This window comes from Epinephelus lanceolatus, chromosome 22 (assembly GCF_041903045.1).
Source record: "Epinephelus lanceolatus isolate andai-2023 chromosome 22, ASM4190304v1, whole genome shotgun sequence".
NCBI lineage: Eukaryota > Metazoa > Chordata > Actinopteri > Perciformes > Serranidae > Epinephelus > Epinephelus lanceolatus.
This window is the reverse complement of record NC_135755.1, coordinates 10,376,390-10,479,591: the sequence shown is the minus strand read 5'-3', so window position 1 is coordinate 10,479,591 and position 103,202 is coordinate 10,376,390. Positions and strand designations below refer to the sequence as shown.

General features: G+C 41.1%; 4 protein-coding genes across 5 annotated transcripts; 1 reads left to right on the top strand and 3 right to left on the bottom strand.

Moving 5' to 3' along the window:
- Nucleotides 1-4,184: 4,184 nt before the first annotated feature.
- On the bottom strand, nt 4,185-22,966 carry agfg2 (ArfGAP with FG repeats 2). 2 transcript variants are annotated; one of them, XM_033610082.2, is made up of 14 exons: nt 22,658-22,966; nt 21,769-21,862; nt 19,102-19,217; nt 16,246-16,390; nt 15,744-15,864; nt 15,533-15,637; nt 13,423-13,455; nt 10,786-11,025; nt 8,408-8,480; nt 8,238-8,281; nt 7,931-8,023; nt 6,318-6,437; nt 4,513-4,583; nt 4,186-4,359 (listed from the first exon to the last, which is right to left on the bottom strand). In XM_033610082.2, the coding sequence occupies exons 1-14, from the start codon at nt 22,822-22,824 to the stop codon at nt 4,312-4,314; spliced, it is 1,470 nt and encodes a 489-aa protein (XP_033465973.2). In that variant the 5' UTR covers nt 22,825-22,966; the 3' UTR covers nt 4,186-4,311. The 2 variants fall into 2 exon arrangements, with proteins under 2 accessions (XP_033465974.2, XP_033465973.2); XM_033610083.2 differs by lacking the exon at nt 13,423-13,455 and having other exon boundaries at nt 4,185-4,359.
- An 8,374-nt stretch (nt 22,967-31,340) lies between these two features.
- Nucleotides 31,341-66,876, top strand: acap1 (ArfGAP with coiled-coil, ankyrin repeat and PH domains 1). Its single transcript, XM_033609748.2, has 23 exons — nt 31,341-31,930; nt 37,279-37,336; nt 43,067-43,186; nt 43,317-43,370; nt 43,546-43,604; nt 44,083-44,266; nt 46,459-46,503; nt 46,602-46,697; nt 51,465-51,539; nt 51,671-51,783; nt 52,009-52,060; nt 53,374-53,474; nt 53,651-53,762; nt 53,915-54,138; nt 54,226-54,295; nt 54,478-54,572; nt 57,328-57,521; nt 57,785-57,829; nt 57,962-58,134; nt 58,638-58,747; nt 61,422-61,532; nt 62,844-62,905; nt 66,216-66,876. Exons 1-23 carry the CDS (start codon nt 31,878-31,880, stop codon nt 66,311-66,313), a joined length of 2,304 nt encoding a protein of 767 aa, XP_033465639.2. The 5' UTR covers nt 31,341-31,877; the 3' UTR covers nt 66,314-66,876.
- A 153-nt stretch (nt 66,877-67,029) lies between these two features.
- Nucleotides 67,030-80,683, bottom strand: slc16a13 (solute carrier family 16 member 13). The gene is made up of 6 exons (XM_033651692.2): nt 80,455-80,683; nt 76,335-76,580; nt 75,680-75,823; nt 75,229-75,485; nt 73,276-73,807; nt 67,030-70,828 (listed from the first exon to the last, which is right to left on the bottom strand). The coding sequence occupies exons 2-6, from the start codon at nt 76,561-76,563 to the stop codon at nt 70,599-70,601; spliced, it is 1,392 nt and encodes a 463-aa protein (XP_033507583.1). The 5' UTR covers nt 76,564-76,580; nt 80,455-80,683; the 3' UTR covers nt 67,030-70,598.
- A 5,526-nt stretch (nt 80,684-86,209) lies between these two features.
- Nucleotides 86,210-94,805, bottom strand: bcl6b (BCL6B transcription repressor). The gene is made up of 12 exons (XM_033651810.2): nt 94,665-94,805; nt 94,343-94,420; nt 94,023-94,243; nt 93,396-93,644; nt 93,178-93,294; nt 92,812-92,998; nt 91,178-91,380; nt 90,193-90,299; nt 89,952-90,086; nt 89,736-89,866; nt 89,238-89,375; nt 86,210-87,067 (listed from the first exon to the last, which is right to left on the bottom strand). Exons 3-12 carry the CDS (start codon nt 94,232-94,234, stop codon nt 86,927-86,929), a joined length of 1,620 nt encoding a protein of 539 aa, XP_033507701.1. The 5' UTR covers nt 94,235-94,243; nt 94,343-94,420; nt 94,665-94,805; the 3' UTR covers nt 86,210-86,926.
- Nucleotides 94,806-103,202: the final 8,397 nt, after the last annotated feature.

Below are 103,202 nucleotides of genomic sequence, written 5' to 3'. Positions count from 1 at the left end.
TATGTATGTTGTTATGCAATATGCATCCAAAAGTAACCTTGCGCACGAGGTCAGGGAAAAGTGGATATCAGGCGCCTCCTGTTGTTTGAAGGATTTATTACAGCCTTTAAAAATAAGCTTTTCTTTACACTGTGGAGGTGTCACAGTCTTAAATTTAAGGGTTTTAAAAAGTTTTCAAGGTATGTTTTCGCTGAATTTAAGACTGTGTTTTGGACAAATCATCTGTGTCTTATTCATCATTGCAGGTAAAAATAAATGTGCATTATATATATGATGGATTCTGTATTTTTGTTTCATGCACACAAACACAAGACCATTACAGTATCGTTGCCTCAATCCAAAATATTTGTTGTCATACTGCTTTGTTCCAAGTAAAATATTCCACCTGCTATCTCAGACCCAGCAGATAAAGTCTGTCAGAATAAAATGTACCCCTTCTGAGACATAACTTGAAATTTTAATGGTTATACAACCAAAAGAAATCAACATAAATGGAGGTAATTTTATTTCTGTATCTATATATTTATTTTAAAAATGTAATGTAATTTTATTTTATTCTGTTTTCATTTGTATTTATTTTCTAAAAAAAGAAGATTTAATTTAATTTAATTTAATTTTATATTATTTTATTTTATCTATTTTACCAAAAACTGCATCCCTTAAGTCCTCGTAGGCAGGAGAGTAAAACAAAAAATGGACCTCAATTTTAATTTCACCTCTCTCACACTACAAATTCACATTTACATTTAGCCCACAGGCACTTACCTGTGGGCTAAATGTCTAAAAAGTATAAAGTAAAAGACAATATTAGGTTCAGTGGTTGGTTAAAGATTATTAACACCAGAAATGTGGACTATCAGACAGAAGAATTACATCAGATACAATGTTTGTGGCAGCTGAGACCTCACAAATTCAAATTTAAGACAATTTAATGACCTTATATTTATACATTTTGAATTTAAGACTTTCTAACCCTGTGAGAATAGATTCTCTTTGTTAAAGCAAGCTTTTGTTTATGTAAAATAAGCATATCATTTTGTTAAAGATGCTTAAGAAAAAACATAAATATGCACGACGGACATGGATTTGCCTTTTTCAAGGGCATACATAGAAAAATTGCACTGACTTAATGAGAGTTCTTTGAACACAGGCGTATTTTCACGTTAGCCATCACTTAAAAGGGCCCATTCTCCACCCAGCACACTGTTGGACGGCCAGCTCTCTCTATCACTGTCTATATTTACGCCGTAAATAAGTGACTGTACATGGTATGATAACCGTCAACTTTCATGTGACTGCTGCAACTCTACACAAGACTGGATCATTGTATCCCCATTCAAGTTAGCAGAGTGCTAAACCATGAGTAGCTGGCGTGGCTGGCAGAAGTCCATTCGGAAGCAGTGCTGATAATCAAAGTACTTTTATACTTGGCCGAAGTCGTTGAAAACTGGCGCTTGGGCAGTGACTTGCGGAGTCAGAAACCAACAAAAAAAGCCATCCTTTAACGTCGGCATGATAGTTTAATGGAGCTCTGCGGCATCAGGGGGATATGCGACAGGTCAAGAACGAAAGTTAAGGCAACGAAAGTCGTATCTGGACCCAAAAGTCCATGACCAAAGTCGATATGTGACAAGGTCGGAGTGAGAATGTGTTGACGTAGCAGTTAAACTTCTTTGGCACAATTTACGACTGAGCAACTTTCATAGGGAATGAATGGGGTCCTGCTTTCAAAGTTGTATCCACGTCTCCTTATACATCCAAGTTACAGCTGGGGAGTGATTTTAACTAACATCTGTGATACTTTCTACTGTGAAAAATCACTTACAAAGTTTTCTAACATGTTCCTGCAGGAATATGATCCAAGATCAGAGAGAAATTAACAACACCAGCAACCAAGATTACGTTTCCCTGACGTTAGCATGTAGCTTCATGTATGCGTAAGGCAGCTACTTGTATAAGCCAGTAGGAGATGCTGTTGCGCTGTCTATTTCTCAGCAAACGTGACAGTTCACACTGTTTGTCCCTGGCAGGACACCGTAGCTTTCAGATTCGTTCTGTTCAGGGCGCCATGTTTTTCAAAGTTTATGCTCCCTTGTCTTGCTAGGTTAGCGTTGTTACAGCGTCCTGTACTATATTACAATAATAACGCTAAAACCACACATTTTGTTAATTTGTCCAGTGTTGCAGTTAATTAACATATCAGGCGACAGTCCACCACGAAGTCTGAGTATAAATTAACCGTGTTTTTTTACTGTTTGACGACGTTGTTGAGGTGAGGCTACAAGTGTAGCTAGCTGCCGTAGCCTGACGTGCACCTCACCAGACATGTAACTACACGTCACAGTGACGCAGACCTCCTGTCTATTTCTGTAAGCTGAAACCATTTCCCTCAGTGGAAACTAAGCTTTGATTTACTTTACTTTCACAGATAAGAAACAATAAATTTTGAAGACAATAAAGCCTCCACAAAAATAGCATTTTAAGTCTTGTGTGTGATTTATCCTGGCTTCATATGAGCAGAAGAAATCTCTGCTCATCACTAGGCTAATTTATACAATGTAAAATGCCATAGGCTTGTGCTAATAACGTTAGCATGTTGTATTTGTTTGGAAAACATGTTTAGTATAAGACAGTTGTTTTGTCAGTGAACCTTGTGAGTTGTAATGAAGCCAAATTATGTAACATTACCTTTGTTAAATGTTGCTGTTGTCCCTGGTTTCATTTGAGTAGAGGAAAAGTCCGCTAGCCACTAGGCTAATTTATACAATATAAAATGTCATAGGCTTGTGCTAATAACATTAGCATGTTGTATTTGTTTGGAAAACATGTTTAGTATAAGACAGTTGTTTTGTCAGTGAACCTTGTGAGCTGTAGTCGGAGCCGAATTATGTAACATTACCTTTGTTAAATGTTGCTGTTGTCCCTGGCTTCATATGAGTAGAGGAAAAGTCCGCTAGCCACTAGGCTAATTTACATAATGTAAAATGCCATAGACTTGTGCTAAAAATATTAGCATGTTGTATTTGTGGGGACAATGTGTCCAGATAAAGACAAGTGTTTGTCTGTGAATGCTGCGAGTTATAGTGAAGCTGATTTGTGTACTTGTGTTTGAAATTGTCTCTATTAAGCCATGTTTAATGTGTGTTTAATGTGTATTTAACGTGTGTTTAACGTGTGTTTTGAATCAACTTAACTTTACAGCACTACAGTTCTGACATAGAAACATAAGACACAAAATATGGGAAAGCATAAAAGGTCCCCTTTAAGACTTTTTAAGGACCTGCTTAACACATAAATGAACCATATAAAGAACCACACAGAGCCAAACTGTCGTAAGAAGCAACAAACTGATTTTATGAACATGAATACTTGTCATTACAAAGACGTTGTTTCATGAATCTCTGTTTTTTTGTTTGGCAAAATAATGTAAATCGCCTCCATGTCAACCAAAAAAAGAAAAAGAAAAGAAAAAGCCAGAAACATTTTGGTCCGGAACATGAAGCGATGACGTTTTTTATACACATTTAAGTTATTCTGAAATTGCTTTACATTCAGTAGCATCTCCTTTTAGCCCTCTAAGCGCATGCAGCCTATAGGAAATGGAAAAATGATCCTTCAAAGGATGAATTTAAAAAAAAAAAACGGTGACAAATGCAAACATGTTCCACACACCCACCACAGAGAAAAGCCCGTCTTATCTCTCCACGCTAACTGACATGCATCAGGAGACTATTAAGGCTGTTATAACCATCTGTAGAAACTCGTGATGCAGAGTCTCAACTGGCTCTTCCTTTGGACAACTTTTGTTACACCAGGAGACGATGCTGATGCATTCACTGACGGGCTGGTTTTTTTGCACTTGTAAGCAGGAGATGAAAGCAAAGTAGCAGCAGCAGCATGTTTATGTGTGTGTCATATACTCTGCAAAAAATCATAGAGGCGTCGTTTACTCGTGACTCCCACAGAGCCCTGAGGTGGCGTCTACTGGCACACAAACACCTTTTTGACACACATGTCACACACATGGTACAAACACAGCAGGCGACTGATCTCACACACACACATGAATTTCATAATTACATTCACACTTTTTTTTGTTTTTCCTCCACAAACACGTAAACACAGACAGAGAGAGAGAGGGAGGGAGGGAGAGGACGTCGGACCCTCCCTCAGAGGGCGAGAATACTCCAGAGGCATTGAAATGGCAGCAACTCCTCGGGTTCACTTCTCCCTCGGTTCCCAGAGATGGATGGGTGGGTGAAGTAATGGGAGGAGGTGGTGGTGGTGGTGGTGGGTGGGGGGGTGGGGGGGTCAGATGAAAGGGTTCCGCGAAGTCCCTCGACTGGGGTAAACATTTCCCTGAGAGACAAGAGAGGCAGGGTGAGAACGAGCACAGGGGTCTTTACTACACTTCCTGTTTGCAGAATAAGAGAGCTGACGACAAATACCAATTAGCCCCCCCCCCTTATCCCCCTGAAGTCAGGCCACTTGTTGGCGAGGCAGTGAACTCACCGTAAACGGGTTCACCGACATCGGCCGAGGGACTTTGGGCTGAGAGTCGGGTGCAGGGAAGGAGGCAAAACCTGGAGCACATGTCAGAAGGAGCATGATCAGTGGTGTTTCTCCAAATTAATTGCCTTTTGGGGGACTTAACATACTCGAAAAGTCATGAAACTTTGTGCATATATCAGAACTGCTGAAAAATTTGATATTTTAAAGGTCTCCTGCTCAGGTGTCAAAAAAAGTGGTTGCAGCTGCTTTAACATACGTGTATGAAACTTGGTGGGCCCATGTACCATCCTAGGACGCACAAAAAAGCTTCTTGGAGCCATGCTCTAAACCCAAAAGGAAGTTGGCCATTTTGAATTTACTGTGCAATTTGGTGCATTTTGGGCCATTTCCAGGGGTCATATTTTAACAAACTAGTTATTATTATCATGCTTTTGAAATTAATTTATGAAGTTATAATGATAATAAGGAATGTTTTTCTTAATTATTATTATTATTATTTTGTTTTTAAAATTAGTTTTTTTTAATTAAATTCTATTATTTTTTATTATTTTTAATAAAAATATTTTTATTATTATTTTCTTAGTTTATTTTTTTATCATGATGGTTTTCAAAATTAATTGATTAACTTCTTATAATAATTGCTGGTTTCCCTTACTTATTTTAAGATTAGAATTATTATTATTATTGTTTTTTAAATTTGTTTAATTTTTTATTAAATTTGATTATTTATTTTTTTATTATTTTATTTCTTATTATTATGATGCTTTTCAAATTGTTCAACTTCTTATAATAATTAGTGTTTTCCCTTACTTATTTTACTAATTTTACTAATTAGAATTATGCTATTATTACATTATTATTATTATTATTATTATTAACATTATTATTATCTTTTTGAATTTGTTTGATTTTTTATTAAATTTGATGATTTTTCATTTTTTAAAATTATTATTATTATTTTGGTTTTAAAATTAGTTTAGTTTTTTTAAATTAAATTTTATTATTTTTAATTTAAAAATATTATTTTATTTTTTATTATTATGATGCTTTTCAAAATTAACTTATTAATTTCTTGTAATAATTATTATTTTCCCTTACTTATTTTAAAATTAGAATTATGCTATTATTATATTCTTATCATTATTATTATTAGCATTATTGTTATAATTATTACTGCTTATAATGCTAATAATTATTATTGAGCTTTTAAAATTAATTTATTAACTCATTTTCATAATTAAATCTTTCCCTTATTTCTTTATTATTTATCATTGTTATTATGCTTTAAAAATATTACTTATTACAAGTATTTTCCCGATTGTTATTAATATTAACATTAATATTAATAGTAATATTAATTAATTAATTTTATTAACTTTTTATAGTAATTCGTTTCCCTCTATTTTATATTATTATCATATTATCATACTTTTATTCTTTTTACCTAGAATTATAATTATTATTTCCCTTTTTTATTTATTATTATTATTATCATTAATATTATGCCTTATCATTGTTTTCCCCTACTTATTATTTATGTATTTATCTTTAAGCATGTTCTTCCTGTGTGTTTTTATAGTACTGGTTTGGTTATATGAAAAAGAAGCATAGCAACCTTGTTAACTTTTGAAATTTTGCTTAACAATAAAAACATCTGAAACTACATTCTATTTCTATTTTTATTTCTGGCTGTAGGGACTGCAATAACGCTCTGACTGAGATATCTCAACAACTATTAGATGGACTGCCATGAAATTCTGTGCATACCTTCCTGTAGTAATAATAATAATAAGTAAAACAGTTACCATTGGCTTCCTGGTTGCTGGCTGACTCATGATGAAATGCATTCTGGGTGCTGGGTGCTGGGAAGGGGGCGGACGGAGGAAAGACGGAGGTGGGCGAGGTGACGAACGCACTGGAGTCACCTGGAGAGAAGATGCACCCACATACAGAGAGATCAGACGCAGCTCCATGTGGAAATGAGACACATTAGCTGCTTCAAAGTGACATGAGTCACAGAGAGATGTTTTCCTCTTAACTTCTGTATCTTATATGGAACCACAGAGGCAACACACACAGCTACGTGACTGGTCAAATCTAAACTGAACACATAAATAAATGATACGTTGAATAAATTAAAATGGAGCTGCAAGAAGATTCATGCGATCAATTTTCTGTCAGATTCATTTATTCATTCATTCATTCAAGTGTTTGTTGTTGTAGTACTCATTTTAGCCACTAGAGTGCATCCTTTTTTGCACCTGCTCTTTGGTCATAAGAGTCATAACTGTTAGAAAATGGATCACCAGAATTTTCTTTTCCTACATTATTTGGTACTAATCATAGGAAAAACAGAGGCAGTGTTCAATTGGTGCATTTCAAGTAAATGGCAAAAACCAGAGGGTTTTTTACAACAAAAATGAGGAATAAAGTTTTCAATAGTGATAAATAATGAAAATTTTCTTGGATTTAAATGGGGCAGGTATTTGAGAAGGAATCAACAACTGCTTATAAACTCAGCACAACTAATGAAACTGAAATATAACTGACTTTAAACTTTTTTCCTCCAGAAATTTTCCCCTTAATCTTTAAGCAAATTAAATAATTGTTTCCAGGAAATGTTCTCAGAGATCATTACGACATGAGCTACTTTAATTGTCACTTTTCTATTTCCCTTCTGTAGTCAGAAGCATTATCCATAGTATTCATTATATTTTATTTATTGCTCAATATTAGTAATGAAGTCTGTTTTACTCCCGTCCATAGCATTAAAGACATCTTTTTTTTTAACCAAAACATATCACATAACTGGTCACGAATAAATAATCATAGTTTCAATTGAGTGAAAAGAGAACACGGCAAGGCAACCAATAGGCTTAAATCTCAGTTTATTATTTAATCTATGAAATGTTGAAAAATATTTAAAAATGCCGATAAAAGTTCTGAGACGACGTCCCCATTGTATTTTTTTTCCAAACAAGATATTCAATTGAAAAAAACAAAACAAAACATAAAAGAACACAAAAAACAGTAAATATTTGACATATTTTCTTGAATAAGCAACTTAAAAAAATAATCTACTATGAAAATTCTTGCCATTTAATTTTCTGATGATCAGCTTATCAGTTAAAGCAACTACTTCCTTTAACTTGACTTTTCCTTGAACCTCCAAACGGTTGATTAAAGGCCATTTCTAGACGTCTTTCCTGGTTAGATTGAAGAATAATAAGACTTTCTACATACAGAATGTGGATTATGACGTTCTGCAACATAATCCCAGGAACACAAAACCCTTTCTGTAAAACTTGTGATTACAAAATCACATGATTCATTATTATTATTTGAAATAATTGAACGTATAATGTGGCCAGAAGTCCAGCAGACAAGATGTCTGTCAGACCCTGAACATGAGTCTCACCTCCTGATGCGTTGCTGAAGGGGTTACTGGGGGAGAGGGCGACGGGCTGCTGGGAAGCGGAGCTGGAGCTGGAGCTGAATGGGTTTTGGAAATCTGAGACACAGACAGGGACAGAGAGGGGGAGAGAGGAGATAATTCACAGTGAGTGGGGTTAGCAGGGTACATTCCTGTCTATTCAAACCAACACTGCTCCGAGTCCCACACATGCATCCTAATCAGGGATGGCTTTAAAGATGGAGGAGCTGAATGTAAATACAGTGCAGGTTAGCAGGATGGGATCGATGCGGCGTTCGTGCTGGGTACCTACTGGCAAAGGTTTGGGAGCTGGAGACTGTATCGACACCGGGGGAGCTGGGGAGAAGCAGAAAAAGGGGAGGATCGATGAGAATGTGACCTTTAAAGGGCTCCACACATGGAAAATATAAAAAATTGTCACGTTAAAGAAAAGCTGGTTTGACAAAGCTGATTTTTCTCTACCTGGCAGGAGTGGAGCTGGACGAGAGCCTGCTGCCGAAGATGGCGTTGTACTGCGGGGGGCCACCAGGTGGAGCTGTGAACAAGCGTTTCACACAGACCGTCACCCTTTGGCTCTAATGAGTGCTAATTCAAGAGATCAAATGTTGCTATTGTCATGAAATGTGAGTAAAAAGAGCTCAAACAGTTGATCTTAAGCATGTAAGTCATCAGATGAACAAAAGCATTACAAATCCTCTGAATAAAATATGGTGCCTGTGCTCAGTCTGATATGAATCAAAGAGAGCCGGGGCAGGAAATCAATAACCTCCTTACTCTGCCAGGCAGGGAGGCGGTGATGAGAACAACAAAGCGTCTTGTAGAGAGCTCGAGGGCTCCTCGCATGAGTGCTGTGCATTAAAAAACCGCCGCCTTGGTTATTAGACAAACGCAGCGGATTGTAAAACGTATCAACAAGGTGCTTTAAATCAGAGCGTGAGCAGGATGTGGAGCGAACACAATGAGCATAATTCAGCTGCTAAAAGCCTTGGCATTTGGAATAAGGATGTTATGCAACCCAGTTGAGCTGGCCGTGACAATCTGCATCACACGCACTCTCTAACTCCCCCTCTGCCTCTCTATCTATCTATTACATAGTGGTGAAAGACGGACTCAGGTCCTTTGCTGCAGTACAACAATGTACAAACACTCCAGCACAAGTACAAACATAACAACAAAAGTACGAAAGTACTGACGACAAAATATACTTCAAAGTACTTTTCACAAAACAAGTACTGTTTAAAACAATTAGTGACTACTAATAATAATGACTGATTAATTATGCAGAACACACAGACAGGAAGTATACTGGTTCAGCTGAATAAAGTTGGAGATGAAACATTTTTGTTATATATTTTGATAATACATCTTTTATATATAACTATTTTTTCATATTTTTCTAAATGTAATTTTAAATGTATTTTTATTATATATTTTTTGTCATATTTTCTATTCATTATTGTTTTTTAAATTTACTTTTTAATGTATTATTGGTTTTATCTCTGTACATATTTTTATTCATTTCTTGTATATTTTTTTCATTTTTTAAATGTAATTTTGACTGTATTTTTGATAATAGATTTTTTCATATTTTTATTTGTTTTTTAAATTTAATTTTTAATGAATTATTGATTATCTTTGTTCATATTTCTATTGATTGATTATTTTTTAATTATTCAATTTAATTTTTAATGAATTATTGATTATCTTTGTTCATTTTTTTATTTGTTTCTTGTTATTTTTGAGTATTTTTTCATATTTGTAGTTATTTAGTTATGTTTATTTTTCATATTTTTTTTAATTTGTGATGTATATTTTGACTATATCTTTTTCATATTTTTTATATATATTTTAAATTTATTTTTTTTAAATGTTTTTGATTATATTTTTTAGTATTTTTATATATATATATATATATATATATATATATTTATATTTTTCCAATATATCTTTAATGCATTTTTATTTTATTTATATCGTTTTGTGTATGTTTGTATATTGATATAGCTCCATATCATATCGTTTCTGGAAATAATTTTTAAAAAAAGTCATACAGAAAAATGGATCCTGAAAAACAAACAAAACAAAATTTTAAAAAAAGCTTCTGCTACATTTTTTCTTATCTCAGACTTTTCTACAGTCTTTGCTTGTTGTGGAACATTTTTGAGACTGACAATTATTAAAATCTCAGATACTTCCAGGTTGTCAAATGTGAGGATTTGACGCTTTCCTTGGTCTGACATGATAGTAAATTTTATATTTTTGGGTATGGAAATGTTGGTTGGACAAAAACAAAACATTTGATGAAGTCACTTCAGGCTTTAATAATGTAACAGGCTTTACTCACTGCTTCCTAATCTACAGATTAATCAGTAAGGAACATGCTCGTTAGTTGCAGCCCTGCTCTGTTCTGCCTTTCAGTATACTGATAAAATACACCGAAGTACTTGTTGAATTTAAAAAAATTAAGGAAATTATTTCTAACATTCTTTTACTGAAAAAACTCAACATTGAACTGAACACAAAAGGCACAAAAAAGACTGTAGGTAACATTTTAAAGTATAGTTTTGTACTAACCCTCTGTTTAAACGAACTCAAAAATCCCTGAGAAATATCGCAGTCTTGTTATGTGTTTAATCTGGAATAATGCCTAATATTCGATAATCTTATCATGTGTTTGCATATCTGAAATCTTAGTATTAAAAGTAAATAGCTACTACACCTCTCAATTTAATGAGCTGCACTGTACTGGAGTAGAAGTACAAAGTGGCTTCTGCCTCTGTCAGTTAATTTTCATACAAATCAACATCCAGGCAATTCTCACAGACTCCAATATTACCTACCTGTGGGTGTTGACGTGTCAGAGAAGACGCTGTCCAAATGTGACACTGCAGCGTATCTGTCCTGGGCGTTGGAGCTGCTGACCGGTGGCGTCGTCTGGCCGACACTTCCAGGCTGCTGCTGGGACAGAGACTGGGGCAGAGGAGGCTGCTGAGGGTGGTTCAGACCTCCAAAGTCGACGCTGAGAGACTTGGGGAAGGCCCTGAAAGGCCCTGTGGTCCCCGAGGCTGATACTGTACGACCTGAGGACGAGAAGACCAGACTGAGCTTCAGCCCAAAGACGGATTTTGACAGCACAGTTTGAAACCTTTAAAACTGAAGGGCCGACACTAACTCAACAAACAAACGAAGTTACCTTTTATATTGCCCAGAAAAATTAAACGAAAAATTTGAGTCCATGAAAACTAGGAATACTGTCTGAGTGTTTTTTGTGCTAAATCCTGATCAGTTCATGGACATTAATCTGATATGATAGCACACTGTTGTGATACGGAGGCCAAGGGTGGCTGTGCTTGCAATTTATTTTCAAAAGCCGCTCTCTCGTGATCTTAAAATAACAAAAGTTGTTCTTGTGATAAATTATCTCGTCAAATCTCGAGACAAAGTTGTTCTTGTGATAATTTATCTCGTCAAATCTTGAGACAAAGTTGTTCTTGTGATAATTTATCTCGTCAAATCTCGAGACAAAGGTGTTCTTGTGATAAATGATCTCATTAAATCTCAAGACAAAGTTGTTCTTGTGATAATTTATCTCATTAAATCTCGAGACAAAGTTGTTCTTGTGATAATTTATCTCGTCAAATCTCGAGACAAAGTTGTTCTTGTGATAAATGATCTCATTAAATCTCAAGACAAAGTTGTTCTTGTGATAATTTATCTCATTAAATCTCGAGACAAAGTTGTTCTTGTGATAAATTATCTTGTTTAATCTGGAGACAAAGTTGTTCTTGTGATAAATGATCTCGTTAAATCTCAAGACAAAGTTGTTCTTGTGATAAATTATCTCGTTAAATCTCGAGACAAAGTTGTTCTTGTGATAATTTATCTCGGCAAATCTCGAGACAAAGTTGTTCTTGTGACAATTTATCTCGCTAAATCTCGAAACAAAGATGTTCTTGTGATAAATTATCTCGTTAAATCTCAAGACAAAGTTGTTCTTGTGATAAATTATCTCGTTAAATCTCAAAACAAAGTTGTTCTTGTGATAAATTATTAATTATTATTATTAAGCATTTTTCAAGGTCTTTTCCTTGTTCGTTTGGGTTTTTTTTTCACAAATTTTCTTGTCATTCATTTTCTCTTTTTTTACTAATGTCTTTTCGTTTTTGACTAATTTTTCAGGTGTTTTCTTGTTTTGTTTTTGACAGAAATCAAACCAATTTCCTCAGATTTTAAAGGGTTAACCGATTATCAAGAAAAAAAAGATAATTAACTCCTGATCTTGAGAAAACGACGGCTGTTTTTCGTGATAAATTATCTCATTATCATGAGAAATCAGCCTTTTGTCAATTACCACGGGATCGTAGAGATTACAGCATAAAAAAAATGCTAACACGGCCGTGTAGAAATTATGTTATTGGACAAATATGATGAAAAAAAAAGTCAGAAACAAAGCAATTTCCTTCATGCTATTTAATCATTTCCATGCTATGAGGCTTGCCAAACGCAGCATTAGCTTGACACATGGAGCAGCATGAACAGTCATCATGGTTAAGCATTAACAAAAAAAATCAAAAGGCACAGCAGCGAGCCAAACAACTTCTTGGATAGCTTTCAAAGCACCAACATCAAAAATACAATTGTTAGATGGTAACAAAGGCAGGAAATTAACATCTTTGCAGGTAGCAAGCTTTCCACAAACATCAGCCACAAAGCATGCTGGTGTCAGCCAACACTGTTAGCAAGGGAATACGAATGTTTTGTTTTTAAATCCAGTTTGTCTTCCTCCGTCAGCTGAGGAGTCAGTGACAGAAACCAGATACACATTATCGGAAGATATACAGCATGCAAAAGTCGAGCTGCGTGTTTCTGGGATGTGATCATACCCTACTGTACGGCTGGAGATACGGCCTATCTCTGCAAACATACCTTAACTTCCTGGAATACTTGTTTGGGATATTAATGTGTACCGTGGGATTACAGCTGTGTCCTACATAGTGTTTAAGTGCTCCGACACCAACGTGGTGCGAAATATCAGCGGCCCTCTGCTGACGGAGGCAGCAGCAGCAGCTCCAGCCTAAAAATAGCATTACTTTAAACTTGCTCTTTTTCCTCTGAGGGAACAGTGTGTCTGTGTGTGTGTGTGTGTGTGTGTGTGTCTCCTTGACCCTCCCAACCTTCAGATCTGGCTTTGAAGTGGGGAAACACAACTGATGAAGAAAAATATCGACCCCAATTGCAGCATGTGACACTGGCCAGCCATGACTCGGGTGGTTTAATGAATATAGAGTGCTGCGTCTCCTCTCAAACTGCTACCTAAAATGAAGCTGAATTCACATGCATGTGAGGCACGGTCAGCAGCAGCAGCGGCACGGCTCGCAGATTGGCCCATTTATTATGAATGATACAGCAAGGAAGAGCTTATTGATCTCAGCCATTCAGCACACATTCAAAATGCATCGGCTGGTGCCACGTCTTACCTAAAGTGAAGTGGTTTTTGAAAGAGCTACTGGCTACGAGAGGAGAGTGAGGTGAGACAGACAGGAGACAGAGAAAAAAAAGGGGAGAGGGATATGTTAAGGGAGGAGTGGAGAGAGGAGAGTTTGTCACTGAAGCTGTTGTCCCTGCTGTCATCTGGGGCCAGCTGAGCAGCCGGCTGAATCTTCCTATTCATGAAAAGCAACCAAGTGTGCTAAGAGGATGACATGGAGCCGTTTTATTAAACCCACATGATACGGTAAAAAAACAGTCAAGAGGAAAATGACGGCTGCAAGCTAAGTCTCTCTTTGTCGTTCCCAAAGTGACACTAAGAGCACAGAGTGGTGACAGGGTGACACTATGCACCTACCTACCTTCATTATCTCACATTTAATGGACCTATTTTTCTCATTTTTAGGTTCATACTTGGATTAAGGTCTCTACTAGAACATGTTTACATGTTTTAATGTTATAAAAACACTTTATTCTCCTCATACTGTCTGTGCTGAAACACCTGTATTCACCCTCTGTCTGCAACGCTCCATTTTAGTGCCTGTCTATTTACGCCACCTTCCTAAAAAAGCCCAGTCTGCTCTGACTGGTCAGCGTTTCTAGGTGCTCTGTATCTCTGCACACGTCACTGCAGCTGAGGAATGACTGTAACAGAGTATAGCCTCATTTTCTACTGTTCAAATTAACCGATAAAAGTTTTAATAAAGTAAAGTCTTCACAATGTTTCAGCAGAAATATGACCCGAGAAATTAACCAGTAATCAAAATTAGGAACACATTCTCACTCCGACCTTGTCACGTATCGACGTTTGGTCATGGACTTTCCACGTCCACCAACAATGTGCAAGGTACCCTGGGTGTGTTGGTTGCTGACGTTCTGGGACATGCATTGTCTTCTTTCAAGATACACCTCCATTATTACAGGAAGTTTGCCGTTTACATACAGTCTCTTTCAAAATAAAGGCACAAATAAAGGCAATAAAGGCCATATAACGTTAATAACGTTAGCATGTTGTATATGTTTGGAAAATGTTGTTTTGTCAGTGAACTTTGTGAGTTGTAATGGAGCCAAATTTTGTAACGATACCTTTGTTAAATGTTGCTGTTGTCCATCCTATGAGTAGAGGAAAATTCCACTAGCCACTAGGCTAATTTATACAATGTAAAATGCCATAGGCTTGTGCTAATAACGTTAGCATGTTGTAATTGTTTGGAAAATCTGTTTAGTATAGGACAGTTGTTTTGTCAGTGAACCGTGTGAGCTGTAATGGAGCCGAATTTTGTAACGTTACCTTTGTTAAATGTTGCTGTTGTCCCTGGTTTCATATGAGTAGAGGAAAAGTCCGCTAGCTGCTAGGCTAATTTATACACTGTAAAATGCCATAGGCTTGTGCTAATAACGTTAGTATGTTGTATTTGTGGAGAAAATGTGTCCAGATAAAGACAAGTGTTTGTCTGTGAATGCTGTGAGTTATAGTGAAGCTGATTTGTGTACTTGTGTTTGAAATTGTCTCACACCATCTGTGTTTTGAATCCACTAAACTTTACAGCACTTCACAGAAACCTCCACCACCAACTAGTGTTTTGGAGGTGTAACTGCAGAGTGACACAGACACACCACCACACAAGTATAAATGCTCACAACGGTGTAGGTGACATGTGTGGGCTATATCGTAGGGTGTGCATAGAGCAGACGCACAAGTATAAATCCTGCTTTAGGCTACATCGTAGGCTCTACGTGAAGCCTATGTGCAACTATAAATCAGCCTTTAGTCTGTCTCTCAATACTTTCTACTTTCCAAAACCAGTCTACGGCCCTCAGGCCTCAAGCAGCTGGGAACTGTAGATTTGAGCAAATGTTGCATAAACAGGAAGTATAAGAAAAGTGCGATTTTTAGGGACTATTTTCAGTGGCGGATGAATACACATTTGATGCACTACAACAAGAATACTTGATCTCTCCATTAGTTCTTTTGTTTTTTGTCCTTTCCTTTGTACTTTCATACATGATATGCATTGACTTGTATGGAATTTAAGTTTGTAAGTGTGATGATTGAGACCAAGAGGGAATGGAGAACAAGGGGGCTAGTAGAGGACACACCTGAGGGTCGTGGGAGGGCGGGGAAGGAGGGGGCGTGGCTCTGAGCTCCCAGCGCCGACGACAGGGAGCCTGGCCGCTGTCTTTCTATCCCACACAGGGTGGGATCTGTATCAGAGAGACAGAACAGACAAAGACAAGAACAAATAGGTGAAGGTATCGATCACATTCAGTCCAAAAATACCAACTCCTCTGATAAAGATCGACCCCCAACCTTTCAGAGGGGGGTCTCTGAAGCTTTGGGAGCGCGATGGCCGAGCGGTGAACACGTCCGTCCTCATGTCAGCAGGTGAGATCGCGGGAGCTCGATCCCATGACGGCAGCTGGGACTGAGACTGGAGGGCGGCAGATAGGAAGACAGGAGCAGATGGGAGGCAGAAGGAAAGACACAAAGGCAGAAGAAGTGAGTCTCTTTCATGCTTTCTCAATAATTCATAAGCAGCGGCTTTGATGTGGAGGCTACCTGGCCCTCTCGCTGTCCGACCCATCAGTCTCTGTCTCTCTGCCGCAGTGTGCGAAAGAATTCAGGTCATTTCCTCACCTTCTAGTCTCTTCCTCTTTTTTCGAACACTCTTTGAACTACTTGCTTCCTTTCACTTCCTCTTCTTCCACCACACCCACCTGCTTTCTCTCTTGAATCCTCATCCTCTCCCCTTCGTCTTCATTGCTCTCTAAATCCATTACATGCACATTTAGGATGCATTAAGCTCACTCACCAGCGGCCTTGTGGACCTGGCGTTAGGGGGCAGGTTATGGGAGGGGGCTTGGCTTGCTAAGGGACCATGGGAAGGAGGCACGGCCTGGACCCCTGGGCTCCAAGGACCCTCGACATCCCTCCGGTTCTTACTTTTGGAAAAATGCCTGAAATAGACAGATTATTTAGTGCCGTTAAAATGAATCTGCGTCACTACCCGGCCTCAAAAACCTGGCCTGACATGCTGTCAGTCATCCATCTATCAAACATTGTGACATAGAATATTTCCACAGCTTGAGACTAAACCCAAAACAATGACCGTTGTTTAATACCCAGCATGAAAGCAGCTCTTATCCTTGAGCTAATTTTCCTGAGTGGGCGTCTCCATTTCAAACAGCGAAGGTCTAAATTTGGAACAAACGTCATTAGTTGTTGTTTGGGTCTAATGTAGAGCTAAAACAACTGAAAGTCCATCAACAGAAAATTCATCTGTAACCATTTGTTGACAACTGATTCATCTTTCAAACTTTTCTTCCAGGCAAAAATGCCAGAACAAGTCTAAGGGCCCCGACACATGCCGCGTTTTTGGGGTCTTCTGATTCATTGTTTTCGATGTTGTCGTATAGCAGGCGCATTAAAAAGCGAGAGTAATGTCTTCATGGTGTGCAAGCCTTTCCAAACGTCGACTTTTCAGGGCACATAGCACATAGATATCTTTCCTTTCCTACGTACATATCAGTCTATGGTAACTATGGAGGAGAAGTTACTACCTTGAGCTTTACATCAATCCCAATTACAACATTTTAGGCCAACAACACACTTAGAAATGACACTTGGAAGAGGATCGGCTCCGAACTTTGGATTTCAGGTAAGTAGGGTGTGATACAGTGCTGGTTATGGTCGCTTAGCAACATTAGGTGTGACCTGTCTCTGTGCCCTTGGAGACAGACGAACAGAGTAGGTTCAACAGTAGCACCAAGACCCACAGGAAACACACTAGGCCTTTAAGCCAACGTTCGTAGTGGCCAAAAAATTGGAATTACAACTTTCGAGTCCTTCACGTTTTCAAGTTAGCAGCGCGATATACAGGAAGTAGCCGATGCTGTAGCCACTTCTCAAATACATCCAAAGTAGCACCCTACACCCCATCTCATTTTTTCAGAGTGGTAAAAGATGAAGCATATGTGTTAGCCCTAAGAGCCATGCTAACGGCTCTGTAAAGCCATACTTACGCACAGCAATGCTATGAGTGAAATGCTAATGTCAGAATGCTAACATTCTCAGTTAATTTAACTTGTTGACATATTTTGAGATGACAAGAAATAGCGTTAGCAAGATTAAGGCTAACATTACTTTGTTTGTATTATGTCTGTAAGGCTATGTGCCACCCAAAGTAACTTTTGATTTTATTTATTAAGATATACATGACGTCTAGCATCCCATCACGAATCCTTCAATGGCACATTTTAGTCCTTGCTGTCAACTTCTTGAAGCTATAGCTATTGTCTGATGCCCAGACCTATCTCATATCCCTTTTCCACCAAAATTAGCGCATTCTCACATTCTCTCTTTACATTCTCACTCCGACCTCGTCACATATAAACGTTTGGTCATGGACCTTCCACGTCCAAATACGACGTGTAAGGTATCTGGGGTGTGTTGGTTGTTGACGTTCTGGGAAGCCGTGTCAACTTCTGCCTGTTACATGTATTGTCTTCTTTCAAAATACACTTCTGTTTTCACAGTAAATTTAACATTTACATACAGTCTCTTTCAAAATAAAAGCACTACGTCGGTACAACAATGCAAATTGACTTTTTTTCCTCCAACAACTGATGCGCAGTTGGGTATAGGATGACAAAAGCATGTGGTTAGGTTTAGGAAAAATGAACAGGGTGACCGGCTGCGTATCATACGGACGTTAAGGAACTACTTTTTCCGTCAATGTCTGTCGGATTTCGACGACTTCGTAGTGAGACCAGGTTGGGAAAAAAACACGTAAGTAACTGGTAGAAAGCAGCATGTTGGCCAGAGAAAATTGGTGGTTACTTGGTTTTTTTTTTTTAATTTGTCACTCATTTAGTCTCCCTAAAACTCGGACGGATGGTATTTTGTGGCGGCCTGTCATCGCATCTTCTCAAGAAACGGGTTAAAACTAGCGCATCCACCCTGGTGTTGTATTTCCATCACTGCCGATCAAAGCTAATTAGAGCTGAAGCCGATAAATACCTGTGACCACTGCGGAGTCACTTGACCTGGGAATGATCGCCAACTACAACCTTTCCCATTAAATAAAAACTCCAGATGTAAGCAAGTGTTTGTGGGCTTTTTGCGCAGTGGGAAAGGGGCTCAATAGGATCTCTTTTTGTCAAGCCTGTTCGACCTAGCAGCAGTAAGCAAGGGCAACAGGACATGGGATTGGTCAATAAGCACTGAAGACTCAGCTGAGGCTAATGGTAATGTCATTAGTCTTGGAGTAAACAATGTTTTCAAAAGTCATCCTGACTGTATATGACTGTCCGTACCAATTTGCACAGCAGTCCAGTCCAAGAGTTGTTGAGATATTTTACAAAAAAAACAATGTGTGCGCTGTGGGAAGAGTCAGGGGATACCCAAAGTCATAAGGACATATTCTCTGTGGGCCATGAATGTCTTCAATTCATCCAAAAGTGGGACACTGTTAGAAAAAATATGCAGTTTTGAAGATATCCCTTATCTGTGAACTTGTGATAGGACTTTTTGTTATTTTCTGATATTTTACACACCATATTATAATCGATTTATTGTAAATTAATCAAAATAACAGTCACGTCAAAGCTTCTTCTACGGCCTGATCACATTAGCATGTGACGCTGCACACAAAACCAAAAACCCTCACCATTTTTTCTTCTCATATTTATCCTGCAGGAACTCTTTGAACTTCTGAGAGTCCTTCATGTCGGAGCAGCCGTCCGTCTTTGGGTCAAACACGCACAGCCAAGTCCTCCTCCCGACCTGAACACACACACACACACACACACACGGTTTGCCAAACAATTAGGATTTGTGACACTCTCGCAGGTCACGCAGCACAGCAGAAAGGGTCGGTGTCTGTTTCACATTTGGTCACAGAGAATCTCTCGCAGACACATTTTCTCATCAGTGAATCATGTTCGGTTCAAGAGTTAAGAGTGCGGCAAATTTTACTGTGTATGAATCAGGACTGGCCTCTTCAGAGGGTGATGTGGAGAAAAAGCTGGATGGTACACACCACTGCCTCACACACACACACACACACACACACACATCCCGGCCAAAAGCGAGCTCATAAAAATGGTCCGCACTCATCTTGATAGCCTGAAACACTTCACTGTTTATCTGTGTGATATAAGCTCAGTAGTGAGTGCTGCCCACACCAGTGGTTCCCAAAATGCTGCCTGTGTGGAGCCTTTTTGTTTCGGTTTCACTGCCCATTTTTAATAAAGTTCTACCACATAAAAAAGGCAGGTGACATTTACATCAACTACATTTCGATATTGATGTTTCCAAACACACAAAGTGGAGGATATAAATAAACATCAACAGTGTCACAATAACAACCCTGTTAAATATGCCGCAGCAGAGATTGATGACATGACAGCTCAGTTGTCATGGTAACGCAAGTGATAGCTCATTTGACACTGGATTTTTGAGGCTGATATTGATATCTGAGAACTTCAAATGTGCAATAATGATGTACGTGCTGCAGAGCTAAAGCTATGAATTGATTAGTTAGTGAGTTGTTACAGTTATTTTTTCTTGTAAAAACACAAACATTCATTGTTTTCAACTGTAATTATGAAGGTTTTGGTGTTTTTCCTGTGTTTCATGTGACAGTAAACGGAATAGTTTGGGGTTTAAAACAGTTTATCAGACAAAAAAAAAACGTTTCTTGCAGCCCTAATCTTCAGAAGTGTAATGCACTCACTTGAGAAAAATTCTGCTCCGTTGTCTTTTTAATCAACAAGATAACAGTCTGGTTAATTCAGAAAAACAAGAATTTATAAGATTATCTCTCTTGTGTATTAAGAAAACTTCTCATAATTATGAGAAAATCTCATTGATTTAAAAACACAAGAATTTACAAGAATATTATCTATTTAATTTAGAAAAACAAGAGCTTTTTTAATGAAAAAACCTTTGTCATAATTCTGTGATAATAATCTAGCTAATTTAGAAATTTGGAACAAATATTTTACATGAAAACTTTTCTCAGAATTCTGAGATAATCTTAATAATTTACAAGAACAAGGATCTACAAAATATTATCTATTTAATTTAGAAAAATAAGAACAGATATTTTCATAAAAACTTTTTCTGATGTAATAATTTTGCTAATTCAGAAAAACAAAGATTTACAAAATTCTAATCTGTTTCACTCAGATTTTTTTAAAATGAAAACTTCTTCCCAGAATTTTGAGATATAGCAGATTTTTTTATGAAATCTTTTCTCATAATTCAGAGAAAATCTCATTGATTTCAAAAAACAAGAATTTTTATCTATTTAATTTAGACTTTTTTTTTTTTTTAGAAAAAAAAACCTTTTGTCATACTTCTGTGATAATAATGCAGTTAATTAAAAAAAATAGCTTTTTTTTTTTACATAAACACTTTTCTCACAATTCTGAGATAATATTTTTGTTAATTTGGAAAAACTAAAATTTACAAAATTTAAATTTATTTCATTTAGAAAAACAAGAGCAGATTTTTAAAATTCTTCTTCTATTAATAATAATAGTAAATAGTAATTCTGTAAATTCTAAAAAAATAGCAGACTTTTTTTACACAAAAACCTTTCTCAGAGTTCAGAGATAATAATCTTGGTAATCAAAAAAATAGCAGAATTGATTTCTTTCACTTTTTCTACTTCTCTCAGAATTCTCAGAAAATAATCTTGTTAACAAAGAAAAACAAGAATTTACGAGATATTATCCATTTCACTTCACATTTTACATGCCAACTTTTAACATAATTCTGTAATATTGATCTTGTTAATTCAGAAAAGCAGCATATTTTTTCCCATGAAAACCTTATTTTTCATAATTCTAAGATGATAATCTTGTGAAATCAGAAAAAGACCAGAGCGTCACATTTTGTAAAAGAATTGTGACAAGTTGTAATTAATGGTGACATTTTACAGTTGACATGTCTCTATGAAGGAGTGCCCTGCTTTGAGAAAAGTTTGGGAACTATTTACACACACACACACAGGAAACAGACCGTGGTTTGGGTGGGACCAGAGAGTGCTGGTCCTTTTGTTTCTTGGCAGCAGCATTCTTCCCCCAAAAAAGAGCCTGACCACAAAGACTGGTCCAACTGGTCGCCATGAGGGACGTTTCATATTCCAGAGCAGGAAAGTGACTTTAAAACCTGAACTTGAACCAAAAACTCAGCTGCAGCTCTTGTTGTCTGACCTCACATGACTTTAACAACAACAACAACACATTTACACGCACTCTCATCAGCAGATGCATCAGGCCCTGCCTCCAGGCCCACCTGGAGCTGCAGACATGTGACTGTCACTCACCTCGTTGCCATGGTTTTGGAGGAATTCCACTTCCTGTTGGGAGAAGGTTGTCATGGAGATAGACTTGACTCTGTGGGGAGGGTTGAGTCCTCTCCTGGGAAGAGATGGAGAGAGGAATCTGGAGTAAACTCTGAAATGAAAGCTGAGGCAGGACAGGTGGGGGCCGTGTGAATGTGACTGTGAATTTAAGGGCAGAATCGGTGTGACATAGGTGCCTTGTGACAGAGAGACATGTGTCCATCAGTAACCTCTTATTATGATCTCCATGCTAGGTGGGGGGGGGGGGGGCACAAAGTGGGACAACTGCTCCTCTACATGTGCAGGATTGCGCAACAACGCATGAAAGTGCTGAACCCGTCTTCCTGGGGAGTGTTGGGACTAGGCTGAACATGCAGAACAAAATGTGACAGCACACACACACATACACACCCACACTGGAGAGGAGCCTAGAGAGAGAGAGAGAGTCTAGAGAGAGAGAGAGAGAGAGAGAGAGAGAGAGAGAGAGAGAGAGAGGGGGGGGGGGGGGAGGAGGAGGGGGTAGTGTCAAACCTGCACCATGACGAAATGAAACGTAACTCAGAGCTGGAAAATGACCAACTAGCGGTCTGTCGGTTATGAAGCTGTTGGGAGACACGCACGAGAGACAGAGAGACACTGCGTAAATTAATGTGTGCACATCGGCTGGTCTGCACCGCACCAGCCAGCACTCCCTGATACCGCTGCACACATAAAATAACACCCTGTGAATCTGGCTGTGGGTGGTGCATGGTGCAATCTCAGGCCTGGTACTTTTACTCCATATCACTATATGTGTGTGTCCTCACACTGATGTTGTGCGCTAAATGAGCCCAGGAGGCGCGGCGGGGTTTTTCTCCCCGCAGACACTCACAGCATTCCGGAGCACGACGTGCAGACGAAGCTGCCCACCGTGATATCGGTGTAAGTCACCCCGGGCTGGTTGCACTCGAAGCAGTGTTTGTTTACTCCAGACTGGGCCAGCTCGCGGACCTTGCGGGCGCAGATCTCCTGGTTGTCCCGGTGCTTTCGGTTCGACATGGTTATTTCTTTGTATGTATTCCTCCGGTGCCTGGCGGACAGGCTCGGTGTGACGCCGGTGACCCTCCTCCTGTATCCCCTACTCCATGGAGCACCTCACGCCCGCATTGTGGAAACGCTTTTATGCGGCTTCACCCCAACGCAAGGCTGCACACAGAGGAGAGGCGCGTCAAGCCGCGCGGACAGAGCAGCGCGCGCACCGGAAACACTGCGGGTTTCCTTCAAAATAAAAGCAGCGAACAGGTGACGCTGTAGGTGGCGGTGGTTTTTACTTTGAGGCTGCCTGTTTCTTTAAAAAATTGTTCCAATATAGCCACTGGTTATCTCATCAAACTGTTAGTAGGTCATGGTGTTTTCTGGTTTCTCTGTGTGTATTCTGTGATGCTTTCAGATTTTTTGGACATAAAAACAGTGATGGAAAAAAAAGGTGGTTTAAAAAATATTCAGATCCTTTACTTCTGTAAAACTAATACCTAATAAGTTCAAAACCAAGCTAAAATAGAAGTCTTATGAACAGAATGAAAAATAAAAGTACTGACTGTGCAGTAAAATGTTCCTTGTCAGTGTTTTACTGTTATACATGATGTTTCTGGATTAATATCACTGCTGCATTAATGTGTACGTTGCATTTGACCGGTGTTGATATTTAAAGTGGACATGAAGCACTGCACGTCGTGGTTTTGCCAAGTAGGACAATGTTCCTGGACCAACATTGCAGTCACAGTGTGCTGCTTCTGCACTTCTTTCAAAATCCCTTTGTAATTCCTCGGGGCTTAACTAGTTTTCCAAAATGAAGTTAGTAAAACTGAACAAATTACGCTACTGCAGGGTTAATGAATTTGCTTGCTAAGAAGGTTGGCAATGCTAGTGAGTAAGCTTTCCAATGGGTTAGTTAGAATATTAGTGAGTTAGCTTGCTAACTAGGAAGGTCATGCTAACGAGTAAGCTTGCCAATAGGTTAGAATATTAGTGAGTTAGCTTGCTAACTAGGAGGGCTTTGCTAACGAGTAAGCTTGCTAACAGGCTAGAATACTAGCTAGTTAGCATGCTAACTCGGAAGGCTATGCTAATGAGTGAGCTTGCCAGTAGGCTAGAATATTAGCGAGTTAGCTTGCTTACTAGGAGGGCTATGCTAACAAGCAAGCGTTGCAATAGGCTATCGAATTAGCTTGCTAACTAGGAAGACTTTGCTAACGAGTAAGCTTGCCAATAGGCTAGAATACTAGCTAGTTAGCATGCTAACTCGGAAGGCTATGTTAATGAGTAAGCTTGTCAGTAGACTAGAATATTAGCAAGTTAGCTTGCTAACTAGCAAGGTCATGCTAATGAGTAAGCTTTCTAATAGGCTATTAGCTAGTTTGCTTGCTTACTAGGAAGGCCATGCTAACGAGTGAGCTTGCTAATAGGCTAGAATATTAGCGAGTTAGCTTGCTAACTAGGAAGGCTCTGTTAACGAGTAAGCTTGCCAGTAGGCTAGAATATTAGCGAGTTAGCTTGCTTATTAGGAGGGCTATGCTAACAAGAAAGCATTGCAATAAGTTAGAATATTATCAAATTATCTTGCTAACTAGGAAGGTTATCCTAATGAGTAAGCTTGCCAGTAGGCTAGAATATTATCAAATTAGCTTGCTAACTAGGAAAGTCATGCTAATGAGTAAGCTTGTCAATAGGGTAGAATATTAGCTAGTTTGCTTGCTTACTAGCAAGGTCATGCTAATGAGTAAGCTTTCTAATAGGCTAGAATATTAGCTAGTTTGCTTGCTTACTAGGAAGGCCATGCTAACGAGTGAGCTTGCCAATAGGCTAGAATACTAGCTAGTTAGCTTTCTAACTAGGAAGGCTATGCTAACGAGTGAGCTTGCCAATAGGCTAGAATATTAGCGAGTTAGCTTGCTAACTAGGAAGGCTTTGCTAACGAGTAAGCTTGCCAATAGGCTAGAATATTAGCAAGTTATCTTGCTAACTAGGAAGGCTATGCTATGCTACATTCACAAACTAAGAGTAAGGATAATAGCATTTTCAGTTGTAAATACCTGCGATTAACACATTTCCTCTCCTTTTTTTACAGCCTATTGAAAACTTTTTTCTTTTTCAAGATTGCAACGCTTAATGTTAATGAAAAATATTTTAGCCTACTGGCAAGCTCACTCATTAGTGTAGCCTATCTAGTTAGCAAGCTAACCTGCTAATATTCTAGTCTATTGGCAAGCTGACTTGGTAGTTTAGCCAAGCCAATCTACTTTGCTAGCTAACTCACTAAGGGGTTTGTTACTGAGAATTTTGTTCAGTTTTCCTAACTTCATTTTGGAAAACTAGCTTAGCTCTGAAGAGGCACAAAGAAATTTTGAGCATGGCAGCAGCACACTGATGATGTCAGCGGGCTGTGATTGGTTGATTGCAATGTTGGTCCTGGAACGCCATGTGGGATGTTGATCCAAAAGCATGTCCTACTTGGTAAAATCCTGAGCACAGTCCTGGACCAACATTGCAATCAACCAATCACAGTCCTCTGACATCATCAGTGTGCTGCTGCTGCGCTTCTTTCAAAATTCCTTTGTGCTTCTTCAGAGCTAAGCTAGTGTCTCTTTACCTTTCACTTGATCTGGTCTGTTCGTTATTGCCTCGTTAAGCAGAAGTCTTTTCCTGAAATATCACAAGGTGTCACAACTAAGGGTACCTAAAGCTGTCAGACAAATATACTGGAGGAAAAAGTACAATAGTCTGCCCAAAATTTCCATTGTTTCTCGTCCATGTTGGCGAGAAGATTATGTTATGCGATCAAATGCTTCACAGTAGGTGCTAATTGAATGTGAACCGTCCATTTATTATTAATTTAACAGGCGTGTTTATCACCAGAACAGGCTGCTTTATGTGACACCAAGGCTGGCTTACAAACAAGCCCCAAGGCCTCAGGCTGTTTGTGTGGCAAATTCTTTTTGGTCGTTTATTAGCTAATCTCTTTGGTCATACACACCACTGAAACAAAATCTAAATCTAAATGATGAGCATCTTAAAATGGCTCCTAACACTTATCTACCCATGATGCCTTGTCTTGCACAGTGATCCTGTGTTAAACTCTTGTGTTTTGAGCATGTTTATTTGATACGTGACAGTGAAGAGGTGGCAAGGAAATGAGGGCAGAGAGAGATGGTAAATAACATGTAACAAAGGTCCTTGTCCGGACATGAACTGAGGATGTTGGTCAGCAGTCTGTGGTCAGTGCTTTAACTCCTAAATCGCCACAGTGTTCCCACAATCTAGGTCTAATACTCTTCTTTCCAACCGCATTTTTAAAAAAATTAATTTTAACAACGATAAACAAAGACATACACTCACACACATCCAGTATGTGTAGCTATATTACATCCACAAACACACAAAAGAAAAGGACACCAGGATAAAGTCTCTGTGTAACTGCAGAGTATTTATAACACATGTAATCCACCCCAGTAGTATGAATTTAAAGATAAATATATAAATGATAAGATAATAATAATAATAATAATAATACAGAATAATAAATAAGTAATAAATAAATAAATAATTCTATATATTCTCAATAGTAAGAATAATACGTAAGTAATAATAAATAAATAAATAAATACATAATTCTATATATATTCTCAATAGTAAGAATAATAAGTAAGTAATAAATAAATAAATAAATACATAAATATATATATATTCTTAATAATAAGAATAATAAAAAAGTAATAATAAATAAATAATAAATAAATCATTCTATATATTCTCAATAATAAGAATAATAAATAAGTAATAAATCATTCTATATATTCTTGATAATAAGAATAATAAATAAGTAATAATAAATAAATAATAAATAAATAATTATATATTCTTAATAATAAAAATAATAAATACGAATAATAAATAAATCATTCTATATTTTCTTAATAATAAAAATAATACTGATAAAAAATACATCTTAATAAATAAGATAAAAAATAAACGAATAAATGAGAGAGGAAAATAAATAAATTGATAAAAATAAAAGGAAAAATAAATAAATTACAGGTTTAAGTACATGTATCAATGTACAAATTTTGACAACAATTAACAAGAAAAATATGACTTGAGTGATTGTTTAGTCTGAAACAGTGATTCATTACTCCTTGATTTTTTATTTATTTTTTTTTTTTTCCATGGGCAGAGTTGTTGACAGTTCAGAAGTCAATTTACCCTACTCACCTACTGGGCCCATTTCTAAAATGTGTTGTCTCCTTTTAATGTTGTGATTGACTGGATACAAACCTAATATAAAAAGCTTTGGGTCTAGAGGTATTTGTATGGATAATATATCCTGGATGCTGTCTCTCACGTCTTCTCAGAACTTTTTTATTTGAGTAAGAGTGTGCCTTTTTCCTTTCTGGGTGAGACACATAAATCAGGTATGGTGAGCTTTTCTGGGGTGCTGTGCCTTAACACCATAGTCATGTTAATGGATGATAAGTCAAGTGTAATAAGTCACTTTTTGGCAGGAAATGTGCCATATGTTATACATTTACTCCACATAGCTGCATGCAAACTGCCCATTAGTGTTTTAAAGTCAGCCAGGCTTTTATTTTGAAAAACCTGGGCTACCTGTAACTCTGCGCGGTTTGACTCTTGGACAGCTGCGTAGGGAATCTCCTGTCAGAGACAAACAAGAATCTGTCGAGCAGCCAAGTTTGACATCGTCCGACAACCGTTTCACTCCTCTCTCAGGGCCGACCGTCTGTCCGGAGAGTCTCTGTGCGCCTTTTACGCACACGCCCCCACTGTCTTGGCGCAGCGCTGCGCTCCAGTGCGCTCTGATGAGAGGACAGATTATTGTAAAGGAAGACAGCTGTTGAAAGCAGAGACATTTTAAAGCATATTTGATAAATTTAAAGTTTATTTTCATTGTATATCACATAAAGAGAAGTACAGTTTGTTTCTGGAGCTCATGGTTAGTTTTTCTTTTTAAACTTCCTTGTCTTGACTGTCTCCCCACGACACTTTGGTGACTGGTATCATATTAAATACAGCTTGCTGCAAATGTGTTTGTCTTGTGAGAACATCTCCGGACTATTTATTTTGATGGAGCAACATAGCAACGCAACAGACCCAACTACGCCCTTTCTGTGACGCCTACTGACACACAGACGGAAACAGTCCGATCAGTGCGGTGGTCAGTGAAGGCATCACGACACTGTGATCCTCTGAGAGATAGACTGACTGAGAAAGAAGATAATCTGCAGCACGAACCAGAGAGTAGGAAGGAAAAGCATCACAACTGTCATGTTGTTTTCAGATGAGCTGCAGTGACTGTTGCTGATCAGCAGGGGGGGCCACACACACCATGAGATAGATAGATAGATCGATAGATCAATAGATAGATAGATAGCTAGATAGATGTTTGTACACCACACAAAGATGTAACGAGCACAGACAGACAATCCTGTTGATCTGCTGTAATTACACTCCAGTGCTCAGCAGCTAACCACAGGCCTCACAGTGTCTGACTGCAGCAGTCTGTGGTGATGATGATGACAAAGTGCAGATTGCTTATTTAACGTTGCCCAACGACACCTTGTAACGGGCTGTTTTGGCATTGTGTAAGCCTCTTTGTGCCAGGAAAAATAAGATAGTAATGACTCAGTGAGTCAGATTAAAGTATTGACACCAAGCCAAACTTTAATGCTGACTCGATATGTTCTGTCTTTTATTTAGAAAGTCTTAATTTTGTCACATTTCTCAGTGTTTCTTTTTTAAATATGTTATTTATTTGATTTTTATAACAACAAAAGCAACAATCATACAAAATAAAACCCTTGCATGGATGACTTTCTCAAGGTTTGAGGACCTCAGAGGTGCATCTTTGCCCTTTGCAGATGTTGTGGTTGACACAGTGACCTCCAGGACACACTGGGGCGCTTTACAGCCGAGTGTTAAGGGGTCAGGATGAGAGTTAGTACTGGTTGTATGCCAGAAAATGGTGGATTGCCCCCTGCAGGTTACTGCCCCAAGCGAAGGAGTTCAAGTATCTCGGGTCAATCAGTTGTGATGCAAGTAGCTCGATTTATCGGCCCATCTAGTTTCTGACCCTCAGCTATGATCATGGGCTTTGGGTAGTTTTTGCAAGAACGAAATTGTGGATACAAGCAGCCGAAATGGGTTTCCTCTGTAGGGCGGCAGGGCTCAGCCTTAAGGCCCTGACACACAAAGCAAATGGTTGGCCGTCACTCAATATTGGGCCGTCGGTGAGCGTTGCCCTAATCATGCAGTGTGTTCTATACAGTTGCCCCTCATTGGCCCCTTTCGACTTGTTTTTGGATGATTCGGCATGTTGACTCAGTGATGACAGGGCCCATCAGTGAATTAAATCATCCTGATTGGTAGTTCAGTTCATCGCGTAAGAAGAGAAACAGAAGTGAGGAAAGTAAACAAAGAGATGCTAACCTCTTAAGCCGAAACGTTTCATGATCGTTTGTGTTACTGTTTACTGGCGCACGGTAAATATGCTCTGTCCTTTCACCATTGGATTGTGTTGTTCATGTGCTACATGCTGGTTGGCCGTCGGCTGTAGTCTTTGCAGTGTGATCATGCGCAACTTTTCTGACCAAGGCACGGCAACGTCAGGCGACAGCAGGGGGCCTTCGTCGCTGCTAGTTCTCTGAAGTTGGTTTGGTGTGTCTGATCCTTTAGAGATAGGGTGAGGAGCTCAGAAATCCAGAGGGAGCTCAGAGTACAGCTGCTGGTGGTTTGGGCATCTGTTCAGGATGCCTCCTGGACGCCTCCTGTTAGAGGTTTTCTGGGCACATCCAACTGGTAGGAGGCCCCGGGGCAGACCCAGAACACGCTGGAGGGAGCTTCTGCAAACCACTGATATGTTAAATCTGTATGCTTCATGTTTGTCCAATTCATATGTAGCAAATAAGTTAAAACTTTATGTTTCAGTATTAAATGCAATGTTGTGACAACACTGTGGTTAACCTGTGGTGAGGTTTTGGCACAAAAATCACTTGGTTACGGTTAGGAAAAGATCATGTTTTGGCTTAAAACACTTGGTTTGATTTGTTGTTTGCTGGTCTCAAAACAGTGATCTGCTGCTGTCCGCTGCTTGGCAGTATCCACCATCCCCTCCTCCTCCTGATGAGACTTACAACTCATGTTGTAATCTGAACTATGTAACTTTATAAATGTTGATATACAACATTTGTGTGGTTTGCAGAAATGTACAATACCAACATTTTGTCCTGCTGACTGGGCTGTAGCATTGTCACAGCAAGAGGGTTCCTGGTTTGAACCCAGGTCGGGGAGCCCGTCTGTGCGGAGTTTGCATGTTCTCCCCATGTCAGCGTGGGTTTTCTCCAGGTACTCCAGCTTCCTCCCACAGTCCAAAGACATGCAGGTTAATCTGTGACTCTAAATTGTGCGTAGGTGTGAATGTGAGTGTGAATGGTTGTCTGTCTCTATGTGTCAGCCCTGTGATAGTCTGGTGACCTGTCCAGGGTGTACCCTGCCTCTCACCCAATGTCAGCTGGGATAGGCTCCAGCCCCCCCAAGACCCCCAACAGGATAAGACGTTTCGGAAAATGAATGAGTGAATGACCCAAAACACGTTTTTGGTCTCTATATCTAACGGGTTCCTTTTTTATATAACTCACCCATTCAAATTTGTCCAAATATGGTCACCTCTGGCTCCATAAATCCAAGATGGCGAGGGCCGAAATGCCCGACTCACAATAAATAACAAATGAAACAAGTTATTTTACGGGGGTTGTGACACTGATTTACAGATATGAAGTTTGTTGTAATTCCACTTTTAGCCACTGTGTAGTATTGGCTTCAAAGCCTGGTGCTGTTCCTGGGGGCTTGGCGGCAACATCCACCACTGAGGTGCCAAAAACTGCAATTCCTTTAATGGCCACTTGAGGGTGGCTCCAAGAGTGAGTCAATCCCCATAGACCTCCATGTTAAAATGCCCTTAAATTTCAGGGTTTTTTACTTAGTATCGCATCATTTTGACTTAATAAGTCACAGTTTCCACTTAGTATTTTTTTTTTTTTAAAAATCACATGACTTTGACTCACCATGAATTTCCCTATTCCTATCATGCATTAATTTCCACATATTTCCCTCCCTTTATTTGGCAGCAATGATCTCCCACAGTAAAGGGATCCACTTGCACAGTGTGGCTTCTTCACACCCCAATAAAAACACACAACAGACAAGGTTGCCAGACAAGAACACACACCCAGTCTCTGTGTGCATGTGAAGCTCCCTGAAACTGCAAAGCTGAATACACAAACAGGAAAAGGAGAAACCAGTGTGATATAAAACACCAGAGTAAGATCATACACAATTATTAAACTCCATATTTTCACAGTGGGTTCAGCCTAACATTTATATTAGAGACTGTTTCAGTCTAACCTCTCATTTTGTGCAGTTTCCTATTTCTAAACCACAATTTGCCATGAGTAAGAAACCCGGAAATAGTGAGAGATGTTGGGGGTTGGACCTCGTGTGTGTGTGAGTGTGTGTGTGTGACAGAGAGAGAGACAGAGATACTCCAGTCGGCTCTCTTGGTAAGAAACAATCCACCGGCTGCCATCTGATCTCATTCACTTGGGAATATTAATGCGTATTGATCAGAAAGGATACTTTGATCCCGGGGAAACTTTCTGCAGCATCCGAGGACTCAGGCTACTCGCTTTTTTTATTATCCGGATAAAATGGTGATAATAAGGCAGCTGACACCCCCCTTCCTTCATTCATAAGCGGTGACAAGTCGTGTGGTGTCTCGGATGTGCGACAGAGGAGCGCACATCAGGCACACGGTGTCCCTTCAACACACAGAGGCTCCACGGGACGGCAGCTGCGGGAGGAATACAAATTACACGCGTGAAAGAAAAGCGTCCGACAGCAAGAATGAGTCAAGCTGCCGGTGTGGAGACTTAAAACACCAGAAGAAGAGGAGTTAGTGTGTTCTGTCAGGGGCTCCGGAGAGGATCCAGATAATATCAGTGTGTGTGTGCGTGTGTGTGATCTGTGACTGTAAAGGAGGAAGGATGACGGTCAAACTGGACTTTGAGGAGTGTTTGAAAGACTCTCCGCGCTTCAGGTAAGTTTCACCTGTGCCTCAGTGCTGATAGTGATGATAGGCAGTGATAAAGAGGAGGTTTCACTTAAAAAAGTCTGTTAATTTACCTTCAGGAGGTTAAAATCGGACCAGAAAAGGTGGTAAAACCTCATTAAATGGATGTAAAAGCAATATATACTATATATTATATACCTATTTGAGGGTCTGAATCGTATGGAAGCCCATATCTGCCAAATAAAAGATGGGGAGGAAAAAAAAGATCCCTTACACTAGTCATTATAATGAGAAACTTTCTCCAAGTAATGATGTACTGCATTAAAATAATGAGAAACTTTCTTAGGGTGAGTTTATTATCCTGGAAATACTGAGAAACGTTCTCAAAATAATGAGTTAGTATTAAAATAATGATGTAGTATCTTGAAATATTGAGAAACTTTTTTAAAAATACAGAGAAACTAGCTCAAAATAATGAGTTAGTATCAAAATAACATCATAGTATCTTGAAATATTGAGAAACGTTTTTAGAAATACAGAGAAACTTGCTCAAAATAATGAGTTAGTATCAAAAAATTAGTTAGTATCTCAAAATAACGACGTAGTATCTTGAAATATTGAGAAACTTTTTAAAAAAAAATACAGAGAAACTTGCTCAAAATAATGAGTTAGTGTCAAAATAACGACATAGTATTTTGAAATATTGAGAAACTTTTTTAAAAATACAGAGAAACTTGCTCAAAATAATGAGTTAGTATATCAAAATAATGAGTTAGTGTCAAAATAACGACGTAGTATTTTGAAATATTGAGAAACGTTTTTAAAAATACAGAGAAAGTTGCTCAAAATAATGAGTTAGTATATCAAAATAATGAGTTAGTGTCAAAATAACGACGTAGTATCTTGAAATATTGAGAAACTTTTGTAAAAATACGGAGAAACTTGCTCAAAATAATGAGTTAGTATCTCAAAATAATGAGTTAGTATCAAAATAACGACGTAGTATCTTGAAATATTGAGAAACTTTCCCAGAAAAAACTGAGAAACTTGCCCAAAATAATGAGTTAGTGTCTCAAAACTATACGAAACTTTTGAAATAATGACTTAACAGAAACTTTCTCAGGATGAATTTGTGTCTTGGAAATACCAAGAAACTTCCTCAAAATAATGAGTTAGTATCTCAAAAATAAAAAAGTACCATAAAACCTCAATGAAACGTCCACTTTCTTGTACTAGCCTGGTGTGGCTACATGTTTTGACAAATAAAGGCCCGTCTCAAATAGAGGCCTGGTCTGTTTGGCAAGACGTTTGTCTTTATAGAAGTTGTTTGGATGTATAAAAGCAGATTTCTGACTACGCACTTGAGCTAATGATAGTTAGCTGCTTAGATCGCACATACAAATATAAATGTCAATATGGAGATGCTACATATCATTAGCTAGGTTCAGTTCATTTTACTGAAACCATGAGCACCAGAGACGACTGTAACTCATTCAGATTCACCTGCACGACGAAATCACTTCATCTGAGGCTGTCATAAAGTCAGAATATGTGTCTCCTCCTCGATTACTCGATAAGTTCTTAATATTCCTGTAGTCGTAAGGATCCCCCGATCAAAATAATCAAAAAGGTTTTTCATAAAAATTGATCCAATTTATGAATATTGTTTTAACAGGATACAGTGATGTTGTGTCGGTATGATCATAGCTCCATCTTTGCTGAGCAACAGTTTTGTGTAAAAGGAATTAAAGACCTGTCCCAAATATAGGCCTGTTAAAATCTGATTTAAGCAAATAATAGCCCGGGCCACTAACAGAAGTTTTACGGTAGTATCTGAAAATAATGGGAAACTTTATCAAAATAATGACTTGGTGCCTTGGAATATTGAAAAATGTTCATGCTGATGGTGCAAACAATCGGCAGTGTCTCTGGGTCTGAGGTCAAGCAGCGTCACATCACTATGAGGAATGCATACAGGCCTGATCAGAGGTCTGATGCTGCTCTTCAAGGCTGCATCTGAATGTGTCATTTAAACACAGGAAGCTTGTTTTATCTATTGTCATTTGTGACCTTTTATTAGAAACATATCAATAAAGGTGTCAGGTTATACTGATTAAGGGTGTGGGTTTTGTCGTAGCATTCGGGGGTAGCCTACACGTGTAAGGCCGGGAAATTTGGGGTCATACTCAAGAGGTTTTGAAGGTCAAATACTGCATTTCGTGCATAAATTTTAAGCACCGATTTGTACCTTTTTTTGCGTTAATCTATGGTGGAGATGTCATTGCACTTCCTGCTTCCTCTGCTTTCCGTTTCATGGCAGATTTAAACCATTGCTTCTGGGGTGGCATGCGTCTTCACTAGAGGGGTTGTTGCATCTGTGAGTTCGTCAAAATAACATAAAATAAGTCCTCTGCTACTTTCGCGTTTATATTGGCAGGGATGTATGCACATAATGTCAAATATTAAAAGGGACATGTCACCCAAATCTACGTCTGTGGTACTGCTAGACGGGCATGGTTTTCTGCTGATCACTCAAGTTGATACTGAGCTGCTCACTAGCTCACTTTAAGCCTGTAAAACGTCACCGAAAGCACCTAAAGTTCCCAACCATGCTGTCAGTGTAGTCCTACCACATGTCAGCTACAGCCCACAATCAATCTTCTTTCAACACAGAGTCAGCATCTGGAGTAATCAAAAGGGAAGTGTTGCTAAATTGGTTTTGCAAGCAGCTCAAGAGAGAGTGTGGCAGTGCCTGGGTGTGCCCTGATCGTTGCTGGCGTCCTGCCTGAGTCACAGAGGCTGGTGTCGTCTCTTCCAGCTGATCTGGCACATTTCAATCGAGAGTCTCGGCCTCTCTCTTCCTCCCTCCCTCCCTCGCTGCTGCTGCTGCCCGTATTGAGTTTATGAGGCGTGCACGGTGGTGGAAAGTTTGAGTTGTGCGGCAGCTGTAGTGGTGAGGCTGAACGCAAGGGGGGGGAAGGACCGAGGGGGGAAAAGGGAAGGAAAGTTATCTGACATGTAAACACAGTCAGTCAAACGGATAAACAGAATGTGAAGGGAGACAGAGGACGAAAAGATTTCACTGACGGCTCAAATGTGCTGCCTCCTGTTGCTAGGTGACGGCGCCTTGGGAGGGCAACAGGAAGTGAGGCGAGATGAGCTGAGGTTATCAACAGGAGAGACAGGAAGTGTGTGTTCTGCGGGGAGAGCCACGGCGGAAACTCTGCTTTAGCGTCGTCTTAATTTGCTTTCTTACGCTGCCTCTCAGAGAAAAAAAGAAAGTGACAGTAATTCAGAGCGAAGTGAAAAGGATGTGTCACTTTAACGCAGGAATCTTTTTATCCTCCTCCACAGAGGCCTCCTGCTTTTTCACCCGCTCCTTCCTTTCCCTTCTCTCCTTAGCCGACTTGTCATTCGGTCGTATTTCCAGAGGACATGACCTCAGACTTTGATTCAAACATCCCCCCCGCACTAACAAACACAGAAAACACAAACAGTTACTGTCTGTCCAGGCCCTCCTCTCTTCTCTCTCCACTCAGTCTTGCCTATTTTTTTGTCTTCCTCCGTCTCTCTCTGTCTGTCTCTCTGTATCTCTGTACTGTTGGTGGAAGGCAGCGGAAACCACATGGTTGAGCTGTTGGTGTGAGAAGAGACGAGAGGCAGAAAGAGATACTGACTGTTAACACCAAAAAAACGACAAACTAGCCATGTGCAGGACGTGTGAGGGCCAGCTCTTGTTCTCAAAAACAAAACTTAATTGTGTTACTCCATTACTGAGCAACAGGCACACTGGACTTGCAGGAGTTGTGCAGGCCTACACAATGACCTACTCTATGATCTAAGCTCTGCTCAAACCCACAGAAATTTTATTTTAAAATGCTGCTCAAGGCCTCGGGTTTCTAAAAATACCAGTAATGTCATGTTAAATTACACTGACGTGACTATAAATAAAAAGATGCACTGGAATTTTCCATTTTTCATTTGATGTAACGATGCAACCACAAACGCTGTAGCTTCACTGAAGCATTAAAACAGTTATAATATTCAGTTTCGTATTCAATAATATTCAAAGGTTGAGGGCAAATTGTGGTCAAATGTTATTTTGTCAATTTGAAAAAAGATTCTATATAAAAAGCTAAGGTCTGAAAATTAAAGTTGAGGTGAGGGCGTTATTTTTTGACCCTGAAAAAACTTAATTATGCAACAAAATTATGAAAACAAAAGTGTTAATAGTATTAAAACTGGAGTGAAATTATGATGTTGCATGCTTCTATCATTTTAGTTAACCTGTTTTTTGTCGTTGTTGAAGATGAAAGAGTTGCAACTGATGGGTATTTTCATTATCAATTGATCTATTGATTATATTTTCAGTTTATTGATTGACATTTATTCATTAGTTTGTTTAGCACGTTAATAAACGTGCTAGAGTTAGCCAAAGTTAGATGAGATCAGATTCTTTATTGTCATTGTACCAACATACAACGAAATTCAGGTGCACTCAAGTACTGGGCTCATATATAAAAATAAGTAATAAATAGTAATAAATATTAATAGAAATAAATAAATAATGCCCCCACTCCTCTCACACACTCACATTTTACACATTTATATATACTATTTTTTTTTTTTTGCTATTTTTTATCTGTAGTGCCTGGTCAGTTTTTACATAGTCACATAGTATAAGATAAAAAAATTTAAAGCTATTGAAATATTTTATTAGCCCTTAGCATAATAATAAAAAAAGAGAATATTATTATTTGCAAAGATTCCAATGGTAGCCCTTAAGTCCCAAAATTGATTGTTTTCGTAATAAACAAGAACAATAATTAACGTTTTTGTCAATTACATTTATGTCAATTGACTGAGCTAATCATTTCAGTTCTGCCTTTTCAATTCAATTCAGTAGAACTTCATTTATCCTGATGGAAATTCTTGTGCCAGAGAATGCGCCACAAATACAGTAACACTAAGTACAGTAAGCACAACCAGTACTAACCAGACGGTCAGGGTCACTCACTGGGGCCAGTTTTCAATACAATATTTTAACCTTTCAATTGACTTCAACATTTTTCTGGAAAAAGTAGAGCTTGATATCGTTTAAAGAATTAGGATACCAGTTCCCCTAAAGTGATACCAAAGGAGTACCTCATATAATACCTTTTATTGTACTTCGTTCAATACCCAGTTTCATGAAATGTCACCACCACTCCTCCCCATCCCCCATCAATAACTTTAACGCGAATATGTTTCGAAAGTGTTCAGATTTTTTAACTGTCCAAACAACTCCATAAAGACTGTAAGACTGTAAGAGAATTCCTAATGACCTTTGACCCCAGACTCTCATGTATGACCTTGTGTATTTGTGTCTGTTTCAGAGCTGAAATCGAAGATGTCCAAAGCGACGTGAGCGAACTCGAGACACGATTAGAAAAGGTGAGACACATGTATCTACACCTACACACACTTTTATAATATCATACTGAGTCACTGCTCCACTTTCAAATAATGTTCCCTCCAACACACACACACACACACACACACACACACACACACACACACACACACACACACACACACAGGTATCAGTTGCTGTTGGACACATGCTCCTCATGTGAAGAGGCAATGAAGTGAGAGGTGGGCGGCGGTGGTTGAGGTATTTTCACCTGACAGCGAGCAGGAAGTAGCTGCAGGTGCTGCTTCCCCATCGTATTGTGCTACGACACAGAGAACTACAGTTTGTTCTGCTTCGATACGAAAGCGTATTTCCCATCGCTTGTTTGTGTTCATACATGTCACAGTTTCAGATCTATTCATCAGATATAGAGGTCACATGTTGCGTTTCTGTTCCTTGATTAAAAAAGGGTGGAGATATACTACGCCTAGACAGAAGTTGTCATTAACTTTCCCTGCAGAGCTTCGCACAAGAGAGTGATTTGTGTGTTGCAGCAGAGAGATGCAGTGATTTTGGAAAAACTGGACTAACTGGGTTCGAACCCTTCAGGCAGTTTTTATCTGCTCTGTGCAAGTTGCTGCGCTGTGGCTGAACTCTGACCTTACTGACAAACAAAGAAAGAGAAATTCCCCTGCCCGCGTTAGCGTCAGGCAGTTTTTATTGTGGGTTTAGGTAAATAAGGTTTTTTTTTCTATTCTGCCACCATGTTACTTGATATCATGCTGAAACATGCAGCCTGATCTGAATAAAGTCATCAGAAGTATGAAATATAAAAAGAAAAATACTCACCGTGCACAGTTAAAATTGTGATGTATGTTATTACATTTCATTTGATTGTTATTGATGATGCATTATTGTGACTAACATGTTAAATTTGAGAAATTTGGAGCGTCAAATACTTCTGCATTCTTGTGAAGTTTTCTGCACCAATTAATGTTGGAAATGTGTTTTTATGTAACAAATACATTGACGTTTCTCGATTAGTGTCATTGCTGCTGAGTCAGCACACATGATTTACTTTGCAGTCCTCCTTTGTTTGAAGGATTAGCCTCTTTAAATGTGCATGTGGCACCTACTCACCATTATAGTCATAAAGAATTTAATCAAGTCATAAACCCCGGGACTTTCAGAATCAGAATCAGAAATATTTTATTTATCCCAGAGGGGAAATTGTGATTCGTTCCAGTCGCTCTGATGTAAAGAGTAGAGAATAATTTGAAGTAAGAATAAGGCTAGGAAATAAAATTATGTAAATATTAAGAAATAAAATAAAATAAATGAAATGAAATGAAATGAAATGAAAATGAAATAAGTTAAATTGAATTAAATTAGATTAAATTAAATTAATTAAATTAAATCAAATAAATAAATAAATAAAAAATACTGTTTAACACTTGCACTTATAATGTAAAAATATTAAAAACAAAATATATATCGTCACTGTGCTGAGAATGTAAGTGTGAAATTTAACTACAATATCTACATTAAGAAAATAAACAAGAATAGAATAAAAGTGAATAAATATGTACAGTTATGTGCATGATAAAGTCGTATACTGAAAAATATTGCAGAGTTCTGCACATGCTCAAAATTTCTGGAACATTTAAAACAAGTCAAACATATCTGTGCTCTCTGAGAAGTCAAGAAGAAAGTCAGAATATTAAAAAAAAAGTTGACAGCTGGTAAACATGTAGCCAATGCATTTATTCAATTATTTATATTTTTTTAATAATCTAAATCTGTAAAGGAACTAGTAATAAAAGCGATCAAATAACTGTAAAAAAAAAAAAAAAAAAAAGTACAATATGTGCCTTCAAAATGTTGTGGAGTAGAAGGATAAAGTAGCTTCAAATAGAAATACTCAGGTAAAGTGGTAAAGTGGTTTATCATTAGATAATCAGTATTAGTGTAAATGTTGGATAAGCTAAAAGAGACTGCAGCACACGAAAAGCCCATTCACGTCCACACACTGTGCTGTGAATAACAAGGTCATCAAACTCAATGCAGCGATAAGAGCTATACAGGTGTAGGTTGTTCAACACAGGTGCTGCAAAGCTCACTGAAGAGCAGGGGAGATGTCAAGGAATAGGAGCTTATGTAGCTTGTGCTGATAAGCTAATGAATGCTTCAATATAGCGTTAACAGCAAGCGGTAATTCCACTTATGGCCACTATGTAAATTGGCTTCAAAGCCCGGCGCTGTTCCTGGGGGCTTGCCGGCAACATCTGCCATTGAGGTGCCAAACACTGCAGTTCCTTTAATGGCCACTTGAGGCTGGCACCAAGAGCGAGTCAATCCCCATCGACCCCCATGTTAAAATGCCCAACTTTATAAACATGTAATCCAAAACACTGGCGGCACAGTGGTCTAGTAGTTCGCATTGTCGCCTCACAACAAGAGGGTTCCTGGTTTGAGCCCTGTGGTGGGGGAGTTTGCGTGTTCTTCCCCGTGTCAGCGTGGGTTTTCTCCGTGTACTCCAGCTTCCTCCCACAGTCCAAAGACATGCAGGTTGTTTGGTGACTCTAAATTGTCCGTAGGTGTGAATATAAGCGTGAATGGTTGTCTGTCTCTATATGTCAGCCCTGTGATAGTCTGGCGACCTGTCCAGGGTGTACCCCGCCTCTCGCCCAATGTCAGCTGGGATAGGCTCCAGCCCCCCTGTGACCCCCAACAAGATACAGGGTTATGGAAAATGAATGAATGAATAACCCAAGATTTTCATCTGTCCAGCTCAGTGGTTCCCAACTGGTCCAGCCACGGGGTCCAGATTTCTCCTTAGTCATTCGTTGAATGTCCGCACAGTTGAACACATGTGGCGTCATACTTGCGTTTGGCCATGTCATCGAGCTAGTGTGCTGTCTCTGTCAAGTAGCTGTCCGTTTTTCATTCACTCTACAGCAGGAAACGCCCTTTCAAATTACTCTATTTACTACTCTACTTAAAAATAAAATGTGTTTTTTACAAACTTGACACGTTTGCAAGTCAATTGTCAATTGGTGAGGGCCAAAATACTTAACTCAAGGCATCAAAACAAGAGTTCACAAGCGAATGGTTGACGTTACGGCGGCTACGTCCATTGTTTTTGTACAGTCCATGGTTAAAAGTAGCACAAGACGGGAAGAGACACTTAAGTATAGTACACTATGTACACTACGTACTTCATGCATGGTGCACTAGCTTCTAGTGTCGTCTCAGATCGTGCAGTTTTGCTTTTTTTCAGCCACCTCTTCTTCCTCTTCGATGGAGCATTATCGCCAACATTTGACCTATCGGCTTCTATTCGACACCAGTATTGGTACTGAGTGCAAAGTAGTTATAACACGGCGGTGTTCACTGTGGCCAGCTTAGGCTCCTTGTTGTCCCCAGCCACCATGTCACAAAGTTTCTGACGTCACAAAGATGGCGACCGTCCATCATTCTACACTCAACTTTTGGACTGTTTTGAGTGCGCCAGTAGTACACTGCATGCACTTAGCACACTTGCAATTATATTTTGCAACCAAAATATCAAGTGTTTAGTGCAGAAGTATGTGATTTGGGACAGACTATAACGCTGTGTCTCAAATTGCGTACTTCTGTACTTACACTTAATATTTTGAGTGCATAAGCGCTTTCACATTGAGAAATATGGAAAAATGCAGTGCACTATGAGTACCCGGATGGTGCACTCACAATGGTCAAGAAGTTGAGTGTGGAACTATGGACACTTCTCGCCCTCAATGGTCACCATCTTGGCTACGTAGCAGAAGGAGAGGGACCACTTTTCAAACTGGAAATGGCGGCCGCAGACTGCGCGACCATGAAAGTCGCTGCATTGTACAAATACATGTGTTTTTTGCACTAAGCACCACTATATTGTTGTCAGGTGTAAGCCAGCAGTATGTTTCTCGGGTAAATTTAGCAGTCTGTAATAATTTGGTACCGCGAACGATAACGCGAATGCTAATGCTAGTTTGCTAACTAGCTAATTTGCGGTCGTCATTTCCGGTGAGTGCACAACGGCCGTGTTTGGTTTGAGACAACACTACCCTGACGAAATTTGCGCACTACGCCAATAAGTACATAGTGCACATAGTATACTATATGGAAGTGTACTAATGGAAGTATGTGATTTGAGACACAGCAACAGTCTCACAGCGACATCTATGTGAAGCTTGCTAACATTAGCTAACATTAGCCACCATAAACTTCTGCTGAGGCTGAAGCTGCCAAACCTCTGTATGTTCTGAACCCACTTCCAGTGTTTTTTATTTCTTGTTAATACAACTTTTAATTTTCAAAAGAAAGAATGAGTCATTTCCTTTTTTTAAAATAACATAATCTCACTTTAAGCACAGTCCGTGTCAGTCTAATCAGGTGAGTGACAACACCTGTGTAGGTGGCTGCTAATGACCTAAACATTTCCTAGCCTGCAGTTTAATGTGTTTGTTTTGCTTATGTCAAGTTAAAATATTTTTGGGCGTATCATATTTTTAATATTTGTTATGTCAGCTCATTGTTTTTAGCTTTACAGTCCACAGCGTTTCTATTTTGGTGAACTCTCTTCAGGGTTGTTCACTCTGTGCTACAACTAGCTAGCTAGCTTTGTTAGCAACTAGCTGGTGAAGGTAGCGCAGCACTTAGCTGCTACAGAGCCAGATATTTCCTTCAGGAGCTGGTAAGGACCAAAACAGAGTTAAGAGAAGAGTGAGTGTCGGACTTTTATTTATCAGGTTGCCAGAAACATGACTTTACATAAATGCTAATGTTGCCTCTTGTCGGCTGGATGTATATGAGGCAACTGTTAGCTTACACGTTAGCCACCTTACAAAGTAGGGATATGACCCCTGACACTTGTCGACAGGCGTGACATGCTACAAATAAAAGTTGAGCTTGCCTTAACTTTTTTAAGTGCTCCACTGATGCTGTGAAGTGTCAACTAATGATATATTTTTGTTTCTAGTGGTGGAACTATGTTTTATAGCTAAGTTAGCTAAGGCTATGCTAGCTTTATCTGCATTGCAGTGCACATGGGGATGTAATGGTGTGGTGAAATGTGATGTCAAAATGGGGCTTGGACATTTATGAAGAGCATAGATATTTTACTGGCAAGCCCCTCGTCCATAAGAAGATGCAGCTTCCTTCTGCATGGCGACACATTTGGTGTAGTTTGGTAGAAAGAAAATGTCAATATTGCTAATGCTAATGTTGCTTCGTGTCTGCTGAATGTGTTAAAAGGCAGCTGTTAGCTTACACGTTAGCCATTGCAAGCTTATAAAGGAAGGAAATGTCGATGTAAATCTGTAAAAATATTGTGCCTCAGCACATATAATCTTTTAAACACACAAAAATGTGTTTTTCAAATAAAATATTATAAGATATTGTCATGACTGATCTAATAATGAGCCTAGATTTATAAAACCCAGTATCCAAAATCAAAATCCAGCCTGTACATTCAGTGATGGTCTGTCTCTAATGCAGTTTAATGAACTCCAGATGGCATTACACAGAAGCTGGAGGGGAAATTCATCTTGCACAGTGATTACGCTCTACTGTAATAACCCCAAACCCTGGCTGTTTCATTGCTTTAATATGTGGACTCTTGGAGGAACACATTGTGTTTAATTATTCATACTGATGATTACAACTGGCCGTTAGTCACCTCAAGCGCCTCTTGTTAGAGTACTCGGGATGAATGTAACTCTGTGGTGTTGCATGTTTGTGTCCCCCAGCTTGTGAAACAATGCCAGGCCATGCTGGATGCGGGCAGAGCCTACTGCCAGACCAGCAAGAGCTTCGTCAGCGGCCTCCGGGACCTTGGACAGCAGTACTCCGGGGACAAGATGATGGAGGTGAAAGGATCACAGGGACATACCATTGATGTTATCATGTCATTCTTTCACTCAGTTTGTCAGTTGTTATCCAAAGAAATGTGACATTGCTGTTAAGATTTGATGTGATTCTCATCTGTCTGTCCTGCAGGAGTGTTTGGATAAATTTTCCAAAAAGCTTGCAATCATCTTGGACGCACAGGGGGTGAGTCTGTCTCTCTGTTTGACTTAGCGTCTTTGCACCACCATCTCCCTCCCAGTCTTATCAGCTGCAGTATGCGGTCAGACGAGGCTGCAGCACACCGTTGAACACGTGTGACATTTAACAGTTATCTGAGCTCACTGTGACGGCTTTGTCTCATCTGCTTTTCCCTTTTTAGGACTTGATTGAGACCACGCAGAAGTCAGTCAAGACGAAGCTACAGAACTTTGTCAAAGAGTGAGCGAGCTGCTTTCTTTTTTCTTTTTTTTTCATCTAATCTTTGAGATGCACTCAGCCACCTTCTTCAGGCTGAGTCACTCCCCATGCATGTCTGCCAACTGTTAGCACATTCATTAAAAAAATATTGGAGGCTTATGATCCTTCATTTGCCTTCTTCTTGTACTTTGTCTCGTAGTCTGCTCTTAATACTGGGAATGATACGGTGCATTAGATGAGAGAGGGGATGTCTCATAGCATGTGACAGTAATGATATTTAGTAATCATATTTAGCCAGTGACACATTCTGAAAGGGGGTTTAAACTCTATTAAACTTAACTCCAAATTGTGTGTTGAGTCCCCAAGATGATAGCCAGTTATCTGTTGTTCCTTCAGCTGCTTAATGTTGCAAACATATTAGTCGAATAAAGGTTCAATACTCAAGGAGGCATGACGATAATACCAAATTTCCCTCTTTCCTTCCCTCCCCATCGCATAGGGATTGTCGTCGGTTCAAGGACGTGCGCAAGGAGTTTGAGCGTGGCAGTGAAACCCTGGAGGGGGCGCTGGTGAGGAACGCTCAGGCCCCGCGGGGGAAACAACACGAAGTGGAGGAGGCGAGCAATGCTCTGCTCAACGCACGCAGGGCCTTTCGGGCTGAGGCCCTGGATTACGTTTTGGAGGTGAGAACGAATGCTGGATGAAGTAAAGATATTAGCTTACTTTATCACTTTATGTTTCGGGTACAGTTTGCCGGAGCACTCTGAGCTCCTTGAGTTGAAAATTTCAACTCTGAGCAGAAAAGCACCCCATGTCATCTCTTCTTTCGTCACCTTTTTTCCCCATTGTCCAGTTGGATGATTTGGGAGGCGGGCCTTCTGTGGTGGTCACGACAACAAGTTTACAGTTGGTAAACAATGGAGGAGATACTGGTGGTAGTGGTTGCTGGATACCCAGAGCTATACATTGCGACGATAGACAGCAGGTTGTCAAACTGCCCCTGAGTCATCCTAAAATATGTCTGGAAACATCCATCATGGAGGAGAAGCTCCTGGACCAACTGGTGGTACTCCCCATGACCCACCCTCTTTTTTAGGGTCTCATGTACCCGCATGATCTCTGTTTATCTACTGACAGCCTCTCACCCTCAACCAGAGCTACAGTAACCTGCAAAACGCTTTCTATGGGATTGGGGTCTAAAACTGCCCTCACATCTTCAACACTATACTTGCTGAATCTTCTTATCGGCAATCAAACAGAGGACTGTCTGCACTTCGTCACTTGTACGCCGTTATTTTGCAAGCTGCCATTTTCTAAAATCAGGATGGAGTGGATAAAAAAATGCAGTCTCTATTCGCCTTATGCTGCCCTGCCCACTTTTTATTTTTGTCGTTTTAATGCCATTGTTTTTGTCTTTTGGTTTAGCACTTGCTGCGGTAGTTGGCGTTGTAGACAATGAATAACCGGACTGCTAACGGGACTAACCACTCAATTGCAGGGTGCTAATTTTTCCATGTCATTAACAGAATCCTGATTTCTTCGCCATAGAACGAAGGAAAGAACGCCCCTGTACAGCTAACTGTAACTCACCTGTTAGCCTGTTGCCAAAATGTGACACCCAGGACCTCACTAGCATAAGCTAAGCCCGCTTTCATGTAGGTTATAGTAGCCAGCTACAGACCATAGTCATCATTATTTGTTTTTATTGCTGACAGTGAGAATAACTCCAAAAACGCATGTGCTTATGTAACGTTATGCCGACCGGCTGGTCTCACAAAGCCAGCAGCGCCACAAACGTTAGCACAGATTCCCAAATAGGCATTATTTGGATGAACTGATCACACATTGGAAAACAACAAAAACTTAATAACAGCCTTTTTTTAAAGCTTAAAAACAGCTTTTTGGCAAGGAATGAATGATAAAGCTTTCAACGCTTTAGCAAAGTGATCATACTTAGGCTCTACAGTGAATGTAAGAGCACAAAATCATGCAATGTTGAGGCGCCTTAGTTCGAGCAAAGGATATCGTGAATTGGCGGTAGCTTGACGGCTATGTAGGATGTCCTGTGTCGGGCTAGTAATGATTCTTTATGTCCAGTCGGTGGTCTGCAGTGCTTCAACTCCACCTTCTACTATCAGCTCAGCTCACTTCAGCCTTGATCGAGGTGGTACCAAAAAAGTACCAGGTACTTTCCACAACTTTAGACAATGGAAAACCAAATAAGAGCAAGTCGAGTTGAGTAGAGCTGTGTCGCAGCATTCAGTGGAAATGTAGCCATAGACTCACTGTCACACCTTCGCCTTACCAGGAACTGCACTTTATTTAGCTCTATATGTCTCACATTAGTCTTTCACTGTGATGGACAGGATGGTAGAGGTGTTTCTATTTTTGGTTCTGCTGCTGTTTCAGTGGTATCTACTTTTATATACCTGTTATATTTTATTGCATTTATGTCCTTCTATTGACAAAATCATGTGTATGCCAGTGACCTGTATGTTAATGCCTGCATGCCAACCAGATATGCTGGTATAATAACATTAAAGCTGAAGTTGGAGTACTAATTAGTTTCCTGCACTCACCAGTCCATTTCAACTTAGACCACACATGTGGGAAAACAAACACACCAACGAAACAAGTTCAAAGGAGGAAAACAGTCTCCTAACTGTGCGTTCAGGTACCAAAACAGCCCGGATAAGACACACACCAGCGCGTCTAATTACAGTTGTGCGTCTGCTGTTTTGAATGATAACAGGTTTGCCTCGGGGCTTCTCTCCACACTTGTGGTTGTGGCTCCCAGAACTGGCCGATGAGTTTTTTTCTTTTTGGTTATGGAAACATGAACACTGTGTCAAACCGCTGCTCCCCTTCGTTTCAGATTAATGTCATCGAGGCCAAGAAGAAGACCGACATCCTGATGGCAGTGAGTTCACGTTGACCCATTTTAAGTTCATTTTGTTGCTTTACGTCATTTGTGTGTGTAAGAGTTTTTTGTAAATACTTTCTCATGCTTCCTGTCAGATGCTGAATTTGATGGAGGCCCAGGCCCAGCTCTTCCAACATGGCCACCAGTCTCTCTCAGAACTGGACGAGTATCGACGTAAGCTGAATGAGGAGGTAAATGCTTATTAAAGCCTGACTGATTTAATTTCTCTTATTGTAGTTCTATGTTGTAGCAACCATATGAGTTCAGTTTAGGACTAGATGTTACACCCCTGGATGCACCTACTTTAAACTATGAGTGGGAGTGGTAGCACCATCTGGGTGGGTTGCTGACAGGGAGCCAAAGGGTTAAGAGTAGATGGAACTAAAGGGGGATTTATTCATGTGTGTCAGCTCCATGAAAAGCCTACGCCTTTGTGAGCATTTATACTTGTGCGTTGGTGTGTCTATGCCACTCTGCAGTCACACCTCCAAACCACTAGTCGGTGATGGGGTTTTTGTGAAGTGCTGTAAAGTTTAGTTGATTCAAAACACACATTAAACACACATTAAACATGGCTTAATAGAGACATTTTCAAACACAAGTACACAAATCAGCTTCACTATAACTCGCAGCATTCACAGACAAACACTTGTCTTTATCTGGACACATTTTCCCCACAAATACAACATGCTGACATTATTAGCACAAGCCTATGGCATTTTACATTGTATAAATTAGCATAGCAGGTAGTTGACTTTTCCTCTACTCATATGAAGCCAGGGACAACAGCAACATTTAACAAAGGTAACGTTACAAAATTCAGCTCCATTACAACTCACAAGGTTCACTGACAAAACAACTGTCTTATACTAAACACATTTTCCAAACAAATACAACATGCTAACGTTATTAGCACAAACCTATGGCATTTTTACATTGTATAAATTAGCATAGCGGCTAGCTGAATTTTCCTTTACTCATATGAAGCCAACAGCAACATTTAACAAAGGTAACATTACAAAATTTCAGCTCCATTACAGCTCACAAAGTTCACCGACAAAACAACTGTATACTAAACACGTTTTCCAATGCATTATAACATGCTAACGTTATTAGCACAAGCCTATGGCATTTTACATTGTATAAATTAGCCTCGTGAAGAGTGGATATTTCCTCTGCTCACATGAAGCCAGGATAAATCACACACAAGACTTAAAATGCTATTTTTGTGGAGGCTTTATCTAAAACCCTGGGGTGTTGTTGCTGTACAGTTGTCTACAGCAGCAAATTGCTCTGTGTTCCTATTGGTCAAAGTGATGGGTGTGACGGGAGCAGTCGTGAACGACAAAAAGAAAATCAAACATGCTAGACTTTCTGTTGGAACGTTGTGAGGCGACCCAGATCGGTTGTTGTTGTCATCTACTATGACACAATACACGACATGAAACGATTACGTACGACACTTATTGTCATTCATAATCCAAACTGACATCATACGACATTGTGTCAGGCTGATATCGTTTCGTCTAAACCCAGCATAAAGAACTCACTAAAGTTGTTGCTAGTCACCTTTTAGAGATAAAGTCTGCGAGAACTTTATCGCGAAGTTGCTAAGTTAGCAACACTGGCAGTGACACTGAGAACCAATCAGAGCAGACTGGTGCCTTAAAGAGACAGGCACTATAACGGAGTGTTTCGGACAAAGGGTGAAGTCAGATGTTGCAGCACAGACAGTATGAGATAACTAAAGTGTTTTTGGAACCTTAAAACATGCAAACATGATTCTGTGGAAACCAAAATGACAAGTATGAACCTTGAAATGAGTTTAAAAGGTCCTCTGTAAAGAATTCTTGTCTGTGCTGGCATAAAACTTAAGATTGTCAGTTAAGTTTTGATCTTGTGGGCAAAACAGTCTCACCACAGGTTCCCTTTAGAAGCTGTTCTGGAGCTTTTGACCATGTCAGACAGAGAGCAGTGTCTTGATGAGCAGGTCGTCTGTATTGTTTGTGTCTTCTGCTCAGCATCATACGAGGATGCAGAGGTGAAATAACGCACGATTGTGGGACTGGGAGGACGAGATTCTTGCTTTTGTGTATTTTCTCTCAGCTGTGCACTTTAATTGAGGAATGTTGGACAGTTTGCCTCCTCTGGCCTCTAACAATGAGTCAAATGAAAGAGTGCAGACATTTTAGGAGACATAAAGTAGTTTTAAAATGTTTGATTTGCTTTAAGGGAGATGCATGATATTGGTAAGATGTGTAGATTGTAAATAGAAACATAATTGTGTACAATAACGGTGGTAAGTTTGAGATAAGACCCAAAATTTAAGACTGGGTAAGTTGCATCAGATGAGTTCCTGGCATCTCTCTAAAGGGGGCGGGGCCGAGGAGTCACAAGATGACATCACACTGTCATCGTGACAGGAAAAAGTGAGCAACAACAGGAAATATTTCACGTCTGTTTGAGTGTGAATGTGTGTGTGTGTGTGTGTGTGTGTGTGTGTGTGTGTTCCTGCTCTCTGACTGTCCAAACTGGAAAAACTTTTTGCACCGTCAGCCCTGAACATCAGCAGGATTACTGTCGAGTGTTTTTGCTAAATGAAAAGAATTTCAAACAGGAAATGAGTTTGTCAACATTCACTGGCCGAATCAAAACCGCACAAAAGCTCTTCCTGTTTCAACAGGAAATGATAGGAACAAGAATAAGCAGATGAGAGAGAGACACTGAGGAATAAAACACTGTTATCGTTCAGTTTGAGACAGAATGTAGGACGAGCTTCAACACTTCCTAATCCCTGTTTCCTGAAGAGCAAAGACTGCAGGAGTGAACCCTGAACTTGTTGGTGTCTCTGTGTTTATGTCTTTCTCACAGAGGCAAACATGTTGGAGAGGAAAAGGAAAGCGAAAAGGGGAGAGTTGTCCTTGAGTGCAGTGAAAAGACAGACGAGACAAGAGCTGAATAGGCACGAATAGAAAAGAGAAAAACATATGTTCGTAAATCAGAGTCCTGCGACAGTCCTGTTCAAAAAAATACAAAGCTGGAGAAAGTGGGTCATAATCCAAGAACAAACTCAGTATTTCCAAGATTATAGTCATAAACTGATGAGGAAAAAACTACTAGATTGAGAAATAGCCTTCAGGGATTTCTGCCAGGAGGTCAGGGGATGTAGCATAAAGATTAGTCCATGTAGAGAGGAAGTTGTGGTGGATGAATGTGTCAGACACAGAACTTTCACCCAGGAGACAGACCTCCATGTCCTGTGTGAGTCAGCATTTGCTCATTACGTTCAGTTTTAGGGATGTATGAAGCTGCTTAATGCACACTGTGTAGATTAACTTTAGAAGAATAGCTGAATAGGCCTGTTTGTGGACGATATAGCGTTGCAAAATATACAGCAACATGGTTCCTTGACCAAAAAAATGACCGGAAAATGACAAAAAAAGTCCTCTCTTTATCGCTTTATGACTTTTCTTGTAAATTTATGACTTTGAATTCTTTCCTGACTTTGACGCTTTCCAGGTTTTTTCCCGTAAATTCATGACATTTTTTTCTTGTACATTTACAACTTTAGTCTCAAAGAATATGCAGTTTTTTTCTCACGTTATTTTATGAGTTTAATTTTGGAAATACTGAGTTTTTTCTCGTAAATTTACAACCTTACTCTCAGAGAATATCCATGTTTTTTCCCCCATAGATTTGAAACTTTAATTTCAGAAATTCTGTTTTGTGTTTGTTTGTTTTGTAAATTTCCAACTTTAATCTCAGAGAATATTCACGTGTTTTTCCCATATATTCACAACTTTAATCTCGGAAATTATGAGTTTTTCTTGGTTTGTAAATTCACAACTTTTATCAGAGAATATCCCATTTTTTTCTATTGAATTCAGTTTGTTTGTTTGTTTGTTTTGGTAAATCTTAAAGAGTATTCTAGATTTTTCTTGTAAATTCAGGACTTTAATCTTAGGAATTCTATTTTTTGGGGGCGTAAATTTACAGCTTTAATTTCAGAGAATATCCAAGTTTTTTTCCCACATATTTACGACTTAAATCTTTGAAGTTTTGGGGTCTTTTCTTGTAAATTTACCAGTTTAATCTCTGAAGTTCTTTTTTTTTGGATAAATTTACAGCTTTAATTTCAGAGAATATCCAAGTTTTTTTCCTTCCTCCACATATTTTCAATTTAAATCGTTTAAGTTTGGGGTCTTGTCTTGTAAATTTACCACTTTAATATCAGAGACTATTCTAGATTTTTCTTGTAAATTCACAACTTTAATCTCACAGAAAATCCAAGTTTTTTTCCCCCCACATATTTACGACTTAAATCTTTGAAGTTTTGGGTCTTTTCTCATAAAACTACCACTTTAATCTCAGACTTTAATACCAGAAGTTCTATTTGTTTTTCATTGTAAATTTACAACTTAAATCTCAGAGAATATCCATGTTTTTTTTCTCATAAATTTATGACCTTAATATCAGAAATTCTGGTCATTCAACAGGTTTTCAGAGCACTTGTTTGAGCTAATATTTTCATTTTATTTCTAAGACCCCAATGTGTTTTTACCAATTTCCACATTTCTATGTTTTCTTTAGCTTCACTCAGTGCATTTAAATTAATAGTATTTTGTTGTTGTATTATTTTGGATTATGTAGGATTTGTATTTTGCTCAGGACTGGATGATGTCGAAGTGTAGAATAGCTCAAATAAGTTATAAATGTTTGACGTTGCTTTAAGCCCTTGTTTTGGTAATTAGCCCCCTGATGTGCTGTTAAATAAAGCACTTAATCACTTTCACTTAGCTGAGCAAAAAACTGCAAATCAGTTAATGTATCAGTGAGCTCAGGAGATTATACATCAGAGCTCTTAATGGTGAGTTATTAGGAGTGGAATCATGCACATCATTTAAAAATCGATATCTGTGTCTGGAGAATGACCTCTGTGTCTGTTCGTGTTTTAATAGCACACTCAGTTTGTCCTAAACTCTGCTCGGGAGAAGAGGGACATGGAGCAAAGACACGCTGCAATCAAGAAAAAGGTGATACAAAAACACTTTCATGCTTTTACACATATAAATCTACATTTTAAACAACAATTTAAAATAAAACTACAGGAATAGGCCCTTAACGGTAACTCCAGTGACACTTCTTTTTTCTTGAATATTTCCAGGACGTGTCCTACGATGACTCCATCATGGATTTCAACGCTGATGCAGCTAATGGGATCGCCATGGAGGGATACCTTTACAAGAGAGCCAGCAACGCCTTCAAGACCTGGAGCAGGTACAAGTTCACCCACAGAATGTCTCACTCAGAACAGCTGCTTTGTCTTTGTGCTTTCCTCCCTCCATACACGTCTCACTAAAAGGACTCAAATTTCCGCTGTGTTGGAAAATAGTTTCCTGAACTGTGCTCTGTTTGTCCACTATTTGTCTCTCCTTTATTTTTGGTGCAACAATGAACCTATCCTTGATTTCATGACCTTTTCTTGTTCTCTTTCCGCTCCAGGCGTTGGTTTTCAATTCAAAAGAATCAGCTGGTGTATCAGAAGAAGTTCAAGGTACTTTTAAAGATAACTGTCATTACTGAAAATAAAGTTAAAGCTGGGGAAGGCAAAAAACGGCAGATTTTGAAATTACACCCTCCTCTGTCCTAAGCCCCTCCCACCTTAATCTTATTTTACTGTAGACCTGCATCCAGCTCGTTCACTCAGCCCCTCCTTGCCAAGCTGTCTCTCTGTATCAGACCGCAAATCAGACAAGAATTAGCTAGCTAACGTTAGCCACCCCACCATCCCTTCGCCTCACTCTCCGCCGCTGCTGCCTGCTTCCCCGGGAGGAGAGCAGGCAGCAGCTCGGAAGAAAGCCCTTCAGTTGGCAGTAGTAGCAGCTTGAATTCAACCGGCGCAAACGCCACAGGGCCGAGTGTCACAGCGGGCTGGGTCAAACCTGTGTAACAGCAGCAACAGAAAGTTTGCTGATCCAGTAGGGAGGCAGAGCTGTCTGGTCCCCTTGAAATTTTAGACAGTGAGCCCCTGGGCTGAGATATGCTTAGGGTCCCACCTCCTATCCCACATAGGAGCAAGACACTCAGAATCTGAGGTCATTTTGTATGTGTTAAGTTCACATGTGACAGTCTGCAAGTAAAGGCCAGCGGGCCCCCTGACACTTTGGGCCGCTTGGCTTGTGCGTGGTAGGCCTGTTCAATAAACCATCCATGCTCAGAGCTGGGGTTGGCGCTGGCTGTTGCCGCTAACTGGGATCCGTATATGAAGCTACTGCTTGCTACTCTTCTTGCCAAGGTTGTGTGTTGCGGTGGGGAGTGAGTAGGAGGACACACTGTTTCGAGGCTCTAGCTAAGGTTAGCTGGATAAACATGAACATAAGGCCGCAGCTGTGAGCCTTTAGCTCCTGTTAGCATAAGGCTAAACGATTAGCATCTCGATACTGACACGTTTTATTTTGACTCTTTTCGACTCTGTCTTCCTGTTTTGGGTTGCCTTGCAGTGTAGGAGGTTGTTGCCAATGCTAGTGTAACAACTTTCAGGCTTTCACCGAAGGGACGTGCATCCGCATGTATAGATCAGCCAACAGGAACACCCTCTCTCTGAAGTGTGATGTGATTGGCCAAAGTTTTCCGTCACAGGATAGATTTTCTAAACCCTGAAAACAGAGCCAAGAGGAGGTGCAGGAGGCTAATGTTCTCTCAGACCACTTGAGTTACAGTATACTCAAGGTTTATTAATGGATTTTTGCCCAATGAAGCCAACATTAAACTGCCTACCCCGGTTATAACGCCAAACGCAGAACACAAATGTTCATTATAACATGCATGGCCTGACCTGTGTGTGTTTCCGGCCTGCGTCTCTCTCAGGACCAGCCTACAGTTGTGGTGGAGGACTTGCGTCTGTGCACGGTGAAGCCCAGCACTGAAAATGAGAGGCGGTTCTGCTTTGAAGTGGTGTCCCCGTCAAAGTGAGTGTGTGTGGGCGAACACGTTTGTGCATTTATGCATACGCGTATCTGAATTTTCATCAGGGTTAAGTGTGTGGATTAGTGTGACCTGTATAAGAGTTGGGGGGTGGTGAAAATTTCTCCACGTCAGTTTCTCATGTATGTGTGTGTATGTGTTTGTGCCTGTGCGTGTGTAGGTGTTGTTTGTTGCAGGCGGACTCAGAGAGGCAGCAGCAGGCGTGGATCAGCGCCGTCCAAAACAGCATCGCCTCAGCCTTTCAGGAGCACAGAGAGGACCCACACAGCCCAGTGAGAACACACACACACACATACACACACACACTTCATCTTCTATATCTGCATTTTCAGTGGGAGTTTAATCCGAGGAGATACAGAGGAAGTTGTGTGCCTTTGTTCATCTCCTCATTCCTGTCTCTGTGTCTTTGCGTGTGTGTTATCAGCGGCTGCGCTGCAGCTCGGTGTCTGCGAGCAGTTTGATAGGAGGTGGGGGAGGAGGAGGAGGAGGTGGAGGAGCGGATCAGGAGAACAAGGGCTGCAAGGCGCTGGAGGAGGTCCAGGCGATCCCGGGGAACAAGCAGTGCTGCGACTGCGGGGAGCCTGGTCCCGATTGGGCCTCCATCAACCTGGGCATCACACTTTGCATCGTCTGCTCAGGGATACACAGGTACACACACTTATACACACACACACACACACACACACACACACTTGGCTTGAAACCTTAGCTTTAATGGTTTCCTCCTCTTAACAGGAGCCTGGGAGTTCATTTCTCCAAAGTGCGCTCACTCACTCTCGACTCCTGGGAGCCAGAGCTCATTAAGGTAATTTAACTTTTTAACTGCAGCAGCTACACTAACTCATTAAAGCCTCTTCTGTGTTAACAAACAAGTTCCACTGAGTATAATGATTATGCAATGAATTATGCAATCGTTTTACTTTAAATAAACTCTCAGAATAAAGCAGCAAGCACTGATGGTTTGTCTCATTTCTTTGCTTTCTTTAGTTGATGTGTGAGTTAGGAAACACGGTGATCAACAGGATCTACGAGGCCCGGATTGATGAGATCACCATCAAGAAGCCCCACCCCTCCAGTCCCAGGTACAAACTAACCAACATGCAATCATTTAAAGGGACACTCCAGTGATTTTACACATGCGGCTCAGTTAATGCCGGCCGTACAACAAATGAATTCCAAGGGATCTGACTAACCGCTTCTATGTGTGCGTTATTTGCTGTTCTGGTTAAAAGGTACAAGTGTAATCTGTGCGCTGACGTCACAATGACATCATTTCAGTAGCTGGAGGCAGAACCTACCTCTCCACCACAGGGCTGTAGGCTACATAGGAGTCTTACAATGTCGTCTTGTTGTGTTATTGGGAGCCAGAATAGAAGGAGTCATGGCTCAAAACCAGCTGCCACTGCCTGTCAACAAAAACAAAGTCAGCTATGGTTAAATGTGATAAGACCAAAGGACTGCCCGGAGGCCATCATCAAAAAAAACCACTAGCTAGCTCCCACCCAACCTGTTTGGTGCACAAGGCAGAGCGGCCAAGGCTAACGGTAGCTAACCAGCAGAGACCAGAGGGTGGGCAGTGGGCACTATGTTTCTGCATGCTAACACAGTTAGCCAGAAAAATAAAAGTTGAGACATTTACATCATAAGCATTAAAATTATTATTATTTTTTTTAAATGCATCTCTAAGTCCACAGAGTGTCAAACTAAAGGAAAAGCCTTTTATATTTCCACGTTATTTTGCTTTTTTTTTCTTGAAAATGAACTGCTTACTTACTGGTTAATTTGTGTCAGGCGAATTAAAGCAAAAACTGACATGCCTGGCATCTAACAAATCCCTACCAAATACTATATTTAACATATTTAATTTATTTGTTAACTGATTTGGGCATTTTAACTGTTTGTCTGTTTGCAAATAAGTCATATTTGATCTTCCATAACGAGACAACACAACACACAAACCTGTCTTCGAGGGACCTTATTTCCAAATATTCAAGATTTTCCAGCATCATGTATTTATCAAACTGTTGACATGTGAATAAGCTGCAAAAACACTCATCAGAAACAAACAGAAACCCTCTTCATCTCCTCCTGCTGTCATACTCATGGCATTACGTGATGTTTTGCTTCTTCCTGTGGACGGTATATTTCCACATAGATTAAAGACTTAACTTGCCACCTCTGTGAGTGTGAGAGGTTTGGCTCTGAAAAGGTTGATGTGTGTTGAGATCAGTGGTTCCAACATCTGAGTTCTAAAAAAAATGTACCCTCTGCAAAGGTCTGTGTGGTTTACAGATGATTATATCAGCGACCTGCCACTCTCTTTAGACTTATTTTTTGACTTCCTCTTCTCCTCTCTGTTGTGTCACAGCAGACAGGAAGCGCCACAGGTACATGATACACATGATTAACGTCGTGACTAAAGTGTCCTCCGGAAACTTGCTGTGAGGCTGCATGTCTCTGCAGCATGAGCTTTCAGTCTTATCTTGTCTGGGCGTCTGTTAATTGATTTATTTATTGCTTCCTTTTGGCATTTTTTTGTTGTTGTGTTGTTTTTTCTCAGTCACACATTAACAGCACAAATATTGTTCAGTACAGTACAGTTAACATAGATTTCATTGTTTTTAAGGCAATACCTGGCCCATAAAGTGACCACTTGTATATCAGTTACCCACCCTGTGTTCCACAGTAAATGAAGAATCCAAAAACTGAGGAAATTCTTGAGGAATTGAAATCACAGGCAACCGCACAGAACAGCAGCAAAACTGCATCAAAACTTCCGTTTATAAACTCTCACACAACTCGTCTAGTTTAATCCAAGTCTCAGTTCTTGTATACTCAGTTCTTTAGAAACAGACAGTCCTTTTCCGATGAGGAACTGAACGGAAAGAGAAACTTAAAGGTGCTCTCTTCAAAGCCAACCAGGTTTCACTCCTAACTCATCAGATACTGATGCATACAGGCACCCTTTAGTGGCGGTATGAGATGCACCAGGCAGCAGCATTTTTGATTCTGTGAGCAACTTCCATAGTATAAAAAAGTCCACATAGGGTAGGCAGGAGCGGAGGTGGATGGAACAAACAAACAGCGAACTTTCACCCAAGAGACCATTTGTGTCACACGTGAAACCAAAGTCAACCGAGATATTTTGATAACAACATAGTAAAGCCCTGCATCCTGTGAGGTATGTGACATATGTCATGTGATGTTACATTACATCAGTAATGTACTGAGCACATGACTGAATAAATGAGACTTGGATTATATTAGTTGCCTCACAGCGAGAGGGTTCCTGGTTCGAACCCAGGGTGGGGGAGCCCTTCTGTGTGGAGTTTGCATGTTCTCTCTGTGTCAGCGTGTAGTTTGGCTGTTGTTAAACAGGGACCCCTATGACTTCAGTTCATCAAGACTTTTTTTAATTTTTGGATTCTTTGTTCAATGTGGTAGCATGCAAGAAAAACAAATTGTTCTCCATGAGCTGAGTAATTGAAATATAAATGATCATTTCAGGGTGAAGTATTCCTTTGAGCAGCAGAAAGCTCTGTGTCTTCTGTGATTAAATAGTAAAGAAAAGAGGCACTAAACAGAGCTCTTTTTAACTGAATTTATGACTTAATTAAAAGACACTGAACGCCTCAGGGACATGTGTGAAGCATTCTTGTCTCACAGCTGCACAAACAAGTTGTGGTGTCAAACTGAGTAAAACCAGAGACACACTGACAAACAGCCCTGCATGTCGGCTTCTTTTGTTTTGTTTTGTTTTGTGTGAGAGGAGATCGCTGGAGAAAAAATGAACTCCCTCCATCTTATTCTCTCTAATCTATTGTTTCTGTCCCTCAGAGGAGACAAGGAGTCCTGGATCCGATCAAAGTACGTCGAAAAGAAGTTCATCCAAAAGCTGCCAGAGACTGGCAGGAACGCCCCGCTGAGGCGATCCAGTGCCAGGAGGAACCGAGCGGGCACGCAGGACAAAACTGCGCAACGGCCGCCGCTAAAGCCCAAACCGAACCGAGCCACTCTGCCTCGGGTCACAGGTAAACTCAGAGAGACAGGAGTCAGGAATGATGGATGGACAAACCAGCTGGTTGCTTGTTTGTCATCTAAGTTATCACCATTCACACTCCTGCTGATGTCAACAAAACAGAAACACACCCCCACACACACAATCCCCAAAGTTGGTGATCCAGCAGAAGTTGCTAATCCTGAGGGTGCAACCTGCTGTGTTTTGTGTGTGTGTGTGTGTGTGCTGTTGCAGTCAGCAGGATAAACCATTAATCGTGGCTCTCTCTCTCCTCAGGACTGAGCCCCAGTGACCTTGTCCAACAGAACAATACACACAAAGGTGAGATAAAACACACACCGAGGCATACGTCTGACCTGACAACAGAAACAAGCAGAGTTCACATTTTTAAACTGAGCCCCTTCAGTAACAGACGTGTCAAAGCTTTAGATGTTAACCCTCTGCTCCCCTCAGATGTGGAGGAAGAAGAGGATCTGAGCGGACTTCACCCTGGGGCGCTGCTCTACCGCTCCGCAGCCCTGCAGAACTTCCCCGTCATGGCCGACGCTTTGGCCCATGGAGCCGACGTCAACTGGGTAAACGTGGCTGAAGAGTCCAGCACGCCGCTGATACAGGCCGTCTCAGCGGTGAGGAGAGCGTTAAATGCACCATTAACTTTGATGTTAATATTGATGGTCCCCAGAGGATGAATCATGATGATTCCACCTCTCCTTTAGTTCTACCTTTTGTATGTGTGTGTATTAAAAGGATATTTCGGATCTTATGATGTGGGGCTGTGTTAGCTTTGTATCCATAGTCAGTGTAATTCCCACAGTAGATGTCAGTCGGCATGCCACTTGAGTGTCATATCTCTGTTACTGGCAGTTGGAGCCGATTTGAGTTTCTCAGTGAAGACAAAAGCCAGATGTTAGTGGGTGTTTGTGGGTTTTCTGTGCAGTGGGAAAGGGGCTTCGCTTCCGTGGCGTTACTCCTGTTTGCTTCTCCATACTAAAGGTGTGCCAACTGCCATCCACTGTAGGTAATACACTGTCTATGGAAAGGTTCCTCATGCAGCCCCACTTTAAAACATCCAAACTATCCAGTTAAATAAATATAAGTGGCAACTCGTGTGTTCCTGTTTCCTGACCAGAATGCCCTAGCAGCCTGCGAGTTCCTGCTGCAGAACGGTGCTAATGTCAACCAGGCAGACAGCAACGGGAGAGGACCGCTGCACCACGCCACCATCCTGGGCCACACCGGGTAGGACACACTTTCACTGTCACCAGCATTGTACACGTGTACACTTTGTAAGAGCTAGCTCAAAGTTCAGTTCACAAAGATTAAAAGGTAAAACACTAGTTTACATTCATGTCTTATGTTCTTTAAAAAATAAATAAAATCTCACTTAATAAATCAGTGATCATTGTTCACTGGCAGATATTTCCCAAGACTGATCGCTTCAGCTCGATGCGTCCTTTCAAATTTGTTGCCAATGTAGCTGACGTTCAGACTTCTTTTTTTTTTTTAGACCAACAGGAAAAATTTGCATCAAAATGTGAGATTCCTTCGACTGTAATCTGCTTTGATTTGTTCATAAAACTCCTTCCAGGACTCACATGAACTGGATTCAGCAGTACCAATAGCTGTGTTGTCTGAATTGTCAGTCGCACTCGTCACGCAAGTCTGCTCCCTCGTTGAAAAGTGCTTCCCTTCTGTTAAAATGTGTAGCGCCCCCCTCTGTGGTTTGGGAAAGCAAAGGGAAAACATTTGGTCCAGGGCTTAGGGAGAGACACATATCGATGAGGGAACAGTCTTTGACACAACACTGGCATACCCAGTGCCATAAAAAAACAGTGCGTGAGTGTTATTAGCTGTCGCAGTGTGCACAACGCTATGTTCATTTCAACCAGAAGAGACCGACGAATGAAGTAAAGATAATATTCAATATGTAATATGAGTGTACAGATTAACAGATGATTTGTGCTGATTGAGATTTAACAGAAGTCTGAGTAGCAGCAGGATAGACACTGGAGTCTGGAGTCCAGACACTGGTGGTGGCTGTTGACTCTGAGGCTGCTGAGGCGGATGTGGCTGATGAATCCATAAAGACTAGATGGTGATGGGGAAGTGGAGGGCGCACACGGCTGCAGCAAGACTGAACTACGGGAGAAATAATGAGACAAATAGGTGGCCGTCGTCAGAAAAACTGACAGACTGTGTATTTCCAGAGACAAGACAAGGCCACCAGCCTAACAGCAATGTCTGATCTGGTGTCTAACAATAAAATAACAAACAAACAAATGCAAAACAACAACAGACGCCCACACAGGTCGGTGTCACTGGCAGAAGTGCAAGTGCGGAAAAGTAAACAGATTACTTTATGTACACACTCAGTCAAAGAAAATCAATGTAATCCTTCAGGCACAGCGCCCAGAACCATTAACGAAGCTAAGCAGACTCACCGTTTGCCCAGATGACATTCCTGTGTTGTGTACAGTGGGAACTCTCCGCACAAAGGAAGTGATGAATCACAACAAAACACAAAAGGGACTCCTACAGAGGAGTTGAGACCTTTTACAGCTCGACTGTAGGATGTGTTTTTATCTTTTGTGCGGCTGAGAAGATTAATGGGTATCGATGTTAATTGTTTCATCTCAGAGCACTGCGAAGATGCTCAGTGTAGCTTTACACCAACATTCCTATTAAGTTTTCTGTACAAAAATGTGGTTGTTTACTCGGCAAACCGAGATGGAGAAAGCGCAGATAACACGGAGCCTATTATTTCACTACCTGGACCTGTGCTGCTTATCAGAAAGTCCAGGCAGATTCTGACTCTAATCTTGTCTGACCTGGGACAGACTGCAGACTTATGCTGTGGAGCACAAAAGCAGAATTTGTCTAAACCTAAGAGTCAGTTTATGTTTTTCAGAATGTTTAAGATGAGGGTTATTAGGGGCAAATTAGTTCCATCCATTCATCCATCCATTTTCAATCGCTTAACCAAAGCTGGGTTGCGGGGGCAGCAGGTTTAGCAGAGTATTCCAGACGTCCCTCTCTCCAGTGACACTTTCCAGCTCTTCCTGGGGGACCCCAAGGTGTTCCCAGGCCAGATGAGATATGTAGTCCCTCCAGCATGTTCTGGGTCTGCCCTGGGGCCTCCTACCAGTTGGACGTGTCAAGAACACCTCTAACAGAAGGGCGCCTGGGAAGCATCCCGAACAGAGGCCCGAACCACCTCAACTGACCCCTTCGATGCGAAGAAGCAGCGGCTCTACTCCGAGCTCCCTCTGGATGTCCGAACTCCTCAACCTATCTCTAAGGCTGAGCCCAGACACCCCACGGAGGAAACTCATTTTTGGCCACTTGTATTTGCAACCTCATTCTTTCAGTCACTACCCAGAGCTCATGACCATAGGCGAGGGTTGGGATGTAGACGGACCAACGATGATATTGCGTCATCATCATATAGTTCTTACGATATAATGTTGCACATGTCTGATGTTTCAATGGATGTAATCAACAGAGGCAAAACAAAACAGACGTGAAAAAGTAGATGGGAAAATCATCACAAACTAAGGTGGAGAAACCCTTAAACCTTAGCTCCTACTCTTGAAACCCAGCTGAAATTCCTGGTTTCCTAAAATGGTTCCTGAGCCTCTGCAAAAGTTCCTGGCTTCACCTTTTTGCCAGGCGGTCAGCTTTTTGTTTTCAAGACTTGGGTGTCAGTGCCTAGATTGAGAGTCAGACATCTTTATTATCCCACCAGGGTCAGTTTGTTTGAATTGTCTGTGCTGTATTTCAATGTGCAGGACTCCAGGAAGACTAGAGGCACATTCATGTGGTTCTAATGGGAATCCTTGACTACACAATAACCAACAATCCTCAATAAAAGCACACTCTCTCACACTCTTCATGTGTGTCTTCACTCTCCCAGGTTGGTTTGTCTCTTCTTGAAGCGAGGAGCAGACTACAATGCCAAAGACAAGAACCAGAAAGACCCCATTACCATTGCTGTGGAGGCCGCCAACGCTGACATCGTCACTTTGTGAGTATTTGAGACGAGAATGCTGTTGGGTACTGTTTGTAAGTTTACATCCAATCTTGGCCCATCATTCTAATAGAAATAAAAGAAACAGAAAGTAAAAGCGCAGAAAGAAAGAGTGTCAGACCTGTATCAGGAAGTTAGAGCTAGTTAAAGGCTAAAGTGAACAGGTACGATTTTAGCTTTCCCTCAAAAATATTTAGCGAGCTAGCTTCCCTGATAGGTCTTGTGTTCCATAGCTTTGGGGCGTAACTGACGAAGGCTGCATCTCTGATCTTCTTCCGGCTGTTTGTGGGAACCTCCAATAAACCAGCAGCAGACGATCGCAGTGTTCTTGGAGGCAGATAGTTAACAAGGGAGTTAGCAGTGTACCTCGGTCCCAGCCCATGTAGGGCTTTGTATACAAGGAGGAGGAGCTTAAAATCAATTCTAACTGTAACAGGAAGTTAGTGCAGAGCAGCTCGGACTGGTCCGATGTGCTCTCTCCTTTTGTCGTAAGTGCTAATATTGTAGGCAACTGGACTTGCTTGCGTTTCTTGAAGACGTTTCGCCTCTCATCCAAGAAGCTTCTCCAGTTCTAAATGACTGGTACGAAGTTGCAGGCTATAAACCCTGTGTGGGTGGGAACCCTTGCAGAGTCGTAGGGGTCACGTGAGCTCTTAGTTTCAGAGTCGTTAAGGAAGAAGTTTCTTGGATGAGAGACGAAATGTCTTCAAGAAACGCAAGCAAGTCCAGTTGCCTACGATAATAGCACTTACGATTACCACGACCTGGATGACTGAGAATCTTCACCGACAACTCTCTCCTCTTGGTTCTGGTTGATAGCCGAGCTGCAGAGTTTTGAACGAGCTGAAGTCTCTCAGTGGTGTTTTTGGGTAGTCGAGTCGGCTTGAAATAAAGGCACTGAACGTGTCTCTGCATCTTTTTCATTTTGAACTGGTTGTACCTTGGTGATGTTTCCGAGGTGGATACAATTATGTTTTTGTCACCTTGTTAATGTGGGACTTGAAGCTTAGATCTGAATCTAGGATCACGCCAAGACTTGTCGCCTCAGATTTAATCCAGGGAGAAAAAATCCCCAAATTATTAAGTAGCATTTTGTGTAAGGCAGAATATGGCGCGTCTTGTCTTTACCATCCTAGGAAACATAAATTTGTGTCCTGACTACAGTAAAATGAGAAGAAAATAATGCCGATAAATACACCACAACATACTTCTCGTGGGTCATAAGTGATGGTTGGGAGGGATTATCATTGTGTGAGTCTAAACATCTTTACCAACAACAGCTTTTCTAACTGCTCTTCTCCTTTTCAGGCTGCGGATCGCCAAAATGAACAAGGAGATGCGGGAGATGGACGGAGCATTTGGCCAATCAGGTCAATCGGGGGGGCAGGGATCTGGGGGTTTATTGGGCGGGACGGGAGGTGGGCGAGCCCACACCAGGAAGAGCCTCCAGGCGATCAAGAACCACATAAGTGGCTGGGCTCTGGGGGGGCAGAATGATTAGCGGGGGATTAAAAAACATCAGCTCAGGACAGAGACAGGCAGCGGGGCTGAGACGGGCTTGTTTTCAGTGGAGCTAAATGGAACCAGACATGTTTTTGTCTAAGTTGTTAAGCGTCAGAAATCACTGGTTTTGCAGTGTCATGTGGTGTTTATCTGCAGCATCTGCAGGGAAATGATCCCAGCCTTTCACATCGTTTGAGGAAACATGCGTCATTACTTCTAAGATTTTAAAAAAAACAAGAAAAAAAGGGAGAAAGACAAAGAGAAAGAAGCAGAACACAGGGTACGGCAGTTCATATACTGTGTAGAGAAGACAGGAAATGTCTTGTGAAACAAAGTAGGAGAGGTCCACATTGCACTTTGAATTACAAACGCACATCATCCTGCACTTTGAAACCCACAAATCTCTGAATTCCTTGTCAATAACGAGCTACATGTGGGTGTTTCCTATGTTGTATAACAGGGAATGTATGTATAAGAGACCTATATCTGGTCTGTTTTATATTTGGGATCTTTTTGTATAACTCTGTACAGTGTTGTGGCTTTATCAGATTTTATTGTGCACATGTGTGTTGGACTTTTTCAGTCCAGTTACGTAAGCTACGTTCAATGTCAGGTGTGGTTCTCAAGGACGTTTTTTTATGCCGCTATTCTGTGAATAGTTTGAACTCCTGTTTGTGTTTATCAGGATTTAAGAGCTCCGTGCTTCAGCTCTTGAGCTTAACAGTGGGTTTTGTTTGCATTTTGTCATTTGGCTCCTTCTCAAGCTGCAAAGTCCACTCCTTCATGATTGTCCTTCAGTGGCTATCGAGGCTTTTTGTTAAGGTCTCTTGTGTGTTCTCATGAAGGAATGGAAACGTGATGCTTTTGTCTGCTTGAAAAACCAACTGCTGGTCAGTATTTGACATGCTGTGCTTTATCACTGTGTCTTGTTGTTTTGTGTGCACTCATGTGTCTTTTGCCTTCCACCCTGCTGAGATGCCCGGCTGGTCTCTACTGCTTGTGCAGTGTGCCACCTACTGCAAACTGAGAGGTAAAGTGCATGTGCATGTCTCCTTGTGTGTGTGTTTATTTGTTTAGTTGCATGCTTCTTGCTTTAGGGCTACAACTCTTAATGTGTTCAGGAAATAGCTGGTGGAGGTAGAGCAATTACAGTTCAGATTCTGTCCTCTGCAAAATGATGCAGCTTTTGATTAAAGATGTTATGGTCTCAGACACAGCTGCGTCTCATTAGAACAAAGCCAAGAATTTAAACCCGGGAGAGATGGCATTAATTTGAAAATGGATTCTTAAACTTAAAGGGAAGCTTAGGTATTTTCCAACCTGGACTCTATTTTCCATGTTTTTGTGTCTGAGTGACGAATGGGAATGACAGTTTTTGACATTGTGACACAGGCTGCACTGGTGCATGTTTGTATCATCAGTTTACATCCACTGAAAGTGTTTGTTTTTGCCACTGACAGGCTCAGATTGTTATTTGAAGTGTCTGACAACATTATGGAAATGATCCCTACAGAGATAGAGCTTATAATCCTTTTTGTTTCACCACAAACAGCCTCCAAAATCACCATCACCAAACCCACCAGACTCCATGTAAATATTAGGTAATTTTAGTGTGTATACAGCCAGCATATTTTCACATCTAACTAAGTGAATTAAAAGTTAAATTCAACCAAACCAGAGTTGGTGATTGTTAGAACAGTGCAAACACAAACCAAGACAGGTTTTGTGAGTTTTATTTTGTTTCTTTCGACTTTGAATGACGTGTGTTTTTACGATAATAAAATTACTGTTTATTCAAATGGAGTCTGGTGGGTTTGGCGACAGAGATTTCAGGGCTGTTTCTGGTTAAACAAAAAGGTCTACCTCTGTCGGGATCCTTTCAATAACGTTGCCAGACACTTAATAACAACCCAAGCCTATCAGTGGCAAAAACAAGAAACTTTCATGGACATACATTGAGAAGTAAACACTCCCCAGGTGGTTACATTGCAGCTTGTTTCGCTGTTTCCTGCTGCAGCGCTCTTGCTCAATACTGGTCCAATTTCGAAAACAGTTGTTCAATAATGAAAAACAATCTGAGCCTGTCAGTGGCAAAAACAAACACTTTTAGTGGATGTACAGTGAGTAAAATTACATTGCAAACATCCTGCATGACTCCCAGCTGGCTATAAACATCATTACATATTTGGTTGAATTTAAGTTGTGATGTCAGATAACCCAAATCAATGTCAGGACAAAGTCGAATGCCAATGTCACTTTGATGTAGAACACTGACGACAGACAGTGACGTTGATAACTTGTTGGTTTTAAGTTAAGTAACCAAAATCCATCGTCCTCCAAACATCTCATGCTAACGTCATCTTGACGTAGAATTAAGTATTTAGTCGTAAGGTATCATCATGATGTAAATGTCCACACAACGTAAAATTCTAATGTCCTTAGTCATTTAAACTGTCATCAATTTGATTTTCATGCCAACTAAAATTTAATTTCTGTAAGAGTCAGACATCTGCGGAGATAGATTTGTCTAAATATTATTTGTGTGATCGACAACCCGAGTGTTAATGTGTAATTTGTACATTTTAAACGCATTCTACAAATACAAAAAAGATTCATAAATAAAAAAAATATTTCGCAAATTTAAAATTGATCTGCAAATACACAAATTCTTCTTCTTCTTTTTTTTTTAAAAACATAAAAAAAAACCAAATATCTCTTTGAAAGTTGTAAATGTTGTATTCACGATTCTTTTTTTAATTTATTTGTTAATTTATTCAATTTGTTCACAGATATTTGTTTTATTTGTGTAATTGTTTGTTTGTTTGCAGATTTGTGTGTTTTTTTTGTTTATTTTTTTGTATTTGTGGAAGTAGTTTTGTATTTACAGATTACAGATTAAAACACGGATGATCTCGATGTGTTCACACAAATTCAGACACAAATCTGTCTCCATAAACGTCCCTCTCACGTCACACTGATGTTCAGTGCCAGCGTTGCAGCCAGTTTCACCGCTGCCGGCTGCAGCGCCCTCGCTCAATACAGGACAAATTAAAAAACTGCTGTCTCCATTTGTCACTCAGACACAAAAACATGTTGAAACCCTTTAACAGCTTGTATTACTCTTAAAACATGTTACGCTTTAAAGCTCATCTCTTCTTCTCTGGTCTTCTTTTCCAGGTGATGAAACCTACCACGACATCTTCAGAGACTTTTCACACATGGCCTCAAACAACCCCGAAAAGCTCAAACGCCGCAGCGCAGACCCCAAAACCTAACCAGCCATTGCCTCCTCTTCACCCCTGCTGTACAATGCCACATTTCACACCCAGCCCTGCACACTTTCACACACGTATATAGAAAAACATGCTAGTCCGACTCTCACACACACACACACACACACACATTTTCCCCTGGCTACCTGCCACATGTTCAGTCATAGCTCAGCTGGTGTTGACTTCAGAGAGGACGAACGCTCCAGACAGTGAATTCTTTGTGGGAACACGTCAGAGCACAACAATGGCGTCCAAGTGGGAACACTGGAGCAGCTTTATGAGACCAGCATGAGGTGTCTTTATGTGTAGCAGAGGGCAGCACCATCACTCTGCCAAGATTTCTTAATTAAATCTGGTAAATCTGTTTTTTTTAGTCTCGAAACGGGCAGTGTTTTTATTTCCCTCTGCCATTTCCATTGAGTTAAACCTTTTTGTCTTCCATTGTCATGTAAACATATTTTTACATTTGGGACATTTTTCTTATTATTGTTAAAGTCTGTTTTGTTAAACTGTGTGAGGTACTTGACATTTGCATCCTGATCAAATAAACCGCATTACAAAACCTACTTTTATGTGTCATGTTTTTAACTAAAATGTTCAGCAGTGTGTTTTGCTGTCATGAGCGTACGTGTCCAGCAGAGGGCGCCATGGGTTGCCACTGAAGATTTGCATGACGCATGAAAGACTGAGACACAAAAACCACTAACAGTGACGATGTGTTAAAACAAAATACAGTGACTTTTAATCAGGAGTGTGTACAAAATACGGCACTTTAACATATCATAGTGTCAGGTTGTAGCCTGGATGTGTGAGTGGTCGTTTTAAGACGACAGAGAGTCACAGCTTTTAATCAGACATCTAGGAAAAGATGCTTAAGACAAAAATGTTCCACTAGGAGCAAAAACAATCGTGTATTTTATATTTTTGTCAAGTGTGTGTAGCTATAACTCACACACCTTTTACACTTAAAAGAAGCCAGCAGGTCACAGTGACCCCGCTGTCTCTGTCCTGCAAACCTGGTGTTCCTTCAGCTGTCCTCAGAGCCATATATCTGTTATTTCCAAAGACAGTTTATGGCTCTGAAGCAGTGATTGTGTCACGAGAAAAAGCACTTGAGAAATCACAAATAACAGTCTTGTATTCGATGCTTTGATTGGAGAGTGGAAGTCCTGAGGCTGGAAGGGAGTCGCTGGAAACAGTGCTGGAGTCTGCAGCTCTTTAAGAGATGCTGGTGTGCTTATGTAAATCAGCGCTGACAGAGAGGTGCTGCTAATCATTCAGAAATCTACACACACATATTCCACAGTAAAGACCAACAAGAGTTTACACCAACAGGCACAATGTTTGCAGAAATGTTAAATGGCTTATGACAAGTCCTGGTTCACTACCTGAGACTCTGTCCCGCTGTTTACTGGGTAAACAATCAGTACTATAAAAATATTTGTTGACATGTGTAGCCGTATTATGTACTCAAGTTTTCTGGAGATGGCGGTGCACACACACACACAGTAGGAGGGACGGGGCCAAAAGTGGATTAATCCAGTGGCGCTGACTGTCAGTTTCTCTTGTCATTTGTGCCTAATTAAAAGTATTCACACTGCTCAAACAAATCAAGGGAACACTTAATGGTCACAGTCCAACACCAAGTCAGTTAAACTGCTCCTTTGTGTGAAGAGGAACAGGAGGAGCACTGCCAGAGCCCTACAAAATGACCTCCAGCAGGCTACTGGTGTGCATGTTTCTGACCACACTGTCAGAAACAGACTCCATGAGGGTGGCATGAGGGCCCCACGTCCTCTAGCGGGACCTGTGCTCACAGCCCAGCACCATGCAGCTTTGTTGGCAGTCGCCAGAGAACACCAGAACTGGCATTGGTGACACATTCTCCTCACAGATGAGAGCAGGTTCAGACTGAGCACATGTGACAGGTGTGAAAGAGTCTGGCGACGCCGTGGTGAACGTTACGCTGCCTGTGACATCATCCAGCATGACCGGTTTGGAGGTGGGTCAGTGATGGTCTGGGGAGGCCTGTCCTTGGAGGGTCGCACAGACCTCCATGTCATAGCCAATGGTACCCTGACTGCTGTTTGGTACCAGGATGAAATCCTCAGGGCAATTGTCAGACCTTATGCTGGTGCAGTGGGCCCTGGGTTCCTCCTGGTGCGGCGGGCACTGGGTTCCTCCTGGTGCAGGACAATGCCTGGCCTCATGTGTCCAGAGTGTGTAAGCAGTTCCTGGATGATGACGGCATTGATGCCATTGACTGGCCCTCTGGTTCCACTGACCTCAACTGAGCACCTATGTGACGTTATGTATCGGTGCATCTGACGCTGTCCAGGAGCTCAGTGATGCCTTGATCCAGGTCTGGGAGGAGATCCCCCAGGACACCATCTGCTGACTCATCAGGAGCATGCTCAGACATTGTCAGGAGTGCATACAGACACACAGGGGCCACACACACTACTGAGTCACATTATGAGTTAGATCAACCTGTGATTTTCGGTGTGATTTTGAATCCAGCCCTCAGTGAGTTGATGATTTTGGTTTCCACTGACCGTTATTACGTCATTTTGTTCTCAACAAACTAGACAATGTGCATCAGTAAAGATTTAACAGTTGAATAATTTGTTCATCAATATCTGATATGTGATTTAAGTGTTCCCTTGATTTTTTTGAGCAGTGTAATTTAAATGAGGATAGTGAAGATTAAAGGGTGACACTGGTATTTTCCTTGGACCCTATTTTCCCATGTTTTTGTGTGTCGGTAACTCATGGGAACAACTATTTTTTAAAATTGGTCTCCTATTGAGCGAGAGCGCTGTGGCAAAACATGCTGCATTGTTATACCTTGGGGGCAACTGTCACTTAACGTCCACTGAAAGTGCTTGTTTTTGCCACTAACAGGCTCAGATTGTTATTTGATGTGTCTGACAACATTATGGAAAGGATCCCTACAGAGATAGAGCTTATAATCCTTTTTGTTTCACCACAGACAACCTCCAAAATCACCATCACCAAACCCACCAGACTCCATGTAAATATTAGGTAATTTTAGCGTGTATAGAGCCAGCATGTCTTCACATCTCACTGGGTGAGTTAAGGGTTTATTTCAACCAAACCAGAGTTGGTGAATGTTGGAACAGTGGGAAGACAAACCAAGACCACTTTTGTGAGTTTTATTTTGCCTTTATTGACTTTGACTGAAGTGCGTTTTATGATGATAAAATTACTGTTTATTTAAATGGAGTCTGGTGGGTTTGGCTGTGGTGATTTCAAGGCTGTTTTTGGTCAAATAAAATCAATCTTACTCTTTAATAAAAAGGTCTGTCTCTGTAGGGATCCTTTCCAAAATGTTGTTAGGCACTTATAATAACAATCTGAGCCTGTCAGTGGCACATAGACGTACACATCCTGAGGGGTTCCCAGTTTGCCATCAACATCAATAGATATTTGGCTGAATTTATGTTGTGATCTCAGATAACCCAAATCAATGTCAGGACAAAGTTGAATGCCAACGTTAGGGTTAGGGGGTTAGGACGTTAAAAAGTTCTATCTCTGTTGGGATCCTTTCCAAAATGTTGTTAGGCACGACAAAATAACAATCCGAGCCTATCAGTGGCAAAAACAAACACTTTTAGTGGACGTAAATTGAGAAGTAAACACGCCCAAGGTGGTGACATTGCAGCTTGTTTTGCTGCTTCCTGCTGCAGCGTGCTCTCTGAATACTGGACCAATTTCAACAATAGTTGTTCCCATTTGTCACTTAGACACAAAAATGTGAAAATACCATCCAAGTTGAAAAACAACAAAGTTACTTTAATCATGTACGTGTAAAAATCTCACAATAACAGAATCAGATTCACATCTTACATTCACACGAACAACTTAAAATAAATGTTCTGCTTCTTAGTTTTCCACTCAAGTATAGAACAACTTGGAACCACATGTGTATGTTACAAAGTATTTAAACGCACAGTGTTTCCATTCAGGCAGAAGGTGCTGGTCTAAACGTTAAACTGAGGTTAGGATGTGTAACAGAGTGAGGAACTCACTGGCCCCTTTACGCTGTTGGAGTTTTCACAGTTAGCTTCTTTCTTTGGGTCTGAATCTCTGAGGTATAATGCAAACACGTATCCAACACGCCATTCAACGACAAGTGGAGCAGCATATTAACTGACAGCGCCTTCAGGAAGGCGCCATTGTCACACTGGCTGGACTGGAGGAGTCCCAACAAGGCTCTCGAATCCTTAACTTACACAGTCTTGTGGGTTAGTGTTTACTGCAGGTGTCAGATCATTACCTCCTCTGTGGTTTGTTTGGAAGGCAAACTGTTCATCTGTTCCAGCTCTGAGTGTAAACCCTTGGTACTGTCTTGAAGGGAACGTCTCTGAGGAGGCGGCGGATCTTTGCAGGAGAAGAAGTGAGGCAGAGTGGCCATGGTCAAGGTACCGAGAACGAGGAAGCTGCCCGCGACCACGAAGGAGGCGACGTAGTTGCCTGTGACGTCCTTGAGCAACCCTTGGGACAGGAGAATATATCCAATAAACACAAATATCCTACAAATATAAAGCTTCTTAGGTCTTAAAACTGTGACCTGTTTGATTCAACTAAGTCTTTAAATTGACCTTTAGAGAGATATCTGAGGTTTTTCAACAGATACAGGACCTGAAACTGAACTTCTTCCACAGGTGTAATTAATGACATTAACTGCTGCTGGAGGACAGCCATCGTTAGTGTTATTAGCATCACCTGTGCTCTTCTTACTATGTCAAGTCAACGTGTCCGCTGTGAAAAGGTATGTGAATATGATTTATTTGGGAATTTGAAGAAAGAGGAGTGTTCTCTTCTTTTAACAGGGTTATTATCAAGGTTCAGGTTGGCAATATTTTTAAAGGGTAACTTAAATATTTTCAAACCTGGACCCTATTTTCCCATGTTTTTGTTTCTAAGTGACTAATGGGAACAACATTTTTAGAAATTGGTCCTGTATAGAGCGAGACAACAGGATGCAATGTAACGTTTTTGCTTGACTAATATCAGACAGTATTGTCAACTCTCTACACAGTGGAGTGGGTGGATTCAAGGTCTGGGCCCAGGCCATGTTTTTGTCACTGACAGGCTCAGTGACAAAAACTATAGCTATGTTTCCATCCAAAAGTGATTCGAATCATTGGGAAATGTGCATTAAAAGAAATACGAATCCTGTGTGTTTCCATTAAATGTCCGGACTTTGGTGAAAACCGGAAACAAAACAAGTCTCGCATTCTTCTTCTTCTACGTTTTTCTGGCAGTTGGCAATCAGCTTGTAAATGCATTACCACCATCCCGACCCGGAGTGTGGATATCACCATGGAGAGAGGTGCGCTACGTCAGACTTAATTCCAACATAACTGTTTCCATCCCCCGTTTTGCAAATCAACATTTTTTCGAATCAACCAAAACCCGGCTAAAGCGAGCATATTTTAGTTTGTGCGAATCAGGGGATTTTAATTCGAATTTTGGCGTTTCCATCACAATTTTCCGATTTTTCTAAACAGGCTGATGGAAACGTGGCTTATGTGTCTATGGGTCCGACAACATTGTGGAAAGGATCCCTACAGAGATAGAGCTTCTTGTTTAAGAGTTAGATTCTTTTTATTTAAACAAAAACAGTTCAGAAATCACCATCGTCAGACCCACCAGACTTCATTTAAATAAGCAGTAATTTTACCGAAGTAAAAAACACACCATTCAAAGTCGAAAGAAACAAAATAAAACTCACAAAAACTGTCTTGGTTCGTCTTTCCACTGTTCCAACAATCGTCAGCTCTGGTTTAGTTGAAATAAACTCTTAATTCACCCAGTTAGATGTGAAAATATGCTTGCTCTATACACACTAAAATTACTGTTTATTTAAATGGAGTCTGGTGGGTTTGGTGATGGCAATGTTGGGGTTGTGTCTTACTCTTTAACAGAAAGGTCTATCTCTGTAGGGATCCTTTTCAAAATGTTGTCAGACACTGAAATCACCATCACCAAACGCACCAGTCCACTCCATTTAAATAAGCACAATATTTTGACATGTATAAATCAAGTACATTTTCACATCTAACTGGGTGAATTAAGGGTTAATTTCAACCACACCAGAGTTGATGGTTGTTGGAACAGTGGAAAGATGAACCCAAGACCGCTTCTGGAGGTTTTACTTTGTATGTATTGACTTTGACTGAAGTGTGTTTTGCAATTATAAAATTACTGTTTATTTAAATGGAGTCTGGTGGGTTTGACAACAGATTTCTGGGCTGTTTGTGGTTAAACAAAAAGGATCTTACTCATTAACAAAAGGTCTATCTCTGTCGGGATCCTTTCCATAATGTTGTCAGACACTTAGAACAACAATCCGAGCCTGTCAGTGACAAAAACAAACACTTTAAGTGGATGTAAATTGATGGCATGCAAATGATCATAAAAGTTACATCGCAGCCTGTTTTGCTGCTGCCGGCCACAGCGGTCTCGCTTAATACTGGACGAATTTAAAATAGTTGTTCTTATTGGTCACTTAGAGACAAAAACGTGGGGAAATAGGATCCAGGTTGAAAAATACTTAAAATTCCTATAAGAAATAGGAATGAAATGTTAATAACAACTGACTTTTTGTTCAGTTCCATTAATCTCAATTGTACTAGGGAAACATAAGTCTTATAAATCTATCTGAGTGGCTGCTTATAACCACAGGTAAAGTGAGAAAGCATTGAGTTTTTTGGTAATTTGGGTGCACTGACCCTTGAAGACATTTTGTTCTCACTATGAAGAAGAGGGAGTGAGGGAACTGTCTGATCCTGATTGCTCAATTAATGTTTGACTACTTTTAGCTCCTGTGTGTTAACCTGTATTTATCTTATTTTGTCACTTGAGATAACACGAAACATGGTGACATGACCCACATTATGAACTGTGCAACTGCTCCGTCATTGTGCCGCTCGTACCTGACAGTGGTGTCCCCAGCAGCCCCCCGCCGCTCTCGATGAGCTGCAGCAGCCCGAGGGCCCCCATCATGCGCTCCACGCCCACAATCATGGGCACCACCGCGAACGCCAGAGACGTGAGCGCCCCGGAGCAGAAGCCGTAGAGGAGGCTGATCACCATCAGTGCAGCGTAGGAGCCGGACAAGGAACTCACAGGCAGCAGCATGATGAAGACTCCCGCCAGCGTTGTCCACATGGTCAGTAAATGAATCAGCCGAAAGTGACGCAGGTCTGAGAACCAGCCCGACACCACTCGCCCCAGAATGTCTGTAGCACCGGCGGCTGACATGACAAAAGCAGCTTGGTACTCTGAGAAGCCAGCTTGGCGGCTGTGGGCCACCAGGTGGAAATACGGCACAAAGTAGCCGACGTTAAGAAGCGTAACGGCGAATGTGTAGGTGATGTACGGCCTCTCAAAGAGTAGAGACAGCTCCAGGTAGGAGGAGACTCGGTGCAGCATCGCAGTGCATGATGTCCTGCTCTTTGAGTCCACCTGTGGGGAGGCAAAGTAGGAAAGGTTGGCCTAACTGCAAGTGCAATATAACGTAGCCTACACTGCTACATGTAGCTACATGCTAACGTCAGGGAAACATATAATCTTGGTTGCCGATGTTGTTCATATCTCCCTGATTTTGGATCGTATTCCTGCTGGAACATCTCAAGTTTTAAAAATGATGTTTCATAGTAGAAAGTGCCGCTATACTCCGTTATAATCATTCCCCAGGTGCAACTACACTCATACATGTAGCTCCATGCTAATTTCAGGAAAACACATAATCTTGGTTGCTGATGTTGTTAGTTTCTCCCTGATTTTGTATTATATTACTGCTGGAACATGTCCGGTTGTGTTTTGAAGTTTTTATTGGTGATTTTTCACAGTAGAAAAAGCTGCTATTATCATTCCCCAGATGCAAGTACACTGCTACATGTCACTACATGCTAACATCAAGGTAATCTTGGTTGCCGATGTAGTTAATTTCTCCCTAATTTTGGATTAAATTCCTGCTGGAACATGTCAAGTTGTGAAGATTTGGTTTAGAAGATTTTATCAATGATTTTTCAAGGTAGAAAATGTCCCTATTCTCCTTAACAGTCATTCCAAAGCTGCAAGTACACTGCTAACGTACATGTAGCTACATGCTAACATCAAAGAAACATGTAATCTTAGTTGCTGATTAGTTGTTAATTTATCCCCTAATTTTGGATCATATTCCTGCTAAAATATGTCCAGTTCTGTTTAGAAGCTTTTATTGGTGACTTTTATGGTAGAAAGTTGAGCTATACTCTGTCACAGTCAGTCCGCGGATACAAATATACTGCTACATGTAGCTACACGCTAATGTCAGGAAACATGTAATCTTGGTTGCCCATGTTGTTAATTTCTCCTTAATTTCAGGTCATATTCCTGCTGGAACATGTCTGGTTGTGTTTAGAAACTTTTATTGGTGGTTTGTTTTGCGGTAGAAAGTGCCACGACACTCCATCACAGTCATTCCTTGGACACTACTACCACTTCTACACTACAACGTGTAGCTTAATGCTAATGTCACAGATACAGAATCTTGGTTGCTGATGTTGTAAATTTCTCCCAAAGTTCAGATCGTATTCCTGCTGGAACATATGTGGATGTGTTTTGAAGATTTTATTGGTGAACTGACAGGGTAGAAAGTGCCACTATTATCCTTTACAGTCATTTTGGTGGCTGCACTGACTGTGCAGATATACCAGGATACAGAAGACCTGGTTACGCAGACTAGTCAGAGTAGACTGGGCTTTTTCTGGAAGTGGCCTTAAGTCAAAAAACAAAAACAAAAAATTTGCCCATTTATCTTTCACTGATTGTCACCTGTGCATCAATATCTGGTCCATTTATAAGCTGGTACAAAAGACGAAGACAGTAAAGTCTTGTCTCACCTTTGCCGGGGCTTTAGAGCGTTGCTTTGGGCGTATCAGAGCCCCGCAGGGCACGATGTTGAGGCTAAGGCCCCCCAGAATCAGGAGAGCCCCTCGCCATGCGTACATCTCCACCAGCCACTGGAACAGCGGGTTGAATGCGAAGGAGGAGAGGCCGATGCTGGAGAAGCCCAGTCCTAACGCCAGGGCACGCCAGCGGGTGAAGTTAGCCATGACTGTAGCCACCATGGGAGTGAAGATCAGCCCCCAGCCCAAACCTGGAGGAGCGGGGAGGGGAGAGCCACAGTGAGAGGCCACTTTGATCACCTGCAGTGAACTAGGTTAATAGTTAACTACATAAACACAGATGACCTGCTTTACAACACGTCTAAAAATAACGAGCAGGTCATTTCTAATCCAGTTGTCCCTGAGGAACAGGAATGACAGCATTGATGTTGTGAGACTTAATTACCTGAGATGACACCCATGGTGAGGTAGAGGTGAACAAGACAGGTGGCCTGCGAGGCGAGGATGAGGCCGAGTGCAGCGAGACAGCCCCCCGTCATCACCACCACCCGGGCATCATATGCATTACATAGTGCTGCACCCAGCGGACCTGGGAAACAATCACAGACACCTCCGTTAGTCCAGACTATTTAGCATGAAGCCAAATATCTGCAGTTAACTTAACAACTCTAGATGATCTTTTCTTGATCTCAGCCTGATATATCTGACATCTTTTGAGTCCCTGCTGCAGTTTTCACCAAGTTCTGTGTGTTTGAACGTGTGGCTGGACAGCATGAGTGCGTAATGAGTGACCCGCCGATGCTGGTTAAAGGGTTAATGAGTTGCAACTTCTTTTTCACAAACCACACGTGACAGGGCTCAGGTTTAAAAACCCTTCTAGCAATCATCTGCTTCTTGATCGAGATTTAATGAGAGAAAATTATACAAGATCAAGTCTGTTACCTGCAGCTAGCACTGCAAGGATCAGCCCATTAGTCGATCATTAACATTTTTATCAAGCTGCCTTTCTTCGTTTCATGTCAACAGATTAATTAATAGTTAAAATAGTTGTTAGCCGTCATAACAAACACATTGATACTTGAACACACACAGGGACTCACTGAAGAACTGCTGTGCTGCCAGGCCCGTGGACGAGATCCAAGAGATGGCCTGGGCGCTCTCCTCAAAGTACTGCACGAACTCTACGAAGAAGATCCCCAAGGAACGCATCAGGCCGAACACCAGGCTCGTGCTGACGAACATGGCACCCACCAGCACCCAGCCCCAGCCTCCGTCTGGGCCCTCGGCTCCATCGCTCTGCCTCTCTGCTTTGGGCTTGACGTTGGTCATGTCTGAAAGAGAATTATCTGAGGAGGAGAGGAGAGAGGAAGCACAGAGGACATGAAGATATAAGCCTTGTATAGCTCAGTGCAGGACAAGTCTCTGATCCTCTCTGTGGCTGTCAATAGCCATAATGATTAACTTCCCACTGGCCAATAGATTCCCCTGGTTGTGCCATGTAAGTGTAACGAGGCTGCTTAACAAGTTGGCCTTCATCAACAAAATATAGGTGAGAGGTGAGTGCTCAATTGTTCATGGATCAGCTGTGAAGAAGTTAAAGAAAGCCACTGAATCGGCTCTCACAAGGTTTTATGGTAGTCTGCAGAAGTGACAGAAAATTTAAGTGAGTGATGTGCAATCGTTCATTTGACTTTTTCAGTGACATTTTTAAGTTATTTACATTCTTCACTTCTTCTTTAGCAGTGTTAATATAGCTTACTTCTGCATTTAGGCAGTCTTTAAACAGCCCCTCAAGGATGTGTCTGTTAACGCAAATTCAGCCAACCCCTGTGAATTCTGTGCCATTTCCATTTTTATTTTCATTTTCCTATCTGAAGCCGGGTTGCAGAGACAGCAGGCCAAGGAAAACACCCCAGACGTCCCTCTCCCCAGCAACGCTTTCCAGCTCCTCCTGGGGGACGCCAAGGCGTTCCCAGGACAGATGATTTAGGTAATCCCTCCATCATGTTCTGGGTCTGCCCCGGGGCCTCCTACCAGTGAGACGTGCCCAGAACACCTCCAGCGGGAGGCGCTAAGGAGGATCCTGATCAGATGCCCAAACCACCTCAACTGACCCCTTTCAATGCGAAGGAGCAGCGGCTCTACTCTGAGCTCCCTCCGAATGTCCGAGCTCCTCACCCTATCTGTAAGGCTGAGCCCAGACATCCCACAGAGGAAACTCATTTCGGCTGCTTGTATCCACAATCTCATTCTTTCAGTCACTACCCAGAGCTCATGACCATAAGTGAGGGTTGGGACGTAGATGGACCAGTGAATTGAAAGGTTCGCCTTCCAGCTCAGCTCCCTCTTCACCACTACGGTCCAGCGCAGAGCTCGCACCAAACCACCGATCCATCTCACGCTCCTTTCTACCCTCGCTCGTGAACAAGACCCCAAGATACTTGAACTCCCTTGCTTGAAGCACCAACTCTCCGAACCCAGAGGAAACAATCCACCATTTTCTGGCAGAGAACCATGGCCTAAGACTTCAAGATGCTGACCCTCTCCCCAACCACGTTACACTCGGCCAAGCAAACAGAGCCACATCATCTGCAAAAAGCTCATCTCAATGTCAGCTCAATTTCATTTCATTGTAGAGCTGCACCCAGCATGTTGGTTTGCTCAGCCCCGCCCTGCCCTGCTCTCTGAGACTATAGCTGCAGGAGTGTGAGGTCTGCGCCTGTGACAGAGTCGCACACACAGTGACAGGGCTAACTGTTAGCATCACATTATACTAACATTATACTAATATATTATATTATACTAACATGTCACCTGCAACAAATCCTCCGGTCTAAAATGAGCGCAACAAATGGCCGTGTGTTTTGTTACCGATGCCGCAATATAGTCCCGTGTCTTCAACTCTACAAACCGCACCCAGTCATGAAAGCTAGCTCCGTTTTTTTTTCCTGTCTGGGAAACCATGGACTCGATGTGTTAGCTCGTGCTAACCAGGCAGAGAGTGCAGGAGGGAGTGGCTCACAGAGTTTCCTGAAAACTGAGCCTCCCATTTAATGTGACTGATCAGCTCACTGATGTGGAAAAACCTGACATGTGACCTCAACATGACCAGACTTCCTCTTATTTGTCCTGCAGCTGTTTTCTGTTGACTCCTTAAGATCAGGTTTTAATTTCTGTACACACAGCTACAATGTAAAACCAAACTTATAGTCGGCAGTTCAGATTATATGTGCTGTTGGGTGAGCAGTGTTGTCCCCTCTGTTGCTCAGTTTGGTGAGTTTGTGTCGTGAGTTGAGAAATGAGCCAAAGCAAGAAGTAACACAGTGACCTGAATCCCTCCTCACATAATGTCACTCACTTCTCTGCTGCGGGAATTACAGGAATTTGCACCCAGGACTCTCTCTCACATGCCTGCACTACAAGACTTGAAACTTCAGCTGCAGAGTTTCACACTAGGGTCATGTGATCGTTACCTTTTACACAGGCAAATATTCAGTGTGGTTTCTTTGAGGGATGAGTCAGTGGGAGCATTTTACCACTCCTGGTTCCTTGTCTCAGCAGTTTTTTTTTTAATGTTTTTTTGGATAGATGCCTTTTATAAGAGACACAAGAGAAACGTTTTGTTCTGTGACATAAAATACGTCAGTAAAAACCCCACTTATGAACTTTGAGGCTCCTGTGTGTGCCTTTAAAAAGGCAGTTATTGCTAACAAGTGGCTAAGTAGTTAGCAACCCCTCTCCGCTGAGGCGAAAAGCTTTGACTTTTATCCTGACACTGCTTTATTCACTGTTTGTAGCGGTTACAATCTCCTGGTCCGTTTGTTTTGGACATGAAGAGACCTCTGCAGACGATTCGACTCCCGGGAAAAACCTCCTGAACACCTGGATCTTAAAATATCAGGGAGAAAAGGTGAGCACAGATGAGCAGGTGCTGAGATAGCAGCCTGTGACGTTACAATTTTGTGATTCAAATACAATACAGTTCTACAACTAAGATTTATTGGAGTTATTTTTATTCACACTCCACACTCCATGTTGGGTCTGGACAGGGACTTGGACCCACAACCTTCCTGTTCCCGACCCAGGTTCCCACAGGATGAGCCACTGCCGCCCCCCAAAAAATAACAGAGATAGAAATAATAAAATAAAAAACGATACAGATATAATAATAATCAGAGGTGGGTAGTAACTAATAATAGTAACTAATACTCTTACTTGAGTACAATATTTGGCTACTCTACCCACCTCTGAGTACATAATTACATATATATATGTACAGTATATATAAGAATATATTTGTGTTTCTTGTGCCTTGATTTATGTTATGTTTGTAAAGATTTAATTTATTTTTTAGTTAAAGGGGTATCATTTAAAATACATGAATTTGCAGATCATTATTTTTGATTGATTGATTACATTCATGTTCTTATTTTACAAATAAATCAGACGTTACTCAACAGTTACTCAGTACTTGAGCAGTTTTTTCACCAAATACTCTTTTACTCTTACTCAAGTAATTATTTGGATGACGACTTTTTACTTTTACTTGAGTAATATTGTTCTAAAGTATCAGTACTCTTACTTGAGTACGATATTTGGCTACTCTACCCACCTCTGATAATAATCACCTTTTACACACTGATTTAACACGTATAAATGTATAAAATAAGAGCTCAGCTTCTCTGTTGTGTGCTCCTTGATTATTTACATATTAAATCCACGTGCACATCACCACGACTTCATATAAAGAAGCTTAATTAATTAATTTCCCATTTAATGCCTGATTAAAACGCGCTGCCACGTCACTCAGCTTCACTCAGGATCAATTACACAGCAATTAACAGGTAGACAAGCGGGAACGCGCACTGGAAACAGTGCACATCATTGCTTCACACAGCGCATGCGCAGTGCCTGCCACCACACACCACTGTATTCGACACCAAAAACATAATGTTCGAGACTATATAAACATATTTTGGTGAGACTATGATCATGCTGATGTGTTTCAGAGTATTTTTTAATTTGTTTTCCATCTGTTGTGAGTAAGGTCTCAGCTGTAGCGGTGTGAGTATGTTCACGTCTACAGGCAGATATTAACCGTTTCGTAACAACAGACGAAACCTGCAACACGGCTCAACAACAAAACATGTCACCGTCCGTTCACATAGGATTAAACGGGTTTTAAACGGCTGGCAGGTGAATAAAAGCTTCATGACTCACCCTCGGTGTATCAGCTTCCTCCGGAGCGGCACATTGTCCACAGGCTCCCGGTACACTGTGGTAAACAGCAGGCAGCACACTGTCAGCGGAGGCAGAGGGAAAAGTTCAACGGTCACTGCACAACAAGGAGTTAACGGGGCGCGTGCGCAGCTCTCACGAGGGCGCGTGCATGCGGTATGTTTTTGTAATAAAACCCGGATTATCACGCGCCAGCACCTGTGATAGCTATGATTTTCAGTCTATGACGTATGTCTTGTTCCTGTTTCTTTCTCCAGCATGAGTCCTGATAGGGTGAAAGCCCTCAAAGTCCTTTAACATGTGAAGTATATCCTCAGTTTAATACAAAGTTTAATAATTTTATGTCCGTTTTTTGTCTCCCACATTAAAATAATGTTTCAGGTAAACCACAGTGAGCAGTAATTGTTGGTGACAATGAGTTCTTTGCATAGGTTGTCACATCGGGTGAGCAAAATTTAATGTCAGGATGACATGTTGTGAGGTCAACATGGTCTCACTCATGTTGAAATCTGGTGCTTAGGCAGTAGACCTTTTCAAACAGGAATTGTGCAAATTTGCAGGAAAGCCCGATCAGTCTTCTTTCAGCATTGGCAGTATAAAAACAAAATGCCGCCTACTTACTTTTGTCCATACAGAGTGTGGCTTTTTCAGGGCAATGGGGGGCGTGAGCAAGTAACAAAACGTGTAGCTCAGTGTGACGTAAACAGTGACGTGGGAGGGAAGTCGCGGCTGGTCAGTCCTTCTGCGATTCTCTCACAAGTCGGCCCGTTCTTCACCGTTCCCGTCATCTGACGGTAAATGGCCTCTTCGTTTGTGAGGACAAGGAGGGCGCGCAATTCCTTGTCTCCCCAGTTGCTCATCTTTACAGTGTCCGTCAGGTTTGCGTTTCCCTCTTGCTACTAGCTGCTCGCTAATTCCTACTATCAGCTGTTTCCTGTTTATCCACCGCCAGTGGGTCGCACGTGTGGCGTCATCAACAGCTCCTCCCACAAGTCCTCAACAGCCCCTCCCGTGGCGGAAGGGCGCCTCGTTCTGTTTAAACCAAAAAGGTTCCGCCAATATGACTACCCTACGAGGCCAAAATTGGGCACCTCGGATCAACTCACCAAAACGGCTCTGTGTGTCTAAAGGCTCGCAGCTTGCCGACAAAACAGCCCAACAATCTGGCAGTGTAAAAGGGGCTACTGACTTGTGGCGTCAGACACAGATGATAAAAGATGTCCTTTGACGTTGGCATGATACCCAGGTAGTTGCTGGTATATTTTAATGGCACTCTGTGGCGTCAGGGGGAAACGTGGCAGGACAAAAACAAAAGTTAAGGTCCGAGTGGGGCTGATGGGAGGGGTGGTGGATGGGTCCAACATGGACTTTCACCCAGGAGAGCGGTGTCTGTGTCCCGGAAGATTCTAAAGCCAAACCCTGTTCTGTTTTCTGTTGCTGTACTGACGTAGTGCTTTTATTTTGAAAGAGACTGTATTTAAACGTTAAAGTTCCTGTGACAACAGAAGTGTATTTTGAAAGAATGGGCCCTTATGAGTGATTGCCACCTTAGAGATGTGCATATGTTTACACGATCAGTTGTGAAAACGATATCCCTGTTTCCACGAAAACGCAGAAACTACAGCTTTTTGCTGCAGTTAGCATGACAGGCCAGTAGGTGGTGATACGCCATATGTCAAACACCATAGAAGAACGTTTTGCGCATGCAAAGTGATTTGTTTTCCTCTTGGTGCTAGTGATAAAAACAATGATAGACTACATTTTAACCTTATGTAGCATAGTTAGCTGCTATGCACTTACTAATATCAGGCACAGCAGACGTCTTTGTGCGCTGATGTAGCGGTGATGTTGATGCAGCAGTGCTAAGTTAATTTGTAAGCTCGTAAGTGGTCCCAAAAGTGCTAACAAAACGAAAGCAACCCAGCATATATCCGCCATTGTTGTTGTAGTTCCCGGGCACCTAATGGGCATGCACGAACTGGGTTGCAACATTATCGTTTTCCAAAATCGCCATCAGTCCTGTTTACACGTCTCCATAGAAACGGATATTTTCAAAAATAGCCGTTTTTGAAAACCTCCGTTTTCGTCGAGAAAAACGCCGGTTACGTGTAAATGATAGGTGCAAACGCAAAGATAAATACCCGTTTTGAGAAATATATGTGGAACTGTATAAACAGGCCCTTAGTCTGACTGAGTAACATGTTTAAATGTATTTTAAAAGTCTGGTTTTAGTCGGACTGACACAATAAATTGATTTCCTCTAATGTCAACACTTTATGGCTTAAAATACCCACTTGGGCCCCTTAATCTAAAATACTCTAGACACTCCCCTGTCTGAATGTGACACTTTCTTCAGCAGTCTCTGGTTTAATTGGACTCATGGTATTTCAGTGATCACCACCGTGAGATTCAGTGCTATGAAAGGTTGTAGCGCCCCCTGTTGGGAAGTACTTGTTGTGCTGGTTGCAGTCACCTGTAATCAACCCCACCTGGTGACACTGCCAGGATACACGCTGCAGAAGGGTGTCTGTGTGGCAACATTAAAAAGTCAAACTGGAGCGCTGTCCTAGTTTTTACTTTTCCAGCAGCATGGAGCCATCTGGACAACAGCCTGGTGTTTGGCACCAGCTACTGGCAGGTAATTATGTGTCTACTTCATGAAACTCGGGTAGAAACTCAAGACGAGAGAATAATTTGCCATCCTGTTGGGTTTCTTATTTTCAGAGTCAAATTGTTGGAAAATATGAATTTGATCTGCACTATAGTATATTCTTGGCATTAACTTATACTGGATTAAAGACAGTCGTTAACAGTGCACACATGGTAAACCTTGCACACGCTCATGAGGACTGTGAGCATGACTGTGTCCAATAGAGGGCAGCATAGCATAAACTTGTTGCCACAGGAGTGAAGAAGTCTTATTTGTGTTTCAGTCAGTGAGAGGGTTCATGCTGACTGTGGCATCAGATCATCTGCTAATTATAGAGAGTAAATAAAACAGGTTTGCATCATTAGCCCCTCTACTGGAACACAAGGTTTCAGATCAATATATCTCCATCATTCCTTTAAATGTTCCGAGGGTGCACTCAGAGCTCAGTAAAACTACTTTTAAACGACTGCCCTGAAGGAAACACGGTGCTGTTTGACATGATCCCTGGGACTTAGGTGGAGCATGTTATGCATGTCGCTGGTATGACCTGTATACCTCTCTTCTATAATCATTTCCCATGTGGTGCTTTAATGTTTGTGTTATTATATGCAGGCCAGCTGTTAGGAAATACGTGCAAGGGGACACCCAACACATCCTATATGTTCCTGTTAATCATATTTCCACATGTTTCGGGTCTACTTGTGCTCGTATCTTCTGTTAAGACCTTGTTCTCTTCTCATGAAAAGCAGAGGTAGTCAATGAATGATTAGAGAGAAGTAAAATCAAACACTGATTTAGGAAATTACTGCAAGGTATTACATCATAATAATATGCAATAATTAATAATAATTCTATTTTTTTTCCTTCAACAACAAAAGCACGTGGTGTATCAAGCCGACGTTAAAGGACAAATTTTTTCATTGCTTTCTGATGACGCAAGTCACTGTCCAAGCGACTGATTTCAACGACTTCAGAGTGAGACCGGGCTCGTCAGGCCAACTGTTTGATATCAACATAGTGTCACAGCGCCCACTAGTGTGGCTGTAATAAGCACTGTGACAACCAACCCGTGCGACAACCAACCCCGGTCTCCCCTATCGTTTAATACAATACCTGTGTCTTCACTAGCTTTAACTCTGTGAATGCAATGGTCTTCTTTAATTTCATGTTTTTTACTTCTTTTTTTTTTTAAACATAAATATCTACACAGGGAGTGTTGTCTCGTCCACATGTTGCACCAATATGTTTCTACAGTTGCCCAGAACAAACAAACAAAACACTAGCATCAGATAGGGCCATTTGCATTTTTGCGCTAGCCACTGTAATAGCAGCCCCTCTGCAATGAGCTGAAAAGCTTTGGAAAAACACTGATTTTTATCTTGAAACAGCTATATTCATTGTTTGTAGTAGTTAAAATCCCCACGTCCATTTGTTTTGGACATGAAGATATCTCTGCGGGCAATTCGGCTCCCAGTAAAAACCTCCTGAACGTCTGGATTTTAAGTTATCAGGGAAGAAAGGGGAGCACAGATGAGCAGGTGCCAGGCTAGCAGTGTGGAAGAAACACTGATTTCTATCATGAAACCGCTTTAATTAGTGTTTTAACTGGTTTTAATTACCTGGTCTGTTTGTTTTGAAGACAAGAAACCATTTCCCTCAGTGAACACAAAGCTTTTATTTACTTTAATTTCACAGATAAGAAACAATAAATTGTGAAGACAATAAAGCCTCCACAAAAATAGCATTTTAAGTCTTGTGTGTGATTTATCCTGGCTTCATATGAGCAGAGGAAATCTCCGCTCGTCGCTAGGCTAATTTATACAATGTAAAATGCCATAGGCTTGTGTTAATAACGTTAGCATGTTGTATTTGTTTGAAAAAACGTGTTTAGTATAAGACAGTTGTTTTGTCAGTGAACCTTGTGAGCTGTAATGGAGCCAAATTATGTAACGTTACCTTTGTTAAATGTTGCTGTTGTCCCTGGCTTCATATGAGTAGAGGAAAAGCCTGCTAGCTGCTAGGCTAATTTATACAATGTAAAATGCCATAGGCTTGTGCTAATAACGTTAGCATGTTGTATTTGTGGGGGAAATGTGTCCAGATAAAGACAAGTGTTTGTCTGTGAATGCTGCGAGTTATAGTGAAGCTGATTTGTGTACTTGTGTTTGAAATTGTCTCAGCTCAGTAAAAACCTCCACTTAAGGAATTGTTATCGGTTTCAGCTGGTTGAAATGGTAAAAGATCGAAGAGAGGAACCTCCAACTGCTAAATTTTGCCTTCTCCAAAGCATATTAACACATTTCACACAGCTCACTCAAAGGTTTCCAGGAACACGCACGTCATGAAGTAAGTTGCACACATTTCCTATGATATATTCACTTCCTGAAAGATGTTCCACAGAAGTCCTCTTTTCTGACCTACTATGTGCAACTTTAGTGAACTGAAAAGGTGTCACCGGCCACAATTGATGAGGGGGAAACACTACATGTCACGGGTTTCTTTTTTTCAGCAGAGGAGGGACGGTGAGGTTTGGAAAGTCCCGTCAGACTTCCAATGTTTGTCTGCTGAGCACGGACAATGAGCCCAGCTAGCCACAACTCATCAGGGAGCAGGAAGCGGGGATGACAGAGGGTGAGGGAGTTCAGCAGGAGTCTGGAGGCCCACCTCCGCACTCACCCCTCTGCCGCCGCCCCCACACCTTCAGGAAGCAGCGGGTAGCCCACACACGTGTTTTCTTGGCTGGTAGATTTGAGTATTAGCAACCTGGAGGAAACAGGTGCCCTCGGCTTCATTGTTTCCACAAAAGCAACCAAGAAAAAACAAAATTTGGAAAATGGCGGGACAAGTTTGACTTAACAGACGACGTGATTCATGGGGAGAAAGAGTGCGTTAACGAGAGGAAGGAAGTTCAGGGAGGAGAAAGGCTGAAGGAGGGAAGTGTGCACTGCGAAAGGAGCTTGAAACTGTGCAGTCTGGTGTGCAGTGTGTGAGCATTTTCATATTAGCAATATTATCATATTTTATTTCTTCCAGATAAACAGTTTCACCATTTATTTGTGTATCAAATGAGACACTGAACACCAATGCTCCAATTCATGTAAAAATGATTTAATTTAGATTGTACAAAACCATCTTTGTCCAGCAAATTAACTCATACAAATACACCTGTAATATTATTATTACGTATCCAATTGCATGTAAATTGTCCATGTCAGAAAACAATATATCATTTTTTCTTATACTTAACACTCAGTACAAGAAGTCCTTTGCCTGCTCGGACTATAAAATCAAATATCACTGCATACTTTGTTTTTGCAGGCTCCAGGCCTCAAGATTAAAATAAATCTGAGTTAAATACACATTTATGTAGAAAATTTCCAGCCAAATTTAATTTACTTCAAAATTCACCTCCTCTCCTTCGTCAAACTTGCTTTATCTTTCGCTCAAACCTTTCACAAACGTCCTCAAAATCCAGTGTACACACATGCCAACATGTTTTGTCTTTCTTTCCATGTCTCATTCCTTTCTTTTCATCCCTTCACAAACCATCAAAACACTTTTTCACAACACCATCTTCATCTCCATCTCCGAAAAGCCACCCAGGACTTCTAAAGAATCGTATTGATTCATACTGATAATTAGCTCCAAGCTCCAAAACTCATCCAACATCTTTAAAAGTTATTCATAAATGTCTCCTTTTCCAAATGGAATCCATTCTAACTTTTTCTCGTGATGTCTAATATAACCGTGTGATTCAGATGTTATTTTGACCGATGTGATGAACGGGTCGAAGGTCAGACGTCTTCAGCAGGCCTGCAGAATAGGCTGGTAGGGCTCGGTCAGGACCTTGTAGCGGATCTTGGTGTTGGTGACGGCCCCATGTTTCTGGCGCAGGTGAAGACGCAGCTGACTCTTGTGGCGGAAGTGCAGGTCACACTTCTCACACTGAAAAACAAGAGGTCAGCAGATTAAACAGCTGTGTCATGACATGCTGTGTCAGTTCAGCCCAGTCAACAGGATAAATGTTGGCATTGTGCACTTCTGCAAACCACGGATATGTTAAATTTGTATGTTTCATGTTGCAGAGGTGGTGAAACTTTATGTTTCTTTACGTTTCAAGACAATGCTGTGGTTAAGATTTGGTTAGATTCAAGCTCAAAACATTATGGTTTGGCTTAAAATACCCAGTTTTCTCACCAAGGCAGGAAATGCCCCGATCTGTTGTTAAGAATTACTCAGTTGGTTACAACAAACGTGGCTGGAAATGTTCCGACATCTCGTTAAAAATACTAGCTCTTGTTGTTTGTTGGTGTTTAACAGTGGTCTGCTGTCTGCTTCTTGTGTTGTTTAAAGTATCCTGTTTTGAAACAGGACAAACACAGCTGGAAATGTCCTGATGTGTTGTTAAAAATGACCCGGTTTTGTGGCAATAAGTACAGCTGGAAATGTCCAAACATGTTGCTAAAATGACCCAGGTTTGTCGGAACAAACAGGACTAGAAATGTCCTGACATGTTGTTAAAAATTACCCGATTTTATTGCAATAAATACAGCTGGAAATGTCCTGATGTGTTGTTAAAAACGACCCGGTTTTGTCGCAATAAGTACAGCTGGAAATGTCCAGACATGTTGCTAAAATGACCCAGGTTTGTCGGAACAAACAGGACTAGAAATGTCCTGACATGTTGTTAAAAATTACCCGATTTTATTGCAATAAATACAGCTGGAAATGTCCAGACATGTTGCTAAAATGACCCAGGTTTGTCGGAACAAACAGGACTAGAAATGTCCTGACATGTTGTTAAAAATTACCCAGTTTTGTTGCAGTAAATACAGCTGGAAATGTCCTGACATGTTGTTAAAATGACCCAGGTTTGTCGGAACAAACAGGACTAGAAATGTCTTGACATGTTGTTAAAAATTACCCGGTTTTGTTGCAGTAAATACAGCTGGAAATGTCCAGACATATTGCTAAAATGACCCAGGTTTGTCGGAACAAACAGGACTAGAAATGTCCTGACATGTTGTTAAAATGACCCAGGTTTGTTGGAACAAACAGGACTAGAAATGTCCTGACATGTTGTTAAAAATTACCTGGTTTTGTTGCAATAAATACAGCTGGAAATGTCCAGACATATTGCTAAAATTAGACGGGGTTATCGCAACAAACAGGACTAAAGGTATCACCACAAAAAAAAACGGTTTAGTCACGATGAGCAGGACTTGAAATGTCCTGCAGTGTTGTAAAAAAAAACACGTTAATTTTGTCGCAATAAACATGTTAAAAATTACCTGATTTTGTTGCAACATTCACGGCTGGAAATGTCCAGATGTGTCGTTAAAAAATACTTTGTTTTAACGCAACAAACATGGGTAGAGGTGTCCCAACATGATGTTTAAAATTGAAAAACAAAACAAAATCACAACACAATAAACAGGACTTGAAGTGTCCTGACAGATTGTTAAAAAAGACGTTTTTTTTTTTCCGCAATAAAATGGCTGAAAATGCCCCGACCTTTTGTTAAAAATTACCCGATTTTGTTGCAACAAACACAGCTGGAAATATCCTGACATATTAAAATGGCCCAGGTTTGTCGCAATAAACTGGACTAGAAGTGTCCCAACATATTGTTTGAAAAGACGGTTTTGTCGTGATAAACAAGACTTGAAATGTCCCGATGTGTCGTTAAAAAATACCCAGTTTTGTCATAAACATGGCTGGAAATGTCCTGACGTGTTGTTAAAATTTATCATGTTTGTTGCAACAAATAGGACGAGAAGAGTTGCAACACGTTGTTAAAAAAGGTTGGTTGTGTAGCAATAAACATGGTTGAAAGTGTCCCAACATCTTGTCAAAAATACTCGCTTTTGTTGTTGGTTTCAATAGTGGTCTGCAGCTGTAGGTGTCGCCTAGGTGTCATGCCATCCACCATCCCGTCAATATGACTCAGTTCATACAGTATACATGTAATCTGAACTACGTCACTTTAGAAATGTAGTTTTTCTGTGGTTTGCAAAAATGTGCAGTACCAGCACTTTATTTTGGTGACTGAGCTGGAATGTTGTATGACATATGCCACCAGTGAAACAGAATAGTGTGTGTGTTTCTGACTCACAGTGTAAGGCTTCTCCCCCGTGTGAATACGCAGATGGCTCTTCAGGGTCTGCAGGTGGCGGAAGCGGGTGCCACAGGTGTGACAGGGGTACGGTTTCTCCCCGGTATGGATCAGAACGTGGGCCCTCAGATGGGCAACCTAACATCAAGACCAACCACATAGACAGTGTTTTAAAAAAATGTTCAATCACAGACTGACTCCATGTGTTCACATAAATTGTTGGTGTCTGGTATGACATAGGAATTCACAATTTCAGATAATTTTTTAGCAAAAATTGTTGTATTTTTTTATTTTAAATTAATGAGTTTGCTGAAGCCAAATACTTTTCTAAAACTGATGCAATCTAGAGCAGTTGCTGGTTAGTCCGACTGGTTTGAAACTAACTCAATGTGACATTTCTGCCACTTCACACACTCCAACTAAAGAGGACTGTCTGTGAGGAAAGAGGAAACGTACACTTCCTCTTCCCTCAAGCTCACACGCACAGCTAACCCTCACCTGAACAAATCGTGCGCCACAGGTGTCACAGCGGTACGGCTTCTCTCCAGAGTGGATGCGAGAGTGAGTCTTCAGGTTGGCTGGTCGGTTGAACTGGGCGCCGCACACGTTGCAGCGGTACGGCTTGTCACCTGTTGGGGCAAAGGCCAGCATCAGGTGTTGGCTTTACATTAAAAAAAAGAAGGGGAATAGAAAAAAGCTTTTTTGTATCCTCACCTGAGCAGACAGTCTTGGTTCCTTGAAGGTTGCCAGAATAACAGTAAGGCACGTAGTAGTTCTCACGTTTGATGACATGTTGGGCCGCTTCCGGATCAGTGGGGTGCAGGTTTGGGAAAATGGTGCAGGGTGAGACTGAGGAAGCAGATAAAATACAAACGTGTTGAAAAAAGAAAATATTTTAAGACTTGATGTGTTTAAAAGTTAATATTCTGCAATATGATAAAGGCCTGGCTCGTACCTGCTCCCTCCTTGTGAATGGGAGGTGCTGTTGGGTGATCCACAGAGGAAGGTGGCCCGAGGGGAGGGGCTCGGCCAGAAACCTCGTAGCAGGAGGCCTGCCCCTGTCTGATGAAGACAGGCTCATAGTTCATATTTGCAAAAAGATTTTCATCTCATCTCATAACTGTCATTATTCAGCCCCGTCGGCAGAGGAAAATGTTGGCATTTCAACGTTTCTGCAAACCATATGTATGTCACATTTGTACGTTTTATATCAGTGTTTGTAAACTGATGTAGTGTATGAGCTGACTTTGTGATCATGAGGAAGAAGGTGAGACACCAACCAAACTGCAGATGACCGTGCAACACCAACCAAAAACAGGTATTTTTTAACTACAAGCGAGGACATTTCCAGCCGTCTTTGTTGCGATGAAGCTGGAAAAGTTTAACAACACATCGGGACATTTCTAGCTGTGATTGTTGCGAGAAAACCGATATTTTTAACAACATGTCAAGGCATTTCCAGCTGTGTTTGGTGTGATAAAACCGGGTAATTTTTAGCAACAAATTGCGACATTTCTAGCCAAGTTTGTTGCAACAAAATTGGGTAATTTTTAACAACACATTGGCAAATTTCCAGCTGTGTTTACTGTCAGAAAACCGGGTATTTTTTAACAACATTTTGGGACATTTCCAGCCATCTCTGTTGCGACAAAGGTGGAGACAGCATGTCCGGACATTTCCAGCTGTGGTTACTGCGTCTAAACTGGGTATTTTTAACGTCAAGTCGGGACATTCCCAGCTGCTGTTTTCCTGCAGGGGATAGTGCCACTAAAGGCGGTGGTTTGTGCACCTAAACCTCACCACACATTGATCACAGCTTTGTTGAAATGTAGAGACACATTGAGTTTCAACATATCTGCTTCGTATTAAAGTACAATTGCAGCATATCAATGGTTTGCAGAAACATGATGCAAACATTTTTACCATTCATTCCAGCTTACCTATCAATCTGACCAGGCACTTCTCCAGGCCACGCCTCTGTTGCTTTGGGTGTCGAGCCCATCCTGTCGGGTGATGTGTGACTTTGTGGTTCCTCCATCTCCTCTTCCTTCACCGTAGTGGCTGCACAGAGAGGGTTGAGGACAATGTACTTGTATTTTTTCCAATTGCAGGCCTTCGGGTCCGGTGTGGTTTTGATATCACTCTGCAGAGATAAACAAAACCCATAATTACTACAATTTAAATGTTAAACAGTTTTTTGCATGGTTATCTACTTATCAAGTATCAAGTACATTACCTAGCCTATACTGCTACTTGACGCTGTATGCTAACACCAGGGAAATATGTAAACTTGGTTGCCTGTAAATTTCTCCCTGATTTCGTACCATATCCCTGCTGGAAAATGTCTGGTTGTGTTAAAATGTTTCATTGTTGACTTTTCATATTAGAACGTACCTCTATTTGCCATTACAGCCATTCCCCACCAGCAAGTACACTGCTAACATACATGTAGCTACATGCTAACGTCAGGGAAACATGTAACCTTAGTCGCTAATGATGTTAATTTCTCCGTGATTTCATATCACATTTCTGCTGGAACATTTTTTGTTGTGTTTAAATGTTGTATTGCTGACTTTTCATGGTAGAAAGTGCAGCTTTACTCCGTTACAGTCATTTTATGGCTACAAGTGCATTGCTAATGTACATGTAGCTGCATGCTAACGTCAGGGAACTATGTAATCTTAGTTTCCAATGTTATTAATTTCCTCCCAATTTCGAATTAGATTCCTGCTAATGTCTGGTTGTGTTTATCAGTTTTTATTGATGTTTTCTTAAAGTAAAAAGTGCAGCTATTACAATTATTAGATGGTTCTAAGTACACTGCTAACGTACATGTAGCTACATGCTAACATCAGGAAAACATGCAATTTTGGTTGCAAATGTTGTAAATATTTCCACTATTTCACATCATATTCATGCTGTAACATGTCTGGCTGTGTTTAAATGTTTTATTGTCGACCTTTCAAGGTAGAAAGTGCCACTTTCCTCCATTACAGTTATTCCGCAGCTGCAAGTACACTGCTAACGTACATGCAGCTACATGCTAACATCAGGGAGACATGTAATCTTAATTTTTCAGTGTTATTAATTTCTTCCCAATTTAGAATTTTGTGTTTAGAAGCTTTTATTGGTGATTTTTTTTTAAGTAGAAAGTGCCATTCTATGAGTGTGAGTACACTGCTAACGTACATGTAGCGACATGCTAACGATAGTTTCCAATGTTATTTATTTCTCCCCCATTTTGAATTAGATTTCTGCTGGAACATGTCCGTTTGTGTTTCACTTTTAATGATCACTTTGAATAATAAAAAGTGCCGCTATTCTCCCTTACAGTAGTACCCTGGCTGCATTGATGGTGCAGAGATGCTGAGAAATGAAGACCTGAACATGCTGACCAATCAGATCAGACTGGGCTTGGGTGAATACAGGTGTTCCAGCACAGACAATATGAGGAAAATAGAGGGTTTCCCGACCATTAACTCATGTAAACATCTTCTAGTAGAAACCCAAAACACAAGTATTAACATAAAAATGAATATAAAAAGACCTCATTTAAAATCCTCTTTAAGCTCACCACAAGGTTTTTGTTGCAGGTGTTGGATTCTGCTGGAGAGTTTGGTTGGCAGCTGGAGCGGGCGGGGCTGTCTGGAGATGGAGTCGGGGTGGCCATGAGGGGCGACTCAGGCTCTCCTTTGAGCTCCTTTGACCCAGACTGGCAGGTCGGGAAAGCCCCTGGCTTGAGAGAGGCTTCCGCAGGGACCCTGCAGGAGAAACAAAGGAAGTGCTGTAATGAGCTAAACCTGACGACAGACTAAAGGCACGTAAACTGCTGCAGCAGCACTTGTGACAATCTGTAAACAAGAACCCAATAAACTCCCCGAAGGTCACACCCACCTTTAGCTCATTCGATCACTTTAAGTTATACACGTAATGCTCCTACCTTGTTGTCACCACTGGTGGGAGTGATCTCTGGGGTCCTGGACTGGGCGCTACAGAGGCCACAGACACCCTGGAGTCCAGCTCCAGTCGAGGGTGTCTTGCACTCATATTCTCCCTGCTGAAAATCAAAGAACAAACAATTTGAATCAAATTTTTTTATGCAAAGTATTCATGATTGATAATACAATCTGTCCTAGTCTGACAACAGATGTTCCTCACCAGTGCCTCTGCATGAAATCCCGGCAGGTATCAGCCACGTGGTCCATCTGCAGGTAGGTTGCAACAGTGAGCACCCCGGGGACAGTGCTGGGTGTCAGAGGGAGGCGGGAGGTGTACATGAAGTCGAGCAGCAGGGAGATGCTGGATGGATCCAAGGTGGTGGGGAGAGACACGGTCATGAGCTGCTCCCCGCTGCCACCACGCCCCTGAAGCAACACGCGGCGGGAGTACAGCGAGTAGAAGAACCCGCTGAGAGGAGACAAGGGAAGATACAAATATTTAAAGTTAAGGTATGCAATTGATCTGAGTGTTAATTTGGATTATGTTCAGTTTTAAATAACAGACGTAAGGTAGAAACAGTGAAGGAATGGGAAGAAGAAGACAATGGACCCAAGTGAAAAGCAGGAAAAAGTGAGCGGAAAAGTGACACAAACTGAAACTTGGAAGGACAAAAAACAGCGATGAGTCAACCAGAGAATGAGAGGAAAAAACATGCATGGGAATGTGTCACAAAAGGAAGAAAATGTGATTCATTTCAACCAAACACACACAATTACTCCTTTGAGAGATCCTTAAGACACCTCCAGAGGGACAATTTTGTGTAGATGCACTGGCCTTTGCACCAACCTGCAGGCCACGAGCACGGCACAGTGTGCCCGTAGTTGAACGTTGCCGACAACCAGGGTGGTGTCGGTCAGGATGTTGCGGTGCCGGAGTTCGTTCAGGTTCAGCAGCACGTCGTTGGAGTGGCGAGTGAACTCTTTCACGTATCCCTCAGCTTGGGCTGCAGCCCTCATCTCCTGAACTCTGTCCACCCCGTATCCTTCCAATACTTCCATTATCTGTATCTGTAGAGAGGGCAATTCATATGAAGCAACCAAGGAATGCACGTCATTTGAACGTTTGCACGATCTAGATTTTCTTTACAATGCACAATGATGACCTACCTATGTGTAACTGATAGAATAAATAGGCTGGAGTGTCCCAGACACATCTGTTAGGTGAGACCAGCTCCCTACTCGTACCTGCACGAGGAAACAATAAGAAACATCAACGTTGAGTTGCAAAATGCAGCAAAGTAGTGATTAATGAGAAGTAAAAAGTCTCTAAAGACAACTTAAATCAACTGGCAAACTTAAATGCTTTTAAGGATTAATCAAGAAATCATTAACCTCTTCACATAAAAACAAACAAATCAATCCAAGAAGTAGTTATCAAACAGACCATTAAAACATATAAATATACTGTGAAAATCATTTTCCAGCTCACCCCGACCAGCAGGGACGAGAACCAACGTTCACCGCGCTGACGTCAAACCTCCCGTCTCAGTCTTCAGTCTACAATCAAAGACGTGGAGCAGGGGCTCAGCCTCACACTCCACTGGCTCTGAACAGCACTGTAAGGGCAGGCTGAAGGGAGGGAACTCTTTATAATGTCGTGCAGGAAGCCCCCGTACAACCAGGGCTGCTCGTTTCCTCTTTCCTCAATGGCCCACGCGCTCACTGGAAGCAGCGCAGGAAAAGCCCTGGCCCAGGCCCCGGGCTCCAAGTATTTTTAGTGGCCCTATTAGTTTTTCTAAACCCCCATAGCTCTGAGCAAAGTAATGGCAGGAAAGCGGAGTGTGTTTTTGTGCCACGTTGAAAAAATATATATGAGGACCCTTGGGGAGAGGCAGTACGTGCCTGGTTGTCCAGGGGTAAGCCAGAGAGCGCCAGTCTTCCCCCACCAACGCTTTCCTACCCTTCAACCCTCTCCAGGACAGAGGAAGCTGCCTGAGAGGAAGCTGGAAGACCAGTGTATTGTTGGATAAACAAGCTGTGCCCTCATTATTGAGATCTTATCCTATCAAGGGAGTTTTTAGTGGCGGCCAGCAGTTCTACAGTTTGCTCTGTTGGTTGGTTGATACAAGGGTTGGCAACTTGTAGCTCTGGAGCCACATCCGGCTCTTTAGCCCCCCTCCAGTGGCTCCCTATGGCTTCGACATTGTAATTTTCATTTATAATTGTTGTAGGCCTAAAGTGATTCTTACATTCTGCAATATTAAAGAATGTGTAACTATACACCGAACTTTAAAAGAAGTGTTAACATTTCAGCAACTAGAAGACGAGATGTCATACATCTACGCAACCTGGTCTCACTCCCACCTTGTCAAATACCAAGGCTTGGTCAGTGGCCCGTCGGCATTGGAAACCTTTTGTGGCGGTATGAGATGACCCAGGTAGTGGCATTGGTTGATGTTCTGAGTAACCACCATAGTATAAATAGTAAGACGACATAAGTAATAATACACGTAAGGCGGAATTTATACTTCTGTGCTACGTCGACGTCATACCTACGGCATAGACTCTTCGTCAACGTAGAGCCGTGTACCCCACGCTGTAGCCTGACGTGCATGTCGCAGTGACGCAGACCTCCTGTCTATTTCTGTAAGCTGAAACCATTTCCCTCAGTGGAAACAAAGTTTTTATTTACTTTAATTTCACAGATAAGAAACAATAAATTGTGAAGACAATAAAGCCTCCACAAAAATAGCATTTTAAGTCTTGTGTGTGATTTATCCTGGCTTCATATGAGCAGAGGAAATCTCTGCTAGACGCTAGGCTAATTTATGCAATGTAAAATGCCATAGGCTTGTGTTAATAACGTTAGCATGTTGTTTTTGTTTGGAAAACGTGTTTAGTATAAGACAGTTGTTTTGTCAGTGAACCTTGTGAGTTGTAATGGAGCTGAATTATGTACCGTTACCTTTGTTAAATGTTGCTGTTGTCCCTGGCTTCATATGAGTAGAGGAAATTTTTACTAGCTGCTAGGCTAATTTATACAATGTAAAATGCCATAGGCTTGTGCTAAAAACATTAGCATGTTGTATTTGTGGGGAAAATGTGTCCAGACAAACCATGATGTTTTTTCTAAAGCTAACCACGTACTTTTATTGCCTAACCCTAAAAACAAGTTGTTTTTACCTGCGTTGGAAGTTTATTTTGAAAAAGACTGTATGCATTTAATGAAGTTTTTTTTAAACGACATGATTCATGTTATGAATGTAAATTGACACAGCATCCCTGAATGGAACGGATGCAGGAGGGGAATGTGTTGGTCCACAGCCTGGCGCCTTTTCAGCTAACATATTCCAAACCTCCATAGTAGTGGCTACAGTAATCTAGAGTCTGGGAATCTAAGAATTCAGTAGTTCAAGAACAGAATTGCTTTCAATGCCAATGCTGGAATAATTATTTAGACCAATACTAATGCTGATAGGCTAATTGATCCTTCACCAAGCCCCACACTGCTCCTTTGATGTTATCCACTGATGGTCCGTCAAACTGTCAGAGGAAGCATGGAGCCCGCGCTGTCACCAACTGTACTCTCGAAAGAAATATCATCCTAGTTTTGGACAAACAAAGATATGATTCCAGAGAGAAGCAGACAGAGGGGTCTGCAGTCTGTGTTTGAAGGATATATCCAGGATGTCAAACTGACAGAGCAGCAACAACAGGTTAAAAAGACAAAGATAGTTGTGTGGCATCGCAGTGTGTGCAGATGAACGGTGTTTGCTGCAGAGGTTGCTGCTTGGCTTTTGCAAATTTGTGGTTGCAACAGCTGTGGCCTGAAGCATTATGTTTTTGTGTTGTCTGTCCCATTCGTATAAATGCAATATCTCAAAAATGCCACAGGGAATTTCTTCAAATATGGCACAAACGACCACCTGGACTCAAGGATGAACTGATTAGAATTCGGTGGTCAATAGTCAAGGTCACTGTGACCTTACACCCATCTTATTCTCGTAAACGCAATGTCTCAAAAAAGCCTTGGGGGTATTTATTCAAATTTGGCACAAACGTCCACTGGGACGAAACGATAAACTGATTAGATTTTGGTGGTCAAAGGTTATTGTGACCTCGCAGAACATGATTTTGGTCATAACTCAGGTATGTATATACTAATGATGACAAAACTTTACACAAATGTTTGATAGGATAAAATGATGAAGTGATGACATTTTATCTCCAAAAGGTCAAAGATCGACTTCACTGTGACATCATAATGTTCTATGAAAACACTTTTCTGGCCATTACTTTACATCATATCTCAGGAACAGAAGGGGAGACATTTGGTCAGATACTGAATTGGTGACACCAATTTCGGGTGTCCACCTTGAAGTATCCATGTTTTCGCTGTAAATGCAACGTAACATGTTCGAGAGGCGGTAATTCTATTTTTTTCACTTTCACTCGTATTTTGGTGCAGGCGATCTCAAGCATTTCTTCATTCCTCAGGATTTAATCACAAGCAGCAAAGACAATCTGTGTCATTGTTTAGTTGACCGGTTCAGGTACACGGGCATTAGTAAGTACTCCACAACAACAGTGTCCGGAAGCTTCTGGCTTGCTGCCTGAGAGCAGAGGCGTTGTGTTATGAGGACCAAGAGGAAGGAAGCACGACCAAATCGATCGTTCTAGATGGGAGACACCTTCTCCTGGTGGTGAAAAACAACCTCTGCCCCGCCCTGACTGAGAGAAATGCAGCCGACAGATGTGCAGGAACTACCCTGCACACACACACTTACTGAATACATCCTGCAGAGCTGCTCAGAGACATGGATGAAAATGCCTGCGCAGGACATCCGTCAATAATAAAGCGGGCAGGAGACAAGGGAGGAGGAATGGAGATGGAGGAGGGGGTAGTGGAGCGGGGGGACGAGGGCTCCGGGGTCACGAATAACTAAAAAACAAGCGGAAAGTCACATCATCCTCGGTGCAGCCTTGGGTTCACAGAGAAGCAGGCGCAGGACAGTTAATTGAGGCGCCGAAAAAGTGAACTATGAACTGTATTTCCGTCACATCAAAGTATTTTGCAGAAGGGGACATTGAAGAAGGAGGAGAGAAATCTTCAAGGCTGCCTGCACAAAAAGTGACGATTGTAGGACAAAGCCAGTGGACAGTTGATTAATAAAGAAAAAACTGGGGCATGACTCTTTTTGGGTGCGGCTCTGCTGCATCTTCTCTGTGATAAGACCATTGTACAATCAGGAGCTCTTTGTTCTGTTAATGTGATGACATGTTTTATGTTTCCAGGGTGAGACCAAACACAATTTTCCTGCCCCACCTGGACAATAATGTTTATTTTATTCTGTTCTAAATTATTTTTATTTCCACTGATTCACTGAGTTGAGACCTCTCCTGTGTGCCAAGTGTGAACTCCCTGTTAAGATTCCTTAAGTGTTCGTTGCTCAGGAGGGTTTTATTGGGAGCCGAATTATCTGCATTGGTCTCTTCCTCAACAAACAAATGGACCAGGTGATTACACCGATGAAAACATCAGTGTTTTTCTAATGCTGTTTGGCTCGTCGCAAAGGGGCTACTAAGTACGGTGGCCGATACGTATATAGCAGACACGTTGTAAATGTCTGTTTCAATGACGCAAGTTAACGTGGTAAGTTTTAGGCACAAAAAACACTTTGGAAAAGATGATGTTTTGGCTAAAAGTACTTAAAATTTAGGGGACGCTATCCTGGCAGGAAAAGCAGCGATGTCTTGTTAAAAAACTGTCACTTTTCTTGCAACAAAAAACCCCACAAAACACAGCGATGGATCCCTAAAAACACAGCAGTAAAATGACTTGCTAAATCACAACAATTCAGTTGTGTGTTGGTCTCAAAGAGTGGTCTGCAGTTGTTTGCAGCTTGGCAGGCGTCTCGCTGAGCTACAACGTTTCTACAAAGTTAGCTTATACATCACTTTAGAGATGTTGAAATGATACGTATGACACCTTGGATGGATGCCCTCTTGGCCTTCACCTGCAAAATATTGCTCAAATTAGCATGTATCGACCAGGAAGAGACAACAAAGAGACACAAAAAACCCACAAAGACCTGCAAAGGAACTACAGAGAGCCACAACATGACCACAAAGAGATGAAAAGGAACTACAAAGAGACACTAAAGGACCAAAAAAAGACACAAATATACCCCCAAAAGACACAAAATTGCCTAATAGAGACACAAAATGACTACAAAGAGATGAAAAGGAACTACAAAGAGACACTAAAGGACCAAAAAAAGACACAAATATACCCCCAAAAGACACAAAATTACCTAATAGAGACATAAAATGACTACAAAGAGATGAAAAGGAACTACAAAGAGACACTAAAGGGCCGAAAAAAGTCACAAATATACCCAAAAGAGACACAAAACAACTACACAGAGAAACAAAGCAACCATCCATCCATTTTCTAACTGCTTATCCTCTAGAGGGCCACATAGAGACAGACAACCATTCACACTCACATTCACACCTACGGACAATTTAGAGTCACCAATTAACCTGCATGTCTTTGGACTGTGGGAGGAAGCTGGAGTACACGGAGAAAACCCACGCTGACACGGGAAGAACAGCCAATTTACATAGTGGCCATAAGTGGAATTACTGCTTGCTGTTAACGCTATATTGAAGCATTCACCATTAGTCACCAAAAGTCCCTAAAAAAGACACAAAAAGACCACAAAGAGATGAAAAGGAACAACAGAGAAACACAAAATGACTACAAAGAGACACAAAAGGACCAAAACAGTTGCATATATACCTCAAAGAAACTCAAAACAACTACAAAGAGACACAAAACACATACACAGAAAAACAAAACAACCAAAAAGACACAATATACCCCTACAAGACACAAAATTGCCTAGAAGATACATGAAACAGCTACAAAGAGACCAAAAAAGACACAAATATACCTCAAAGAGACTAAAAACAACTACACAGAGAAACAAAACAACCAAAAAGACACAAATTTACCCCTGAGAGACACAAAATGGCCACAAAAATACATGAAACAACTACAAAGAGATGCAAAGGAACTACAAAGACACACAAAACAACTACACAGAGAAACAAAATGACAAAAAGAGGCACAAATATACCCCTAAAAGACACAAAATTGCCCATAAGAGACTCAAAGCGACCACACAAAGAAAAAAAATCACCTAAACAGACACAAATGCAACCCTAAGAGATAAAAAATTGCCCAACAGAGACACAAAACGACTACAAAGACGTGAAAAGAAGCTACAAAGAGACACAAATATATCCCTAGGAGACACAAAATTGCCTCAAAGAGACAGTAAAACAACTACAAAGAGGAACAAACTGACAAAAAAAGACACAAAATGACCTAAAAGAGACAAAACATGGTTACAAAGAAACACAAAACAACCTTAAGGACAGAAAACCACAGCAAAGACACATGTAGGAGAGGATGAGAGGCCTCTTGCATGTCCGTGCCCGGGGCCCATTGTCTTATAATCTATAACGTTTCTATAATGTGAAAATGTAACGTATTTGTGGTTTGCAGAAAGTACAATCCAAACACTTTCTTCTGTCGACTGGGCTAAGAGAACAACTTCAATAGAGTGAAACGAATTTGCTGAAGCTTTTTTTGGCATTAGGTGCTTGGACACAGGTCTAGTTTAATTTAGAACTGCAACTTGCAAAATATCTTTCCTTCGACGACTTTTATGAGAAGCAAATGTGTCAAATGTGAAATAAAACATGGGCAACGTGACCGTGTTTGGGTATAAACCCTTTGAAAAATACCAGTCGGAAGTGAAGCGTTTGCTTGGGGCGAGCAGCTTGTGCGCGTGTCCTTGTGCTTTTATTTGTTTGGATGGAGGTCTGATCAATTGTGTGCTTTGTGAAAGAAAAAAAAAAAGGAAAAACCATAAAGGAAAACAACGATTAAGAAAACAGAGAGGGAGATGTAGGTCTCGGCTACTTCCAGGCATTGTGAGAAGAACGGATGAGGGGGGCGGTTGAGGAAAAGTGAGAACATTACTAAACAGGTTCACCAATAGGCGGAAGCCATTGAGTCCATCCCGTTGGTTGGCAAGGCTTGGCAGAGCTCATAGAGACTTCCTGCATGTTACCTCGTCTGTCAGTGCCCATCAGCCACCCCCCGACCATGTTCTTTATGAAATGCAGAGCTGATACTATCGCCATCAATATGATGAACTCTCTGCAAATGAAAAACAAACATTTCAACGTCTATTTAACTGCTGTCACTCCTCGTCAAACAGAACAAAGGCGGGGATTCCCCTTCTTTTGTGGTTTCCTGGTTGCCTGGACAGAACTATATTGTTTATCTGATAATGTATGGGCCGAAGCCATGCTTTGACTTCAAATCCCCCACTTGGTGCCAAAGATGTTGATGGCCTCTGCTACAATAACAGATCTGCTTAAACCGCCTCTTCCTGTGATTGCAGCGCGCCGTGGACATATAAGGGCAAACAAGCACGGAGCCACTGGAAGGAGGAGCAGCGGGAGGAAGCGGGGATATCCCAGGGAGCAGCCTCGGTTGTTTGTCCACTTATTGGCAGAGATAGACGGGGAAATAAAAAATAAATAAAACAGTTATGAAGACCTTCCTTTGAAGAAGTGCCTTAAGGAAAGCAGTGGGCCTCCAACATGGCGCTGGGTGGAGTCGGAGGAAGGAGAAGAAGGAGGGTGCGGGGTAACAGGAGAGGGACAGTTGACCCAAATCTTATGACCCGAAAAATAATAAAGAGAGCCCCTCTGACCTCCATATTCACGGCTGCTTGCAGGGTGGTAAACAACTGGATGTATGGAGAAAACACTGTGTGCTCAATGTTTATCCTGCAGAACCAAAAATATAATAACCTTAAATATGAATCAAAGCGTGCAAAGAAAATCTCCCCCACACCATTACACCACCAGCAGCAGCCTGAACCATTGATACAAGGCAGGATGGATCCATGACTGAGAAATCCAGACTCATCAGACCAGGCAACGTTTTTCCAATCTTCTATTGTCCAGTTTTGGTGAGCCTGTGTGAACTGTAGCCTCAGTTTCCTGTTGTTAGCTGACAGGAGTGGCACCTGGTGTGGTCTTCTGCTGCTGTAGCCCATCTGCTTCAAGGTTGGACAAAGTGTTGTTGCTTCAGAGATGGTCTTCTGCAGACCTTGGTTGTACCCAGTGGTTATTTGACTTCCTGTTGCCTTTCTGTCATCTTGAACCAGTCTGGCCATTCTCCTCTGACCTCTGACCTCTGGCATCAACAAGGCACTTCTGTGCCTCATCCAAACTTGAGATACCTTTACACATAAGGTTCCTTAATACAGTTTAAAGTGTGTATTTCCAAGTGCCGAATTATCTGCATTGGTCTCTTCCTCTCCAAAACAAATGGACCAAAACAGAGGAAGTCATTCATTTTCAATGAGAGACTTGGGCGACTTGGGCAACATGGTCATTTGGGCAACCAAAGCGACCGGAGCGGGTCTGGAGGGGAGGTGAAACTTGTTTGACTTTATGGTAATGAGCTCTGATGCGGTTCAGTAGCAACCAATGGGAATGCTGCCAAGCTTCGATGAAGCGGGTCCCAGTGAACAAGCCATGTAACTTTGGTTCCTACAGTGCAGTTGTTCCGACAGTGGATATCGTGAAATTTATTACTTGCGTTCGTGCCCACTCAGTCCTTTATAATGCGTCGCTGTTCAGTTACAGAGACCATAATAAAAAGAATGAGGCTTGGGACGGCGTCGCGGAGGTAGTTGGTTGGTCTGTGGAGTTTTAAAGTGTTTAATGTTAGTAATAGAGGAGAAAATTATGTGTTCTGTTTTCACTGACCAAACATAACTTTCTGTGAGCTTTTTGACTGGACAACAGCAAGCAGCAACTACGCTGCTGTCAAGCCAGTAGTCCACTTTGCGGCTCCTTTAAATTGACAAGCACGATCGAACGTTCAACGATTCACGTGATGAGCGACTAGAGCAACCAAAGCTGCCACAAA

Excerpts from the sequence above, each read along its gene's own strand:
- agfg2 (XM_033610082.2), bottom strand. The coding sequence starts at position 22,824 with ATGTCGAACCGAAAGCACCGGGACAACCAGGAGATCTGCGCCCGCAAG. Across the intron at positions 11,026-13,422 it reads CAAAAACCACTTCACTTTAG|GTCGTACAGTATCAGCCTCG; the intron begins GTAAGACGTGGC and ends TCTCGTCCTCAG. Across the intron at positions 4,360-4,512 it reads TGTCGGTGAACCCGTTTACG|GGAAATGTTTACCCCAGTCG; the intron begins GTGAGTTCACTG and ends CTTGTCTCTCAG.
- acap1 (XM_033609748.2), top strand. The coding sequence starts at position 31,878 with ATGACGGTCAAACTGGACTTTGAGGAGTGTTTGAAAGACTCTCCGCGC. Across the intron at positions 53,475-53,650 it reads GAAGTGGTGTCCCCGTCAAA|GTGTTGTTTGTTGCAGGCGG; the intron begins GTGAGTGTGTGT and ends GTGCGTGTGTAG. Across the intron at positions 54,139-54,225 it reads GTCTGCTCAGGGATACACAG|GAGCCTGGGAGTTCATTTCT; the intron begins GTACACACACTT and ends TCCTCTTAACAG.
- slc16a13 (XM_033651692.2), bottom strand. The coding sequence starts at position 76,563 with ATGACCAACGTCAAGCCCAAAGCAGAGAGGCAGAGCGATGGAGCCGAG. Across the intron at positions 75,824-76,334 it reads GGCAGCACAGCAGTTCTTCA|GTCCGCTGGGTGCAGCACTA; the intron begins GTGAGTCCCTGT and ends ATTGTTTCCCAG. Across the intron at positions 73,808-75,228 it reads GCTCTAAAGCCCCGGCAAAG|GTGGACTCAAAGAGCAGGAC; the intron begins GTGAGACAAGAC and ends GCCTCCCCACAG.
- bcl6b (XM_033651810.2), bottom strand. The coding sequence starts at position 94,234 with ATGGAAGTATTGGAAGGATACGGGGTGGACAGAGTTCAGGAGATGAGG. Across the intron at positions 93,295-93,395 it reads GATTTCATGCAGAGGCACTG|CAGGGAGAATATGAGTGCAA; the intron begins GTGAGGAACATC and ends TTTGATTTTCAG. Across the intron at positions 91,381-92,811 it reads CCTGCAACAAAAACCTTGTG|AGTGATATCAAAACCACACC; the intron begins GTGAGCTTAAAG and ends TTATCTCTGCAG.